The 144,179-nt window shown below is 38.2% G+C and overlaps 1 protein-coding gene, 2 long non-coding RNA genes and 2 other non-coding genes across 5 annotated transcripts; 1 reads left to right on the top strand and 4 right to left on the bottom strand.

Moving 5' to 3' along the window:
* Positions 1-15,032: 15,032 nt before the first annotated feature.
* LOC123650519 lies at positions 15,033-15,136 on the bottom strand. The gene has a single exon (XR_006739386.1). It is a non-coding gene; the product is annotated as a small nucleolar RNA U13 (small nucleolar RNA).
* A 6,284-nt stretch (positions 15,137-21,420) lies between these two features.
* On the top strand, positions 21,421-22,414 carry LOC123649839. The gene is made up of 3 exons (XR_006739157.1): positions 21,421-21,623; positions 22,100-22,190; positions 22,278-22,414. It is a non-coding gene; the product is annotated as an uncharacterized LOC123649839 (long non-coding RNA).
* Positions 22,415-42,081: 19,667 nt separating this feature from the next.
* Positions 42,082-42,221, bottom strand: LOC123650500. The gene has a single exon (XR_006739368.1). It is a non-coding gene; the product is annotated as a U8 small nucleolar RNA (small nucleolar RNA).
* Positions 42,222-49,302: 7,081 nt separating this feature from the next.
* Positions 49,303-122,447, bottom strand: LOC123650032. Its single transcript, XR_006739233.1, has 4 exons — positions 122,344-122,447; positions 78,312-78,441; positions 77,983-78,101; positions 49,303-49,384 (listed from the first exon to the last, which is right to left on the bottom strand). It is a non-coding gene; the product is annotated as an uncharacterized LOC123650032 (long non-coding RNA).
* Positions 122,448-136,931: 14,484 nt separating this feature from the next.
* On the bottom strand, positions 136,932-140,479 carry CH25H (cholesterol 25-hydroxylase). Its single transcript, XM_045568446.1, has one exon. The coding sequence runs from the start codon at positions 140,449-140,451 to the stop codon at positions 139,633-139,635; it is 819 nt and encodes a 272-aa protein (XP_045424402.1). The 5' UTR covers positions 140,452-140,479; the 3' UTR covers positions 136,932-139,632.
* Between the last annotated feature and the right edge of the window lie 3,700 nt (positions 140,480-144,179).

The raw sequence follows: 144,179 nt of genomic DNA, 5'->3' as shown, positions 1-144,179 counted from the left end.
TAAGTACTGCTGTGCACTTACCAAGTGGCAAGCCCACAGCAGGGCACTTAACATAGTGTTTTATTCCAGCGCAAACCTGTGAACTAAGTATTTTACAAATAATGAAGATGAGGCTCAGAGAAGTTCAATATTCCCTCCTCTTCCTTACCTCCACCCCGCAGTTACACAGCTCCTAAGGTAAAGCCAGAATTTGAACGCCAATGTTTTTTCTTCTTCCCCTTTACTTGGTATGTGAGTGCGCACGTTTGCACGTGTGTAATTTTTTTAAACAAACATCTTTATTGAGGTACAATTCACATCGTACAATTCACTCATTTAAAGTGTACAGTTCAACAGCCTTTAGTGTATTCAGAGGATTGCACAGCCATCACCACAATCTAAGTTTAGAACATTTTCATCATCTCCCCCACCAAACCCTTATCCATTACCAATGACTGCCCATTCCCCACCCTCAACCCCAGCCCACCACTAATCCGCTTTCTGTCTCTATATTCTAGACATTTCATATACATGGAATCATGGCCTTTTGTGGCTGGCTTTTTTGACTTAGCATAATGTTTTCAAGGTTTGTCTATATTGTAACATGTATCAGCACTTCATTCCTTTTTATGGGCAAATACTATTCCATTGTAGGAATATTCCACATTTTATTTATCAGTTGATAGACATTTGGGTTGTTTACACTTTTTGGCCATTGTGAATAATGCTTCTATGATCACTCACATACATGTACATTTTGTGTGAACATATGTTTTTATTTCTCTTGGGTATATACCTAGGTGTAGAATTACTGGATTTTATTGAAACTCTATGTTTCACATTTTGATGAGCTGTCAAACTTTTTTCAAAGTGGCTGCATCACTTTACATTTCCACCAGCATCAATGCAAGTTCCAACTTCTCTACATTCTTCCTAACACTTGTTACTGTCTGTCTTTTCCATTATAGCCATCCTAATGAATGTGAAGTGGTAGCTCATTGTGGCTTTGATTTGCAACTCCCTAATGACTATTCTTCCCTAATTCAACATCTTTTTATATTGGTCATTTTTACATCTTCTTTAAAGAAATGTCTATTCAAATCCTTTACTCTTTTTAAGTTGAGCTAATTGTCTTTTTATTATTGACTTTAAGAGTTTCTTATGTATTCTGCATATAAGTCTCTTATCGGTTATATGATTTGCAATATATTTCCTATTATGTGGATTATCTTTTCACTTTTGTAATGATATCATTTGCAACACAAAAGTTTTTAATTTTGATGTAATTCATGTCATCTTTTCTTTCTTTTGTCACTTTGTTTTTGGTATCATGTCTAAGAATCCATTGCTTAACTCAAAGCCACAAAGATTTACTCCTATGTTTCTTTTAAGAATTTTATAGTTATAGCTCTTGGGTTTAGGTCTATAATATATTTTAAGTTAATTTTTGTATATGGTGTGAGATAGGAGTTCGACTTCATTCATTTCCATGTGGATATACAGTTGTCCCAGAACCATTTATTAAAGAGACTATTCTTTCCCCATTGAATTGTCTTTGAACTCTTGTCAAAAGTCAATTGATGATAAATGTAAAAGTTTATGTATGGATTATTAATTTTACTCCATTGATCTACATGTCTATCCTTATACCAATACTACACTGTCTTGATTACTGTAGCTGTGTAATAAGTCTTGAAATTGGGAAGTGTGAGTCCTCCAACTTTGTTCTTTTTTTTTCAAGATTGTTTTGGCTACTTGGGGTCTTTTGCATATCTATATAAATTTTGTGAGCAGCTTTTCAATTTCTGCAAAAAAGCCATATATTTGCAAAGCACACTCTATTCTTTATCTCTATCTTCTTTCTTGATATTAGATTCAAAATATGTGTGTCACTGACAAACATATCCAGTTGGGCCTTGAACAACATGGGAGCTAGGGGCACCGACCCCCTGTGCAGTCGGAAATCCACCCACACATGTAACTTTTGACTCCTCAAAAACTTAACTACTAATAGCCTACTGTTGACCAGAAGCCTTGCTGATAACACAGTCAATTAACACATATTTTCTATGTTATATATGTTATATACTGTATTCTTACAATAAAGTAAGCTAGAGAAAAGAAAAGTTATTAAGAGATCATAAAGAAGAGAAAATATAGTTATTATTCATTAGGTGAAAATAAATCATCATAAAGCTTTTCATTCTCATCATCTTCATGTTGAATAGGCTGAGGAGGAGGAGAAAGAGGAGGGTCTTGCTGTCTCAGGGTGGCAGAGGTGGAATAAAACCTACTTATAAGTTGACCCATGCAGTTCAAACCGTGTTGTTCAAGGGTCAACTGTACATTATGCAAGATGCTGTGTTATCGAATAATACTTTCATATTCAATTTTCACCAAACTATCTTCAAATGAAAACCTCAATGTAGCAGCCAAAGACGGAAAAAACCCACAAAATATCTGTAATAATGAGTTTTCAAATCTATTGCATCTTAAATACTTACTAAGTGTTGTGCTTCAAAGGATTTCAGACTGTCCTGATGACTGATTACTATGCAGGAGTTAAGGTTACATATTTGGTACTATGGTTTGAATGTATGTGTCTCTCCAAAGTTAATATGTTGGAATTTAACCCCAAGGTGATGGCATTGAGAAGTAGGACCCTTGGGATGTGATAAGCCCATGAGGGCTCTGCCCTTATGCATGGGATTATTGCCATTATAAAAGGGCTTGAGAGAGAGTTAGTCCCTTTTGCCCTTCCACCCTTTATAGTGTCAGGACACAGCAAGAAGGTGCCATTCTAGAAGCAGAGAGTGAGCCCTCACCAGATACTGTATCTGCTGGCACCTTGATCTTGGACTTCTAAGCCTTCAGAACTGTGAGAAATATTTTTAAATTATCCAGTATAAGGTATAGGAGCAGGAGTGTATTAAGACACTTGGAGTCTAACACTTGAGATTAAAAAGTCAGTTGGTTTATTGTTAAAACTGTGATGATTTATCTCTAAATAATGGAGGAGAGGATTCCCGTCTGCTTTCCGTGAAGTTTTTCATAAATAATATATTATGGATAAGTATTCCTACCAATGAAAAATCAAATTGTATATCATTGACACTCTCTCTTGTCTTTTAAACTATATTTTTCAGCATTCTAAAGGTGTCCATAGTCCTGTGATTTTGAAGAATTGCATAATAGGAAAGTTGGGAAGAAGAAATGCATATTTTTTCTGGCAATGAAATGTCTTATTTACTATATTCATTTAAACAATGCTAATTGAAAACATACAACAAAGCAATCCCTGTGCTCATCCGTGGGAATGTAGTGGCAAGCAGAGAGGACAGGGATCCTGCTCCGTGGGCTGACAGTCCGGTAGAAGAGACTTCCCTATAAGGCTACCGATTTCGTACTGTGACCTGCAAGTTCCTGCCAAATCTTTCTGCATTCCATCTGCATCTGCCAGGACCACCAGGAAACTTGTTCAAGGAAGAAATTTCCCAATCTTCTGTCGCTTTTTCTTCTTTGGCTTAATAATCACCATCGAATCAAACTTTATTTATCTTTACCCCCCACTCCCCCAAATTTAGGGAAAATCAGCTTACAGACGAGTGAGTCATTAGTGCGTGTTTTTCTCTGCTGGAATTTTATGCTCAAATTCTCTTTGCAACCAGATTGAGAAAGACAAAGCAGTGTGTTGGGAATTAGAAAAGAAAATTGAATAAAGTGTCATTTTCAGTGGTAACCATGTCTTAAATGGTTCCTTCTAGCTCCTCACTCCTTACATATCATGACCAGGTTTAATATGGATTTTCAGCTCCAACACAATGATCTGCAATATTAGAACCTTCTAGTGAAGAGCAACACCTCGTGTTCATGCCTCCATAGAGAGGGGATGGAACAAAAGCAAAGGGATTCTTTATTGTGTTTCCACCAAAATACTCCTAAGTGCAGAAAGTACTGCATACTTCTCAAAATCTGATAGGTCAAACGCAGATCTTTATTTAAACGATGACATAAATCTTCCATTCAGTTTCACAATTCTGTTTCAAGTTTGTTTCATCATAAAAATAAATTTTTAGTTACTTAACTTCCTCATAGTAACTCCAAGCTTTAAGTAAAACCAATTATTCAGGAAAATACACCATATTATCTTATTGATTTATATAACTTCTAGTGGCTTTAATTTTGATTTCAGTTCTGTTAACAATGAGAACTACTGCAAAGACACTTCTATCCTACCCTCTCACCCCTCCCTGAATTCCCTTGTTCTGGTTTCCCTCCCCACATTGTCCTAATGCAACTCAAAGTACATTTGGGGAGAGTTTACCAATGCTAGGGAGTTGCCAGGTATTATTAATTGAGAGAAAGGGGAAAATCACTCCAGATATAAATTGTGCATGTGTGTGCTCTATCTTAATATGTGCACTGGATCAAATACCTGGGAGGAAAACATAGCTACACAGGGACGTGGAACTGAGTAAAATACTAAGTCAAGAGTTTCTTTATATTTGTGGGTTCTCATAAAGCAAAATAAGGAGAGTATTAGCTTATAACTAAAAGTGTTTCCCAAGCAACCAATTCAATGGCTTGCAATGTTAGATTATGAACATAGAAAGGAAGATCGGGTATGTTAGGTGTCTTATGAGCCATCCTAGTAAGTTAAAAGATAGACTTGCTTATTTGACCCTCTTCAGAGGTGAGAAAAGTTTTGGAGAAGGGGGTGGAAAGAGCAAGAATATGTGAAGCTAAATAATGTAATTAACTGGAAATATGTTTCAATACCTAAGTCCTTTCTTTGAGGATGTTCATGCAATTAATTCATTCAGTCCATCAGTCATTCAACAAATCTTAATTACTACCTACTCAGTGTGCAAGCCCCTTACCCATGAAAACAATGTCTAGTCATTTTTTGCATTGCCTGCACCCAGCATGAGTGTTTTGGTCTTCTGTTGCTATGCAACAAAATTTTCCCCAAACTTAACAGTTTAAAATAACAAATGTTTGTTATCTCACACAGTTTCTGTGGGTCAGGAATCTCGGAGCGGCTCAGCTGGATGGTTCTGGCTCAGGGTTTTCATGAGGTTGTAGTGAAGCTGTTGGAAAGGGCTGAGCCTCAAGTGAATGTGAGGGTGCACAAACCAGCTAAGTCACGTGGTGGTTGGCAGGCCTCAGTTCCTCTCTGACAGGTCAGGAACTTCAGATCCTTTTCACATGGGCCTCTCCATAGGCTTCCTGAATGTTTGCACAACATGGCAACTGGCTTTCCCCAGAGTGAGTGATCCAAGGGAGAGAGAAAAGGAGTGATAGGAAGCCCCCAAGACAAAATCCATAATCTTTTATAACCTTATGTTGGAAGCGACATCCCATCACTTTGCCATGTGCTGTTGGCCACAAAGACGACCTTAGTATAACGTGAGAGGAAATTCAAAAGGGTGTGAGTACCAGGAGGTAGCAATCATTAGAGGCCACCTTAGAACTTGCCTACCACTATGCACTTAGGCTATTGAAATACTCTATATGTTTGATGAACTTAATGGATGAAAGCTCTATGCTGTTTGCTATATAGAAGTACCACAGTGGTGCTTTCAACGATATTATTGGGTACTATAATATTGACTACAAGCCTGAAGTGTTCAAAATTAGTCAACACTGGGAAACAGTAGTTGGAGAAAATTCCCCAAGACATGGTACAGAACTCACAATATCATAAAGTTAACTACAATGAAAAGCAAAGTAGAATTTAGAAAGTTAGTCAACACAAAGTAAGCAAATTAAAATGGGCTGGTTTCTACAATCAGGATCAGAAGTGAAATAAAGCATTTAGGTATCTTAAGATTGTGTTTTTCTGACTGTTATGATACTTGTCTTTTGGGATACCATTTTGTTTTATAATTTTTCAATAATTCTAGAAGCCAAGAATAATTGCATATGCACAGTAACTCTTTAATTCATGTCATGTAGATTCCTACTTATTCTGAAGACAAAACATGATGAGGATGGGCAAGAGCTATTCATTAAGTTTTCTGAAACACTGAATTTTAACATAGGAAGCATATTATAATATAGCCTATAAGAGGAAAAAAACATAGAAATGTGAGCCTCATAACTTTCCATTTTCTTTTAGATCAGTGGAAACCCATAGAAAACTCTGAGGTTTCAAAACCAAGCAAATCTGGGTTTGACTCCTAGCTTCAACATTTACTAGCCAGGTGGCCTTGGCCAACACACCTTACACCTCTGAGTCTTAATTTTTTCACATATAAAATGTGCGTAGGGTTGTTGTGGAGATCAGATGATGTGAATCAAGCACCTAGTGTGATACCTACAGCAATAAAAAAACGGATTATAAATGGAGCACAAATATTATACACCCCTTCAGAGTCCTCCAACTCCACTCATCTTCCCAATGACTGCTCTCCCTGCCACTACTGGCCCCTAAACTCTGTTTAGCCCCCATTCATTGTTCTGCTGCCTGAGGCCACCTAGTAACATGCCCTGAGTGTGTTGGATCTTCTGCTTTGGCCGGCCACCTGCACATTTGAATTTTCTGGTTCTGATGACAATTTCCGAGTTTAAAAAGAGCACTACACAGCAAAGTCTGGGATGCAGCATCCCAAGAGGTCACTGAACAGATGGGATGACATAACCCAGAAGTGCAGGGGCATTATCTCTTTGTGGGAAAAACCATGACCATTGAGAAACAGCAGTTGGGAAGAATCTTGATAGATAAATACTCTCTCCTTCCTCTTTCCTTAAAGGCTAGTTTCCTCTTTCCATGCAAATGGAGAATACCCAAGGAGACATGCTGTTTGAGCAATTCTCTGTGTCTTTTCATGACTTGTCATGGAGCACTGGGCAGAATCACTTCAGATTACATCCTTCCATGTCAGGAATTCTCAGACATGGATTTTGGCAGAGTTCAGGTCTAGATAATATTGTCATCACTTCCCGTCTTGGTCTAAGGCTCTTCCGTGCAGATTTTGGGTAAGAAATTGCTGAGGTCTATGACACAAACTGATAAACTAATAGAAAATTCATGCCTTGAACATAAGTCAGCCTTCCTGGGAGCCTCTTTTGCAGAAGATTGGGCTCTTTGGAAAGTTGGAAATAGTAACACAAGAGAAGAAATCCCAGCTGTAGGATGAAGAATCATGCTAGAAAACTCAAGCACTCTCACCTTTTTTCCCTCCTTCTCATCTTCGACCCTGTTTATCACCCATGCTAATTAATCAGTGTAACATAGTTAATATTTTTTCTAACCACTTCCATGCTCTTTGTCGCATTATAATTTACATTCATCACTCTCTTGGACAAAATCCTCAGAACTGTTAGTCGGTCAGTGTCATTGAACTCATTCTGCAGATTGCTACTAGATCAGTCTAAAATATAAGGAAGATTGCTTTGCTCTTCTCCTCACAAATCCTCAGTACTCCTTCACTGCCTTTTAGAGAAAGCCTTTAAGTTAAATTCAACCTATGACCATCCCCTATTCCCTACTTAGATAGCTAGGTAGACAGATAGATAGAAAGAAAGAAAAATAGATCTTTTGCAAGAGGGAGAGAGATTTTCAGGACTTGGCTCATGCAGTTGCAGAGGCTAGCATGTCTGAAATATGCAGGGGAGACCACCAGTCTCAATCAAATCCATCTAATGGGAAAGAAAATTAAATTCTCCTAGAATGTAAAGTTAAAGGAAAAAATGATTTGAAAAAGTTAAAAGGAGAAAATGATAAATATCTGTCATTAAAATAACCTTAGAGTTGTGGTTAATACACTCAGAATTAAATGGATTTGTTTAATCCAATCAGCTAGTAAAACAATCTAAAAAGGGATTACAAAGTATCATCTAACCATGTCATGTGACAAACTGAAAGAAGATCAGAAAGACAGGAGGGCATACTTGAGTCCAGAATCCCATATAGTGAATATTAACTTGGAATCTCCCATTGTCTTCAAAATTACAGAAAAAGAATGGATGGGAGGACTTAGTGTTTCTGTCTGTGGATCAGGAAGTCTCATCTTGAAATTTTGTAGTCCCTGTCCTTTATCCCAAACTTTTGACTGATAAATAACTGTATTAAAGTTATTAACTATCAATCCAGAAACTGCCACCTTCTTGAGATGATAAATGCTACAGACAGAATTTTTTTGCACTCCCTCCCCCAGCTGTCAAATTCATATGTTGAAATCCAAACCTCTAGTGTGGTGGTATTAACAAGGAGGGCCTTTGGGAAGTGATTAGACCATGAGGGTGGAGCCCTCATAAGTGGGATTAGTGCCCTTATAGTAATAAAAGGGACCCCAGAGAGTTCTCCCTCCCACTTCTGCCATGTGAGGTTACAAGGAGAAGATAGCCGTCAATGAAAAAGGAAATGAGCCTTCACCAGACACTGAATCTGCTGGCCCCTTGATCTTGAACTTCCCAGTCTCTAGAATTGTAAGAAATAAAATGCATTGTTTGAAAACCACCCGGTTTATAGTGTTTTGTTATAGCACCCTGAAACAAACTACAATACCTTTAATTCTCCTTGAATGTAATGTCAGTTCATCCTATCAGGTAACATTATCTTAACAGAATGACTCTGGTTTTCTTAATGTAAATGGTTTTCCATCCCTGGAAAATTAATAATAAAATACTAATCAAACTTATAGATTTACCATTTGTATGCTATGTCTAAAAATAAGTTTTGTAATCAGTACGTAGTCTCCCAATATTTGAATTTAAAGTGTTTGCAGTGTTTAAGAGATTCTGACATATTAACCTTGTGACTCCTAATACATTATGTAATTAATTTTAGAGTTTTAGATTTAAGTTAAATATTATAAAATAATTTGCTGAAATATATATACTGTATTGGTATATTTAAGGTAATTTGAGATTAACATTATTTATAAGTTAATTTAATAGATATATGATTGTTTAAGTACTTGGAGAAAACTTGATAGGGCTGTAAATTCTGAAGTTAAATAACAAGAAAATTGAATGTAATAATTATAAATGCATTTAAAATATTTAAATAATTTAATTTACCAAGTTTATAGTTAATACATTTAAATTGAGGTGACAGAACATTAATCAAAGCCCCTCCCAAAAGTAACAGTTCTTATTTATATAACATTGACTCAATACATAAACTTACAAGATTGACAAAAGACATAAAGGCTCAAAAAAAACCTAGATTTCTAAATTTTTTACTTTAATAAACTGAATATTAATTTAAAACCCAAATAGCTTTAAATAGTTTATTTAAACTTGAAATCTTCTCCAGGAGACAAAAACCAGAGGTCAGAAACTAAATTTCCAATTTAAAAAATATAACAATTTCAAGTAAAAAATTATTACAATTAGAATTAATGTAACATCAAGCATGAATTAAATTTTCTCGATTTGGAGAAACAGCTGAAATGTAGGATTAGCCATAAAAAGACCCTCCATCTAAATGTATGCTGGCAAACTTTATACATTAAAGGATGAGCGTCCAGCCAGGGGAAAGTTTTTACTAACTAAAAAAAGATAAAATATCAGGCTGACCTCATCAACACTAAATGCCTAAAAATATTGAAAAGAAAAAAATAATGTCCTATACATTTTATTCCCCAGTAAGTCATCTTTCATTTATGAGGAAAACAATAGGTTAGTCTGAATGATTTTGCAAGGACACAAAATATATAACAACCCCAAATACATTTTAGGGAAAAAAATGATTCAAAGGTGGACTTTTAATGGCAAAAATATTAACCAAAGTAAAGGACTCATGAATAGGATTGAGAGCATGCAAATGAATTACAGGTCTTTATCTTCACTGTCATTTTAAAGCTGAAAATTCCAGACCTTGCTAGCAAGATTCTAGAATTTCGGGTCCAATATTTGGATATGTAGTGTCTCCTTCAGCTTTTTCTCTTCTGCTTTATTCTCAATACTGGGAAATGTGTTTTCTAGCACATTTTTCATTCCATTAATTGTTTGGAATCCCTTACCATTTTTTGAGTAAAAGTTATAATGGTCTCACTGGTAATTTTTGGTTTTTTAATTTTTTTGTGAGATAGCTTCTCACTCTGATGCCCAGGCTGTAGTACAGCAATGGCACAATCATGGCTCACTCTAACGTCCACTTCCTGGGTTCAAGCAATCCTCCTGCTTCAGCCTTCTACATAGTTAGGAGTAAAGGTGTCTGCCACCACGCCCTTGGTAATTTTTAAAAAATTTTTGTCAGGGTCTCACTATGTTGTCCATGCTGGTCTTGAACTCCTGGCCTCAAGCTATCCTCAACCTCCCAAAGTGCTGTGGTTATAGTCATGTGCCACAGCCACTACTGATTATATTCTATTAAATAACTGTACATCAACAATGTCTTAGCTCTTTATACCTTTAGCTATTCATCTGTGTGAATTACAAAGAAAGGTGCATGATAAACGTATTAATTGCCAAGAAATTCACAAGACTACTTTCTAAAATAAAATGTTCCCTTAAATGATTTGAGTCATTGATGATGCTATTTCTCTTTTTAACTGGGAAGAAACTAATAAATCATTCAGAGACAAATTTCCTCTTTACCAAGACTTTTTCCATATTCTATTCCTTAGAGGACCAAAGAATGTGTTAAGGAAGCTTAAATGATCAGTAAGATTTCTAAATATGCATGTAAAAAACATTAGATAACATGTTAAAATGTTAACTTTGATTTGTGTGTTCTGTATAATTTTAGCTTTTTATGCATTTTAAAACTATCTCTCATAAGCATGTTTCACTTTTATAATCTGAACAAATTAACATTTAAAAGAATTGATATGGGCCAGACGTGGTGGCTCACGCCTGTAATCCTAGCACTCTGGGAGGCCGAGGCGGGTGGAGGCTGGTGGATAGTTTAAGCTCAGGAGTTTGAGGCCAGCCTGAGCAAGAACGAGACCCCGTCTCTACTAAACATAGAAAGAAATTAGCTGGACAACTAAAAATATATATACAAAAAATTAGCTGGGCATAGTGGCGCATGCCTGTAGTCCCAGCTACTTGGGAGGCTGAGGCAGAAGGATTGCTTGAGCCCAGGAGTTTGAGGTTGCTGTGAGCAAGGCTGACACCATGGCACTCCAGCCCAGGAAACAGAGTGAGACTCTGTCTCAAAATAAATAAATAAATAAAATAAAATAAATTGATATGTGCAATATTCTGAATGCCATATAAGATAGTCATACTTCTATAAAAATATATGCCCAGCAGGAACTAACTAAAAGAGCTACCAATGGCCAAAGCTGGAGCAACAGTTTTATTTGAGCAATAGAAGAATGTTGTATTGGATTAGAATCCAAAGTAGAAAATAAATATCCCACAAATCCATACTGTTAATACTGATATAAACAGATAATTGAATGAATTAATAAATACGAGAAAAGAGACAAATTTCCTATGCAGAAAAAGTCCAAATAATTGATGCAATTACACCCTTCTCCTAAGTATGAGCTGTACCTGATGACTTCCATCCAAAGAGTTCCATATGGAGATGGTGGAGGAGAGTAACTGTACAGTGAAGGAGCTGGACAAACTATTGCATCCAGGTGATCAAGGTCAACCTTAAAGTCACTGTGCATGTTGATAGTACGTACCGTAGATATAATGTGATGAGAATGGCACTTCATCTATGCAATCTTCCTCTCCAAACCCATAAACCCAGTTTCATCATAAGAAAACATCAGACAAATCCCAATTGAGGAACATTCTACAAAATAGCGGACCAGTTTTCCTCAAAACTGTCAAGATCATCAAAAATAAGGAAAGTCTGGGAAACTGTCATAGCCAACAGCAGCCCTAGGAGACATGACAAATAAATGTCATGTGGTATCCTGGATGGGACTCTGAAACAGAATAAGGCAAGTGCTCCCTATTCCTGAGACCCTCTCTAAACCCTATTAATATTAAAACATTTAAATTTGCCTAATATCCTTAGATTAGATAAAACTAAGAAAGTCTGAACGAAGTGTGGACTTTAGTTAATAATAATATTTAAGTGTAACAGTTCATTAAGTGTAACAAATATACCTTACTAGTATAAGATGTTAACATTAATAATAGGGGAAACTGGGTACCAGGTGTATGGGAATTCTGTATTAACATCCCAATTTTTCTGTAAATCTAAAACTGTTCTAAAAAAACAAAGTCTATCAAAAGAAAAAGAGTTCCATTGCCCTTAAAACTTAAAACTTCAAAAAATGAAAACACTTTCATTAACAATTTTGATGGGCGCGGTGGCTCATGCCTGTAATCCTAGCACTCTGGGAGGCCAAGGTGGGCGGATTGTTTGAGCTCAGGAGTTCGAGACCAGCCTGAGCAAGAGCAAGACCTTGTCTCTACTAAAAATAAAAAGAAATTATATGGACAGCTAAAAATATATATAGAAAAAAATTAGCTGGGCATGGTCGTGCATGCCTGTACTCCCAGCTACTTGGGAGGCTAAGGCAAGAGGATTGCTTGAGCCCAGGAGTTTGAGGTTGCTGTGAGCTGGGTTGATGTCACGGCACTCTAGCCCGGGCACCAGAGTGAGACTCTGTCTCAAAAAAAAAACAAAAAAAACAACAACAATTCTGATGGGAGTCTAGGTCCAACTGCTTGAATAGAAGAAAACCGTATATGTTATGATTTGAAAGTCACTTCTACAGAGGCTGAGCCCCAAAACTATTATGCAGAAAGTCACTTTATGTCCTCAGTTCTTAAATGCTTTTCTGAAGTTGCAATTTAAATACCTCCTTGAGGATTTATGCCTTATGTGTTTGAGAGACATAGGGAAGAGGGATAACTAAACATAGTGAATGGTAGTATTTCTTCCTCTTGTTATGTGGTGGTACATTTTACCTGTAGAATACGATTTGGTTAAACTGCAGCTAGAACCTTGCTTTCCCTTTTATATTAAAAGGGTTTTGGAACTGTCATCTCAAGTTGATTTTTTTGCCTTCCTCCTCTTTGCTGTTTTGAATTTAAGTTATCCTGGGGTTTGCCTCATTTGTTGATGCTAGATGCTAGATATTGCTGTGAGCAGTATTCCTTGTGTCAAGAATTTGAGATTACTGTAACTGGGGAAAAAGTTTGTTTCTATTTTGAAAAATTTAAATATAATACAATACTATATATAATACAATACTATATACATTTTAAGACATATGCCCAGGAAAACAAAAAACACTATAAAAAACTTACACAGAAACTTCCATTCTAAGAATTTATCACTGTTCCCTTGAATAGAGTAGGAAGTTAAGATTTATAGCCTCAGGAAAATAAATATGATAATTTACAGTACAAAACTCTAAGAAATGGGAACTTAATAGAAATTTGTATGCTTAAGAGGAAAGGAAAAATATCACATGAGTTTCCTCTTATGGTGTCAGGAAATCACTTACTTGAAAAAAATACAGAAAGACTAAAACACAACCTTGGATCTACCTTTCCTGCAAAACAATAGAGGTGTAAACACACACACACACACACACATTGATTTGCTGCAGTTATTTTTTTTCTTCCTGGAATTTCCAAATCATCAAGAGCTCAAATTTGCTTTGCTTCTAATTCTTTTGGCTCTTAGTGTCTAAACAACCATCACCTTATCATTCTTTATCATGTTCCTTGACAATTAAAAGGTCTATTACATAACTCCATTAAGCTCTTAAGTCATCACTAACCACTAATAATTTTATAATTTCATGTTATCTTTCCAACTACTTTGTAAATTCTTTATTAAGAGGTTGGGTATTATCATGATTTTGGAGTCCCAGAGCTCAGTGACTTAAGAAGTTGTGCACATTATAAATCTTCAATCAATAAATATTGCTTGTTTGAGGTATTTTTAATGTACATGATCAATGGGTTCTTTTTAAGCTTTCTGTATTAACTCAGAGAAAATGCTCCCTATTCCTGACACCATCTCTAAATCCTATGAATACTTAAAAGTTCATCTCATGTCCATACTTCTGTATGAAGCCTTTTAAGGCCCTCAAAACTATATGACATTTTTAATCTATACAGTTCATTTGGAAATTTACCATGTACTTTTGAGGGATAAGGGTTATGCTTTAGTTTATGTAGTGCCTTGTAACTTACATGTTTACATTTGTATATTTTGTAACACTGTGGTGAGCAATTTTACAGCAAAGATCCCAGAAAGTCTTTATTCTAACATCAGAAGCCTGGCTTGGAATCATGGTTTATCCACTCACTGGTTATAGGACCCTGATGCCAGGCCTGGCAGGTGTTCCTGAAATGTCTTGTGGGGTAAAGGAATAAATAATTTAAACCCCCTGAGTCTCAGTTGCTTCACCTATTAAACAGGTATAATTGTATCTGACTTAGAGGAATATTGTGAAGGCTAAAAGACATAGTGCATTAAATATAATCATCTATAATGTAGAATGTTTATTTCAGGGCATATCACAGGCATTTTCCTGCCTTTTAGTTTCCTGTACATTGTTAGGAATATTCTATTTCTATTCTATTAAGAATAGAAAAAAATATCTGAAAATATCTAAACCACCAATAATAGAGGCTTTATTAAATAGTTTATTTGATGCCCATACATTGGAATAGTACTATTTAGTTATTTTAAAAGTCATGCCTACCCAGATATAAAACCATTCTCATATAGTCATCTAATCTTTGACAAAGCAGACAAAAACATACACTGGGAAAAAGAATCCTTATTCAGTAAACGGTGCTGAGAAAACTGGATAGCCACATGTGGAAGACTGAAACAGGGTCTGCACCTTTCACTTCTCACAAAAATCAACTCACAGTGGATAACAGACTTAAACCTAAGGCATGAAAGTATAAGAATTCTAGAAGAAAATGTTGGAAAAACTCTTATAGACATTGGCCTAGGGAAAGAATTTATGAAGAAGACCCCAAAGGCAATCACAACAACAACAAAAATAAATAAATGGGACCTGATCAAATTAAAAAGCTTCTGCACAGCCAAGGAAACTATCACAAGAGCAAACAGACAACTTACAGAATGGGAGAAAATTTTCCCATGCTACACATCTGGTGTGGTTTTGTTTTGTTGTTTGTTTGGTTGTTCGTCATGTCAGGCAAGGAATGTGCCCACATCATAACAAAGTTTGAGGGAGGTGCATCTCACACACAAACGTGAAAACCTAATCATCATAATTATGAACCACAAAAGAATCGAATGAAGAGACTCAACATTGCAAAATATCTATGAATTTAATGCAAGTCCAATCAAATTCCAAGCAAGTTTGTGTGTATGTAAATGTGTGTGAATGTGCATATGTAGAAATCAATAAGATGTCTCTATAATTTATGCCAGAAATGCAAAGATCTAAGGATAAATGAGACAATATTATGGAAGAAAAACAAACCTTAATGGCTTATACACTACTAGATATCAAGAATTGTTGTAAAGCAGTTAAGCAGTTTCAGTGTGGTGCTGGTGCAGGAATAGACAAAATAGACCAATGATACAATGGAGAGTCCAGAAATAGTCCCACATATCCACAGTCACTTGGTTGCTGCCGTCAGTGGGGAGAGGAAAAGGATGCTCTTAATAATGATGTTGGGTCAAGTGGATAGCCACATGGAAGAAAATCAATTTTCACCCCTAAGTTTTGTTTTCACTGTAAATAAAAATTAATTCCAGATATATAGATCATAGATTAAAATATGACAGATCAAAGAATAAAGTTTCTGTGTTAAAATTTAGAAGAATGTCTTTATGATCTTGAAACAATCTGGAAGCATTAACCATAAAGAAAAAAAGACACATTGGCATAGACTATAATTAAGAATGTCAGTTCATTAGATGTTATCCTCAAGGCAGTGATAAGATGAAGCCACAGAATGGGGGAAGATATTTGCAATACAGATATCTCCAGAAGTTTCATATCCAGAAAATATTTTTTTAAAAAACTCAGAGAAATGAACAGAAAAAAATAGATAACATAACAGAAAAAAAGTGGGCAAAAGACATGTAAAGACACTTTACAAAATGAGATGTTTAAATGACCGATCAACATAGGAAAAGGTGTTCAGCTATGTAAGTTCAAATGCCAATTGAAACCAATTTAAATATCATTTCACAATTACATGATGGCTAAAACAAAAAAGACAAGCAAGCCAAGTGTTGGTCATGTCGTGGATCAACCAAAACTCTCCTATACTCTTGGTGACAGTGTATGTTGCTATTATATAAATACTTTGGAATATCATTTGGCTCTATCTAGAAAAGCTGAACATGGGCATTCTCTACGACTTGACAATTTCATTTGTGAGTATATATCCAGAAGAAATGCATACATATAGTCACCATAAAACATATACAAAAATTTGCATGGCAGTATTATTCATATAGCCCCAAACCAAAACAAACCCAAATTTCCATACCAAGTCGAGTGAATACATAAATCATGGCATTTTCATATAACACTACATGTAACACAGATAATTTTCACAAATATAATAGTGAACACAAGAAGCCAGTATACACTGTATCATTCCTTTTGTATAAGGTTAAAAAACAAAAATAATCAATGTGTTATATGTCAGTATAGTGGTTATCCTCATAAAGGTAGTACCTGGTAAAGGACATAAAGGTACTGATAATGTTTTCTTTCTTGATTTGAGTGTTATTAATAGTTACATGGTATATTCACTTAAAATTTCATTAAGCTGAACACTTGAATGTGTGTTACAAGTTACTAAAATGTAAACTTTATGAAAAATTGCTAAAGAAACATGTTACCTGGTGGAAGGATGAGTTAGAACACGAAAAAAAAATTTTTTTTTTAAAGGGTGGGGTGTGGTGACTCATGCCTGTAATCAATCCTAGGACTATAGGAGGCTGAGGCGGGAGAATCACTTGAAGTCAGGAGTTTGAGGCCAGCCTGAGCAAGAGTGAGACTCCATCTCTACCAAAAATAGAAAAATTAGCCAGGTGTGGTGGCACACACCTGTAGTCCCAGCTACTTGGGAGGCTGAGGCAAGAGGATTGCTTGAGCCCAGGAGTTTGAGGTTGCTGTGAGCTAGGTTGAGGCCATGGCACTCTAGCCCAAGCAACAGAGGAGACTTTGTCTCAAAAAAAAAAAAAAGTTTAAGGTAAGTTTAGTTGCCAAAAACCATAATTTGACCTCTAGCTTCTATGTGTGTAGAAGGCTTGAACCCTAGCAGGACACAGGTTCCAAATATGTTTTCTTCTTCAAGTTTCTTGATCTTTGACTTGGTTCTTCCAGTAAGTTCTTGCCTTGGCCCCTCTTAGTAGTTGTCAGATTTTTGGGCTCCAGTCCTCAGCTTCCTGCCTGACTTCAGCTTGGCTCAGCCCCAGGGTGACTCCAGGTCCCCACCCCATGGACTGAACTTTTGTCTGAATTGACCCATGGCCTCATCTCCCCAGTTTTTGCCTCCACACCAGCAGTCTCTGATAAGCTCCCAACCTGGGCTCATGAAATCACTATTCAGCTTAACCCTGATAGGAAAAGTAAAAATATTAAAGAAGATTTATTTCATAGACAACAGTTTTTCCTCTCTGTTCTGGCTTTTATAAAGCTACCAGAAATAAAATGCATAGATTCTTCATCACAGAAAAAAGACAATGAGAGTCGTAAACTCAAATGCCCAAAGAGTCCAAGCAGATTAAAAAAAAGAAAGATTAAACTTTTATATAAAATTAATTTTCCTATTAAAAGAACATGATTTTTTCCATTTTTCTAAAATTTCGTGCCTTCTCAGTCTAAATTTGTATGATAAAGGAAAATATGTGTTAATATATGAAAAGCAACAGTGCAAATAAAATTATTAATGGCAATTCCTTTTAGGTTAGACATGGGCTGTAATAAGGTATAGAGTCTACGCTTTGTCTACTGCAGGTAGCTTCCATTCTATTACATGTGTATGATACTATGGAGAATTGCAGACCTAGTACAAGAAGAGATAGAATCTATATTTTTAGACAAAATCTCCTGGCTTGTAAAGTTTAATTAAAACAATTTAAAAGACTGTGAAAGCCAAATAAAATGTGTTTGGGGCTGGATTTGACTCACTGAACATTAGTTTCTAAGCTCTCTTAGGGCTAGCTGTATATTCAAGATCCCTTCATTAAAGAAAGTCCAGAGGAATATTCCTGATGAACTTGAGATCTCAGTGTTGCATTCAAGTCCTGGGCCAACCAAGGAGGAGTCAACATCAACCACTTCTTTTGTTTCTCAGATTCAGAAACAGAACCAAGTTTAAGCAGGTTCTGTCCATTCATTCATTCATTCATTCATTCGCATGATAAACATTTATCGGGCAGCTGCACTTCAGATGTACTTCAGTTTGATTCAATTCAAATTATTGCATTATTTTCAAATGGACAACCAAATGGAAGTAAATTCACAAACCAGGATAGATTTTGCTTGAAGGATAGGCCTAGACTTACAATTCAGAAACCATCACCCCTCTCTGGGAAAGTTTTTTGGCATCAGCTTTTATGGCAGCTTTTTAGGGGTTTGTTATGGAATCTAGAAGGAAATTAAAAGCCTCTGAATGCTGACCTTTCAAACCAAAGTCTTGTCATTGCTCAATTCAAGTTCAAGATAGAGAAACATAAGGAAAAAAAGCTCACTAGACACAAGCACTTAAATAAATGAATTCATGGAGAATGATGTTTGGAAGTGAAAGTATCAGTTAGGGCTAAAGTTCTAAGGGCTAAGCAGAGATTCAAGAGCGAAATTTTGTACATATCTAAGAGGTCTCACTATTTCACTTCCCAGTTTATTTTTGTTTTAAAGGGAAAATCAAAAAGAATAAAATGTCAGTCATCCCAACAATCTTTTCTTTTTTCTTTTTCTTTTTTTTCCCCCTTGCTTTTTTTCTCTAATAGGAGAAGAGTTGAGGTCATTACTTTTTTCTTTTGTTACTGTCTCTGGGGTCTAGTTTTTCCTTAAATATTCAGGCCAATTTTCAATAAATATTTTTCTTCTCACAATATTACTTGAAGAACCCACACATTAATCATTTTAAATGACAGCAATTACCCTTTTATGCAACATCAGTTCTCCAAGCTACTCTGGGGCTTCCCAGAGAAGATGTTGAAGATGCCAATTCAACACATATTGAGTACAGAGCCACTGTGAATCCTTTCCTGGAACCAAAGTGTGTCTTTCTGAACTCTGTTTACAAAATTCAATTTCTTCCCTCTTCAGTTCCAATGGAGCTTGTGGCAAAGAAAATTGAGCACATTCTTTAGCAATTCCAAGGTCAAGATCACAGGACAAAAGGGCATTATGGTTTGTTCCTTCTTATCAACATCTTGTGCAGATAAAAAAGGACTGCTGAATTTCCCTGTATTAAGGTAGTCAAACTCATGTTTGATTCAGGGGGGAAAAAAAAACTTGGACTGGATTTTGTTTTGTTTGCTTAGCCCTCATCCTAAATAGAAAGGAGTGGAAATGTTTGGCAGACTCTCCCTGTCTGCCAGTAACCTTCCCAGGCCCATATTCCTTTCTCCATACCAGTTTGTCCTGGCCCTACCTCTGCTGATTTATGAGCATAGATAGGATGGTGCCGTGGTGAGCATTGTATATGGCCCCCGTCTCCTAGATTTCTCAGCAATGAAATTCTCTAAAAGAAAACAGTCTCTAAAGGTTACCTATCATGATACAAAAGTCTTAGATTTGGGGTCAGAATTCTAGAGGGATAAATCAATCTCAATAGCTTCAGTTTCCTTATGTGTATAATGGGGATAAATATCCATACCACATGATTGCAATAAAAATTAAATTAATTGAGAATATGAAATATCCAGAATGATGTTTTATGGAAAGGAAGTTCTCTATAAGTGGTGGCTGAATTTGAATTTCTAAGAGAAATGGCATCTTAAAAATTGATGACAATGTAGTGTATTATTTGCAAAACTTTAAGAGAACAGGCAAACTGATTATTTATCAATATGTGTCTCTTTTCTTTTTCTGAAAAGGACAGGATACTCCAGAATGCTAGTGAACTAAGCACATATTATTTTGTCAAAATAGACATAGGCTCCAAGTTGTATTAGTTAAGAACACCATCACAAGAAAACTTAAACATATTTTTCCCAAATGAACACATAAAAGCTTTGAAATTCCAAATTCCACTATCCAGCAAATTAATAAAAAGGTCAAAACAGGACAATGTTTCTCATTTAAAATGCTGTTTTAAAGTTTTAAAGTTGGATTTTAAAGTTTTTAGAATCCAAATGTTTTAGAAATCTGAAAAATAGGTTAATTATATTTTAAATATTCACTTAGATCTATTTGACTCTCCTATGGTTAAACAGTTATAGGATCTGGCCAGGCTTTTTCCCAAAATTGAGGGCCATTGTCTGAGGAAGATCAAATCCACTCACTGTCTTAACAAACTGATAGTTCGTACTATTCACTGAGACTGTTCAGAGAAAACTGCACGTGTTTTTTTTTTTTAATTTTATTTATACCACATTTCATTTATCATGAGTCGATCAGCACTTTGGTTGATTCTATGTCTTTGCAATTGTGAATTGTGCTGTAATAAACTAATCATCAGGGAAATGCAAATTAAAACCAGAATGAGATATCACGTTAAAATGGCTTTTATTAAAAAGTCCAAAAACAATAGATGCTGGCTGGCATGGATGCAGAGAGAAAGGAACGCTTATACACTGTTGGTGGGACTGCAAATTAGTACAACCTCTATGGAAAACAGTATGGAGATTTCTCAAAGAACTAAAAGTAGACCTGCCATTCGATCCAGCAATCCCACTACTGGGTATTTACCCAAAGGAAAAGAAGTCATTTTATCAAAAACACACCTGTACTTGAATATCTATTGCAGCACAATTCACAATTCCAAAGATATGGAATCAACCCAAGTTCCCAATGACTCATGAGTGGATTAACAAAATGTGCTATATGTATACCATGGAGTACCACCCCGCCATAAAAAAGGATGAATTAATTTCTTTTGCGGTAATTTGGATGGACTGGAGACTGTGATCCTAAGTGAAGTGTCTCAGGAATGGCAAAACAAACACCACATGTACTTTCTAATAAATTGGAACTAACTGATGGGCACACATGTGCACAGAGAGAAATAAAAATCACAAGAAATCGAGAAAGGGAGGGGGAAAGAGAGAAAGTACAAAACCTACATATCAGGTACAATGAACACTACTCGGGTGATGGGCACACTTAAAGCCCTGACTTAGGCATTATAAAAGCTATCCATCTAGCAAAAACATTTGTACCCTTTTAATATTTGAAATTAAAAAAAAAGAAGTATTGATTTAGGTTACAAGTTGTATCCTCCTTTGAACATTCTTTGAGGGAAAAATTTACTGTTGATATTGATCACATTTCTCTGCACAGAGACTGGACTTTGAAACAAAGAGCCCAATCTCATTTGAATTACACATACATGAGGAAATCAGAATCAAAAAATTAAGTAACACACCCAGGGCATGGATGTAGCAAAAGACAGAGCTGGAATCTGATACCAGATCTACCTGATTCAAGTCTAGATTTTTTTCCACTGTGCACTGCAAATTATCCTTCCATCACTCACCCTGAAACAGAATTATTGACCAACAAGTGGGAAGCTGTCCAAGTTTTACTCGACTACTAAAGTGGAGAATATCAGTATCCCCCTCATTGCTTGAGGGAAGAAGGGTAAGATTCTACTGAACAACAGACTCCTGTAATCACGTCTTTATTGTGAGATCCCAGAGAGCTGACTGCTCAGAATAGACGTAATTCTCGCTGGAAGTCGTCTGTTGTGTGGGAACTGCTTCTGCAGACTTTGCACCTGGAAATGGGCTAACTTAAGACAAGTGCACAGACTAGCCAGGAAATATTAGAGAGGGAGGGTGGAGCTCAAATGGATGTGAAAGACTTGAGACTCAGGAAAAAGAGAAAGATCCAGAGAAAAGGGCGAAAAATAGATGATTGAGAAAGTGTTTTGTAAAATTGCTGTTTGACTGTTTCATATACACTGTTTTAGTCTGAGCTGCCCCAGAAGGAACTCTCTGAGAATTTGGGTGCAGGTGGTTTATTTGGGAGGTGATTTCAGAAAGAACAAGCAAGAAAAAGGGGAAAGTGAAAGAGGAAAAGGGGCAGAGCCAATACTGTTTGTGTTTATTCTTGAGGTACTGCTGCCAGAAAGCAATGTCGGCTCAGTCCTGCTGGGGACCCTCTGAGAAAGTGTCTGAAACATGCCTCAAGATTGTCCACTGGCGGGTAGGGAGCCTTCGCATTCATTCAGGGCCACCCCAACCCCCAACTCCACCGGTTGCCCCAGGGACATTGACTTCCCTGTACTTCCAGGTTGTGCCTGATTGCAGTGGGGCAAATTCCCAGAGGTGTGAACTTTCACCTTCTCTGAAAACATCTTCCTTCTCCTTTTCTCCAACATTCTCCATCTCCAGCCTCCAGGAAGGAAGAATAAAGAAAAAAAGTCTAATACCCTGACTTTTCACTGGTGACTTTATTTCCCAATTGGGATCTAATACTAGGTGGCCTTTTGAACTTTATAAGTGTACCTCTGAATGTTTGTTGGATGTACTTTTTGGTCAATCATTGCCTTTTTGGATAAAAAGGAAGTAGAACTTGATATGGTAACAGGCACTTCAAAGCATGTGGGTTCTGAATGTTCTTGGGGCTTCATCATCTCAGTAGTTATCTTACTCCAAATTCCTACTAACCAGTAGCCATCACTTTGTGGACAAGACTCACTCTCTCCTAAGATAAATATAAGATCAAGAGCCCTTTTACTATTAATGTTTGTTCCTGTCTCAGTGGGTCACCGGTGCACAGACTGTTTTGCTTCAGTTATTATGGCTGGGATTTGCATTTCCAAGACCTTCCTGGAAGTGCCCTGAAACCCAAACACAGCTGTTTTCTCTTTCAGTTTGAAATTCTGATGAAACCAGAGATGTCCCTGGCCCTACAGCTCCACGGAAAGAGACCTGAAGAGCATCCAAAGGGATGTGGAAGCAGCAGAGCTTAAAAAAGGCCCAGCATCCCTCCCTTGTTAGGCCTCAGTTTCCTCACTGCTTTCAAATGCTGATTCCAGAAAGGTGTGATCAGTGGAAACTGTCCCCCGACACTGATGTTTGCTGACTGGCAGAACCAAACTAGCTCAGCAATTCACAAGAGGATTCAGGCCTCTACAGATATTCTACCAAGTATGAGAGGTCTTTACCAGAGGAAGGATGGAGCTAAAAGACTTAAAGCTCAGGAAAAGGAAAAAGATCCAGAGAAAGGGAGAAAAAATAGTTGACTGACAAAGGGTTTTTTTTTTTAAATTGCTACTTCAGTATTTTATATTCACTGTTGTTGTCTGAGCCGCCTCAGAACTACTCCTTGGGACAAGAACCTGGGTGCAGGTGGTTGTACAGACCCACATACATCTGTATGGCTTTAAGTTGGCAACTAGTAAAAGCATCTAACTTTTCATCCATTCATTCTCAGCATCCTTTAATACCAGGCATTCAAAAAAAGTGAGAGGAGCATTGGGAAGATCAATTTATTTGGATTTGGAGGTAAAAGGATAAAATTGGCAAATGTGACTAATAATTGGGCTGGTCTCCTAGTATTTTACCACTGGCAAGGGAGGAGATTTCCAGAACTGGGTATTTTTCCCCCCATATTGATGTGGTTGCTGTAGATATGAAGTTCAAAATCTATGAAGTTCAATCTAATGAATAAAGCCTTAGCCGGGCTGAGCTCCCATTGTTTGGTGCTTGGCTTGTACTTTATCAGAATGGGTGTATTTGGGCCTCAAAGCATTCAATGAATAAACAAGATTTACACCCAGCACCCTCGGTCTCTGCCTAGCACTCAGTCCTTTTGCAGCACTTCTTCTAGCTCCTGGCTATCAGAGTCAGACTGGGGAGAGGGAATAACTAACTTTAAATATTTCCTTCCAAAATATAGGCAGAGGAATGTGAATCTGACCACTAGCCCCTTCATTTTATCCAAGGTGAAAAGATTTGACAATTCTAAAAGCAAAATTATTTCTCTGGCCATTTTGGGCTGAAAACTTGTAAAGTTTTACTATCCCATTGTACATTTTTAAATAATTTAAATAATAAAATCTTGACTATCAGAACTGAGAAGATTAGTATTTTTTGGTGAGTTGGATCTCAGGAGTAGAGTTGTGGCCATGATTTTCTTCACTTTATAGCACATTATCATTATCAACATTGGTTTACTTACAGACATTTTCCTCTTGTTTACATTAATTTATTCAAAAATGTATTTACTTATTTATAAATATCATGTTACCTTGTATGTACCTGTCTTAGTTGCTGTTTAGAGCTCCATAGTTTTCATCCCTCACATTTTATCTCTAGAATGCCCCAGAGAGGGACTTGCAAGTCACCTGCAACTCCAAGCCACCACAAACAATGCTGAGATGAATGTCATCGTATATGTCTTCTTTTGGACCTGTGTGCATATTTCTTTGAGACATAAACCCAGGAATTGAATGCTGAGTTATAGGAAACAAGTATACCTGATTTGATGGGGATGCCAGGTTGCTCCCTGGAATGGCCATCCCAGTTTCTGTTAACACCAACCGCATCAAAGCATTCCCATACCCACATCTTTGCCCACACGCAATTATCACCCAGCTTCCTAATTTTGCCAGTCTATCATAAGTGATAGTTTATTTTTTATTTGAATTTCTCTGATTATTAATGCATTTATTAATAGCTCTTCATATGTTTTTGCATTTCCTCTCTTGTACTTAGCTTGCTTATATCATTTGTCTAGTATTTTGCTATTGTTTTTAGTCCTAGTGACCAGCTGTGATGGCTAATTTCATGTCAACTTGGCTGGGTTATGGTGCCCAGTTGTTTGGTCAAACACTAGTCTAGATGTTGCAATGAAGGTATTTTGTAGATGTGACTAACATTTACAATCAGCTGACCTTACATAAAGGCAATTACCCTTGATAAGATACTCTTAATCCTCCAATCAGGATTTAAGAGCAGAAACTGAGTTTTCCTGGAGAATAAGCAATTCTGCCTCAAGACTGTGACATAGAAATCCTGCCTGAGTTTCCAGCCTGCCACCCGCGTAAGACAGTTTGCACTTGCCAGCTCCACAATCATGTGAACCAATTCTCTCTCTCTCTCTCTCTTCCCCCACATATGCATGTAACATATACAATCCATCCAGCCACCAATCCTAACAAGCACCTCATGTAAATGAGATCCCTTAAAACATGTTTGAATTTGAGAGTGCACCAATAATGGTATCTCCTCATGGGAAACTCAATACATAACTTGTAACTTGTAAACTCAGTAAAGGCAAATTTGTTCAATAAGACTGAAAGTGCCATCGTTTCAATATGAGGCTGTTTTAGCCTGTGATTAAACAGATCAAATTAGGCATTTTAAAATGACCTATTTAACCAACCTGTGTATTGCAGCAATTAAAGGCCCAGCTGTAGACTAAGATAGCTACTTAAACAGCTGCAATACCTCAATGATTATTTTCAGATTGGATTGCTTACATTTTAGTCTAGTCTATAAACATCTTTAAGGTCTCAATTTGTATTCAAGACAACATTCGTTTTATTTAATGTCATAACCCACAGAACATGTTGTAGGGATAGATTTAATTTAAGCCTAAAAGTCTTTAATGACCACATCAGGAATAACCATGCTGAGTGCAGAAATTGAACTTGTATTTTGAAGCAAAATTTCTGTGAGACTCATGAATTATATTAAAGTTGGAAATAAGTGCCAGTGTTTCTTAAAAGATCTAGTACATAAAAATCTGTTTCGAAGGTGCCCATGTTTTGTGTTAAACACCCCCTCTTCTGTCTTTGCAGCTGCTGCACAAGTATGTCTATCATGGAGAGACTCCCTTGGACCACTGCTCCCTCTGTCCTCTCTGTCCCCACCTGTCTTCCTCCCTTACTGTCCTCTCCACCAGCTTCTCATGGTCTTTCTCATCTTCAATATGTGGGGTGGGTCCTACTTAATAGCATTTTCAAATCAATTAAAATGAATGCTATTCATATTTCAAACAACACACATAGTTATGAACTCACTCTGAAAGACAATGTTCAGAAAATGGAAAGTTAGCTAAAATATGTTTTCATTAATACGCCATTCTTCTCTGTTAGGGTTAGAGCTAGAGCTAGAGCCGAAATGTAAGGTCTGTGAGGGCAAGAATTTATGCCTTATTACTTAATGAACATTTGAATTTTTCTCTGCCATTCAAATCCAACTTTATTATGGACTTTAGTGACTGTACAGCAAAGATCTTTCCACTGATCAACATTAACAAGTAGTTCTAGAGCATCTTGTGTGACAGACATTGCACAAGACATTTGTAATATTACAGCTATGATCCATTTATGAATTCAAAAACAATTCTAATGCAAGGTTGGGGGACTGGCACATATAGAAAGAAAGCAAAGCTTGCTGAGATATTGTGGTCGGTTTAAGTTGGGAAAATATTTTCAAATGCACCACAGAGGATATGAAGAGCCTTGAAGCGGCTGATGCAAATGTGGGCAGATCCATTAGAGACGGACATAATATGACTCTAAGCAGTAGGAGCACCAAGCTTGTGTGACAGTCAAGCTCATGAGTCGAGCTGACTGGGCCAGAGTATGCTCCGATATTTGATAAGACATTATTTCTGGGTGTGTCTATGTGGGTGTGTCTGAATGAGATTGACACTTGAATTGGCAGACTGAGTAAAGCTGCGTGCCTTCCCCAATCTGAGTGAGCATTATCCAATCGGTTGGGGCTTTGAAAAGAGCAGAAATGTGGAAGAAAAGAGAACTTGTGGTCTCTCTGCCTGACAGCTTGAGCTGGGACATCAGACTTTTCCTGCCCTCAGACTGTGACTTACACCATTGGCTCTCCTAGTTGTCAGGCTTTGCACTGGGACTGGAACTATGTCACCAGCTCTCCAGCTTGCTGACTGCAGAGCAGAGGACTTCACAGCCTCAGGATCACATGAGCCAACTCCTAATAATAAATATAAATATTAACAGAACCCATATAGGAGATACATACATACATATTCGGAGGCTGAAAGTTGCAGTGTAAAGAATCAGTAAATATATATAGAAAAACCAAGGAATCAGAAACCAAGGAGAGAAAAGCCCATTTTCCTGGGTGGCTCTTTCTGAAAGGATTCCCATGGCTAGCTCAACCTCACTCTTCCGGGGTTCACTCACCCTCCAATCTAGGTGATTCTCACTCTTCACTCCTCCAATTGATCTTTGTCCTGCCATAGTGCTTCTTTTGACGACAGAACTTACCACCACCTGCAATTATTATTTACATGTCTTTTACTCGGGGCCCCTCACCCACCTGGGGGCTCTGGGAGGGCAGTAATCTTGTGACTCTTGTTCATCACTATCACCCTCAGAGTGGTCCCCCACACGTCAGCATTGAATGATGGATTGGTCGGTTGAATGAATGAATAAAAAGCAGAAAGAACTGATTTGTTTCAAGGGAAAAGCAACAGATTGCAGTGAGCGAGTCAGGAAGATTTGTACTCACATTCGACTCCACCACTTACTAGCTATGTGTGGTCAAGTGACAACTTCTTGGAGCCTCCATCTTTTCATCTATAAACTGGGTAATGTTTCCTACCTTGGTTGTGAAGATAAAGAAGCTACTTTATGTGAAGTGATTAGCACAGTACTTGTATTAGTTACCTATTGATCTATAACAAATCACCCACTAAATATTGCACCTGAAAACAAGGAACATTTATTATCTCACTGGCCTGTGGGTCAGGAATCTTGGAGCTGCTAAGCTAGTCCTCTGGTTCTCTTGTGAGGCTGCAGTAATGGTTTTAGCCAAGGCTGCAGTCATCTCCAGGCAAAACTAAGGGAGGACCCGATTCTAAGGTTTACTCATCTGGCTGTCAGCAGATGCCAGAAGATCTGCTTCCGAGCTCACTGGCATGGGCTTCTCTGAGGCACTTGTCTTATAACATGGTGGCTGGCTTCCCCCAGAGTGAGCAGTCCAGGAGAGAACTGGACAGAAAGCTCAAGATAAGTCACAGTCTTTTGTAACCTAATTCCAAAAGTGACACCTCCTTGCATTGGCCATATTTTGTGTGTTAAAAGTGAGTTACTAGGTTACTCAAGAAGAGGAGATTACACAAGGGCATGAATACCAGAAGGCAGGGAGCAGGAAGCCTTTGTGGAGGCTGCCTATCACAGTGCCTGAGGATGGTACTAGCCACAGGGCTAGCATTCAATGTGGGTTTGCCACCTGCCAAGCAAATCACATGATACATGTTAATCTCACCCGGTCCTGTGAGGGAGGTAGAGTTATTTGCCTTATTTAGTGAATGAGGAAACTGAGGCAAAGACAGGTTTAGTAATGAAAAATTCTCATAGTTTGTGTGTAGCATCCTCAGGCTGCGAAATGTGATAATTCAACTCCAGATCCCATATTCATAACCTCAGTGCTAAATTTTCTCTTATGAAAGAAAGAGCTCAATACATAGTACCTATGGTCATTAAACACAAGGGCAATGGGTGTTACAAAGAATATCCAAACAGCAGAGTAGCGGGGAAAGAATCCAGGAGATGTGTAGCTCTACTAAGAAACTGAGAAAGGAGATAACATTTCACAGCCAGGAGAAAATACAGCAATTTACTGTGGGGTAAGTCCAGGAACCACCATTAAGTCCTGGAGACCAGGGCTATCAGGAAATCATATTAGCCTTGTTAAAGACAGCATCATAGCCTCAAGAGACACGACAGCATCCTAGGCACAGATACTTGGAAAAGAGTTTTAGAGATTTAAACATCTGCCAACCTATTGTGATTTTTTTCTAATTCAGGGAGGGTAGGGTGAGCTTTCAGGGTAAAATTTTAGCCTGAAACTCCCAGACTAATTAGTTGCTTTTGGCAAAAGCAAAAAAAAGAAGACCATTTACTGAAATGACATGCACACTTCCATCTGTTTCCTAGCATTTTAAAATATTGTTTCAGAAAGATCCATGAGTCAAGGGCTAAGATTGTATTACATCCCTGGAAAGGAAATAACAGCTGTGCACGTGACACCTGGCAAGTGGTCCCACCACCCAGGGCCTTGGGAACACTTGTTATCATTCTAGCAAAAATAGTCTATTAAGGAGTAAAACAGCAGCCTCTTCTTTCTAAACCAAACATGTGGTCATAACATTTGGTTAGAGGTCAGGAAACAGAAGATAAAGGTAATTTCATTTGGATTCATGCTCACTAGTTACATCCAAGAAGAGATTTTTAAAGAAAATCATAGCTGGTGGATATTTCCCCAAACGTCACAGCCATGTCGGACCCCAGATAAAGCATCTTCCTAGCTAGTCTCTGGCTACAGCAGAATTCCATATAATGCTGAACTTTAGGAAAGCTTACTCTGTTTCCATATACCTTGCAAAATGAAGCTGGTCACCCTTATAACCCACATTTCAAAGTGTCCATGTGTGGACTTCTATATACTCTCTTGATTTTTTTGTTAAAATGGCAATTTCTCATTTGTGCCTGCCCCAAATGGCTCCTTATTGGGTAGAAATTATGGCCTCTTTGTTGTTTCTCATTCTCCCCATAAATAGTAGTTTAAACATTTTACACCTACTTTCATATCGGTTATGCCCATAGACCTAGTCACCATATGGATTTCCCAAACTGGCAGGGCACACACTGAAAGTTCTAAGAAGCTGACATTTCAGTTGCTGTTATACCTGGTTTATGTAGATTGTTATTTATTTTTAAAAATAGCATGGGTTTCTTCTGGTTGTTTGGAGTAGAGGGAAGAACTAAGGAGGGCAGGGAATAACCCTGCTTGTCTTTAGCAGACAGGAGGCTCGTTTTGTGGTAAAGGTTTGAGGGATACCTGGAGAAACCAGAGAGTTCAAACAGAGGCCTCCTTAGAAGGTGGCTGTTCCTGAGACATGGGGAATAGACAAGGGCCAAGTACAAGAAGACCCCCTCCTGGAGGAGATGCAGCCCATGGGAAAGTCTACTGTGCACTCAACTGAGAAAAACCAAGAGGGAAAGAAACAATTTTGAAGAATGATAATGCACAAAACTATCTTATTTCACTTGGACTTCTGGCTTTGCTCCAGCTTAATGGTCAGTTGTAATACTAATTCTTTTAGCATAATGAAAAAGTTTTTGATAACATTAACAAAACAGAGACAGTGGGAATTGTGACCTATTGAAATAAAGTAGTAACCTCTTTCTCTCCCTTCTCCTTTCTCTGTTGTTTTCTTTCTTCCTCCCTTCCTACTCCTCCACCTCTTCCAATCTTCCTTCCTTTCCTTTTTACCTCTTTCTTCTTCCTCCTCTCTCTTCCTTCTCTGAAGGAAGTAAGGGACTGTTTAGTTGGCTCCCACAAGGCTTAACTCACAAATGCAGTGTCCTCTAGAAATTAAATCTCATTAGTAACCAATGAACATCTAGCACCCAATGCCTCTGAACAGATAACCGCAATATTTGGCAAAGTTTTCGTTTTCTAGTTCTGCTCATACCTCACTCTCCAACTCTAACCCCACATATACACAAACACAACCTTCAGGTGTAAACTTAAGCCAAGAAGAAATCTAAGACTTGCTGAATTTTGGAGTACAGCAGACTGTCAATGCTCTCACCATTGTTCCCCCCATTTCCTAGCATAATACCTAACATAGAGGAGGTATCCAGGGGAAACTTTCTTGAATAAATTATGACAAATTCATAAATATAGTCTAAATATAGAAAGCCTAAATGTAGACTTCCTACAGTGCCACATTTTCATAAAGAAGCTTCAGTGTTTCCTGAACAGTTTCACAACAAAAGTTAGTTGCTTTTATCAAGTTTTATACCACCCCTATGACTGTTTTTTTTTTTTTACAACAGATCACTTATCAGTTGACACGAGTTACACAGTGATAAGCAATAAATAAATAGCAAGGTCAGACACATTCTTTTTTTCCAGCAGATATTTATCATGTTAAACACTGTGCTGGGTGCCAGGGACAGAACTGTGAAAAAGATAGGATCAGTTTGTGTCCTCATAGAACTTACTTTCTATTGGGTACTTAAGCTGCCCAGACTGGGAAATGAGTCAGCCTCTCAGAGCTGGGTGATTCTTTCCAGCACATAATTCAAAACTTTAATTGCTATTTGTCATGGATAGTCACTGTCTCTCTCTGGAAACTGTAGAAGTTAAGGATTTGAATGCTAAAGTCATACCACATGTACATCTAAGCATTTAGCACATCCAGTGCATTTAGGAAGATGGTCTTCTCTTTCTCCTAGAATCAATGTCACTTCCTTATATCCGGTAAGCGCTGTTATATACATCTTAACTTTTTAGCCCATAAGTTAGAACTTGGAACGTACTCCATTTTTAAATTGGCTTCAAGTTGTCTTAATCCCAAGGTTCAGACAACTGACCTGTATTTAGTAGAGTGCATGATATGCGTTATTTTTTCCAGAAGCAACATATATTTGCATTGTTCATACCACACGCTTAAGGCCAGTTTGCTCTGTAAACAATTGCTGACATGTGAAAGGCAGCTCATGGGTGTGGTTCATGGCCTGGAACATGGTCAAGTATCTGCCCACACAAGGCTGGAAATGGCTCATGGTGGGTCTGAAACCACTGTGCAATCTGTCCCTGGGCCATCTCAGAACCAGACCTTGCCCACGTAACTGTCTGTGTGAGGAACACACAATGAGCCTTGGCTTCAGTTCTGACCAAAACAAGCAAACAAAAGTCATTACTGGCGGAATTGTTCATGGCATTATTGAACTAAAAGAGGGCATCCAAGATTAAAAGGATGGAAGCATTGAGACTGAAAAGAAAAAAAAAGTGGAGGAGGGGGAGCCTGCAGGTCAGTAATCCAACATCAGAGCAAGGAACCACTCCAGGAGAAGTCCGCCCACCAAAGGGGGGCAGGGTATGTCATTGTGGAGGCAGAGCTGCAAGAGCTCAGGAATGGGGCCCAGAACACCGAGAATTTTTCAAAATTCTTGTACCCTGACAGAAAATGGAAGATCATGGCTGTGTACAGAAAGAGTGGAAGCAGGCTAGAAAATAACTTAGATAATTTGTATTGATAAGGTGACTTGCTCTAGGAAAAATTCTGTTTTCAGTGTTCCATTCTCTTACTGAACCTCCAAGACAAGACCTCTCCTGTCTTTGCCCCTTCCTAAGGCACATTATTCCCATCATAATCACACAGAAAAGTCTCTTAATTAATTTTTGTACCTTTGCCTTGAGTTCTTGAATGTGATTAGAAATAGTGATGAAAGGACAGAATATGAATAATTGTAAACATTCATGGGATGGAGATGAATAGTGATCTCAGTCATCCGGATGCTTAAACAAATCTAGATTTTTGTTTCCCTGCCAAGAAAACATTCGAGATGATTTAGCATATTTTCCATTTTTCCCCCATGTGTAGAACATGTAAACATTTGCACATATCAACCAAATTCTTTTTGAAGAAATGGAAAAACCTACCCCCCAAAATCAAGATTCCCAAAATACTTAACCCCTAAATCTAATTTTAATTTCTAAGTTCCCAAAGAGAATTTTCTCCCAAATAAATTTGTTCAAATAAATATCTTTTGATGTTCCATCCATTTAAAGAAGCATGTGATGAAAAAGTTGCTTGATGTGCAAGTTTTAAAGAGACCAGACTTCTTAATTCTCTGACAAAAACACAAATAGGTAAGTAAATAAAAAAGGAAGATAAAGCTGCATTCGGTGAACCAGTGGCCCTCAGTCTTACACCTGAGCATTTCTGTTGATCTCAAAGCTTGACCTAATGTGTGCTATGGGGTGAACATTAGGAGACTTAAAACACTAACATCAATTAATGTTTCCTGCTCTTTCAGTAATGTTCCAAATGAATGTCTTATGTGCCTCTATTATAGCACACGTCCCATATCTTATAGCTATTTATATATGCATATGGCAGGAAGATATTCCAAAGTACTAATAAATGCGTTCCCATTCTCCCTGCCTCCTCTCCCTCAGAATCCTGAAGTTGTCACAGTCCTATCCTTGTTAAGCACATCATGTGTCACCCATTGCCTTAGGGTAAGGTCACAGGGCCAAACCACAGAAGCGCATCTCTGGGCTGTGAATTTAAACACTGAGGGAAAGGAGCAAAATTGAAAGATCTGAAGAATAGGGGAACTTTCCTCCTTTCCCTAACATCTCTTAGATCAAGCATGGGGAATAGGGAGAGGAGAGAGATTCCAAGAAATAGGGAGAGAATAAATGGAGAAGCCTGTAGTCAACATGAAGAGACGATCCACCTTCCTGCAACTAAATATCGCCAGTTGCTAACACCGGAAAACTTCATGGGAGTTGAGTTCAAAGCCATCAACTTTAGGATCTCCATTTGAGGACATTGCATGTGCAGAGGTGGGGGCTACATGGGTTTTCCTTCTCATTGCACTCCTCTGAGAAGCATCCTTGAGTAGTGGCCAGCACCTCACCTGTTGACCATCCTACAGAGTGCATGCCTATCTTTGTTCCAAAACTGCTTAGGAACAACCTCATGTGGACAGCTCTTTATTCAGTGGCCCAAGGCATTCATAAGCCATCCATCTCTTATCTTTTGGATACTTAGAGTGGAGCTGGTATTGTAGGAAGAAAATTATCTCACACCTAAACAATTTGGGAATAAATGGACGCTTGTGTTTCAAGTCACTTCTGGTATACTCTACTCTTTTGGTAATTTCTTCATTTTGTTTACATTTTCAAAGTTGTTCATTATAATTATTAACATTACCTTATCTTTTTAATTCTGCTGTATCTGTAGTTACATACTCTCTTTTTTTCATATTACTTATGTGTGGTTTCTCTTTTTTTGTGTGTGTGGCTAATCTTGTCAGAGTTTGGTCTATTTTATTAGTGTCTTAAAAAAACAATAATTTTTTGCTATTTTGTTCTTTTCTATTGTATCTTTATTTTCTATTTCATTGATTTCTACTGGTATTTTCATTTTATCTTTCCTTCTACTTTTGGTGGTTTATTTTGTCTTTTTTTTTTTCTTGTTTCTTAAGGGGAACACTTAGCTCATAATTTTAAATTCTTTATTTGGCTTTGTAATACAATTATTTACGTTCACATATTTGCCTCAAAGCATCATTTTTTCTACAGCCTACAAAATTTATTAGTCTTTTTAAATTAGTATATAGTACTAAGCCTTTTGAATTTTTTTTAGAATTTCTTTTATAGTCCAAGAATTACATAGAAATTTATTTTCTAAATAATATGTGAGGTTTCTATATTAACATATTTAAAATGTATTTGTAACTTATGCTGTGATAAAAAATTATGGTCTATAGGATATCTATTCTTTGAAATTTTTTGAGGCTTTGTTTATAGGTTAGTGCGTGATCAATTTTTAAATGTGTTCTATGTGTGCTTGAGAAAAATGTATTTTCTCTGTCAAATATAGAAATCTACATGTGCCTAGTAGGTCAAGGATGGTTTTTATATTACTTAGATCATCTATAGCTTTGCTGTTTGATGTTTCTAACTTATTAATAATTGAGAGTGATATGTTGAATCACCAATGATGGTGAGTTGATAATTTTATTCTTGCAACTTTATCCAGTTTGCTTTATATATTTCAAGAATATTTTATTAGATGCCTACAGGTTTAAGATTGCTGTATATTCTTAGTGATTTAAAACTTTCATTTTTATATAGTGATGGTCTTCAGCACTATTAATATTTTTATTCTAAAGTCTATTTTGTCTGACACAAATAGAGTTCTATCAGCTTTTTGGGGGCAGCTCCACCAGTTTAAGATCTCGTTGGTTCCCCTAATCCCCTGCCTTTGGAAAGAACTGTTTTGGAAATAATCACTCAACAAGTGCATGTACACACACACACACACACACAGTCACACACTCACATACTCATACACAGACAGACACATACCTCCCTAGTGAATTCACTGGACAAATGAAATTTAACTCTGGAAAATTATAAGAGTATTTGAGATGAACCACACCAGGCAGATTTATGTTGTTCCCTCCCTGTGCCTTCTTGTTCACATCATTCCCCTTCCCTGTCTAGAAATGAAATGCCCTTACTACCATTCTATGCTATTATCTAGTGCCGTTTAACTCTCACATGTGTATGTTCCAATTCTCCACCTAGACTTTTTAATAAGAATTTTAGATAACCAACTTCTATGTCTTGATATTCTCCATAAATCGTGGCATAATAACATGAACATACATTCCCTTCTCTGACCATGCTTCAGGCTGCCAGTACTGTCTTCAACCAGAAATTGCTCCAACTTCTGCTTCTTTGAATTGTGCTTTTTTTTTCAAAAGACTTTCTTCTCTCCATTCTATTGGTTTTGTGCCTAGAAATTCACTTTATTCCCAGCTATTTTTTATTATATTTATTTCATTTTTTAATTTTGAAGATAATATTTTTCTATTATAAAATTATATAAATGATAAGTAATATAAATAAAGATATTTTAAATCCAGAAAAAAAGATTAATATAACCAGCAGTCACACCTCTTGGAGACTACCATTACTACTATTTTGCTGTATCCCCCCAGTGATTGAAATATATAATTTTTTTCTACATTGTGCTTTATGACTTCCTTCTGAAGATTATAAGTATTTTCTCATGGCAATAACTACTTTTAGAGACATGTTTTTATGTTAGCATTTGCTTGTAATTCTTTTTCAGTCATAGGTTGTACTGGAAGTTATTTAGTCTATGCTCTATTCTTGGACATTTGAGTTGTTTCCAATTCATTGATATTATGAAAGAATGCTAATCAGAACATTCTTATAAATTCTTGCATCCTTCTCTGATTGGTTCCTTATGCCAAAGTCTCAGAAGCAGATTTTTCCCAAATTGTTTCTTGTTTCCATCTCACTGCAACGGTATGTTTTGGATCACTCCCTTTGACAAATGATCACCAACTTAGGCTTCTACAATACTGTATCCCAGCTGGAGCCCACGGCCCCCTCAGGCCTCTGCCTGGGCAGTCAGAAGAGATGCATAGCAGACGCTCCTTTAAATTTTATCCATGTATGAGTCTTTCTGTGGTCATAAATGTAGCCTATCCATTTATAACATCAAATTCATAGTGAGAAATAGTGAGAAAAGATCATCTATAACCTTCCCTGGTAAGATGGGAGCACTTCTCACTTTAGCTTCAGTCATCTTGTGCCTGGGTATAAAAACCATGGTGAAACATCATGACTTCACGATAATATGAAGCATTTGGAGCTCAATTTTTTTTTTTTTGTCTGGGTACAACTACTGGAATTTCCTAATGCCTCATCTATCCAGAGCTAAAATTTGGGCTGAGCCTCAGGGAAATTTTAAAAAAGACTAGATTCACCTTTTGATTCTTCCATTGTCCTGAGAGGCAGGCTTGAAGAGCTTGGACACAGGAAAGCACATTTCATAGTTTCCCATCTGGGGCCAGCTAGAGCCTATAAGCAATCTTCTGTGACTAACTAATCTCTGGGGCAGAGGTCTCTGACCATCCATTTCAGCTGCACTCCCACATGACACCCCTAAGTTTCTGTTGTCTATGTTAAGGCAAATCTGGGACATAAACACATGTTAAACTATAGAACAGTAGTAATGACAATAGTTTCCATTTGTCAAGTGCTTCCTTGTTCCAAAAGCTGCACTCTATACTTTATAGGCCATCTCCTTCAGTACTCTCATGAGGTGAATATTATTGTTTCCTCCATTTTACAAGCGAGAAAACTGAGGCCAAGTCAGGTGGGTAGTTTAATATAAGACTCCAACTCAGGAAAGATATTTAAGATGGGAGTAGAGATGTGGAAACTCTCAGCTCACAGCCCATATGGATACCATGGGCTTTCATTTTGCATGGGTACAGTGGTATAAGGCATGACATAGAAACTGAGAGGACTAAAGACAGAACTTTGAGTAACATCAATATTCCCATGGCAGGAGAAGAAAGATGAATCAACAAAACAATGGTCTGTTTAGAGGAGAAGCTGAAGATAATGACAGAGGACAAGTGATTTTAAATAAGGAAGAAGATGTCAACAAATATCACTGAGTGCCACAGTACTAATACAAGGCCTAGAGTATGTCTGTTATTCCAATGTCCATCAGTAGGAAAGTGAATAAATAAACTGTGTTGTATTCACACAATGGACTATTTATTACACAGCAGTAAAAATTAATAAAATCAATTCACATGCAACAGTATGCATGAATCTTGGCAATAGAATATTAACTGAAAAGAACAGTTTCTGGAAGAATTATATCTATAGCATAATGCTCTTTTTTTAAAAATGTTCAAAGCTAAAATAAAGGAGTGATGAACACAGCATTTAGTATAACAATTTACTTTGGTAAAGGGAGTTGGGGGATGAAATGGGAGTTTTGGCGTAGTTAGGTATAGGTAGTTTTTGAGGCTTTAGCTTTTATTTCGTGGGTGTATTTTAACAATATGTTATAAAAACTAATTAAAGGAAAATGGGCCTTTAATGATCAATAATGAGTGTGGTATGAACCAAGGATTATGACTGCTCCAATTCCGTGCATCCAAGGAAAAAGAAAGAAGGGAAGAAAAAGAGAGAGAAAGAAAGAGAAGGAGGAAAGAAAGGAAAAGTCCCTTGGGTTAAGCTGTCGGAAAGTTAGTTACTGGGGCCCTTCAGTAATAATTTTAGAGGATTCCAGAAGCAGAAGACAATTTGCAGTGTAGAAAGTGAAACCAAAGTCTGCTTTTTGAAAGCTCGATTGGGAAGTAAAAGGAGAAGGCGGATGTTGAAAGGAGAGCACAGAACAGCCTTGCGACGTCTGGGCCAGACTTCCCCGGCTCAGTTCCTGACTCTGCCATTAATAAGCTGCATGACTTTGGGAAGATTCCTTGACTTCTCTGTGGCTCAGATTTCTCAAACATAAAACTGGGAAAGGTGATGTTTAATAGGGTCATTCTGGGTATCAAATGACTTATAAAACACTTGGAATAATACCTGACACAAAACAAGCACCTTATATGTGTTCGCTAAATAAGCATAGCTATAGAAGATGCAGAGTAAAAAGAGGTTTTTAAATTTTAGAATGAAAAATATTGGATAAAAAGTTGACTATAGAAGAGAAATGAAGTAATTAATAGGGTAAAGTCTGAGAAGAGATAGGCAGAAATAGATTGTCCTGGACAGGGAGAAGACTGGAACTTGTCCTGAGAATACAGAAAAAAGGAGTTAATGATGAATGCAGGAGTAGAAAACTTTAATGGGGGAGTATAGGAGACAGGCGCTGAGATAGACAGTTTCTATCTCCATCAGTCTCTGATGGACTCTATGGTTGCTGTTATGCAAAAGACCAAGTGTGTAGAGAACTTGAAGGAAGAATTGAGCACCTGAAACATCCATCACGAAGAATGGTAAGGAATGGGAGAGCAAGTGTATTAGGAGCACACACTCATGCACTCACACACACAGAGGATCATGAAGTGGTGGTGAATATACAGCTCAAATTGGATACAAGCAATCATAATAATACCAATGTCCACAATCGTGGGTGTGTGTGTGTGTGTGTGTGTGTGTGTGTGTGTGTGTGTGTGTGTTTCAGTAAGCAGCTATAGAAGGAGAGAAAACAAACAGCTGGATGGCGACCAGGTTTGGTACTTGCAGGTTGGATGTTTAGGGAGGGAAAGGGAGCTGAAATGTTGGAGATTCCAACAGAAGAATGAAATGGCTAAAACAATGCAGCAAGCAGAAGGTTTGCACACCTAAAGCAGGAGACGGGTAGCATTTGGGGAGAAAAGGCAGCTGCAGAGGGACTAGAAATCTCAATTTGCTTAAAATGAGGTCTTATGAATAAGGCAGTTGAGGGAGAAGAGGATATCACCAGCGAGCAGCATCCTAGTTTCTGCCATAGCACATGTCGAGTTGGTGTAAAGAACAGACATGACCATAGGAACATAGAGCAGAATGGAAACAAAGGCCACCGCAGTAGTGAAAATCACAGAGTTTTGAAGTGAGGAAGCTGCTTCTGCAATTCCACTCCCATCTTATGTACAACAGGGGTCTCTACCCTGACTAACAGCAGGGTGCCAGCTACTTGCTGATAGCAGCTGTGGTGGCAGAATGGACTTGCCTCATTGAAACAGGGATTGTTTTTTCTATAACCAAACAAGGTTTTGCAATCCCAAGAAAGTGGAGTGGAAGCTTCAGACAGCTTGGGTGAGGACAGCTCGTGATGCAAGTCAAGGACGTCGGAGGAGCAGCTGGAGAACCGCAGAGGGCACAGCAGTGAGTCACGGCAGCTCTTCATCGCAGGCCACCAGGATGTCCCCACCCACCCTCAGCCTTGGTGGCAGAAGTCCTAAAAATGTCCAAGAAGAGAACTCTGTCCCAAAGCCAGCACCACTTATGGCAGACTGCATTCTTCCCCCCTAAGCGTTTCTGGAAATGTGGGAACAAACATTTTCTCTAGTTTCCGGAAGAACGTTCTGAGTCTAAACCGCTTTAGGTCTTGGGAGATGCTGATGTCAGAGACTTTTATTTCCTCCAGTCATTGGAACTCATTCAAATCAGTGCAAGCTTTTTGCTAAGCTTTTCCTTGAACGTAAGAGATCAAATCTCTTCAACATTCTTGTCTCCACTCAGCTATATTATGCAGCTTTCATGGACAGACGTTTTTGGTTCTGGTTTGTTAAAGTCAGTAATTATAATGGAACCCTGTTCTCTTAAAGGCACAGCCTGTTGCTACAGAGCACACAGATTGTGGACCCACTCAAGGAGACATAAGAGGAGAGAGAGGATGAAGAGGAAAGGCAATAGCTCTGTGCAATAGAAAAATATGGATCTCAAATTCAGATATGCCTCTGAATTTGAATCCTGGTAGTTTTATGATTTTAGGAAATTAACCTTTTTGAGCCTCAATTTCTTATCTGGAAAGGAAGACATTAATACACACTTTATAGAATCGATGGCAGGGTTAATCATGATAACATATAAATTGCTATGTCTGATAGAAGGAATAAATTCTGATGATCTATTGCACAAGCACCGTGACAGTGACACTTTAGTTAATAACAATGTATTGTGTGTTTCAAAATAGCTAAAAGAGGGGCTTTTAAATATTCTTCACTAGCCAGAAATGATAAGTATTTGAGATGATGGATATGCTAATTAGCCCAGTTTGATCATTCCACAATGTATATTTGTATCAAAACATTACATAGTATCTGATAAATATAAACAACTATTGTCACTTAAAATAAAATAGAATTTGAATTTAAAAATAATAGGTGATCAGGTAATGAGTCCACATGCTCCCCTCATATTACTTTTTTTGCTTATATAAGTGTCATGTCCTCGGGACTGTTGACTGTGTAGAATATAACATGTCACCTTATATTCTGCTATTAAATTCCTAAGACTATAAAAAACTTATAATTTTTCCCCTGTGCCTTGATTTTCATAATATTTCCAATGTTACTTATTTCCCCATTGACTTCTACCTTCTTATATGACTCTCCATCTCCTGTCTTTAGTTGGGAAGACAAGATTTTTGGGATACTCTCCTGTTGGACCTCCAACGAGAATCATGTCAGCCAAACTGCTGTATTGCACACTCGAGGGTTTTTGAATGATTCATTCTTTTGGAATTACCTTCACAAACATAACAAATGCGTGTTGATATAAGACCTGTTTCTTAAAATATGTGATCTTATTCCTCTAGAAATCTGAGCCTTATATATCCAAACGAATATATTTACTTATTTTGACTAATTATCCTTCAGATTTCCTCAATCACACATTAAAAACTTACTAAAACAGTAGTTTTCAAACTTTGCTGCACATTGGAATTACCTGGGAATCTTTAAGAAATACAGATTTCTCTTTGCCACTTTCAGACATTGTGAATTAATTGGTACAGGGTGTGACCTGCGAGTTAGGATTTTCCCAGATGACGAATGCACAGCAAAGTTTGTAAAAGCCATAGTGACACACTTCCCAGTTTCCTCTTTCTCTACCCTTCTCCACTTTCACCTCCTCTGCTACTCATCCTCGATCCCCTTTCACCTTCCATTTCTCTCTGCTTAATCCCCACTCTTTGTAGAAAACAGAGTATTCATCACGCACAAGATTATGGAATAGGCACCCACATCTTTCAGATTTGGTTATTGGCTGAGGGTGTGGTTACAGAATAAAGTGCTGAAATAAATTGGAAATGGGCTTTGGAGCCAGAAGGACCTGTTAATTTAAAAATGTGATATTTGTCTTCTTGTGCCTGAATTATTTCACTTAACATCATGTCCTCCAGGATCATCTGTGTTGCTGCAAATGACAGGATTCCATTCATTTTTGTGAATGAATATTTCATTGTGTATATGTACTACATTTTCTTTATCCATTCATTTGTTGATGAAAATGTAGGTTGCTTCCATATATTGGCTATTGTGAATAATGCTGCAATAAAATTAGGACTGTAGTTATTTCTTCAACGTACTGATTTCTTTTCTTTTGAATATACACGCTGCAGTGGGATCGCTGGATCATACAGTAGATCTATTTTTAATTTTTTTAAGGAATCTCCACACTCTTTTCCATAGTGGCTGTACCAATTTACATTCCCACCAACAGCAACAAAGTATTTTGGTTGCTTGGTCTGGTGTTGTTAGGAAAGGAAAAACTAGGAGAGCTTAAATTTTGGCATATAAGATGAGCCAATAAAGAGTTTGAGAATGTCATGTAATAGAGAAACCACCAGCAGGAAGCTACCATTGTGTTTCTAAGAGTCTACTTCTATTCAGCTGCCTAGATTTGGGGCTACATATCGGTGTTTGATATTTAGTTTTTTGGTTGAAGGATCTTCCATTCTCCAGTTCTGGGAAAACTTGGCTTTCTTGCAGAACAAAATATTTTCTTGGTACTAACTTCCTCTGTACTAAGAATTTTTTCTTTGTTTAATCAAGAATATGTGACCTTTCATCTTAATTATCAAGAATGGAACAAATGATTTTCCAACTAAATGCAAATCATTTAGGTTTCAAAGGAGGAACTTGGGCTATTTATAATAGCAGTTATACACATCCAGAGCCACCTTTTGTCATTCATACAAATCTGTAGGCTAATCTTTAACATTCCCTGTCTGGAAAGAAAAACACAGAGACAAATATCCCAACAACAATATCTATTTTTTTTTTATTACATAGAGACGTTAATCATGTATCATGCAAACTCCAGTTATCATATTCTAATCTATCCTTCAAAAAGAGAAACAAGTAATTATCCCACCTGATGATACTAATTAGTTGTTTGTTTTTTAAATTATTTCTATTTCAAAAGATGAAGGGGGTGTAAATGTTTTTGTTACATGGATACTGCTTCGGAAAAACAGTCCCCAAACCATGCTTTCTTGTAAACTCCACAACAATCCACACGGAAGAGGACTTCTGTGGCCTAAGGTGGGGTTTTCCACACACACCAAGCAGGGGACACTGGCTGGGTGTCTTCTAATTCAATTCCTACACTATCTACCTGGAGATAGTGTCAGATCCTACAGGGTGAGGGCTCAGTCCCCAAGACTGCCCCTGCCCCAGACACCAGTCACGGGTCCGAGCCTCTGGAGCTTCTGACTGATCAGCTTCAAGTTGGGGTTACCATGATCCCCTCCCTCTTTGGGTTTGGTTAATTTGCTGGAGTGGCTCACAGAACTCAGGGAAACACATTTACCGATTTATTATAAAGGATATTACAAAGGATAGAGATGAAGAGATGCAGAGAGTGAGGTATAGGGAAAGGGGATACTTAGGAAAAGGGATCCTGAGATACTTCACTTAGGATACGGTCTCCAGTTCCATCCAAGTTGCTGCAGAAGACATTATTTCATTTTTTTTATGGTTGAGTAGTACTCCATGATATTTATACACCACATTTTCTTTATCCACTCATGAACTGATGGGCACTTAGGTTGATTCCACATCCTTGCAATTGTGAATTGTGATGCAATAGACATTCAAGTGCAAGTGTTTTTTTCATAAAATGACTTCTTTTCCTTTGGGTAGATACCTAGTAGTGGGATTGCCAGATCAAATAGTAAGTCTACATTTATTTCTTTGAGGAATCTCCATATTATTTTCCATAGAGGTTGTACTAATTTGCAGTCCCACCAACAGTGTATAAGCATTCCTTTCTCTCTGCACCCACATCAGCATCTATTGTTTTTTGACTTTTTAACAGCCATTCTGACAGTGGTAAGATGGTATCTCAATGTGGTTTTAATTAGCACTTCCCTGATGATTAGTGCTATTGAGCATTTTTTCATGTTTATTGGTCAAATACACTCAACCAATGAGGTGACATATCCCTACAAGGAGAACTACAAATCACCAATGAAAGAAATCATAGATGACTCAAACAAATGGAAAAACGTCCCATGCCCATGGATTGGTAGAATCAACATCATTAAAATGTCCAAACTGCCCAAAGAGATTTACAGATTCAATGCAATCCTCATCAAAATACCAATGTCATATTTCACATATCTAGAAAAGATAATTCTATGTTTCAATTGGAACAAAAAAGGAGACCAAGTAGCCAAAGCAATTGTAAGCAAAATGAACAAATCTGGAGGCATCACATTATCTGACTTCAAATTATAGTACAAGGCTATAGTAACCCAAACAGGATGACACTGGTATAAAAATAGAAGCATAGACCAATAGAACACAATAGAAAACCCAGAAATAAAGCCATCTACCTCTAACCAACTGATCTTTGACAAGGCAGACAACAGTATACACTGGAGAAAGGAAACCCTATTCAATAAATGGTGCTGGGAAAACTGTATAACCATATACAGAAGAATGAAACAGGACCCCTATCTCTCACTACATATAAAAATTAGTTCAAGACAGATAAAAGACTTAAATGTTAGGCATGAAACCATGAAGGTTCTAGAAGAAAACATAGGAAAAACTCTCCTAGACATTGGCTTAGGCAAAAAATTTATGACTAAAACCCGAAAGGCAAATATAGCAATAACAAAAATTAATAAATGGGACTTGGTTAAATTAAAAAGCCTCTGCACATCAAAGAAAATAACCAACAGAGTTAATAGACAACCTACAGAATGAGAGAAAATATTCACAAACTGTACATCCGACAAAGGGCTCATATCCACAGTCTACAAAAAACTCAAACAAATCAGTAAGAACAAAACAAACAACCCTATTAAACAGTAGAAAAAAGACATGAAGAGAAAGTTTTTCACTAATTTGTTTTTTATAGTGATGCTTCTTATTTTCTTTTTTACATAAAACCTAGGGAAGGCAAATTTTGTGAATTATCCGAAGAGAAAGAACAGGTTGACAGAAAACTACTCTTCAGCTTAAGAATCTATTACACTCATCCTCTTGCAGAATTCAGACAATTCACCTCAGGCAGGCTTTTTGATCCTTCTAACAATAGTCATGCTTGGGAGACAGAATGTCAACCACAAATTTGGGGAATCCTAAGGGACACATAGCTTCCAGTCTACCTGTCTCTGAAAACTATTTAAAACTCAGGAGACTTCTAGGACTTCTGTATCTACAGAGCATTGGAGGGATTGCTTTTTTACTCATCCTGATGGCTTAGATATGAAGACAATATCTTCTTAGCTTTTTGCACTGGACTACCAGAATTCTAATGTAGCCATACAAGGGGCTGACAGCACCAGTGCATGTTAGCAGGGAACCCTGGGGGGCTGCGGAATGGGAATTTGTTATTACATCAATTGCAGCAGAGTAGGTTTCAAAATGAACTAGGCAGGTTGAATTTCTTCTGCCATATTTCATGTACCTTCAAACCCCATGTCACTGATTCCTATCTGCAAAGTAACCATCATTCAGAGGTGGCCCTCCCCACCTCAGCTCCTCTCTCACAGCCCTTTGTCACTCCAGCCGTCTCTAGCATTTCATCATCATCTTTTGTTTGAGGGACAAAATAATTTCCTACACACGTGCAACCTACCACAAGATGCTAGCCCATTCCTACAGCCAAAACTATTGGATGTTTCTACTCACGGCCTGCTTTTTTTTACTTGTTTTTTTCTTTCTCTCTTTCTTTCTTTCTTTCTTTCTTTCTTTCTTTCTTTCTTTCTTTCTTTCTTTCTTTCTTTCTTTCTTTCTTTCTTTCTTTCTTTCTTTCTTTTTTTTTTTTTTTGTGTGTGTGTGTCCACACGAAACATACTGGGCTATACTATACTTGAGAGAGTGTGCTATTCCTTTTTGGTCCTCCAAAATGAGCTGTTTACAACCAAATCTTTATCTCTGGGTTTGTTCTACCAAACCTCTCCCTCTGCCATGTCCTCCTTATCTGGGGTATTGGCTAAGGCATTTTCCCCAGTGCTCTGTGCTCACACTCATACCCCTGAACGCTGGCCCTACAGGTCCATGAAGAAGAAGAAACCCTCAGTTTGGGCTCCTCAGCAGTGAGGTCATGCTTCCCATCTGCACTATACGTGTCATCTGAGTTTCACCAGTGCCGTTCCTCCAGGAAAAGCAGGACACAGAGGAGCCAGTGCTTCTCCTTTGGACCTCTTGCTTATACCGTTATAGTGAGTGAATACAGACTTCATTGTCACTTAATTTGTCCCATTGTTCTAGCTGAGTACTTGACACTTGGAAGGTTGACAACATTCTGTAGGCCATCCTGGCCACATAGTCACTCACATCCAACAGTGTGGCCCTCACGATGAAGCACTCCTGGCTCAATTCTGAGTGGTGGAATGCTGTCGTCAAAGATGCAGCAAGGAAATGCACCTTCATTTGAATGTCACAGCCACGATTCCAAAAGATAACATGGCATCATGTGAAACCTCTCTAGACTTTGGTGAGTGTAAACGCAACTCCAATCCCAGCGTCTTAGTTTGTGTTAATCCAGCATCCTTCAGTGATATCTATAAACTTCTGACCTGACTTCCCCATGGTCCATTATCTACTGAGCTAACATGAGGCCTAGGCACTTTTGATCAGAACACAAAATTTATCTTCTTGCCACTTTGCACCAGAAACCCAATCTCATCAAACATATGACAATTTTTTGTTTTTGCTGGTATTTATGAGGTAATGGAGAGGGAGCTCTTTACTTCTCTGGGGACCCCCACTATGCATGGTGCTTGCTAAGGTATGCTTGCCAGCCCCCCAGTCCAGAGGTTTCTCTCCTGGGGAGCAGCCCTGGCTGCCCAATCTGCATTCTCCAGCTGCCCTGGGAATTCCACTAGATAACAATGACTAGACTGATGATACAATGCTTATTCTCAGTGACTTACATAGCAGAGTTTTGGTGGGGATATTGTTGAGGAGACACAATCTGGCAACACAAAATAATCCCAAGGAAACCCAATATTGTTTCTTATGTTTTTTAAATTTCACAAGGATGATTCTTGCTTTCTCCCCCATTCGGTTTCCCCTCACACCTCAGATTCTCCCATTTCTCTTTCTCCAAGCTCTTTGAAACGTTTCTCCCATATCCAAGTCACATGTTTTTCCCTACATTCTCCACGTTTCCCAGATCAGAGAGGAAGAAACGAAAAAGACAAAATTCTCATTAGTGGGCGAATTTGGGAAGGATGTGGAACAATCTTGAAACACTTATACATTAATAATTTTTATCCTCTTCCAACTATAAAAATGGTCAAATGCTGAGCAAATAAATTGACCAACTGGAAGAATAGTGTTGGTGTCAAGACAACAGTGTGGGTTTAAATCTCAGCTCCACAACTGTCTAGACATTTGATAATGGAAAATTTACTTACTGTCTCTCTAAGCTCCTGTCTTCTTCCATAAAATGAAATAATAACACCTGCCTTTTGGCCTACTTTATAGATAAGGTATGTAAAATATTTAATATTTGCACCTGGCACTCAGGGAGCACTCAACAGTTTGCAGCCATCATTGTCCCTGGAAAAAGTTAAATTTTTAGCTGGGATCCCTTATTTCTTGTTCCTTGTTCCCATCCTGACTTCATGAAAATGCTGTGTCTCCCCGCATGGTTCAAGTAATTCTGTCCTCCTATTCTGCTCCATTATATGGAATACAGGGAATCATGTGGCCTTTCCTCCACTCTTGAGTCCTTTTAAAGAAAAAGTCAGCAGTGGAGTGTAAGCAGACAGTAGAAGATGAAAGTTGCACTGATTTTGAAACCTTCCACCTGCAGGTGAAATGAGTTCTATTCAGTTCTTCTTTGAATGCTGTTTTGTTGAATCAAAGTAGAATACATTTATAACAGAGAGTAATTAAATAAAATGGGACCTGGCTTACTAATTTAATACAGAGGTTGAAGGCAATTTTGTTGCCATTGAATCCTAAGATAAATTGTTCTCTTGAGTGGGGTCTAATTGTTCCGTAGCCAGTTGCCATAATCTGAGGAAAATTCAAGCTAAAAACTACTTTTGCTATGCATTTTTCATGCATTCAGTCAGAACTTTCTTACTAGCGTGATTAAATCACTATCTCAATTCATTTCTCTAGCTTGCATGTGCTGACAAAATGGAAAAGAGAATTTCAAGGAAAGTAAAGATATTCTTTAGATAAATTAGGCCTTCCTGAATTTAACAACAATTACATTCCAAAGTTTCCATAAAACATGTCAATATAATTCTTCAAAAATATTATTACAGGAATGGCAATATTCTGACATAGTAAAATAACAGATAAGGCTAGCTTATGCTTGGTGATATATAAAATACTCTCCTTCATTATTTGGAATATTTTCCTCCCATATAACAACAATAACCTCTGATGCGAGTATAGAATTTATCAACTTTTATCTAAAAACTACCAGATTTTTAAAAAAATAACACAATGATAGAGTAAAATTAATGAGGGAAGAGGGTGCAGGTCGGGAAGGGAAGCCTAGCCAGAAGAATTCAGACAATAAAAGTTAAGATTGGAACATGGTAATAAAAGTACCATTCCTGAACAAAGCAAGATCCAAAATATCTAGACAGATTTTCTACTTAGGTCTAGACTAACAGATTAGGTCTGATGATATTCTCAATGTCATACACACATACACACACACACACAAGTATGCAGTGAAAATAGCCACACCTAAAGATGTTTTTTCTTCTCATCATATCATAGATTATAGTTAAATCAGCCTTAGTAATGTGCTGCTCAAATCCCCTTCAGGCATATTACTCCTTCTTAGTCTACCATATTAATTACTGTGATGAAATGAGTTAGTAGCCGAGATCATTAAAATATAAAAAGATAAGAGAGATACATGTCAGAAATTACACATGCCAACTTCCTTGGTAGCTGGCTTATGTAGATCAAGCCACCTTAGTATCAGGACCTGGAAGTACTCACCTGGCCTTTTGTTTCACAGACTTTTCCTTACATGGAACTTCTTTCTGTTCTCCAAAGAGATATATTTATTCTCTGAGCTTTCAGTCTGTTCCTTACCCCCAAATATCAGGAAGCTGGGTTCTGCTACCTTTTCCTGATGTAGTGTAATACACAGACAGAGGGGGCAACTGACTGTTATGTGATCAGGAAGCATCTGATTGAAGAGACTTGTTCTAAGGCAGCCTCCATCTCCCACACATTAATACCTCAAATGATGCCACTGGAATCTCTCCTTAGAGTTAATGTTCACCTATCTCTACCTGACCTCAGGGGGTCAACTGAAGAAACTGTCAACCCCAATAAATAACTGAGGCAAAAATCTCAATCCATGGAGGTTTAATAAGCCAAGATTTTTATGATGCACCCAGGAAAAACATGAACTACAGACAAGCTGTGGCTGTTTTCCTGAAGGGGAAGTTGAAACCTTTAGCATTTTAAAGGCATACAGAGAGAAGGATAAAGGTGGCGGAGTGGGGTCTGATGAGATAGTGGCTACATTCTTGTGATGTCCAAGAAATTATAACAGGGGGAATGGCTGCAAAGGGGTAAAAATGTTTTCTGTCTCTCTAAAACCTCCCCTACTATGTTCGGAAATTAAAACCTGAATTCCTGCCTCAGGCCAGTGGTCAGGAGGGCAGGGGAATGTCCTTTGTTCTTTGTACCACAGGAGAATTGTCTGGGGAAGGGAATTGCCTGGGGAAGGTCAAGAGATTGTCTTAGCTGAAGATGGGATGAATCAGAAGCATCAACTGTAGTTGAACAGCAATAGTCTGAAGCTGAAAATCTCCCTTTTAAAAGCTCTATATTTCTGCTCAGAAGCAGGACATTGGTACCTTAAGATGGGAGTGTGTCAACCTCTTCATTAGCTGCAAATTAATAAACTTCTCTTTCCTTTTCCTCAAACCACTTGTCCTCATTCTTCTGATGCAGCCTTGGGGGACAAGTGCTGAGCTTTCAGTAACAGAATCTACATTTTACAAAATAAGGGAATGAAAGAAGCATCAATTATGTAGATGGCCCCAGGTAGGTGGAAGAATGTCTAATTCTGTCCTGTCTCCAGTTCTGTTACCTGTAATATAAACATGTAATTCATTATTACTGTGGAATCAGATAGGCTTTAGTTTTAGTTCCTAGACATAAGTACAATTTGCATGTCCTTGCTTATGGGATGTTGACAAAAAATTTATTTAATGAATGATCTGTAAGGCCAATTCTTCACAGGTGCCTGAGGCTTTAATTTTCATTTGACAAAGTCTTACTTTATTTTTTTCACTCCATTGTAATGGGAAACTTGTAATAGATGAGATTATGAGTTGAGGATGTCAGAATGAAGGGAAAACTTCCCCTTAGCTCTTGGAAGGTTAACTGAAAAATCAACTTGTTAGGTTGGGAAAAGGAGGAAGGAAATCAGATGCTTTGTCTAGGGGTTTCCATTGAGAAATAGATGACATTAGGAGATGTTTTGTCTACTAGGAGGAACAATTTGACCAGACGTGGGGCTTCCAAGAAGGAATAGATGATGTGTCAAGGAATCCCCAAAGACCGAAAAGATGTTTGGTCTACGATAGGGAGTCTCCATGACTGACCAACCAGAAAGAAGTAGAGAATTCTCTACCTTTCTCCAAGAAAAATCATGAATATTCCATCCCCCACTTAACATAAAATTAGAGAATCAGCATAAAAGGGAAAATCTTGTTAAACTCAGGGTCTCTTCCACTTGTGGGGGTTGACCCCTTCCTTCTCTGTAATGTACTTTGCTTTAATAAACTTTGGCACTTTGCTTGTTTGCATCTGCTTGATCTGCTCATTTGCTCTATCGACTCAGTACCAATAACCATTCTTTAGTACTGGGAACAAAAAACCAGGGAACACTGGGACCTGACACCTGGTCCACACACCTGACAAACTTACAATAGAGGAGATTAATAAAAGGAAAGCGGCGCGGTGGCTCACGCCTGTAATCCTAGCACTCTGGGAGGCCGAGGCGGGTGGATCGCTCGAGGTCAGGAGTTCGAGACCAGCCTGAGCAAGACCCTGTCTCTACTAAAAATAGAAAGAAATTATCTGGCCAACTAAAAATATATATAGAAAAAATTAGCCGGGCATTAGGTGGCGCATGCCTGTAACCCCAGCTACTCGGGAAGCTGAAGCAGTAGGATCGCTTAAGCCCAGGGGTTTGAGGTTGCTGTGAGCTAAGCTGACGCCACAGCACTCACTCTAGCCCGGACAACAAAGTGAGACTCTGTCTCAAAAATAAATAAATAAATAAATAAATAAATAAAATAAAAGGAAAGCTATCAAATTTATTTTAACGTGTATACACAGAACTCCCAGAAAAAAAAGATTCAACTCCCTGATAGAGTTTGGAAACATATGACTTTATGGTAAAATGGGTTATGAGAGGGGGAAGACGGGAATTCTGTTCAGGGACAATGAAGGATTACTAAGGAGGATGAATGCATGAGGAATAAGGATTAACTGGTAAAGAGTTCCCTTTGGAATTTAAATGAGTCTGAGAGGACATTATCTTCTTAAAGAGTCTGTTCTGGTATGGTCATATTCCTGTTTTTTCAGGGAAAGGAAAAAAAGAATAATTGTTTTCTTAGGTGGGTCTGGATCTCAGTCAGATAAAGAAACGTCAACAATATTGGGAGAGCCCAAGGTGGTGGTGGAGGGAAAGGTCAGAGAGAATCTGAGGTTTCTTCAGTCAATTCAGTTTGTCAAAATTCCATATTTAGGGGTAAAATATTTCTAATTTCCTTCAAGGACAAGAACCATCTCTCAACATCTCCATATATGCAGGGCCTAGAAAGTTGTCTGGCACATAGGGGGTGCTCAGTAAAAGTGCAGTGAAATAAAAATAAATGAGACTATCTGATGAAAGAATGCTAAACATGGAAGGAGAAACATTCCAGAAAGTGGAGCTCAAGAATTCACTGTCTCTATATGTTTGCTAAAGCTGACCCTTTAGTTTCATCTCACTTGACAAACACCTCCACCCACTTTCTGCTAACATGTTTCCAAGAGCAAATTCCCCCACTTCCTGGGCACTACTCCTCCATTCTCTCTAATCTAGATGTCCCTAGTAATAGAGATGTCTCTCCAGAAACTTGTATCTGCAAATCTTTAAATTCTCAGAAGGTAAATTCTAGGTTTCCTAGGAGCAGGAAGATAATAGCTCAACCTACAGTATTTTATAAATGGAAAAGGGAAGTGTTAGATAGATAGTGAGGGATTCTGGGTCTCCTAGGGACAAAAGTGGGTGCTGTGGCCCCCATCTTGGTCCTGCCCCATCCTAATCTCCCGAGCAGCTCCTATACTTGGGGAAAAGGGAATACCCTATGAATCTGCCAATCATAACTTAGTGTGCCAGCTGTGAATGCAGAAATTAACAGAAATTTGAAAACAATATTACATTCCAGAAGCAATTTGTTTTAATTTTCTCTGCATTTGATTTCTATGAGAAGATATTAATTTTTTTCAATTTCTTTAAGGGTATGGAATTAATATTTTTCTACTTTAGAGTCAGGATTGTCTTTTTTCATGAATTTCTGTATTTCCTGGACATTTTCAAATTTATGCCATACAGGTATTCATAATAATCACTTATTTTACTGTCTGAGGCATCTGTAATGATGTTTAATTTTCTAATTTTTTATTTCTGATTTTGATCATCTGTGGCTTTTCATTTTTTCTTGAGGATTCTCAGTAGGAGTTTACCAACTTTACTCATTTTTGAAAGAAAATTTTTTGCTTTGTTAATCCTTTGCTAATGTATCTTTCTTTTCTATTTGATTTATCTTCCTTCTGTTGCTCAGGCTAGACTGCCATGGCATCAGCCTAGCTCACAACAACCTCAAACTCCTGGGCTCAAGTGATCCTCCTGCTTCAGCCTCCCGAGTAGCTGGGACTACAGGCACCCACCAGAATGCCTAGCTAATTTTTTCTATTTTTAGTAGAAACGGGGTCTCTCTTTTGCTCAGACTGGTCTTGAACTCCTGAGCTCAAGCAATCCTCCTGCCTCAGCCTCCCAGAGTGCTAGGATTATAGGTGTGAGCCACAACGCCCTGCCTAACACTAACTTTTTAAATGGATATTTATATCATTGAGTATTATGCTTTTTTTCTTTTTTTAATACCTATTCAAGGCTATAACATTGTCTCTAAGTTCTTCTTTAACTTGTCAACTGAAGAAACGATGAAGTTCATAAACTTGGAAAGGAGAGCTTTATTTCTCATAGAGTTGCAGCCTGCAGGGCAACCATTCTGGCAGGCTGGGAAGCATAGCCTACAGCAGAAGCTGAGAGCAGGTACTAGGAGTAGTAGGAGGAAGGGACAATGGTCACAGGAATTTATGCTGAGCAAGGTGGTCATATATGCATATTTAACAAACTATAGGAGGAGTTATGAATATTTATGAAAGGAGAAACATGTGCATCTGTAATTGAGCTTCATGGCTCCTCATAGGTTGCCATGTACAAAAAATGGCAGCCTTAGCATGATCCAAGGGGTTTTGGCTCTCTGACATCAAAACATGAAGCAGAAGACATGAAAACCCTCACTGCTTATCCTCCATAGACTGGTCAAAACCACTCCATGGTCAGTGGCCTCTACTCAGGAAGGAATGCTGGTCAGTTGTTTGCCAAAACCACAAAAAGGGAGGAGCAGCATTAGACAGTTGATTGAAATCAGCAGTGGAACAAGCCTTTGCAGAGGCTTGTTTAGCCCTTAGGGAAGAAAGACTAATGATTTTCAAGGCATGGGTATAATGAGGTGTGTCTGACCTCCCATCCCATCGTGGCCAGGAACTGAGTTTTAAGGTTTCTCTGGGGTTCCCTTGGCCAAGACGGGGTCTGTTTAGTGGTTGGGGACTTAGTATTTCATTTTTGTTTCTCAAACTGCATACCACAAGATTTTAATTTATCAGATTTCCATTGTCATTCAGTTAAAACATTTTATAATTTTTTTGTGGTTTCTTTTTAAATCCATTGGTAATTTAGAAGTGAAATGCCTGATTTTCAAACATATGGAGATTTACTAGTTATCATTTTATGATTGCTTTCTAATTTAATTCCTAGAGGTCAGAGAACATTTGCAAAATACTTGTAATTTGTAAAAACTTACTTTATGGCCTAGAATTTGGCTAATTTTTGTAACTCTTATCTGTGCTCTTAAAAATAGCATATATTTGGCAAAATATACCCTATTTGGCATATCTTTATTAACTTCATAGTCCATGCATATCCAAGCCAGGAAACTAAACTTAAATTTGATTGAAGATGGCAGAATGTCCTGGAGGTTCCAGCAGAAACAAATGCAAAACCACTCTGGAGGTATGCTCCCACAGGAGTTTCTCAGAAACTCTTTTTTTCTCAGAAAAAAATCAAAAATCCCTACAAAAGATGAGCTAACAGTTTTAAAAACATTTTAAAATTCTTTAGGAGAAAAAATGCACCACAGCACAATCAGCAAACATCAAATGGTGATTAGAGCCCCACAAATTTTAGATGATGGAAATTGTAAAAATTAAAATATAAAATAAGTATGTTTAAAATGATTAAAGAAAAAAATTTAAAAATTAAATCTCCAAGAAAAATACAGGCCATTTGGGAAAAAAATAGAACTTCTATAAATAACAATTAAAATTGAGAATTCAATGAATACTCTCAATAGTAAGTAGTAAATTCTCTGGGTCTTTATCTAAAAATGTCTAATTTGTCTTCACTTGTGTATAATTATTTGGCTGGTTTGGAATTCTAAGTTGAAAATGATTTTCACTCAGAACTTTGAAAATATTATTCCATTATTAGTCCAATGATTCAACACTGCTGAAGAAAGAACCAACACTTAAGTGCACATATAATAGTAACACTCATCGGGTGTCAGGCAGGTGGGAGGGGGGAGGAGGAGATGTATATATTCACACCTAATGGGTGTGGTGCACACTGTCTGGGGGATGGACATGCTTGAAGCTCTGACTCGGGTGGGACAAAGGCAATATATGTAACCTAAACATTTGTACCCCCGTAATATGCTGAAATAAGAAAAAAAATTTTTTTTAAAAAAAGAAAGAATTGGTTATCTGTAAGAAAAACCCTCCACAGAATCACTCAGCAAAGAGAATTAAAGCTTTGGAGATTATAAAAAATAATTTTAAAATGTAGAAGTTAAAGTAAAAAGGTTGAACATTTGTCTAATATGATTTCCAGAAAGGGAAAAAGAGAAAATAGGGAAGAGATATTATAATAGCCAAAGAGGTAAGGCTAAGAATTTTCTAGAATTACTGAAAGAAATAGATTCCTCAAATTAATGAAGTTTTGAGGATGATAACCATAAATAAATCCATGCCACAGTTGACCCTTGAACAATGCTGGGGTTATGGGTGCCAACCCCCATGCAGCTGAAAATCTGCATATAACTTTTGACTCCCCACGAACTTGACTGCTAATAGCCTACTGTTGACTGGAAGTCTTACTGATAACATAAACAGCCAATTAACACATTTCATATACTATATACACATCAAAGACTGTATTTTCACAATAAAGTAAGCCAGAGAAAAGAAAATGTCACTAAGAATATCGTAAGGAAGAGAAAATACATTTACTATTTGTAAAGTAGAAGTGGATCATCGTAAAGGTCTCCATCCTTGTCCTCTTCAGTCTTCATGTTGAGTAGGCTGAGAAGGAAGAGGAAGAGGAGGGGTTGGGTTTGCTATCTCAGGGGTGGCAGAAGTGGAAGAAAATTTGCACATAAGTGGACCTGCAAAGTTCAAACCTGAATTGTTCAAGGTTCAACTGTATTGAGGTGATATTGAAAAACAATAAAGACAGAGAAATTTTTAAATCAATCAGACACAAAAGAGAGTTTACCTACAAAGAAACAAACATTGGGGAACAGCACATTCTCAAAAGCAAGTAAAGAGGTAAGAAAATAGTAGATGAATATTTTCAGATTGCGGAGGGAAAGTAAATGTGATCCAACCAACAATCCAAACAGTGTTTATTCAAGAAAAATCACTGAATCGCAGTAAGGACAGAGAGCTTTGTGGAGCTTTAACTTGCCCTATTCCCATCATCTCCTCCCCATCTCCATGATACTCTTAAAATATCAATTACACAACCAAACTATTATAACAGAGTGAAAGAAAATTGTAGGCATTCCCAAACAAAGACTAAGGCAGTTTATCACTTACATACATGTGCCAAAAGAGCAAGGAATAAATATGTTTCAGGAAGAAAGGGATTTTTTTTAATTCAGGATATTATGGGGGTACAAACATTTTGGTTACATGAAATGCATTTGCCTCACTCAAGTCAGGGCCACAAACATGTCCCTCCCCCATACAGTGTGCCCCGCCTCCATTAGCTGTGGGTTTACCCACCCCACCTGCTCTACCTGCCACTGGTGGGACTGCAAATTAGTACAACCCCTGTCGAAAGTAATTTGGAGATACCTCAAAGAGCTAAAAACAGAAATACCATTTGATCCAGCAATCCCACTACTAGGCATCTATCCAAAGGAAAAAAAAGACATTCTATAAAAAAGACATCTGCAATAGAATGTTTATAGCAGTACAATTCACAATTGCAAAGATGTGGAAACAACCCAAATGCCCATCAATACATGAGTGGATTAATAAAATGTGGTATATGTATACCATGGAATACTATTCAACTACAAAAAACAATGGTGATCTAGCACCTCTTATATTATCCTGGATAGAGATTGAGCCCATCCTTTGAAGTCAGGTTTCACAAGGATGGAAAAACATGCACCACATGTACTCACCATCAAAGTGGTACTAACTGATCAACACTAAGGTGCTCAAGTGGTGGTGATACTCACTGGGTGCCGGTCAGGTAGGGGGTGTCGGGGGTGGGAAGGTTTTGATGTTGCGCTTTATATTATTTCATGTTTATGGCTAAATGTTTCAAAGTTAAAACTTGAGGATAGAGAAACCCTTATGCCACCAGATTGTAAGCTTTCATAGAATGATGTCTACAGCTTATTCAACTTTGTAGGCTCAACCTGGTATAATGCCTGCCATAACATCATGACCCAAAATTGTTTTTAGTTTTTGTTTGTTTTTATTGAATTGAAACTAATTTAGAGAGTAATATTGATGGCAAAATCATTGGATTTAAATTGCTGTAGTCCTTCAAGATTTCCTAGAAGCTTTTTATTTTATTACACACATGCATGCACACACTTGTTAATGTAGGATAGTTATTAAAGTATTCCATTTTATGACTTGGATTTGTTAAACTGGTATGGTGAATTGTTTATCAGATTAGGATACCCCACGCCTATTTCCTGCATTTCCACACCTAATTGCTTGGAACAATTAGCAGTCTAATTCCCTTTCTTTCCTGTAAGAAAGAAGCATAGTTTGTTTCTGTTGGTTCCTTTTCCTGCCATACAACCACTCCTAGTGTAGCTGGTCTTCATCCAGTCCTAGACAAAGTCTTTCCAGTCTTTAAACTTTCAAGATGTGAAACTTTGAAACTTTTAAGAAACAAAAATTTCTCAATGTAAATAAGTTAATATTATACATATGAGAGTTTCTCTAAAAATTCAAAAGAGCAATGAGGTCATGAGGCATGTGCCTTTGTTCTAAGAGAGAGTCTCTTTGCATGTATTGCGATTGTGGACTGTGAAAGAAATTCTTTTAGTGGCAATGCCAACATATGGAAATTCAAATTTCATTCCTTAATTTAAAATAATATATTTTAAGCAGAAAGCAAATCCAGGGTATTAAAGGGATGCAAACTTTAAGGAAATGCTTTTGTCTGTCAAAAAATGTTATTTTAATAGTATAGTATTTTTACATTCCCAAGAAGGATAACTTTTATGAAAACCCACAGGAAGTGGATTGTTTTTCCTCCAGTAATAAAAGTTCAAATGAGTTAATCTTTGCACGTGCCTTGTGCAGGTGACAGCCACTCCATAAACTTTCATTCTCAACCTTCAACTCTTCTTAAAATTGACTAAGGTAATAGCAAATAATTATTGGACACTTAAACAGTGACAGGTATCATCCTATGCTCTTTACATAAATTTTCTCATTTAATCCTCATAAGAACTCTGTGAATTAAGTACTGGCTTATCTCCATTTTAGACATTTGAAAGTTGAAGCATCTAGAGATTTATTGCCCATTGTCACACAGCCAGTAAGTGGTCGACCAAGAATTTGCACTCAAATCTATCAAGCTCCAGAATTTGTGCTTTTCTTTTTAAGTTCTATTTTATTTTTAATTGACAAATGATAATTACCTATATTTATGGGGTACAATGTGATGTTGCAATACATGTGGAATAATCAAATCAGACTAATTAGCATATCCATCACTTCAAATATTTGTCTTTTCTTTGTGGTGAGAGCATTTAAAACCCTCCCTTTTAGCTATTTAGAAATATATAATACATTATTATCAACTGTAGTCACCATGCTGTGCAATAGATTGCCAGAATTTACTCATTGTATCTAACCAAAATTTGGTACCTGTTGACAATGTCTCACCTTTCCTTGGATCTCTCCACCCCCGGTCTCTGGTAACCACTATTCTACTTTTTATATTCTACTTCTATGAGTTTAACTTTTTAAGATTCTACGTACAGGTAAGATCATATGGTATTTGTCTCTCTCTAGACCTGGTTTGTTTCACTTAACATAATGTCCTCTAGGTTCATCCATGTTGTCACAAATGACAGAATTTCTTAATTTTTTATGGCTGAATATTATTCCATTGTGTATATATATCAAAATTTTTTAAAAAAACATTCATCCATTAATGGACACTTAGGTTGCTTCTGTGTCTTGACTATTGTGAATAATGCTGCAATGAACATGGGAGTACAGACATCTCTGATTTTAATTACTTTGGGTATATACCCAGAGATGGGATTGCTGGATCATACAGTAAATCTATTGTTAGTTTTCCAAGATGGCTGTACTAATTTACAATACTACCAAGAGTGTACAAGGGTTTTCTTTACTCCACACCATTGCAAACTTGTTATCTTTTATCTTTTTGATAATAGTCAATCTAAGTGGTATGAGGTGATATCTCAATGTGGTTTTAATTTGCATTACTCTGATGATCAGAGTTATTGAGCATTTTTTCATATATTTCTTGACCATTTGTATGTCTTTATTTGAGAAATGGTCCTTTGCCCATTTTTTTATAGGGCTGTTTATTTTCTTGTATAGAGTTGCTTGAGTTCCTTGCATATGTTGGATATTAGTCCCTTATTCAATGTATGACTTGCAAATATTTTCTCCCAAACTGTAGATTGTCTCTTGACTCTATTGTTTCCTTTGCTGTACAAAAGCTTTTTAGTTTGATACAATCTCATTTGTATTTTTGCTTTTGTTGCCTGTGTTTTGGGGTTCACATCCAAGAAATCACTGCCATGGAGCAATGGAAAATCTCCATGGCATTGGTCCATAAATTTTTTCATTTAATCCTCATAAGAACTCCGTGAATTAAGTACTGACTTATTTCCATTTTAGACAGTTGAATGTTAAAGCATCTAGAGACTTATAGGTTGCCCATTATCACATAGCCAGTAAGTGGTTGACCAAGAATTTTTACTCAAATCCATCTAGCTCCAGAATTTATGTAAAAATTTATGGACCACTGCCATGGAGATTTTCCCCTATGTTTTTTTTCTAGTAGTTTTTCAGTTTCAGGTGTTACATTTAAGTCTTTAATCCATTTTGAGTTGATTATTTTATAAGGGATAAGATAAGGGTCCATTTTTATTCTTATTCATGTTACTATCCAGTTTTCCCAACACCATTCATTCAAGAGACTGTCCCCATTGTGTGTTCTTGTCAGCTTTGTTGAAAATCGATTGACCATAGATATATATCTTTATCTCTCAGCTCTCTATCCTATTCCATTGGTTGATGTGTCTGTTTTTATCCTGTTGTTTTGATTACTATAGCTTTGTATTATATTTTAAAATCCAGTAGTACAATGCCTACAGCTTTGTCCTTTTTAGTTGAGATTACTTTGGTTATTTGGGGTCTTTTGTGGTTCCATACAAATTTTAAGGTTGTTTTTTTCTATTTCTGTGAAGAATGACATTGGAATTTTGATTGAATTTCAGATTTCGTTGAATCTGAAGATTGACTTGGCTAGGACAGACATTTTTACAGTGTTAATTTTTCCAATGCATGACACAGGAGACCTTTTCATTTATTTGTGTCATTTTCAATTTCCTTCGTCAATGTTTGTGGTTTTCAGTATACACATCTTTCACTTGGTTAAATTTACTCCTATTTTTATTTTGATGCCATTGTAAATGTGATAATTTTCTTAACTTCTGTTTCAGGTAATTCATTATTAGTATATAGAAATGCTATTTTTGTAAGTCAGTTTTGTATCTTGTAAGTTTACTGAACTCGTTTATGAGTTCTAACACTTTTTTGGTGGAGTCCTCAGAAGTTTTATATATAATATCATGTTGTCAGCAAACAGAATGTGTGCTCTTTATGTATTATGCCTCTTATCCCCCAAGCTATCATTTTGGCTTAGACTAGCTAGGTAAGAGCTTCAGGGAAGAGGAAAAACATAATTTAGGTCTGCATACCAAGTCTGTGGTATACCAAAATATCAGTATAAACGTCAGGAAACTCAATCAGTAAAGCAAGTTGAAGACATTCACCTACCTGTAAGAAACTCAGTTTTCGGTTATACTATCAAACATAAAAGACACATTGCCTAAATTTCCAAATTGGAATGTAAAACTTTGGTCTGTGGATCTCCAGTTGATTCTGGCAAAATTCATACCAAAGAAAATAAAGCAGACTTAAAGACATAAGAATCTCATGTAACATACACTACAATCCTTAGAATATTGAAAGGTAGTAGTAAACTTAAGCACTCTTCAAATCCAACACATCTTTTCATTTAGATGTAGTGCTATAGGTGCAATTGCCTAGGGTGCAGCTGGGTAACAGAACAAATATAATTAGATGATATTTATTCAGAAAACATACAGTCATAACTAACCTAGATCAAAGCATGGTGTTTGGGGAGAGGCAGAATACAAAAATAAGTTAAATAGATCTGTGTGCTATACAAGAAATTTACAATGTTGAGTTTATAATAAAATGAGTTCATTGTTGGCAGCAATCCAGAGCTGTATGTTAGATTCACTGATATGTTGGTAATTATCACAAAAGTAGTACAAAGAGCAAAAGGTGTTCAAAGAAGAAGGAGAAATCACTTATGGTTCGGAAGATCATGGAAGAATAGAGCTAACACTTGAGCTGAGCATTGAGGGGCTGGATAATATTTGGAGAGGATTGAAAATCCAGGCTTTAAGGAATAATGCAGACAAAGATATCCTCATAACTAAATACCAAGCCTTAAATGAACCCTGATGTGCCCATACTTTTTTCATTAATTTATTTTACTAGCTTTTTACAAATCTAATTAATTGATCTCTACTGAATATGCCTAAATGTTCACAACATTTATTTATACACTCAATTCTTTCCCCTATGTGTCAGGAGCTGTGCTACACCCTAGACATAGGGAGAAGAAAGCCACCTCATGTCTTCAAGGGAGCTGGTTTGTTTAGCAGACAGATAAGTAAGCACACTGTTAACATATATAATGAGTGTGATGCGCACCGGCCAGGGGATGAACATGCTTGAAGCTCTGATTCGGGGCAGGGGGCAAGGGCAATATATGTAACTTAAACTTTTGTACCCCCATAATATGCTGAAATAAAAAATAATCACATACATATATATTAACATAATCACATAATTTGAAACGTTCTAGACTTGGGAATAAAAAGTCATGTCTAGTCTGTAAGGAAATAATTTTTAATGACCCTCCCCAAAGAATCTATTAATCTTAAAGTTAAAAAAAAATAGATCTAGAATATAAAACAATGGAGGTGAAGGGCAAAGGAAACCAAATATCCGGAGTTAGTGGAAAAGGAAAATTAGTCAGAAAAGACATTAAAAGAATTTGGGGAGATTTTTAGTTTGAGAAAAGGAACATTTAGAAATAGCCAAAAATTCCTGGGATTGAAACAAAGATGATAGCCAAAAAAAGAATTCATGTCATCCAAAGAGCCAAATCAAATAAAATAACTAGCAACACTACCTATTCCAGGAGTTGTTATGAGTGTGTCACCTTATAATGTGACTTAGGGGATGGGAGCTTAATACTATCTATGTGAATTCTATATGACTATGATCATACATTTGGATAATATGTTTCTCCCTCCTTCTAATGACAGAGCTGAGGTTCAATAATCTTAAAATTTTAAACTTTTAAAATCTTTAAAACTGTAGTATTTTTAAGTCATAGGAACTTCATCCAAGCATAATATTTTAATACTCCATATTAAAGCAAATGGTGACCAAATAAAATATATAACATTTATTCATGTTAGAGAAAAGGAAGTATCTAATGGTAAATAAACAAAATGCACATCAACATAACAAGGTTGGATACTGGCAGAAGACAATTTTTTGGCTGCCTATCTGACAATGACCCTGAATATTCATACTGTACAGGGCCCTGCCCTCTAGTCACAGTTGATTAAAAAACAGTGATGACACCTGACTCAAGACACGTCAAACAAGGTCCTTTCATCAAGAATTTAAAATTTGAATTCAGAGGCTCCAGGGAGTCAGCTCCTAGAACTTGAAATAAGAGGCCATGCTGAGCCAGGCAACCTGCTTCACGCCTGTAATCCTAGCACAGTGGGAGGCCAAAGTGGGAGGATCGCTTGAGCTCAGGAGTTGAGACCAGCCTGAGCAAGACCCGTCTCTACTAAAGATAGGAAAATTAGCCAGGCACAGTGGCACACACCTGTAGTCCCAGTTACTCCAGAGACTAAGGCAGGAACAGAGCCTGAGCCCAGGAGTTTGAGGCTGCGGTGAGCTATGATGATGGCACTGCACTCTAGCCAGGGCAACAGAGCAAGACTCCGTCTCAGAAAAAAGAAAAAAAGACAGACCATGCTGGGAACCCGGGGACCCTGAGCAAGTAGGGAGAAGCACGAAGAGCAGGCAGAAGCAGCGTCTGGTAGTGGGAGAGAAGTACAGACAGACATCAATACAAACCACTTGCAGACAGGAGTGGTATGCGAGAAGGTGGTGAAGAGAGAAAGTTTCTGATGGCTTTCCTTCTTTCTCATCCACTCCTTTATGCGGTTCAAATGTGTAATACTTCTTCCTTTGGATTCTATGAGATATTGCATTAAAATTACTCTTCACTTCTTAATTAAGCTAGCTTGAATAGATTATTATTTTTATTTTATTTTTTTTTGAGACAGAGTTTCACTCTGTTGCCCAGGCTAGAGTGCCGTGGCATCAGCCTAGCTCACAGCAACCTCAAACTCCTGGGCTCAAGCAATCCTTCTGCCTCAGCCTCCCCAGTAGCTGGGACTACAGGCATGTACCACCATGCCTGGCTAACTTTTTTATATATATTTTTAATTGTCCAGCTAATTTCTTTCTATTTTTTTAGTAGAGACAGGGTCTTGCTCTTGCTCAGGCTGGTCTCAACTCCTGAGCTCGAGCAATCCTCCCGCCTCGGCCTCCCAGAGTGCTAGGATTACAGGCGTGAGCCACTGTGACCAGCCTGGAATAGATTATTTTTAAATTAAGCTAGTGTGACTACAAAGAGGTGGCCCCTAAGAAATAGAATGTCTTATATCTCAAGGTTATAATATTCCAAAATATTTGCTCTTACGCATCCAGGCCATAGTGTTACATCTCTAACAGCATTAAGGATCTCATAGTTATTTACTACTCCTTTTAAAGAAGGTAGATAGAAGAACTTTTATAATTGTCAATTGATTTCAGGGCTTTTATATGTTAAAACATGCCGGGTGAGAGAAAACAAAGAGGAAATAAGTAGAAACATGGCCTTCTGTGGTGGGTTGAATAATGCCCCATCCCCACCCCCAAAGATGTCCACATCCTAACCCCAGACACTGTGATGTGAGTATGCTCTTCCCATGGCAAAAGAGACTTTGCAGATGTGATTAAGCTAAGGACCTAGAGATGGAAAGATTATCCTGGGTTATCCAGGCGGTCCCTATCTAATCACACTTCTTAAAAGTGAAGACTATGGAAGAAGAAAGTATCAGAGAAGTAAGATGAAAGGAGGAGAGATTCAAAGTGCAAAAGGGCCTCAACTCACAGTTGCTGGCTTTGAAGATGGAGGAAGGGAACCGTGAGCCAAGGAAGGCAGCTGGCCTCTCGAAGCTGGGAATGACCCTCGACTGGTAACCAGCAAGGAAAAAGGGACCTCGGTCCTAAAAACCACAAGGAACTAAATTATGACCACAACACAAATGAGCAAGAAAATTATTCTGGCTATAGAAGAGATAATTATATAGATCCAAGTCAGGGAGACAAGCTAAGAAACTTGCAATAATCCAGGTAAGAATTGACAGTAGAAACTGTAAATGTGTTTGAAATCACCCAGGCAGAAATGTAGACTGAGGAAGAACAAAGGGAATCCAGAGCAAAGCTTCAAGAAGATAAACCTCAGAAAGGGACAGTTCAGGGCAATACACCTTTTAAAAAGTTTTTTTTTAATTATGGAAAATTTCAAATATTTCCCAAAGTAAAGAGAATAATAAAATGAACCCTCATGTATCCATCACCAAGATTCAAAATTTACCAATTTTCTACCACTTGTATTTTATCTATTCCATGATCCAATTTCTATCTTATGAATCTCTAAAGATAAGAAATTTTTTGACATAATCAAAATACCATCATCACACCCTATAAAATTAATACTTTTAATACCCTGTACATGTTTAATTGACCCCAATTATCTCCAAAATACCTTTACAGTGGTTTGTTTGAAACATGATCTACACAAAATTCACATGTTGCCTTTCTTAGGTATGTCTTTTGCAAGTTTGTTTTCCTTTGTTTGAGGGGGGGGGATCTATAACAGGACTTTCTCCCCTTCTCCCCTATCCCACTATTTGTTGAAGAAGCCAGGTTATTTACCCTATAGAATTTCCCACACACTAGATTGGCTGATTGTAATTTCATGCTGGATATTTAAAATGTTTCTCTGTCCTCTGCATTTCCTACAAACTGGTTGTCAGAGCTAGAACCTTTATTGGATGAAGGTTTAATTATTTTGCAGGAATACTTTACAGGTAGGGCTCTGTGTCTTCCATTGCATCTTATGAAGAAGCTTATAATGTCTGTTCTTCCCAATTTCAATGTGTCGAGATTGATCACCTGAGATTGATCAGGTAAAGTCACTCTAATCTATCCATTATGATGTTCTGCGTCAACTTTTTACCAATGGTTTTAGCAACCACTGATGATAATTAGCCAACTCCATTATTTCGTTATAGGCTTCAAAATGGTAATTTATTGATTTTACCATTCTGCCTGTGTTTATTTGCCATGATGCTTCCATAAAGAATTGTTCAACGTTGACTATTTGAGGATCCTGAAACATAGTCCTCCTCCTAAGAAAGGCAGGATAAATGCTTATTTCCCTTTTTTCATCAATTTTTAGAATAAGCAGTTGGATCCTTGACCACTTGAAAAGTTGATCTTCTTTGAGTATAATTACAAACTCATAGTTTTTTTATAGTTGGCTTTATAATACATGTACTTTAATAAATTGGATTATCTTAGGCTGTTCTTAGAATATAAAATTCAGTAAATATTTCTTGGTCCCTACTATTGAGAGGGACCAGTTAGTGGTTTATACCAATATGAGTAAAACTTGGTATCAGATCTCAGATTGCAGATGTAGAGTTGGGAAAGCATGCTATTTCAGTAAGGTCCAAGGAGAAAACACATACACATACAAACTGAATAATTTAGGAGAGTTTAATAAAAGAATTATTTACTATGTTGTGAGCAGAGTTAAAGGAAACAAACAAGGGATGGTAAAATATGCCAGGGTTAGCAACAGAAAGGTGCCCTTTAGGACTGAAGGGACAAGAGGAGAGAGCTCAGAGAGTGGCTGTCACCTTTGGAGAGGGCCAGATAAAAGAGTTGTGGCCTTTGGTAGAAGGGGACAGCCAACTAGGGGCGGCTGGCAGAGAAGGAGGGAGGTCAGTGAACACTCTTTACTCTCTTTTCACTGTGATCCTTGCTGGTGCATCCTCTTAGTTGGACCCAACTGGAGTAAAAGCAAACTTGTTGAGATACAGAGTGTGCCTGAGAAGGGAGCAGAGGGAATCCGGAAGGGCAAACAGAAAATATCCAACAAAAAGGACATACAGTTCTATAAATTTCAATTCAGTGTGACAAACACAACCTGCAAGAAGGAATACACACAATACAGAGATACAATGCAGAATACCTAGAAGAAGTAAATAATTCTCTTTATCTTGTAAAAATAGTGCTTAAGTTGGACTTTGGATTTTCTTTCAGCTTTTCATTACAAAAATTCAGAAAAGTGAAAAATATCATAAGAATACAGCTTAATACATTTTCAAAAAGTGAAAACAGACCTATATAATGAGCACCCAGATCGAAAAACAAATGGTACCAGCCTCCCAGAATTCCCCATATTGCCTCCTCATAGCTCTTGTCCTCCTCAAGGGTAATCACCATCCTATCTTCTATAATAATACCACATGTTAATTTTGCATGTTTTTTGAACTTTATATGAACAAAATTATGTAGGATGTATTCCTTTGTGTCTAGCTTGTTTGGCTCAACATTTATTGTGAGAGTTCTCCATACTGTTTCACGTTCTTGTAGTCTGTTCTATTTCATTGTTACATATTAAGTAATCTCCTATACAATAATTTATCCATTCTATAGTGATGGACATTTGTGAGATTCCTAGTTTCTCTGTATTACAAATAGCACACCTATGAACATTTCGGTTTTTTGTTTGTTTGAGACAGGATCCTGCTCTGTTCCCCAGGTTAGAGAGCAGTGGCATCATCCTAGCTCACTGCAGCCTCAAACTCCTAGGTTCAAGCCATCCTCCTGCCTCAGCTTCCCAAGTAGCTGGGACTACAGGTGCACGCCACCATGCTCAGCTAATTATTTTTTATTTTTTATAGAGATGGGGTCTTGCTATTGCCCAGGCTGGTCTCAAACTCTTGGGCTCAAGTGATCCTCCCACCTTGGCCTCCCAAAGTGCTAGTATTACAGACATGAGCCACCGCGCCACTGTACCCAGGTGACATTTGGGTTTTGAACATGGGCTAAGAAGGGCCATTTGCCAAGCAGACACAGAGGTAGGACTTTCTTGTGAGGGACACACCATGAACAATGGGATGGAGGCATGAAATAGCACAGGGCTGCTGGGCACCTCTAGGAAGTTCGCATCTCTGGGGTGTGGCTTGTAAGGTGGGAGTGGCAGGCCTGGAGTCTGGTAAAGCAGGCAGGGTCTAGAGTCTGATGAGCTTCAACAAAGTATGGGGGATGGGCTCCAGTGAAGGGTGTAGACAGAGGACTGGCTGCACTGGATGAGGATTTTAGAAAAATTGCTGTGGGCAGTAGTATTCAGGATAGATTGACGTAGGAATTTGATGGAAAACAGGAGGGCTATTTACTGGGCTTCTTCCACTGTCCAACATGGACAATTAACTGTGCTGTGATGTTTAGATGCTGGGATGTTCTCAATCTTTAGAAATATTTTCCTTAGGAATGCTGTATTATTGTGTCCTCAGCCTTTGAAAAACTTTGGTTCTAGGTCAGTTTGCATTCTCTTGATCAGCAGAAGCCATTTCAGTTTTAGAGCACAGACTGGAATTTTCATTACAGCCTTTATTTATTTATAATGAAAATCTGGCTTCCCCTGTATGTATGCTAGATGGAGAATGTAATCAGGCCAGAGCTGGAGAGTCTTGTTCATCATAAAAAGCAGTCACTTCCCTTTTAAGAGGCAGCAGGATCCCAATGGTGGTAGCTAAAGTTGAGCAAAAAGGCTGTCACAAGGAGGAAGTGGTTCCCGTAACAATTTTGGGGGTGGTCAGCAGGGAGACAGTGTTGCTGTTGCCTCCACTTCACTTTTTTTCACTTTGTTGGAAAATAGCACTAATACAAGCATTCATTTATTGATACTAAAATATGAGGTTCATGCCTCATACCTGCATATGTTGTATTTCAAAGAAAGTATTAGTGAGATATAACTAGAGAACACAGAACATGACACTTGACTTTCATGAGTGAGAGAGAGAGAAAGGGAGAAAACCAGATGGGTGACCATACAGAGAACATCATTCCAAATAACAAAAACTTGGCCAGACAAGGTGGTTCATGCCTGTCATCTCAACACTTTGTAAGGCTGAGGCAGGAAAACCCCTTGAGCCCAGGAGTTTGAGGGTAGAGTGAGCTACAGTCATGCCATCACACTCCAGCCTGGGTGACAGAGTAAGGCCCTGTCTCCAAAAACAAAAACAAAAACAAAAACAAAGAAACCCAAATAACAAAAGTCCTACTTACAAAGACAAAACCACTTATGGCTATTAATATTTTGCAAGTCAACACTAAATCAGACTAGGATGACAACTAAATTTTTGGAAGATAGCAAGGGTGATGTGATCAATTTAAACAGAAAAGAGAACAAATATTTTTGGTGGCACAGACTGTACAGAATCGGTGCATGACTTTGGACTTCGTGGTTGCGGTGGGTATGAGTCTATCACAAGCTTGAAACTCTCAGCTGAGGCAGCCATTCAGAATCATAGACTGGAATCAAAGTTCTTGAGAAACCAAAATACTTAGTTTGTGGCCTGAGGTACCTGAAGCTGTAACAGTTTAGTAGGATCTGGGGCTCAGCAAGGAACCTGTGACCAAAGGTTGACAGCTCAGTACATTCAGAAGAATGATTAAGGCGACAAGTGGTTTTTGAGTTTGATTATTTATCTAGCTCTTAGCAAAGGAGTTGTAGAAGAAACTATATGTGTCCTAGCCCTCTCATATACATTTAGTTATCAAATATCAAACTGCATATAACTGGTTATAAATGTTCAGTAATAGGAGAGATCAATAAGGGTGAAATAGTCAGAGAAGCCTTTTGGAACTGATGGGAGGCTGGAATAACTGGTAGAATGTGGACGTGTGAGGAGGAGCAAACGGGCTATTCTGGGGCAGTGTGTGTATGTGTATGCAGGTATTTTGTTCTGGGAGTTTTAGAGGGGCAGTAATGGCACCAATGTGACTAGAAGAAATAAATAGTGCTCAGCCTCAGACAGAGAGGGAGGTTCAGATGATGAAGGCTCTGGAAAAGAAAGAGGAAGGGTGAGGTCTTAGAAGGACTGGGAGCAATGAGTTATTGTAATTTACTGGGTAGGAGCAAGGTATGGTGTCTTAAGTTTCCTATTGCTGCGTAACAAATTATCACAAACTTAGTGGCTTAAAAGCAACATAAATTTGTTATCTTATAGTTCTGGATGTTAGAAATCTGGATGTTAGAAATGAGTCTTACTGGGCTAAAATCAAGATGTTAGCGGGCCAGGCGTGGTGGCTCATGCCTATAATCCTAGCACTCCGGGAGGCTGGGGTGGGAGGATTGCTTGAGGTCAGGAGTTCAAGAGCAAGACTGGTCTCTAGAGCAACTAAAAATAGAAAAAAAAAAAAGTAGCCGGGCATGGTGGCGCATGCCTGTAGTTCCAGCTACTTGGGAGGCTGAGGCAGAAGGATCACTTGAGCCCAGGAGTTTGAGGTTGCTGTGAGCTAGGCTGACACCACAGCACTTTAAGCTAGGTTATAGAGCAAGACTCTGTCTCAAAAAAAAAAAAAGATATGAGCAAGACTGTATTCTTCCCGAACAGTCTAGGAAACAACCCGTTTCCCTACCTTTTCTATTGCTAGAGATTTCTTGGCTTTTTGCCCCTTCCTGCATCTTAAAAGCCAGTAATCACATTGCTCCAGCCACCGCTCCCAGCTTTCCTTCTCCTTCTCTGACTCCCCAGCTTCTCTCCTCCAACTTTTAAAGACCTTTGGGATTACACTGGGCCCACTTGGACAATGCAGGATATTCTGTCTACATTAAGACTGTTAATTTAATCACAATTGCAAAGTCTCTTTTGCAATGAAAGGTAACATATTCATTGGTTCTGGGGAGTAGGATGTGGACACTTTGGAGAGACCATTATTCTGCCTACCACATACAGTACAGTGACTTAATCCTAGCCCTGAATCAGTAAACAGGCATCAGCTTTTCAACCTTGTCACCAATGCAAAGATGCTGAGGAGGAATGTATCAGAGGTCTCATTCTTTATAATGACTGCCGTTGGTACATAATAATTCTGGAAGTCACCAGCATAGAAGAGAGTACTGTGTGCCTAGAATATACGCCCTTCTCCCCAGTCCTCACCACAGGCTATTCAGATCGGCTTACAACTCAGGGGTTCTGCAAGCACAGAATGATTCTGCAACTTCAAAAGAACAGGAACCCCAGCAAATGGAAAACTGCAGTGCCCTGAGACTTTAGGAAACGGTACAGACAGATCTAAAGTGAGTGACCACAGGAAGGAACTGGATCATGTTAGCAAATCCACTGAGTGCTTAATTTCACTTCTTGTTTTAACATTAGTTTGATTTCCTTGATCGGTTACAAATCTAAGTTGTTATTTTGGTTCTGCGAATGGAAGAAACGACCATGTGCCTATTCCACTACAGTGGGAAGTAATGATATTTCTAAACGATTTCGTAGTAATAACTGAGAGCTGACTCAATCATTCTTTTTTAACAAATACATAATGCAAGCTAACTTGGTGCCAGGCACTAAGGACAGAACAACGAGTAACATTCTGTCCATAATCTCATGGTCTAGAAATGCTCACAATAGTCATGTGAGATAGATGTACCTCTCACTTGCAGGTGAAAGAATAAAGTCTCAGAACAATGAAATAACTCATGCAAGGACATACAAGCTAAGAAATGACAGGGAAGGAATTCAAACACAGGTCCACCTGAGGCTAAGGCCCATCTTCTTCCCAACACACAACATGGCATTCTCCTGGCCTCAGACCACCCTTTTATTGAAAATACTTTATACTTTTACATTTTGGGTTCATATGCTATCAAATGATTATGTTGAATAAGACAAAGAATTCATGACCTTGCAAAAATTTACAATTCCTTTTTTTAATCAATCATATGTGACAGGGCCTTAGAATTCTAAAATCTACTGATGTCTATCAGCCGTGATTATTGTATGTTCAGCCCACCTTACACTGATGCACACAGTCAACAATTGGAGATTACTCAAAAGAATTTTCCAGTCAGCAAACGCTGCAGCTCCAAGGGCGCACATAAAGCCATGGCGTGAAGGAGCTCAGCGAAAGCTTCAGGAAGGAGGTCAAATTTAAACTGAGTCTAAAGGCTGGTTCCGATTTGGATAAATAGTTAGGGTAAGAGCCGCCCGATCAAATAAAGAGTAAAAGGCAAGAAAGATAAGAAGCCCATTGCCTTTTCAAAGCCAGTGAGACAATTAATTTGGAAGCAGAGAGTGACATGCAACTATGGAATGTATGAAAGTCTTCCCAATCCTTCCAGACAACTTATCCCTTCCTTCTCTATGTTCCCCTAATATTTCCACCATACAGTTATAATTGTATGATGACATAAATAGTCATCAGGACACAAATAATAGCAAAATATAGTAAAATCATTAGGAACTAATGAATTTTAAAATATATTTCCTTTTTCTTTTCTAATTTTCTTAATTTTTTGTAGAGATAGGGTCTTTCTATTGCCCAGGCTGCTCTTGAACTCTTGGCCTCAAGAGATCATCCTGCCTTGGCCTCCCAAAATGTTAGGATTACAGGCATGAGACACTGGCCCAAGCCTAAAATATGTTTCTACTGTGGCATTTAATGTTTTGCATCATATTAATAATTATTTGCTTGTGATATCTTGCTAACTATTTCCATGGAGTTCACAGTAGGAGAGAAAAAAATTATGGATTGATTGATTGATTGATTGATTGAATCAATGAATGAATGATTAGATGAATAAATACCTGCTCCATTAGCTGTGAACTCTAAGAATAAGGCTTGTGTCTTACCCATCTTTGTATCTCTGCATATAGGTTTTCAATAAATGTTTATAAAATGATTCATTCAATCATTCCTCAAGGATTCTTCTTCCTTTTTTTCTTACTTTCTTCCATCTTCCGCATTTTGAAGCCCTTTCTCATCACTAGCCAGACAAGTGTAACATACACCTGCAAAGTAGGCAACCCTCCCCTCTGCACCAGTCGTTCCCCATGCACAAGGGTACTATTCACAATGGTATGCTAGAGCCACTTCATGTGAGATCCTGAGAGCCAATTGTGAAATGTTCAGGAATTTTGCAAGCCAGTTGTTAAGCCTAACCATTATTAAAATGTAAATGATATAAACTTAAAATGAAATAAATTATATTTTCAAACTCATTAATTCCTAATCATTTTACTATATTTTACTAGTATCTGTGTCCTTGAGGTTATTTATGCCAATTTTAACTGTATAGTGGAAATATTATATTATTGTGAGCTACTGTGCATCTCTTCCCAATCCACATTCAGTGATGTCACATGGAGAGCTTGAAAGAGCACATGAAGTACTTAACAGTATGTAAATTGGCAAACACTATAAAATAGAGTGTGATTTATCATTTTGGTATCTAGACCAGGGGTCAGTTAACGTTTTCTGTAAAGAGCCATTAGTAAATATTCTAGACTTTAAAACCATTTTCCAATTCAACAACAAAGTTGCTCACATACTGATGAATGAGTGAGGTTCTAGCTTATGTCTTTGTTATCTTACTATCATCTTATTCATTGATGTATGTGAAAATATCAATAAACATTCATATTGGAACTACATTCCCTTGTCAGTTGTAACTAGAGGTTGACTAGGATACAAGAGTTCAGCAAAAATCAATAAAAGCATTCTGTGAGAGTCAATTGGTTATATGGAATTTACAAAAAAAATATTGCATATTTTATTATTATTTGTAAATTATGTGCTATACATCTTTTGTATTAGTAAAATTTATAATAAATGTATGTACTTATATATGTGGATGTACTTTTTCCCAGATTGCTGGTGGTTAAAGATTTACCAGCACATACTGGGACTATCACTCTACACAATAATTTCCAATTGCTTATATATATGTTTTAATTTATCTCAAGACTTTGAGTATCTTGAAAGTAGTGATCATACCTTATTTATTTCTTTGGTCTCAGACCCTTCTACAAGGTTTACCTTTATTAGCGCAATAAAGATGTGTTTTTGAAAGTAATTGTATTAATGATCATTAATAAAAGCAACTTATATATACTGAGCCTTTACTATGTGATAGAGAGAGTGCAAAGTACTTTACACGCTCATTTAATCCTCATAACAACCTATGAGGTGGGTGGTATTTTTTCCATTTTATAGTTGAGGAGGCTATGATTTGAGAACCTAAGTAGCTTGTTCAAAGCAACACACTTAATAATCAGTGAAACTAGGATTTGAAACCACACAGTCTTGCATCTCAGCCTGAGCCCTCAATGATGACTCTGGAGTTTCCACACCGCCTCCCATTTGTACTATTATTTGCTTAATATTTTTTCTTTAAATTGACTCACTTCCTTCATTTAAATATATTTAGCCTCATTTGTGAAATCACAGGTTGGATAATCTGCCCATGTTTTTCCAAGTATATATTAAAATATACACACAACTATAAGGTAAAAACATTTCACCTTTCATGACATACTTTCGGAAACAGTGGTCTTTTCCACCCTGCCCTGAAAAATGGCATCCGTGAAAACACCTATTAGAATGCTCTGTGCTATCCCCTGCGCCATCTGAGATGGCTCTTTCTCCGCTCCGTGGACTCTTGGTCTTCCAGGTAATGAGTTAGATGGCTAAGATTTCTCCTAAAGGCCAGTGGCCCTGGCTTGTCAGCAGGGAAGACAAATATTATTTGGGACATTCATTAGATTGGTATCTGGGTTTCAGAACAAGAAGGAGGTTGTTTAGCATGCTAGCCAAGCACTGTCTCAAGTCTAGGTTACCAAGGCTCTCGGGATTATGGTTTACACCCACGATTAGATAAAATTAAATGCCATTTTGTTTTTTCTTATTCTTGGTCCTTAGCTCGAATTCAATCTCTGTTACTTAAAGGATAGAATTTAGTTATATCTTAGTCTCCTGGTCAAATGTCACCTCATGGAAACCCAATCTCAAATGAATATCTAAAAGACAAGCTTTCTGAAACCAAACCCATGCCTAACACAGCACGCTGCGGAGAATTAAATTAAATTCTAAGGAAAATTAAAAATTGTTTATGAAATAGCTAAAGTCTTTAAACAAAAGTTCTGTCTAGGCAAGTTTTGTTACTATTTGCCCTGCCATAATTAATCCAGTCATCTGTTAAACTCCACTGTCCTGCGGACTCTCTCAGAGTGGGTTAAAAAACAAGACAGCATTCTGGAACAGCGTGGCCTTAAAGGGAAGAGGTGGTGTTTGATCACTCACCCTGTTCCCAGACCCTAAGAAGTCATTATTCCTGCCAGGAAAGACATTTCTAGTTTGTTTAAAGTATCGAAGATTAAAAGATTAGACAATAGCTTGGAACTTAAATGTGGTTTTGATGAAGAACACACCGTGGTTAAAGAAAAATCCTCACCAGATATAGATAGTAGAAAAAAGAAAATTACACTGACTGCTGTTCAGCTTCAACACTCAAATATGTCCTCGATTTAGTGTGTGTGACCAGTGTGATCAGCTCAGAGTCCCTGTCATCTCTGAGCAGGCTTCCCTGAGAAGACTTCAGTGATACTCCCAAAGAAACTCAGGCCAAATCCCCTGAGCTCCATCAGCCAGGGAATAAGACTCCAGTTTGGCAGCTACCATATTGTAGTGCTATTGTTTTCCCGTCTATTGCTCCCTCCGGGAACAGCTTGGCAGGAAGAATGATGTCCTATTTACCTTTATAATCCACTTCCTAAAACAGCATCTGGCACATAGTCAATGTCCCAATACTCCCTGAATGCATGAAAGTAAACTAGGGACCTTCTGAGAGGGCTGGGTGTCTTGTTACCAGTTTTGTGTCGTGTTATAATTTAAAAGTCTTATCCAATAATGCTATGAGAATGAGGAGGCAGAAATGATTAAAATCATTTGTCCAGTGAAAGAACTGAAACACAGAGAGGTTGGCTTTGACCAGTCACAAAGATGGTAGGTGGCAGATTTAAGAATAAACTTCCAAGCTTAATGCAAATTTGAGTCCCAATCATGACATAGACTTGGGAAATTTAGGAGGCCAAAGGGAGCATAATTTTGATAATCTATGGATCAAAGAAGTTGTGAATGTAAGAAGCTTGGCTTAAAAAGAATAATCAATAATTTTAGAGAAAATAATGATGAGTAGCTTTGTTTGTGTTGCCTAAGGTAGTCAGATGCCTGAAATTCCATAAGGACTAGGTTCCATTTGCTCTGCCTTAAGGCAAAATGATTATTTCATCCTATTAATAAGGATTGATTTATCTGATTACCACACTCGTTTGCTAACACTCATGTTAGCCATTGAATAGAGACCAGGAATACAGAGAAGAGGGCTAGGAAGGTATGGCTCTGTCTAGGATAATAATTCTCAATTATGGCTATGAATCATCTGAGGGACTTTTAATAATACAAATGCCTGGGCCACATGCCAGAGCATTTATAGCAGAGGCTTTGGGAGTTACACCTCAGGCATCTGTATTGAAAACAACTTCACTCGTGAGTTTTAGCATTCATTTACTGGGTCACAACCAACATTTTATAAAATACATGGAATGGGGAAAAAATGACAATATTCTACATAATAAAGGTAGGATATGTTTTGTAAAACTTTTATTTCAGTTGTGGTGTGTGTGTGTGTGCGCGCGCGCACGTGTATACAATGTAAAATATGCTTACTAGGTGTTGTGGTTCAAAATGGTCAATAAAAACTGATTTGGATGGATGAGACTCTGTGGTCATGAGTCATAGCAGGGAGAAGCAGCAGGGCAAACAGGTAGAAGGGGCAGTGTTCTCATTTTCCTCTCTGTTTCACTTAGGACCCGGTTTGTGGATCAGTCTTACTTCAGAAGATTAGAATCACAGAGCTGGAAGGAGCTTCCTTTTTAGTAAATTACCCTAATTTTGTGGGAGGACAAATTTCCCTAAGACAAAGGATCTGTCTTAAATTGGTGGTATAAGGAAAAATTTGTGATTCAATGGAAAACTATGCATTGTCTATAGCATGCTGTTCCAGGATATCTTCCAATAATTCTGTGGAAGCTATTTTACAACTCTTAAAATTATGAATAACTGATAGAAATAAATTCTTGTCTACAGAATTGCAAGCTCTGTCCTGTCCAGTAGAGATTGAATTGACTTCCGCCCCAACTTGGGAGAAGTTAGGGTTGGCTCCCCATGCACACTCATTTCAGCATTCCTTTAATAAAAATCTATGCTCTCATGACTTCTCCTTTGAACCATTTATAACATCTGTGTAATTCTAACTTTACAAGTTAAATAAAATATTTAACAAGAGCCATGATTTTATCCTTTTTTTTTTAAGTTAACTTTTAACAATGATAATTCTCTCTGTAGAACCACATGACAGGTCTTTTTACTTTGTGGCATTTTCTTTCTGTGGGCCAAGTTGCCACCACTTCCTGACCCCATACCACCCTACAATCTGCCATAGCCCAGCCACAAACAGGATCTGAACTCACCACAGATGTTGGGCCTGGACCTAACCCAAGAAAATCATGCCTATGGTTAAGTAATACCATGACATATCTATGGTTTCATGTGAAACAGAAGTGCTGATGAACTCTTGGAAATCAAATTAAACTCAACTTTCAGTATACTTTTCTAGTCATGTGCCTTACTCATTTCAACAAATATTTATGTAGGATTTCCTTTTCTGGCACCGTGATAGAATAGATACATTGAAAAACTTCCTACTGTAAAATACCTAGAAATGACAGAAAAAACAAACCAAGCATTTTTTTAAATACACAGCTAAGCTTAAGAAAAATAGGACAAATGGTGCTGGAACAACTGGACATCTATATGCAAAAAAAAAATGAATCTAGGCATAAACTTTATACTCTTCACAAAAATTAACTCAAAATGAATCATAGACCTAAATGTAAACTGCAAAGCAATAAACTCCTAGAAGATAACATAGGAGAAAATCTAGACAACCTGAGGTATGGTGATAACATTTTAAATATGACACCAAAGACAATCTATAAAAGACCTAACTGATAAGCTGGACTTTATTTTAAAAACTACTCTCAAAAGATACCATCAAGAGAATGAGAAAACAAGACACAGACTAGGAGAAAATATTTGCAAAATACATATCTAATAAAGAACTGTTGATCCAAAACATACAAAGAACTCTTAAAACTCAACAATAAGAAAATGAACGACCCAATTCAAAAATGAGAAAGATCTGAACAGACATCTTACCAAAGAAGACATACGGACGACAAATAAACATATGAAAAGATGATCAACATCCTATGTCCTTAGGGAAATGCAAATTAAAACAACACTGAGATACCATTGCATACCTATTAGAATGGCCAAAATCCAAAACACTGACAACACCAAACTCTAGCGAGGATATGGAGCAACAGGAACTCATTATTACTGATGAAAATGCAAAATGGTACAACTACATCAGAAAGAAGTTTGGCATTTTCTTATAAAACTAAACAAACTCATACCATATGACCCAGCAATCTTGTTCTTTACTATTTACCCAAATGAGTTGAAAATTTATGTTCATATAAAAACCTGGGCACAGATGTTTATAGCAGCTTCATTTATAATTGCCAAAACTTGAAAGCAACCAAGTTGTCCTTCAGTAGGGAAATAAATAGAAATACCATGTGGAATACAGACAATCAAATGTTACTTAGAACCACACAGAAATGAGCCAGCAAACCATGAAAAGACATGAAGGAAACCTAAACGCATATTACTAAGTAAAAAAGCCAATCTGAAAAGGCCAAATACTATATGATTCCAACCGTATGACATTCTGGAAAAGGCAAAACTATGGAGACAATAAAAAGACCAGTGATTACTAGGGAGAGCGATTACCACGGCAGAGTGACTACCAGCATAAGCAGAGCACCAAGGATTTTTAGGACAGTGAAACTATTGTATGATACTATAGTGGTGGATACATGTCATTATACATTTGCCCAAACCCACAGAATGTACAACACCAAGAGTGAGCTCTAATGTAAATGATGGACTTTTCGCAATAACAATGTGTCAATGTAAGTTATCAATTATAAAAAAGCATACCACTCTGTTGGGTATGGTATGTGGATAGTATGGAGGGTTGGGGACATGATAGCTTTCCAAATTTTCCACTCAATTTTGGTGTGAACCTAAAACTGCTCTAAAAATTAACATCTATTTTTCAAAAAAGAATAAAGAATAAAAGAAAATATGAAAATTAAATCGGTGCCAAATAATCTTCCCACAAAGAAAACACCAGCCCTAGACAATTTTCAAAGGCAAGTATTTCCAAATACCGGAATAATACAAAATATGTCATAGTATAGAAAATTAAGGAACACTTCACAGCTCATTTTATGAATGCAGCACAATCATGACACCATGCTTCAGAGAATACAAGTCATCTAACCCCACAGTCAGTCTGGACGCTATGGACCCAAACCATACCTTATGTTCCATGTTAACATGACTTGGTGCCATCCCTTTCTCTTCATTAGCATGTCTTTTTCTTCTAGGAGTAGCCTTTCCAGGTACATTGTTCTCTGATTCTTCTGTATAGAAATTTCCTGAAAGATTCAGCAACTCTTCATTGGTAAATATCAACGGACAGTTTACACCCTACAGTTGTTTGAATTCCTCCCAGTCTTTCCACCAGTCCTTTCCAGTTCAATCCTGAACTGTTATATCTTGATGCTTATGCAATCCTAATCAGCCCCCACCCCCGTTAGAAGAAACTTCTTAAATCAGGCTTCCAATTCAATAAATTCTGACGTTACCTCCTCACTTCACAGGCATTGCCAATACTTTGCAGAGCTGGTGTTCTCTTATTGCCGTAAGCATCTGTCTCATCAAATTGTCAGCTCTGTCTCACCAGCAGTTTGTGTTGCTAATGTTTGGGGGGCCATCCTTTGACATTTCAAAAAGAGCACATAAAAAAAGAAAATTACAGGTCAGTCCTACTTAAAAAGATACATGCAAAAATCCTAAACAAAATCTTATATAACTAAATATAGTAATATATAATGTATAACTTGCTATTATAATGCAATAACAGCTAATATGTGATGACCAAGTTCAGTTTACCCCAGGAATGCAGAGTTGTATTAATATTAAAGTATCTATTAGTGTAATTTACCACCTTATAAGTTAAAGGATAAAAATTATATGATCAACTTAATAATGCAGAAAACCTTTTGATAAAATATTGATATTCATTCATAATAAAAGCAAGTCTCAGACCAAATTTAAGCACAACGTAGACATTAAACAAATATTTATTTATGAGAATATTCAAACCAGCTTATATAACCTGTCCTAACCCTTGTGTATGACTAAATAGGCTTAAGTCATCACTTAGGATAGGTCAAGTAAACACACTCAATAGTAAAATGCTGAAAACTTTCCCATTTAGATCAGAACAAGACAAGGGCACTTCTATCATCTTTTCTTTTCTACATTGTATTAGAAGTCCTAGCCAATGCAGTAAGAAAATAGAAGGGTTAGAAGGAAAAAACAAAAATTTCTTTAATTAGATGATAAAGATTTTTGATTTTCCATAATCTTAGAAAACCAAAAGAATCTTTAAAAATTATTTGAATTCCTAAGAGTGTAGCTGATTAAAAAAGCAGAATAATAAATCATATGTGACACTCAAGATAACATGAATAAAGTGCACCGGCAGATAATTCTGCAAAGAGGGCCATAGCACCATGTGAAGCTCAAAACTGCAGGAAGTGTTATTTGCTGCCTGGGGAGTCCCTCATAGCTCAGGTATGACACGAGCTGTGGGAAGCCATTAGAATCTTTCTGTGTAAGCTCCCAAGATTTAATTCACCTTACCCTTGTGGTATTTCCTATTGCCCAAGAAATAAAATTCTCTCTGTGATTTGTTTTAAGTCCTTTTAGTCTTTAGCTGCTTCCTCAGGCTACAGGCTAAATTATTTTTATTGCTAAATGCTGGATACTTAAGATGCTTCTTGATTTATTTTTTTTTAATTTTTCATTAACAAACTTTTTCCAGTAACCCCAGAGTTGGTTAGAAAGAAAGGAAACAAAGATGGACAGAGCGCCTCCTTCATGTAAGGTGTTGTACTGTTCACTCTTACATTTGTGTCTCAGATACACAAAAGTCTGTAATGATAGCATTAATATTACTAAGAGCTAAAATTTATTGATCTCTTACTGATCTCTACATAGAATATCTCATTTGATTTTCACCCAAACCTTATAAAGTAGGTGTATTTGTCTCTTCATTTTACAGAGAGAAATACTAGGCTTAGAGAAGTTAAGAACACAACTGGGAAGCCATGCCATTAAGATTTGAGCTCTTGTTAATCCTTCCAACGGCCACACTTTAACCATGATGCAGCACTGCCTGCCTGTAAATTAGAGAGCGTTATCTCCATTTTAGAGACGAGGGTATAGGTGCAAAATGTGCTCAGATCACACATTAATAAACAGCAGCACCAGGATTTAAACCCAACTATGTCTAACTGCCAAATCTGAGTGCCCCACCTTGCAGCACACCTTGCTGATGCAAATAATTTTTCCATTCAGGTCTAAATGTGAAACTAACTTCAATATGTTGTACTACAGAGTCAGGGACCATAATGAGGCTAAATAGGAATGAATTGGGATGAGCCCATACTTGATTATGACTAGAAAAGCCTGTCTGGCCCAGACACTGTGAGATGGCCCAGTAGGTGAATCTTAGTTTTTCAGACAGGCTAGTCATGAGCATATGCCTTGTGTTCCAAGCTTGCCTTTGCTCACTTTCTTCTGGATTCTTCTTGCAAGAGAATGGAAGAAATTGCTGTTTTCCTTCCTGCATTGCTTCTTTGGGTTCCTCTTTCACTTGGGGTTTCTAATCTGTGACCTAACCAAGATTATGGGAGGACACAAGACAGGGTAGAAAGAACTCGAGTTTTTTATCAAATAGGCCAGGAGTTTGATACTCTCCATATGGTCTATTCTAGGGTCTCCTCACTTATTGGATGGTCCTAGCACCAGCAGGGTCAGCATCACCTGGGTACTAACTCATCAATACTAAGGGGCTTACATGGTGTAATATTCATGGGGTGCCAGTCATGCTTGTAGCCCTGGCTTGGGCAATCAAGGCAAATGCATTACATGTAACCAAAATGTTTGTATCCCCATAAAATCCTGAAATTAAAAAAAATACTCTACTGTGTGAAAGAAGCCAAACACACACACACACACACACACACACACACACACACACACACACACACACAAAGAAAGAAATGCCCAGACCTACCGAATCAAAACCTGCATTTTAACAAGATATCCAAGTGATTCGTATGAACACTGAAGTTTGAGAACCCTTGGTCTACAGCATGATAACTAACACTCCAAGTCCCAATTTCCTTGTCTGTAAAATGGGAATGATAAGCAGGGCATTTTAGAGGCTGATAATAAATGCAAAGAGCCTAGGACAGAACCTGACTCACAGTAGGTATTTAATAAAAAAAAGATTAATTACAATTTTATGGCTTTTATCCCAATTCCCTCTAGACACTAGTCCATTATTTGGAAACTTCATATGTTTTTCCTGCTCTACTGGATTTTTTCCACTAACATACAAACATGTTTGGGACAAGTTTTCCCCATTGGAAAAATAAATAAATAGAACCCCTCTCCTGATCCTACCTCATCTCCATCATAGCCACATTTCTTTCTCTCCTTCCCTCTACAGCAAAGCATCTCGAAAGAGTTATCTTGACACACCCTCCTTGCTCCTCTCTTTCCTCTCCTGATCCCAACACTGCATCAAAATAGCTTATCTCCAGGACATCAGTGACCACCATGTTGCTCAATCCAGAGGTCACCCCTGAGGCCTCATCTCACTTATCAAATGTATCAGAAGCACTTTCTGCCTGGAAAACCATCTTTGTTTTGATTCTAGGACACCACAGTCACCTGATTATCCTCTTGCATTCCTTGCTACTCCTTTTCTTCCTTTTGCTGCTACTATTTCTCTTTTATAATTGTGAATGTTGACATGCTGTAGGGCTCAGTATTGAGGCCAATTTTTTTCTCTGTCTATAATCACTCTCTGGTGACCTCATTCAATCTCAATGGCTTTAAGTATATCATCTACTGGGGGGGTGACTTCTACATCATATCTGTAGCCTGAACCCTTCCCCTAAATATTAAGCCCATGTATAGAATCACCTACTTGCCATCCCCAGAAATCTGCACAGCTCATTCCTTCACTTCCTTAACCACCTCACTCAAAAAGTCACTTTCTCAGGGAGACCTGCCCTGGGCAGCCTAAAATTCTACCTACCCCTCCTCTGCACAAAAATTTACATCTTCCTTTCCTGTTTTATTTTATTTTTTTTTTTAGCACTTACCACTGTCTAATATATTATATATTTTAACTTACATATGCCTTACTTATTATTTCTCCCTCCCCCCACAACTTGAACATAAGCTCCACTAGACAAGGATTTCTGTTTTCTTTATTCTCTACTGTATTGCCTGTGCCTAGAATAGTGCATGGCATATAGTTGTTGCTCCAGAGTCACTAAATGAATGCAGAACCCCATTCTATAGTTGACGGAATAGTTTCAGGATGGGTGTTCCCAAGGTCACAGAGCTAGTCAATTGCAAAGCTGTCTATCTGACACCAAATCTCTTACTCATACTCCATGTTACACACTGCCTCTATTTGAGTTTTTGCATGGTCACTTTCATTCTTCAGCTTTCACTTTTGCAAATGATATGTTTTGGGGGACTCGGTACCATCCCCTTGAGCAGGGCTCATTCTCTACCAAGACACGTTAACACACAATCAAATGATTAGGAAGTATCAGGATGACATCTTGTCCGAGACATCATGTTCCTAAGAGGTCTGTTTCAGAGAACTTGAATCAGAGCAAAAAGGGAAGTGAATAATGTTTCCCTTTCATTCCTTCCTGTCACCCCCTCTTTCCTCTGCCTCCACAAACAGTTCTAGGATATTCTTCACACCAAAAGCATAGGAAGTAGAGGGTTGTCACATTCTACGGCTCCTCTAAAAATAAGGTCTGGTTTAAAGCATCAGGATACACACTTGCTTCTTTCCTCTGAATAGAGACTTAGAAGTAAATGTCCTTGCCTTGTCCTGCCACTTCAGCTGAAGGAACAAGGCTCGTGGAAAGTGAGTATAACTCATGCTAAAGTATTCCTTCTAGCTCTGCCATTTTCCAGCAGTGCTGTCTGGATTTCTCTGAGTTTTGTTTTCCTCATGTCTAAAATGTGAATAATGGCACTACTGTGGAGAGTTGCTGCAAGTATTGAAGACAATGTACGCAAAGAGCTTAGAGCAAGGTTTACAAACTGTTATGAAAGTCAACTTTCTTCTGACTGCAATTAAGGATTTGTTGCTGCTTATTCACTCCAGCAGGAAAGCACATGGGTTGGTTCCCTTGGGGAAAAAGCAATGGCTGAGCTTTATGGAGTCCCGATGTGCGCCATGTTGTTGTGGGGGTTATCTCTAGTTCTTACATGATGCTGTAAGGTGCGTGGAATTAGCTCCACCTTAGAGTTGAGGAAACTCAAGTTCAAAGATGGCAAAGAACTGGCTCTGGGTCATTTAGTCACTAAGAGGCAGAATGAGGATTCAAACTCAAGCCTGACTCCAAAGAGTTCATTACTTGCACCAGAGCAGCATGCCCATCAGCCCACAGGCCCACAGAGTAAATCTCAAATTTCCTATCACGACAGTCAACCACCTTTCCAAGCTCACCTCCTGCCACATCCATCATATCCCCTTTGCTTCTGCCATAGTGGGTTCCTTATTTTTCCCCACATGTATTGAACTCAGTCGTACTTGTCCATATAGTTCAATAAACCTAAGTGCTATTCTCTGACCTGCAGAATCTTTCTCATATTCAAGCTTACTCTTGCATATGGGAGTATGATTAGGGACAGATTTTCTGGAAGACTATTAAGCGAAAGATATCAAAATTCCTGTGAATATCTAAATCTTCATTCCTTTGTTCTATTTTTAGGAATTTATCCTAAGGACAATTTCAGAGATGAGCACAAATATGTATAATGCTGTTTTGTTGCTAATTCTTTCAAGTTGTACATAATCTAAATGTCCAACCAAAAGGAATTTATTTTAAAAATGTATAAATTATGATACATACATATGATAGAAGATTACTCCTACTGTGTCCTTAATCATGATTTTCAAAATGTTTCGTGCCATGAAAATGTTCTCACAGTATAACAGGCAGAAAAATGTAGATTCAAAAAAGTATGTTTACCTTATAATTCCACTTTTGCTAAGAAAAAATATAAATACGCATGTATGTATGCATGTGTATGTTCATTAAAAAGACTAGAAATATAAAATATATGCCAAATATAAATATTGATTATCTTTTAGTGTAGAGATTGTACAATTATTGATTGTACAAATATTGATTATCTTTTAGTGTAGAGATTGTACATTATTTTAAATTTCTTCATTATATTTTTTATATCTTCAAAACATGTGATGAGCATGCATTCATCATACACAGAAAAAACTGTTAAAAGTTCCTGTTCACTTTCAAGCCAGCCCCAGCACAAAATCTTCTGAAGACTTCCTTAATTCTTCTAATCTAAATAAACCCCTCGTTTTGAACTCCGAGATTAGACTTGTTCCATTTTGTCTGGTTGTACAGTGAGTTACTTATATGTCTTACTTCACAGCTAGACTGCAAGGGTCTGAGCACAGGCTCCAGGTTTTCCTCACCGGAACAAGCTTTGCCCATTCCAGAGATGGCTTAATGGGATATTTACTGAACATCCCGACAAGGAGAGAGACTAAAGCATCTTTATGGATGTCACTTTATAACTGATTTGTTTATGCCTGAGACTCATTGGAACAGAAATAGAAATGAGCTTCTGCAAGAAAACATTTGGTATCTGATGCAGAATCGGAACATCTGGTTTCAGTTTTTAACTTCCTATACCCTTAATGTCCCCAGGGCACCCTGAGCACAAGTTCCCCACAATCATGCTGCCTTCACGCCACTTCCTCGGCATCAATTTCTCCAGGGGTCCCAGCCCTCGCCCTAAAACTTACAGACCCTCACCACGTATGATTTGAATGAGGATTTTTTGGACCTTAGACACATTTCAGGAGCATTTCTTGTCCTAGTTGTTTGAAGTTGTTTCATTAACAATGCTGTAATTTTCAAACTGCCTTGGAAAAGTAAGTTTTCAAAGTCACATTTCTGGCCATCCTTTTAAGTTGCTTACTTCATTTTAATGAATTCTTCCCTCTCACATGGGGTATCCTTTTCTGTTTTTCTGGATATATAGTCACCTATTTAATCCTGTCTAAACTCTGACTTCAAAGCCTCATGGATTTTTATGGCATGCTAATATGAACTTAATGATGAGTGTTCCTAGATACTCTTTGAATTTGATTCTTATATAATTCCTTATAAGGACCAAAAACACCAAAAGAGAAGAATTTATGAGAAGATATCCCAGGAGGAAAAGGATCAACAATCCTAATGCTCCTTGATTTTGCTTCCTCTGAGTTTCCATCTCAATCTCTGTTTTAATCCCACCAGCTTTTTCCTGTACCTCAGGTGATGTGGCGTAGCGGGTGGGTTTGGCATTATATCTGCACATAAATCCAGCCTCCCTCACTAGCTGTTGGGTTTTGGGAAAATTACATAACGGAATATCAGTGCTTTCATCTAAAGAATGGGAACAATGATACCTGCTGGGTAGTGAGATGATGAACATGAAAAGCCTAACACTGTTCTTCTCACTACGTCTGCCTATGCCAAACATTTATTCGGCTGAACAATTGATCAAAATTGGCTTCATGTTTTGATGATGACGCCACTGGAGATTTAGAAGGAAGTGTCCCTCCCCGCCCCCGACTCTGCAGCCCATAACCTTTTGTCCTTTTGACAATCTCTGAGCATCTTCCCTTTCCATTTACTCACAGGCTCTTCTTCTGAGAAGGAAAGTGAACAGCTATTTGTAGTATTCCAATTTAGATGTTATAAATACTTCATGACAGAACTTACTCACATATTCCACCAGTTTTCAGGAAGTTTGTGGGTGATTCTGTTTCCAATCCATCTATGAAAGTTTGTTGAGACAAGAGTCTCGTCAGTTACTGATTGCGCCATAGATCGGTATTGCCGGTGAAAGGGTGGCAGAACCATGCATATAGAGCAACAATTTTCAAACTTTGTTCGCTGTCACATTCCCATCACCTAGAAAATACTGGTGCATAGCCGGAATTTAATAATGAATCGATGAGTAAATGAATGAATGGACAAATGTATTTTTTGCCAATGTACCTCTGTGGGTAAAACAAAATGTGAGCAAGTACCCCTGTATATGTACTTTACATATTTAGTTATTATAGTTGTTTATTCTTTTATTAATACATTATGTATACTAGAAAACATACACCAAAACAGAAACTAAAAAGGATAAGATGAAAAAATAAGTAAGAGTAGAGGTTCTAATATTTTCTCCTCAAGTTCCAATAGTCCTTCAAGGGAAGCAGAGGCAGAGGAGAGAAATACTCAGTATCTGAGCCAGCAGTTACCCCAAACCATCATTCCACCTCTCATCATTCTATGCCCAGAAGCTTAAGCATCCACAGTCTACAGTCCTCTCACTCTCCTCTTCCCTGCCCCCAGTAAGAAACCAACAGGCCTTTGCAGAAGGTTAGGTCCTGTACTCCTAGTAGACACACAGTATTTCTGCTCTGGGAAATCAGCAGGAGGAAAATTATATACCTTCTCAAGAATACATATAGAATTCTATGCTATCTTTTGTTTCTTCCAAGGTCCTAGGAAATGGTCAAAAAGTATATTACACGCACATTATTTTCAGGTACTAAAAATGAAGGAAACACAATAGCCTCACACCCCTCAGCTCCTTCCCCTGCTAAAAGAGCAACTTCCAGGAAAGATGAACAGATGTCTTTCTCTCTGCTACCCATGGCCTGGGACAAGCCAATCTTCCACTAATTCTTCTTGAAAAATCTTCTAAATCAGGAGTTTCTTACCTTAGAAGTTTGAGATGATCACTGTAACAGGAAAGGGAGGGCAGCTCTTTAGGGGAAAAAAATCATTGCAAGAGAGAGATGAGGGCCAAAGAGGCCAAGAATCACATGGGGCTGGGTGTGGAGGAAGTTGGCATTGAGTTGAAATTGAGAAGCAAAGAGAGAAGCCTCATGATAGCAATGGGTTAAAACAAATCTCAAGAGCAAAAGGAATAAGAAACAAGAATTTTATAAAGGAATGGGAAGTGAGAACCTTGTGGTGGAATATAAATTGGATCCTCAGAGATGTTTTACAGGAGACTCTAATAAACATTGGAAATGCTTTGAATCACTTTCATATGGTTTTTCTTTGAGTGAGACTCCATGCTAGACTATGTGAAGCCCCAGCTTTTATTCACTTTATACAAGTAGTAGAGAGGCCTGGAGCTTTTGTTCAATCTTTTGAATAGCTTAATAACATAGTACATCTGAGACCAAGCCAAATATGATATCTCCTCACTTTGAACTGGACTAGTAGCTCAGTACAGCCACTTGTTCACTCATGCTGGCCAGAACGGTCAATATATTACTATATCTGTGAAAAATATTTATAAAATCAAATGTGTTGATTAATAAATTCTATTCGATGGCCAAAAGGAAATCCTTTAAATTCAGAGGTGTCCATGGTTAAGAAAAATACAAAAGAGTGGCCACTGATGATAGAAAACTTTAAAATGTTCCAAGCAGTCATTTAGACCCCATGGCACGATCAAGCAGATCAATTATTTAAGCAGCACAGAGTCTGGCTGCTGGGATTCTGTTTCTGTGCTTATTGTAAGAAGGATGGTTATCCCCGGGGGGCTTCTTAAGGGCCACATAGCGGAGGAGACACACAAAACTGGAAGGCCCCCAAAGCCACCAAAACATGTTGCACCCAGATAGGCACCTGTAGGCAAAGACCTGATATTAATTAGGCCTGTGTTTCCTACAGCACTAATTCTATAGGAAATAACATCTAACCTATTTCTAATTCGTTTCTTTATGTAAACATTTGCTTTATCAAGCGAATGTTTAATATTCCCACATAAGCAAGGAGGTATGTTCAAGTCCTGTGTGATTTATAAGAGCAACAGATAAATAGTGATAGATAGATAGATAGATTAAATAAATGATCCATATTAAAGTATTTTACCAGCAGTTAAAAAGAATAGGGTAGAAATACATACACTGACCTAGAAGATCTCCAGGTTATATTACTATGCGGGGGAGGGACAAAATTACAATAAAATATGCATAATATGATTCTATTTCTGTTTTTTAAATCCACAAAATAATACTCTATACTTCTATGTATACAGGAGATAGACAGGAGGTTGGATCTTATGAAATTGCTGATATTTGATCATTGTGACCTACAAAAGCAGCATTTTTATAGGAGCCAACCTAATCATTGTAAACGAAAAGATGTAGAAGGCTGTCTGTCAAACAATAACCATGGTTATCTCTGAAAAGCAGACTGGGACTAAGAGTCGGTACTCAAGGTGACATTCTGATTATCTGAACTGTGTGAATTTTTATTGTGTGCAATATATTTGCATTACTTACATAATTACTTCCATAAAGGTGAAATTAATATTTAATTATAAAGGAAGGAAAGAAGACAGTCAAAAAGGCAGGAAGAAAAACAGCATGTGTCCTGGAGGTCCAAAAAAATTGGGGAGCAATAGGGAGAAGAGAAAAGGAACGTTCTGAGGACAAACGGAAACACTGAGTAAGAAGGATGACTCGGGACAATTTTAAGGAAATATTGCTGTAATCGTGTATGCAGTTTTTGCTCTCCACTCCTGAACTTACTTCGGATATTTTCTTGCAAGATTAAAAAAGGATATAAACTACACTCAATTAATTGGAAAAGTAATAATAATAAAAAAAAAAAACAAAGACACAGAGGCATATGATCTCAGTAGGCAAGAAGGAGCCGGAGTTAGGAATGAGCAGCTGGGAGATCAGTGCTGGAGGGTGAGTTTCAAATAGGTTGTTATATGAGTCACATATAAAATGCTAATTGTCTCCCAGAGAGGATTAACTATGGTGGTAAGACAGAGAACAGAATCACCCACACATTTCATGTAAGTGATTTCAACATGTGGGGAAAAACTCTGTGAGGCAAGGCTGAAATTCCAAACTTCCTAGTGTCAGCAGTTGGCCACCAACTGGACCCCACAACCATTCTCTACCAAGTTGTGCACTACAGCCCACTGTAGTTGTATGCGTGTAATTGGACATGTAAACTGCTCAGTGGGTAAGGGATAATTTGATTCTACTTATGAGAACATAGCTCTTAAGTTTAGTGGCTTGTTTTGCAGTGAAAATAACTCTGAAGTCAATACTAGATACTGGGATTGGCACCTTACATGTATTATCTCATCTAATTCACCCCGTGGTCCTATAGGAAGATATTATTGTCCTTCCTAAAGAGGAAAATGAGAGATATCAAGTAGCCCATCCAAAGTCACACAGCAAATAAGCAGAGTGGTTGGTAATTGAATACAGATTTTTCTAAAAAGTAGGTTTTATTTCAGAAGGAAATCAAGTTCAAGATCACCGTTTTTCTCTGCAGCCCATGAACCATTGCAGTAAATTCTGACTATGTCGTGCCCAGGTCTCCACTCTGGCCCACTCCTTTATCTACTACTCTGTACCTGTGGTAGAGAATTTAGAGAGCCTTCCTATCCCTGCCCAGACAGGGAAATACTAATCCAAAGAATGTAATGAATACATGTGTTATAAATATGTGTGCATTTATCAATACAAATTATTCCATGTAATACTGTTACAAGTTTGTGAAAGAAAATAAAGGTAATTATGCACATACACAGGTGCAGCCACTCGAATATGTCTACCTTACCCATACTAACCTTTCAAACTCTAACTCTATAACACTGTGTGCTATCGTGAACTCTCGTTTAGGGATAGTACAAGCTCAGACCAATGATGCTGCTTTGCATACCTGTGCATTTCAGGAAATCCTGAAATAAAGGAAGTTGTAGGTTGATGATGCATTAATGTATCACTGTTCAATCTAATCCTATTGGGATATCAAATTGGGTTATCTGAATGACAGCTATCTGTAAAGCCAAAGGGAGAGAAAGAATGAGATAAATAATTCTTCCCAGGTAAGTCAGAGTTGGGCTTGCCTCTGGGACGCACTGATTTAATTTAGACATGAGGTTATATCAGAGAGGGCACGAGACTGAGAGTACCAACATTGGAGTTCTTTCCCAGCTTCTTCTCTATTTAGCCATGTGAATTAAACTCAGTCACTTTCATCTTTAAATCTCATTTCCTCAAATATAAAATGAGAAATCTGGGCTAGATCAAATGACTTAATTTCAATTTCATTTAAAAATAACTTTTTTATTGTGGTGAAAAGCACATAAGTTTACCATCTTGACAAATTTTTAAGCGTACAGCACAGTATTGTTAACTATATGCCCACTGTTGCACAACAGATTTCTAGAACTTTTTTCATTTAGTGTGACTGAAATTCTTTACCCATTGAACAGAAAACTTCCTATTCCACCTCCCCACATCCTCTGGCAACCACCATTCTACTTTCTGGTTCTATGAGTTTGATTACTTTAGATACCTCATATAAGTGGAATCATGCATTTGTCTTTTTGTCATTGGCTTATTGCATTTAGTGTAATGTCCTCAAGGTTAATTCATATTTAGGGTATGACAGCATTTCGTTTTTTAAAAAGGCTGAATAATATTCCATTGTGTATATGTACCACAATTCTTTATTCATTCATTTGTCCATGGATATTTAGATTGCTTTCACATCTTAGCTACTGTGAATAATGCTGCAATTAAAATGAGTGTGCAAGTATCTCTGTAGGGTCCTGTTTTTAATTCTTTTGGATATATACCCAAAACTGGGATTGCTGACTCATATGGTAGTTCTATTTTTAATTTTTTTGAGGAACTTCCATACTTCTATTTTCCATAGTGGCTGCACCATTTTACAATCCTACCAACAGTGCACAAGGGTTCTAATTCCTCCACATCCTCTCCAACATTTGTTACTTTTTGGTCTGGGGTATTATCCATCTTAATTGGTATGAAGAGGTATCTCATCATAGTTTTGATTTGCATCTCCTTGATAATTAGCAATATTGAGCACCTTAATATATGGTTATTGTAAATCTTCTTTGAAGAAATGTCTATTCAAATCCTTTACCCATTTTTTAATCAGATTTTTTTTATTGAGTTATAGGATAAAATACTTTTTAAACTTAAAAAAATGAAGGTAGATATGTTATCTTTTAGATTTTAAAAAGTAGCATCTATCTCTAGGGTGGTTTTGAGAGTGAAATTGGAGAATGGATGTAAATCACGTAGCCCAGCCCCTGGCACCTGGCAGGTATTCAAAAAATGTTATTCATTTTTTTTTCTTTTGCATCATGCAGCCAAATTGATTTTTTTCTTTTCTTTCTTTCACAAGCCTCAGGATAAACCTCCTCCCACCATTTTCATGAATATATTTATACTTCTTGTAAATGTGTCATTGTTAATAAGGTGGGTATTTTGAAACATTCAGATAGATGCTTATCTATTCACATAAAATTACCAGTTGAGTACAATGCTGTGTGATAGCTTCCAGCACTCAAACGAATACCAGACAAGGCTCAGGCACATCTGCTTTTCTCATCGTGTCACACATGATTGTGCGATAAAGTGAACTCCAGATATGTTAACCCATAACCACAGATTCTCAGTAGTGCTTATCACGTATTTCAGTTGCACACCTGACATTTATAATAAATGATGCAATCACATATGTGATGTTGTTGGTGATGCACCCAGTTGCATTACAAAGGTTTTCTATTACTTCTCTTCAAAGTACTGATATTTTATAAGATAGGTGCTATTTTTGTCACCATTTCACAAGTAAGAAAATTGAGGCACAAAGAGTTTAAATTATTCCCAAGCCGCTACACCTAATAAGTGGTGCAGTAAAGCCCTCACCATAATGTCTTCACCACCCTAGGGAAAAGACCAACATGTCACTGGGTACCCAAAGAGGGGCAGGGGTTACCCCAGAGGGGTAAATAACGAGATCATTTCATCTACTTTTCAGTTCATAAGAGGGAAAGAATAGGAAGAAAGGCTAATACAACAAGAACATATTACATGGCTGGATACTTTCCAGACAGCCCTCCTAAACTTAACCAAAAAGGTGAAAGACTTCTACAAGGGAAACTACAAGACATTGATGAAAGAAATTGAAGAAGATGCAATGGAAAGACATCCCATGCTCATGGATCAGAAGAATTAATATCATTAAAATGACCATATTGCCTGAAGTGATTTACAGATTCAATGCAATCTCTATAAAAACTCCAGCATCGTTTTCACAGAAATAGGAAAAAAACCAACCTGAAGTTCATACAGAACCCAAAAAGAGCCCAAATAGCCAAAGCAATCCTGGGCTAAAAGAATAAAGCTAGAAGTATCACCTGCCTTACTTCAAAATATATTACAAGATGATAGTCATCAAAACAACATGGCATTGATATAAAAACAGACACATAGATCAGTGAAAGAAAATAGAGTACCCAGAAATAACTTCATGTATTTACAGAAAATTGATTTTCAATAATGGCTTCAAGAATATGCATTGGGGAAAAGACACTCTCTTCAATAAATTGTACTGGGAAAATTGGATATCCATATGCAGAAGAGCAAAAATGGACCCCTACCTCTCACCAAATACAAAAATCAACTCAAGGTGAATTAAAGACTTAAATGTAAGACCTGAAACTATAAAACTACTAGAAGAAATCATAGAGGAAACATTTAAGAACATTGATCTAGGCAAAGAGTTTATTGCTAAGACCTCAAAAGCACAAGTAACAAAAATAAAAATAGATAAATGGGACTATATTAAACTAAAATTCCTGTGCACAGCAAAGGAAACAATCAACAGAGTGAAGAGACAATCTGTTGAAGGTGAGAAAATATTTGCAAACTATTCATCCAACAAGGGACTAACATCCAGAATATACAAGGAACTCAAAGAACTCCACAGTAAAACAAAACAATTCCATTAAAAATTGGGCAAAGGACATAAATAGACATTTCTCAAAAGAAAACATACAAATGGGCCAATAGATACATGAAAAAATGCTCAACATCACTAATCATCAGGGAAATCAAAATCAAAATCACAATAAGATATTATCTTACCCCAATTAGAATGGCTATTATTAAAAAGACAAAAAAATAACAGATGTTGGCAAAGACATGGAGAAAAAGGAACCCTTATACACTGTTGGTGGGAATGTAAATTAGTACAACCATTATGTAAAACAGTGTGGACGTTTCTCATAAAACTAAAAATAAAACTACTATATGACTCAGCAACTCCACTATTGAGTATTTATTCAAAAGAAAAAAAATCAATATATCAAAGGAATATCCGCACTTGTAATTTTATTGCAACACTATTCACAATAGCAAAGATATATAGTCAACCTAAGTGTCCATCAACGGACAAACAGATAAAGAAAATGTATATATACACAATGGAATACTATTGAGCCATAAAATAGAATGAAATTATGTCATTTGCAGCAACATGGATGGGACTGGAGGTCATTATGTTAAGTGAAAGAAGCCAGGCACAAAAAGACAAATATCGCATGTTCTCATTCATGTGTAGGAGCTAAAAATGTTAGTATCATGGAGGTAGAAAGGAGAATGATAGATACCAGAGGTTGGGAAGGGTGTATGGGTGAAGGGAAGGGAATAATTAAGAGGCTGGTTAATGGTTACACACATAGAGTTAGGTAGAAGGAATGAGTTCTAGTGTTCTATAGCAGAGTAGGGTGACTATAGTAAATGACAATGTGTTGTATACTTCAAAATAGCTCGAAGAGAGCATTTGAAATATTCCCAACACATAGAAATGATAAATACTTGAGGTGATAGACACCTCAGATACTCTGACTTGATCATTATGCAGTCTATGCATGTAACAAAATATCACATATATCCCATAAATATGTACACATATTTTGCATCAATAAAAATTTTTTAAAAGAAAATTGCATTCTTATTAATAAAAGTAATTGGTTCCATGTAAGATAATTGTCCTTTAATTTTTTTTTAATTTTTGCAAGTTATTCTGTAAAATAAATTCACAAATTTGAAACAATTCCTTTATTGTGCTTGGGATGCAATCATTAAAATTCCAACTATGACATTTATTAGTTTTGTGACTTTAGATAAATATCTGAACCTTCTAACCCACAATTTTTTCACTGTTTAAACAAGGATAATAAAAATATTTCCTGGCTTTCTCATGGAGTTCTTTGGAGGGTCAAAATAAAAATAAAATAATGTCTGTGAGAAAGAGTTTTAATGCATTAATGATACAAAGCCCACTTTGGTGTGGGCTTTCCAGCCCTACAGATTCCATTTAGTACAGACCAACCCTGAGCAAATTTCTTAATTTTTCTAAACTGCAGTTTCCTCAGCTGTAATAGGAGAACAACAAGAGTTTGTTGAAAGAATTAAATGAGGTAAGGTAAATACAGCATAATATATCTATCTTATAGTGCTCGAAGATTAGTGGCTGTCATTCACTTACTCATTTTTTTGGTATTTATTTATTGAGTACATATTATGGGACTAAAGAATTCATAATCCCTGATTTCAAGGAATTTGTTATAATAGAAGGAGACAGGCCATAAACAAAGAAACAAATAAATAAGATGTCAAGACCAATACACATAATGAAGACAATTAAAGAAGGAAAGAGAGTGGTAGGGAGAGATGGAGGTGCCAGTGTGTGTCAGGTAATCAGGGAAGGCCTCCCTGATAAGGTGCCATCTGAACAGAAACTTGAAGGGAGTAAGAGAAAGAGCAATGCACTATCTGGAGGACTATCTGGAGGAAGCAGTGCAAAGGGCCTGAGGCAGGAATGTGCTTGATGTTTTCCAACAATAGCAAAGAGGTCAGCACGACTGGAGGACAGTGTGCAAGTGGGGAGTTGTAGGAAATGGTGCAGAGAGAAGCTGGCAGGAGGGTTACATAGAGCCTTTTCTATTCTATGGAAGGGACTAGAATTTTACTAAGAATGAAATGAGAAGTTATTGAGAGATTTTCAGGTAAAACAGTGAGAAAGAAGGGGACAAGTGAGAAGGCAATTGTCCACAGGCATGCCACAATGGCAGCAGGGCAGAAGTGATCAGATCCTGGGTATATTTTTGAAAGAAGAGCTGATAGAATTTACTGATTGATTAAAGGTGGTAGAAATGAAAAAGAGTCAAAGATTTGTTTTTTAACTGAACAAGTGGGAAAACTGAGGTGTCATTTACTGAGATGGAATGACCACAGAAAGGAGTAGACTTGAGTGAAAATAAAGCAAACAAAGAAGAGTTCAATTTTGGCTATGTTAATATTATGCTGGAAGGTGCCTACTGGACATTACTGTGAAGATGTTAACTGGGTATCTGGATATACAAGTATAAGTCAGTGGAGAGGTCTAGGTTGGAGCTACAAATTTGGAAGTTATCCACCACAGGATTAGATGCATTTAATTAAAAGAGCTGTATTGATAGAGAAGTGAAGAGATCCAAGGACAGAGCTCCCAGGTCCTTCAAAGTTTAGAGTTTGAGAAAATGAGGAAATATTAAATAACAAAGGAGAATGAAAAGGAGCAACTAATGGGGTGGGGAAAGACCCATGGGAGAGTGGGTTGTGGAAGCCAACAGATGAATAGGTTTCCAAAAGAAGGTAATAACCTACTACTTCAGTGTGTAGGGTAGGGTGAGGCTGAGAACTGACCATCGAATGTGTCCATGTAGGGGTTATTAGTGACCTTGAGAATCACTGCTCTGGCAGAGAAGTGGGGAGGAAAGGCTTATTGAATAGGTTCAAGGTAGAAGAAAGGAGAATTAGAGACAGAGTTTAGACAATGCATTCCAGGGTTTTTCCTGCAAATAAGGGAGAGAATGGGGGAACTGAAAGGAAAGAGGGTTATCAACGAACCATCTTGTTTTTTAAAGATGGGGGCTATTAAGACACGTTTGGAAGTTGAATTGGATGATCCAGTAAGAGGAGGAAAAATGAGTGATACTGAAGAGAGAGAACACAATTACAAAAGTCATATCTTTGAGTGGCAGAGAGGGAATGAGACCCAGGAGACAAATGGAGCAACTGGCCTTAGATAGGGAAGTGACTTGTCATCCTTAGAAGGAGGGAAAGCAGAGTCTAGGCAGAGGGGAGAGATGTGGTGATGAGACTGCAGGAAAATTGTTCCTTTTCCTCAGTGAAATAAGAGAAAAGACCATCAGAGAAGGGTGAGAAGGGTAGAGGAGGTGCTGGAGACTGAGGAGAGAGGAGAGTCGTCTCAAACACTTGACAGATGATTGGACCAAAGGAAAGACAGACTGATGACTGGTCAGCACTAAACATCCTCTTGAGGTTAGCGGTAAGTAAAAAAGTTGGCCGGTGGTATGCCATTTAGTGACATGTTTAATGGGATTTTTTTCAAATTAATTAATAATTTTAAACTTATTTTTAAGACATTTCTCTCAAATAGTATCTAGTTCTATATTTGTTCCTGGATGTAGAAATTGATAATTCTCAAGAATGTCATTGTAATAAGTTGGAAGTTATGTCTTTATTTCATGGATCTTCAGCCAATTTGGGGACTTGGTGATGTAGACACAAAACACTATGTGCTCATTACTTTGTTTATTCATCTTCCATTCTGCCTTTTGCTTTCCTGCACTGAAAGTTTTTATCTTAGAACCCCGTCACCCCCAGACTCTCTGCGTCTCTGTCTCCGTCTCTATCTGTGGTAACTAGTATTATCTGATAAGCAGACTTCAAGATTGTTTCCACGTCCTGTGGAAGTAACCTGAACCTCTAAAGAGGCTGTAATTTTAATTGGTTGTCTTATTTAATAATATTATGCCCTGGCAATAACATTTAAATTTGTATCTCTGTTCCCTGAAAGAAATAAATACTTGGAGTTTCCTTTGGTAAGTCAGTCTCTTACTTGGAAATTCCCTTTTTCTCCCATACTGCTGGAAGTTGAAAAATAAAATAAAATCTAAGACTGTTGTACTTCTTCTTTAAACAAAAAGTTCAAAAGTGTAATCTTATTTAAATTAACAATGATCAACTCAATAATAAAGGAATATTTTGACTTATGTTAACAAAATTCTTTCCTTAAACAGATTGAGATTAAACAATGACAAAATCCAAAACATTTTATTGGCTAATTTTTATCAGAGACTAAGTTCCAAAAAATTAATCTAATAGATAGAAGGGCTCCATATATTTCTAACCTCAGGGTAAATCCTATCAATACTTAATTTAACCAATATATTTAATTAGGAGAGTAAACTTGAAAACACACTTATCACTCTAAGAAGAATTGGCAGAAAATGTTCTCTTTATCTTTACATATTTTAATATTTTATTCATTTTGTTTTATGAAAAATACTATCCTGGCTAAATTGCTTTGCTCTTTAATAGTTCCTATATTTTACTAGCTCCATCAGACATTTAAATTTTCTCATACTCTTGGGGAAATGGGCCTATTTATTGGGAAATAGGTTGATTTTATTTGGGAAGAAGAATAAAAGAGTATAAGAAGGCTGATTCGTAAGCCTGCAAAGCAATGAAATGAAACTGTAAAGCAATGAAACTGAAAATATAAAGCATGTGGTTTTCATTGTTTTCAAAAAAAATTTTTAAGAACCTCATGTTTTATAGCCTAGGGGAATCAACTAGACAGAAAATGATCTGGCTTTGGTTTCTCAACAAGTCTGACTTTTCTGATACTAGCATGAATAAGATCAATCACTTGCATATTTGGGAGTCATACTGCTGTAAGGAAAACAAATCATTAGGACTGTGAGCACCACTGGAATGAAAGAAGAACCTACTGATCAGTAAGAAACTTGATTATTATAAGAACATTTCAATCAGATTTAAACAAGTAGATTTCAGGGAAATGTAGAAGAGAATTTTGAGAAAATATGGTCCCACCTGAATGGGTCTGAATGTCATAACACAGTTATGGCCAATTTCCATATGTACATTAAAAAATTGAATGTTTTATGCAAACTGATATTTGTTGAAAAAAAGAAAGAGAGAGAGAGGAAGGAAGGACGGGAGAGAGGGAGGGAGAGAGGGGAAAAAGAAAAGAAAAGAAAGAAAGGCCAGCTAGAAATGAGATCAAATAAAGATGATTTGTCACTGTTCATCAAGTTATTTTTTAATTTTATAGTAAATCATACTCTTCTTATCAACATATATAGGTCAATCTATTTTTTGATGGCTGCTAAGTCCAGCATATGGAACCACCATGAGTTATTTAATCAAGCCTCTGTTGTTAGTTTTTCTATTTTTCTCTATTTTGTGCAATAAAATATTACGGTGTTGATTTGTTTTCTAATTGTCAATAAAGTTAATGATTTTTACCATGACAGTTATATGCATATTATTAACTAATTTTATTCCTTTATTAGGTTATTAGCTAATTGTTTTCTTTATTAACTTTTAGAAAAATATATGAGTGTCTGTGTTTCTTTATATGTAATAGATGTTAACCCTTTGTTATCTAAATTGTAAATTTCTTCTCAGCTAACATTTTTAATCCGTTTCATCAGTCATTACTTTTCTTTATGATTTATGGTATGCATGCCACACTTATAAAGGGTTTCTTCACTCCCAAGGATTTGTATGAAAATACTTCTCCGATATTTTATCATTTCATGTGGTTTTGCATTTTATATTGAGCTATTTTACCCACCTGGAATTTATTCATAGATAGCATGAGAATTTAATTTTTTTCTGAAATTGATTCACAAGTAATTTTATTTTTAGAAAAGTGCTTATGGTGTGGTGGTTGACACACGGGGTTTTTCAGTGATAATGATCTTTACTTAAGACCCAACTCTGCCTCTTTTGCACAGTGTGACCATTAGCAAGTTATTCTTTAACTCAGTTCTTTCATCTGTAAAATCTGAATATTAAACCACATATCAAAGAATTGTGAAGAATAAATAAGAACATGAAGAAAAGCATTTAGCATGTAACTGGGACATGAAAAGAACTTAATGAATATCAGTTATTCTCATTATTATTGTCTGATTTTGAAATAAGAGTCACCATAATTATTTTCTGTAACGTTAGAAACATCTTATTGTTTAATTCTTTTATTAATATGTTTGTTGGTTGGTTGTTGCTGAAATTAGCTAGCTGTTATGTTTGGCTTGGATTAGACTGAGAGCAAAACAATTTACCATCTGCTGGACACCTCTTTTAACTTTTCTAGCACATATCATAAAACCCATTGTGTAATGGCTCCAATTTGCTGCTAAGAAATGAATGCCAAAATTTCTGTTACTTGCTCCGTACTATATTCAGTGAGAGTCCAACTTCTACCTCATTTTCAGTTTAGTAGTGAACCTAAGGTTGAGAAGTGGCAGGAAGTAACAGTACCCTGTTTATTTTCTTAATTTTTATTGTACCTATTGCATTCTTCATGTGCTTATCTGTAAAAATTTTTGTCTCCTCCACTACATTAACTATAATCACCTTAAGTGCAAAGATTCCATCCCTTAGCACCGTGCCTGGCTTACACTAGATGCTCAATAAATATTTCATGAGTGATAAATGGAATGTCTATCGTCCACCTAATGTATTCCCTGAAATTATTTAAATTTTAAAACAATCTTGCAAGATAGACGTTATTGTTCCCATTTCACAGATGAAGAAATTGAGGTCAGAGTTAGTGAAGCTGCCCAAGAGGCTGAAAGTAAATTGGAGCCTTGGTAGCCTTGGTGCTGGTGGCTGAGGCAGGACTGGCTCTGGGTGGAGGATATACTAAGTGTGGGTCTCGGCTTGGCACTTTTCAGGGACTGTTTCCCATTTTCCTTCCTAGGAAGGCCAATCTTAGAGGTTTTCTTTATGTAAAGTGGAAGTGGGTCCTGTACCAAGTAAGATAATTAGCTTTATTCATGTCCCTAAGAAGCTAAAACAGATACTCATCATTCCCGTGTGCAAGTGATCAAGCCTTACCCTCCACAAATTCGGCCAGAATTCCAATCTGTCTAGTGGTCAACTCTCCAGTGACAAATAGGTTTTAATTTAGTTTCAGAAAAGAAAAAGGGACTAGATGTCTGAAAAAAAAAAACTGACAGTGCCTTCAAGATAAGTTATGTTTTCCTGTGTCTGCAAGCTTTCTGCTCACCCGGGCTCTCTGCTCTGCTCATTGGTACAAGGTGGTCTACAAAACAAGACTTGTCAGGAAACTGAAACTTGGAACCAAACAAGGGAGGCCAATTGCCAGAGTCATGCCTCAGCACTGCTCTGTCAGCAACACGACTTACATAATCGCCTGCTTATGAAACAGGGCACACACATTTAAATTGACAGCAACGTTAAGTTTGATGTCTTGTCATCTAGGAGAGAGTTCTTGATTGGAATTTCTTGTTGTGGTTCTATTGCTCACGTTATGGTTTTAGAGGTGGGAGGACAAGTCAGAACCAGCTCTGTTTGCAGTAATCCAAGCTGGGTGCTATTTCGAAGAGAAGGTGGCATGGACAGAGGGATGCGTCTCCAAAATTTGACTCATTTGAGAGAAAATGAAGAATTTGCAGCTGGATTAGAGGAAACAGAGAAGTTAGATTTCAAGAGCCTTATCGGGTTGAAGGAATCAAAGTTGAGATGAGTGGAAGGGAGGAAGCCACATCTTTAGAACTAACAGTAAGTATGAAGTACCAGATCCTCTGTGAAGGCTTCCCTAACTTCCCCCACCCCTCAACACTGGACCTGAAGAGCCACTGTGTGTGCTTAATAGCATCTTCTCTTACACCTATTATAGTCCTTATTGCACTACATCCTAATCATCAACTTACTGGTTTCTCTCCCCACAAGTGTGAAAAATTCATCAGGGCAGGATTCGGATCTCATTCACCATCATAACTCTCACACCAAGCTCAAAGCCTGATGCATATGAGAACCTCAGAAATACATGTTGAATAGATGAACAAGCAGTGCCCCAGGCTACATAAAGGGAAGTAAAAGAATGGGAAGAAAAACAGGAAGAGGAGGAGGAAGAGGAGAATGAGAATAGAAGAAAGAGGAGGAGGATGATGAGGAAGAGTTGGAGGGGCAAGAGGAAGCTGAGGAGAAGAGAAGAAAGGGAAGGAGGGGGAGGAGGAGGAGGAAGAAGAGGAAGAAAAGCTGCTTGGAAGAGGAGAAGCAAGTGTAAACTCTGCCTCATGGAATATCATGACAGACATGAGTCTCGTCTGGGTCCTAGTAAACAGAGCCTTGCAGTGGGAGCAGTGGCAGCTGTGTGGAATTCTGGTGTGGCCACAAGGGACATCTTAGCAGAACAAGTGCGAGCTACCTGATTGTATCTCATCTCACCACTCCTGCTGAGCTGAGGAGCAGATGACACTCTCAGAAGAGTTAGGTACAATGAAGGTTGAAGGGAGAAAACCAAAGGAGCTAAAGAGATTTAAAAAAAAAAAAAAGAGGACCAGTGTGGCACTAGGTTTGAATTCTAGCTCCCTCACTTTGGAAAATTATTGCATTTCCCATAGCCCCAATTTTCCTACCTATAAAGCAGCCACATTAACACCTTTGTCTTTGGGTTGTAACGAAGATTAAGTGAGATAATATATAATTAAAATAAAGCATCTAGCCCAGTAGTCTCCTGGGATGCAGCAGGCACTCAACAAATACTTGTTTCCTTTCTCCTTCCTGGTTGTACAGAGGGTTTATTTTCTTTATTTCTTCCTACACACATTTGGAGTTCAAGAAAACTGGGAAAGGAAATATCTGTCCTACAGATAGTAGGAGAGTTAGGAAGAACTATTGCTGGGATCTGTCCTCAGTGCTACCCTGTTTTAGACTTTTTTACCCCAATAATTTAAAAGCAGTTAGAGAGAACTCGAATACCAAAATGTGTAAGAAACAAAAAAGCCAAATTGAATGGGACTATGAATGATGGTAGCGTTAGGATGCAAAAAGGTCCGAGTCAGCTGGAGGAAAGGGGCAAATCTGAGAGGAGGTGATATGAAAGAGTAAGTAAGCCCCCACACCTGGTCCTAACAACTCAGGTGTGTAAAGATAAACATCATACTTAGATTGATTGAAATTGAAGATTATATTTTTGATATGGTTTGCACGAATTTGTATGTAGCATGAAACCTCCAGCCAAGCACAACAACATGAAATTGGGCCCTTAGCTTGAATTTAAGTTTATGGGAAAAGTGAAATGAAGTCTGTATATGCATGACTCACATAGATGAAGTGGTCTCTTTTATTTTCCGCAAATATCTTCAGGGTATTCTAATGCAATACAGTCATGGTGATTCAGAGAGCAAAACAACATGTCCTATCCTCATAAAGTCTTGTGTTTCCTGATAAATGCTTTCTTATAAGTGTGAGAGACACTCAGAATCTAGACTTGAAATCCTGGAAAAAAAATTTCTGAGAACTATCATAACAATTGTAACCAAAGATCACTGCTATTATAGAGCCAAAAAAACAATCCATGTAAGAAGAGATCCCTGCTATGAATATGAGTCTGGACAATTGCATGGGGTTGAGATTGGGAAGCAAGTACATTAACACAGTCAGAGATTCAAGTGAATCTCTCCCAACTCATGGCCCTCCCCCAGCCCATCCTTGAAATTAAGCACAATAGGTCCACAGTCTCCAGCTGGAAAGAAAGCCCCATGGGGCTGCTGCCACTCTGAAGAAAGGAATGATTTGCCGTTGCATTTGCAGAAGGAACCTGTAATGATTTCTGACTGGACCATAACCACAGCCGCAGAACAATCAGATACCAAAACTGGGGCTACCACCTTTCCATAGAAAGAAAAAAAATCTGTTCAATGCCTAGCATGCCATGACTTCCCTCCAAATAGATGTTCGGTCAGAACTGCAGCTGGGTCAAGGGCAGGAAAGTCTAAAAGAAGAAATAAATCAGAAGCAGATGTTGGAATATTATTTGCCGAGTGATGTTAATCATGCAAAAACAGTTCTATGGTCCAATAAGCTTGGGAAATGTTGCAAACTAAATCATCCCCTTGAAGATTCGCATTTCACAAAAACACATTAAGGGCTCTTCCCTCAATCACTGTGTTTGATCCACACTGGTCTTCTTTCAACCACACCAACATATCTTAGGATTTCTGAATGAGCAGTCCCTGTGTCTCAGATTCTCTTTCTTCCAATCACAACATGACTGCCTCCTTCTTATTACTAGAATCTCAGGTTCAATGGCACCTTTTCAGAGACACTTTCCTGAACATCACATTTAAACCAGCTATCTGCCCACTCTATCACATTTTAGTGATGTCTACTTTAATTTTCTGCATGTTAAGTATGCTCCACGTAAACATGAATTTTTTCTTCCTTGTTCACCATTGGATTCTCAGTGCAAGCAAGTGTCTGGCACAAATTTAGCACTCAGAAAGTGTTTGTGAGTAAGTTGTTGAATAAACATGTACTGTTTCATAAAATGTAGCTTATAAAATAATATCCAGTTTCAATCTTTTCTTGTACAGATGGAAAAATGTTTGCCCACAGAGGTAAACTGGCACGAGAAAAATCAAGATAGACCTAAATCTCAGAATGAGGAAGAAAGAATCAACATTAAGTTACCCCTCTGTGCTTTTCAGTGGTAGAGCTTCCATCATCACTTAATACTTAGAACTGTACAAGGAGGCATTATCATGTTTATTTCTTCAAATGAAGGGAAAAGGGCTCAAGATAATAACAAGCAGGACTAAAATTTGAACCCAGGTGCAAGGCAGTCCAAAGCCCATGACTATAATACTGCACCACACTGGCTTTTAGAGTGGAAGAATCTATCATAGCCTTAATCATCTGGACTAAAAAGTAGGAGCATGTTCTAACCAAGTGATATTCGAGTGCCTAGCTGCACACACAGAAGCCCAAGGTCAGAGCACGCCCAGGAGTCAGTGATGCCCTATGAGTACTGAAAGCTCTGAGTTAAAACATCTTAAATTCTGCCTTTCGAGAACAGTGCCGGTCCCAAACCTAGAGTCAGGATTAACCTGCAGATAGGAGTCAAATGCCTTTCATTTGAAGGGTTTCTAATGTGAGATCAAGAAATTAGGCAGTTCATTGCAAATATCTAGGCCAGGAGTTTGCTTGGAGCAGATTAGGAAGCTGAAAACCATCTGCAGATGTTCTGGTTTACTTATTTATGCAAATGACACACAAATGGTCAATTTATACATCATTCATTCAAGAAATACTCTAGTGCTTGCCACATCCCAGGCACCGTATCATATACTGGTAATACAGTGGTAACAGGACAGAGTCAATCCTTGCCCTATGCAATAAATATTTCATAAATGAATAAATATATGTAGTAAATAATGAATATATTTGAAGCTGTGCAGGGCTACTAAAGGCTACTAAATATGCTTCAAGGAGTGTGCACTTAGCTATGGGGAAAAAATCTGGGAAAAAGCGTTTGAGTACTTTACCATTACTCATATAAGTGTCAATTTACCTCTGGTAAATTTGGTTTTCAGTTCTGCTCCAAAGGAAGCTATTCTACTGTGTCTCCGTTTCATGAGGCAGGTCTAATCATGCATCAGCTACCACCTGCTGGCTCTCATCCCTGGTAAACTGATGCCTGAGAAACTTATTTGAATGACTTTCACTTAAAAGTCTTTTCCACTTTTAGGAAAAGATGTGGTGTGACCTCTGTGTCAGTCAGGTTCTCCAGACACACAGAACCCATAGATATGTGTGTATTTATAGAGAGGGATTTATTTTAAGGAAGTAGGCCGGGCGCAGTGGCTCACGCCTGTAATCCTAGCACTCTGGGAGGCCGAGGCGGGTGGATCGCTCGAGGTCAGGAGTTTGAGACCAGCCTGAGCGAGACCCCGTCTCTACTAAACACAGAAAGAAATTATCTGGACAACTAAAAATATATATAGAAAAAATTAGCCGGGCTTGGTGGCGCATGCCTGTAGTCCCAGCTGCCTGGGAGGCTGAGGCAGTAGGATCGTCTGAGCCCAGGAGTTTGAGGTTGCTGTGAGCTAGGCTGATGCCATGGCACTCACTCTAGCCCGGGCAACAGAATGAGACTCTGTTTCAAAAAAAAAAAAAAAACCCTTTGAAGATAAGATGACTTTTCTCTGGATTCCTGTAAGATTTTTCTCCTTGCTTTTGTATTTCTGTACTGTCATTGTGATGTCTAAATATAGATTTTAAAAAATTTATCTTGCTAGCATAGACAACCATCTATGAATGGTTGGGTGTCAATGGCTCTGGAAAATTCTCAGTCATAATCTCTTAAGTTTGTCTTTGCCTTAATTTTCTCTAATCAAACATGCATTAGTCCTTTTGAAAGTATTCGCCATATATTTTAACTCTTTGCTATATTTTCATGCTATATTCCAGGTAATTTCTTCTTCTCTGTCCTCTAATTTACTAATTCTCTATTCTGTTATGTCCAATCTGTGCCATAACCTAAGTTTTAATATTAGTTCTTTTATTTACCATATCTATAAGTTCTATTTTTTTTTCCAGATTTGCTCTGTGGTTTTTATTAACGGCCTGTTCCCTACAGATATTTTCCACCCCAATTAATTTTTTAAACCTAGTAAGCATAGTTATTTTTCAAGTTGTCTCTAAAATTCCAATGCCTGAAGTAAGACTCTTTTCCTGATGTTTGTTGCTTATTAGCCATGTAGCCTTGTTTCCTTGTATACCTGTTAAATTTACCTGCAGGCTACTCATTGCTTTTGAAAAACAATTATTTTTGAGGGTTCCCTGAGGCCTACCATTGAGTATTCCTCCTTCAGAGAGTCTTTACCACTGCTTCTGCCAGACATCTTGGGTGTTAGCAGCCGGTAACAACCTCAACTCAAATTCCTTGCTCAGTGTTTCCTGGCAGGTACATTCCTTGTGATATATGAACCCAAGATTCACATCCATATGAGAGCCAGTCTACAAATTCCCATGGATGACTTTCTTGTTCTTTGCCATCTTATTTTCTGCCTCTATCACAAGAGCCTTCTCTAAAGTCTCCTGGAATTGAGGAGGGAAAGGAAATTTTAGCTCTGACTCTCTTTTGTGCCAAGAGTCATGTCTTTTGTGGACCCCGTTTAATTCAGGGCCAGTTTCCTATAAGATTTGTGAGCTACAAACAACCCCAAAATTTAGGGGCTTAAAACAACACTTATTCTCATGCACATGGGTCTGCAGGTAATCTATAGATGGGCTAATTTAGAGTAAGAGTGGCTGGCAGCTCTGCTTCGGGCGATACTTTGACTAAGTTTAGCTTTAAGCTGTTGGTTTGATTCAGGTCTATTCCATGTGTGTTTATTCTGGGACACAGACAAAGCAACAGCAGTGACCCAGGGCATATTCTCAGTAGAATTGTTAGAGTACAAGAGAGCACACCTATTATACCTGTGAATCTATAGTACAGAGTGTGGGATATCCTATTCCTCTGTGAACTATCCTTTCACTATTTCATCCCCATCCACTGCCAACTTATTACTATATTCTGTGCCAAATAAACGTTTGTATAGCACCCAAATGCCAGACTGTTTAAACACATTGTCTCCTTAATGCTCAGACTCACCCTAGGAATTCAGTATTATTGATGTTCAGAGAAGTCAAGTAACTTGACTGAGGTCATACATCTTATACATGGCAAAGTCAGGATTTTGTTTGTTTCCAATATCTAGGTCTTCTTCATCATCCTCATAGTGATAGAATGCAGAGAATGGTTACTTAGGTGCCCACTGGGGTGGAGGGTAGTTCCTGGGAGTTGAGGGGTAGAGGCAGGGTACAGAGTGTGTACACCACAACTCACTCCTACATCACAATTTGTTCTCGGGACCACCTTGATGATTCTTATTCTTTGAAGCAAGTAATTAGTATATAAGGAAAAGAAGAACAGTGCCCATCATTTAACAATAAAAACAAGGATCAAAAGAATAAAGCAAATTGAAATTGTACGTGGGTTATGTATTTTCTTAAAGTTTTTATTTAAATTGAAGCAACTGCTGGAAAGGTCAGAGAGTTCTCATCTACTGCCATGATCGTCTCATTACAAAAACAATTTGCAGCTACTGAGAGAGGGAGAGAGAGATTTTTTTTTTTTAACCCCTTAGCAAGAGTTACACAAAAATCAAAAGGGGATGGAAATGACTGTTGGAAACCAAACAACAATGGTGGCCATATGGCATTTCTACCATGGTGTTTGTAGACAGAGGAGAGGAAGGGAGCAAAGAAGAGCAAAGAAAAGAGAATGATGTTAGAGGCCACAGTATAAGAGACACAATTATTAATAAGTGTCCCTAGAAGATTAAAATATGAAAAGTAAAACCAAAGTTGACATTTTTGAAGATTACACAATTCTAAGCTGAGTAGAAGTTCTGCCTAAAACAAAATGAATCAGGTAGATTGAAAATAAATATACGGACAAAGTAATACCAAGAAAATGTAAACAAAAAGAAAGTAGGAATCATTAGCTTAATATCAGACCTGGTGGAATTCAGGTCAAAAAATATTAAATGAGATACAAAAAGGATACTTCATAATGCTAAAAAGTATAATTCATTATTAACATATAATAATTGCAAATATCTATAGATAAAATAGTATTGCAAGAACACTCAAGAATACAGGAAATATGATGAGTAATAGGAATTTGATAGATATGAGAGACATTAATTCACCTCTTTCAGTCCATAAAAAAATAAGTGTATAAAAAGTAAGAGTACATAAGATCTAAACAACAACCAATACTGTTGATTTTATATATATATATATGTATCCTAAAATTAGAGAACATTATTTATTTTCAAGAGTTTTTAGAAGAGTTACAAAATTGACTATATATACATTAGGCCCAAATCCCCAAATTTCCAAAATATAAAACTAGTAAAAAATTAAATAAAATTAAGCCTCTATCTCAAAGTTTAGAAAATGATAATAAATCCAAGGAAAGCAGAGGAAATTAATAAAGATAAACTCATAAATCTATAAATTAGAAAACCAGAATAAAGAAGAAATAAGTACATAAGCTAATTATTTTAGAAAAATAGAAAAAATTATAATAATAAAATAAATAAGCCATCAACTAATCTAATCCACAAAATGTGAGTATGGGGGAAGGGAGTGTTTAATATGCACAATATGAAATAAGAAGAAAATAAACACAGAAATAATAAATTAAAACAATCAGAAGAGGCTACTTTGCTGAACTTCATGCAAATAAATGTGCAAATCTGGCCAAAATGAGTAGTTCTCTAGGAAAATATAAAATGGGTAATTTTCTAGACAAATTATCATTTAAGTATAATTTAAAATATAATTTAGGAAATTGATAGATATCTATAGAGCAAGTAGGAAAAGAGACATGCACTACCTTCTGTCTCTCAAAATACACCAGGGCCAGACATCTCATCAGGTAAAACAATCTTAAAGAGCAGAATATTCCAACATTTTTTAATTTATTCCAGAGCGCAAAGTGGGAAAACTTTCATATTCTTTTTCTGAAACCAATGTAACATCAGTACTGAAATTCTCTCTTTCTCTCTCTCTCCCCAACTGCCCATTTCTACATACATACATACCTACACACCCACCCACACACACACACACACACACACACACACACACAAGTACACCAAACTCACTAATGAATATTGCTAGAAAGTTCTAAATAAAATATTGGCAAATCAAATTCAGCAGCATATTGAAGGAATAATACATCATTCCAAGTGGTCTTTATTTCAGCAATGTGGAAATAGTTCACTATGATGAAATCTATTAATTTAATTTATTAGATAGTTTATTGTATTTCAGAATAGCTAGAAGTTTTCAAATGCTCCCAACATAAAGCAATGATGAATTTTTCAGGTGAATTTTGTCCCAGTTACCCTGATTTGATCATTGTATGTTGTGTGTTTGTTTCAAGATGTAACATGTAATCCATGAATATGTACAATTATTATGTATCAATAAAAAAAGAGATCACACTAATAAAGGGTTTTTAATAGATTATACTAATGGGTTATATCATCTCTTTAGACACTGAAAGGCATTTGACAAATTCAATAACCATTCTTTATTAAAAATAATAATAAAAAAGAGGGGAAAAGGGGGTCATTCCTCAATATGATTTTAAAAAATCTCAGCCCCTAAACTAACATTGTGCTTAATGCAAGGGAAACATTAGGGATATTCCTACTAAATTCAGGAACTGGAAACAAATGTCTTTCATCACCACTATTATTTATTATTTACTATTGTACAAGGAAGAAACTGCATTCATCTTTGATCTTTATAACCTCCCCTGGCATTTAATTATATATGACTTTTCCTCAGTAAAGGTGGAAATCTAGAAGCTGCCACTTTAAAACTTAAAGGTGAGATTTCTTTTTGATATATGTCCTAATATTAAGTAAGGGTTTCTCTGGCATAGCTGTTTTGCCTCCCAAACCCACTCATCTCAAACTCTGTTAAAGGTAACCTCAGATAAACATGGCAGACCACATAATGGCAGGACAGAACGCAGATAAGGGGCTGGAGTGCAGTATATGTGGGTTTGAATCACAGATCTGCCCCCTTATTAACCATGTGACTTTGAGTGAGCTGAGTAATATTCCCAAGCTTCAGTGTTCTACACTATAAAAACAAAGATGACATTAATAATAACTTCCCCATAAAGTAGTTGTCAGGATTAAATACTACAATGCACATAAAGTACTTGTCATCCTCCCTGGCGTGTAGTTAGGGCTCAATAAATATTAGCTATTTTTATTAGTTCCCCAAAAATATCACAAGCCTTAGGAGCCAGCCAGTACAACCCTTGACCTCCAGGTGGAAGCCAGCTGAAGTAATGTCTGGAAGAAGAAAAGTCACACAGTACTTTCAAAAAGTAATAAAAATTTTGCATTAGCCCGAAGAATGCTAAGTGTGATGGAATTACCCATTTGTGGTTTGTGCTTGGTTCATGGTAAATACATTCTAGGGTATGCACCGCACAGCAGTGATACAACCCAGAAAAGCAAATTAATAAAAGGGCATAGGAATTAAAACTTCATTGGGAACCAATGAAGAGCATTCAATCAAACGTTTTCAGCACCATTCAGAAACATCTTGGAGGCAAAAATTCTCTTATATTTCTAAGTATTCAGAACTATTTTCTGTACCTGTCTTTCCTTTAAAAATGGGGCTAAATTAAAATTAAATAAATTTTGCTTATTCTGCCAAATTTATTCTAATTTCTTCTATGTAAAGTGAGAGAAGTATAACTTTTCTTTATTGAGAAACACTAGGATGCAAAGAATCTCCCTCTCAAAGTATATATTAAAAATGAGGATGGTCTGTCTTTTGTTAACCTCCCCATGGTTTTGACTATTTCTTCCATTAACAGTTGGAATTTCCAAGAAAAATTCTCTGCCTTGAACAGTGTTCACCTCTGAGAAGCCATGCAAAATGAATGAATCACTACCACCACCGTGATACTCCCAGTTCATTTTTTCACATTCCTAAGAAGGACTGATCGATCCTTTGGGCTGAAGGATGTGCAGAAAGACTAGTCTGTGATCACAACCGCAGATCTACTCCAAGGTCAAACAGAATGTCCTTCCAGCAAACTTTAGGTCAAATGCTGCCAGTTTGAAGTGAGATATGGACGGGTCCTGGTTTGGGCTTCATTTATGTACTTGTCCCATTTGTCTCCCCATTGGGGAAGAACATGAAGAGACCATGAAGGGAAAGCTTTCAGCACTTCACCTGCAACATTTGTGTCAGATAGAGCACACACAGATCCCAAGATCAGCTGGGGAGAAGGTGGCACAGTGGCCTAGGAAACAAGGGAGTCATCCTGAACAGAGTCAGGAGAAGCAACCTCAGATCAGAGCACAGGAAAATTTGCTGTGGGCAGCTAGAATTGTGGTCCTGTGCAGGGCTGCGTATCTATTAGGTCATTAAATATAACATGAAATGTCCGATTTTGAATTAAAGGTGTAGGTTACTATATCATAAACAAGAAGCAGTACAATTAATGAAAGTATGGGCCTAAACTATTGACACAGGATTGCCATCTTAACGGTAGCTTGTTTATGTCAGCGGCGAAGAAGCCTAGAGAGCGATTTCATCACAAAAGGCGTTTTCCACAGCTTGTTGAGAATAGAGTATTTTTCCTTGCAAGAAGTGGTCCCAGGCCTGGAAGAAGTCATAGTCAGTGAGTGCAAGGTCTGGTGAATATGGCAGATGACAGAGAGCTTCCAAGAACAGCCTCTGTAGTTTGAGCAGTGTTGTTTTTTGTGATACATATGGTCTTGCAAGAGGATTGCCCATCTCTATTGACCAATCTTGGCTGCTTAATCACAAGCATCCTCATCATTTCATCCAATTGGTTGAAGTAGACATTGCTGTAATTGATTGATCAGGTTTCATGAAGCTGTAGTGGATAAAACCAGGTCTAGACCACCAAACAGACACCATTATCTTTTTGTGATGAATATTCAGTTTTGGACTGTGTTTCAGCACTTCATCTTTATCCTTCCATCTTTATCTGGGCTGAATGCTTGTGATTGTCAAGAAGACTCCATTTTCCTTCACATGTAACAATATGGTGTAGAAATGGTTCACCTTTATGTCATGACAGCAAAAAAAGGCAAACTTCAAGACAATTTCTCTTTTGATGTGCATCTAATTCATGTGGAACCCATCTACCCAGCTTCTTTACCTTCCCCAGTTGTTTCAAATGGTCCAATATTGCTGGAATAATAACATCAAACCTTGCTGTTAATTCACGCCTAGGTTGAGACGGATTCGCTTCCACTACAGCTTTCAGCTCATCATTATCCACCTTGGTCTCAGGTCGCCCACATGGCTCATTTTCCAAATTAAAATCACCAGAATGGAAATTTTCAAACCATTGACGTACTGTGTATTCATTAGCCACATCCTTCCCAAACACTCGGTTGATATTTTGAGGTCAAAATAACACAAATTTTTGACTTATCCATGGTTTCACAAAAAATTGCTCTAAAAAAAGTGAAAGATAATCACAAGCCAAAACATGTTTGCAAGACTGAGGATGTACCTTCACAATAAAAATAAAATAAGAAATGGCAAAGTGAAATGCCAGAATATCAACTGTCAAACTTAGTACTTAGGGAAATTGGGCCTGAATAACCTAGATTTCCCCAACTTGACTCTACTGAGGACATATATAAATTTAACAGTAGAGGGCGCTGTTGATGGAAGTGAGGAACGTTGCTCAGGTAACTTAGGTCTAAGTTGAATAGGAACAAATGCCCACCAAAGGACGCTGAAGGAGACACCCATGCAGAGAGAACAAATGAAAGGACAGGGCAAACAGAGGGAGATGGAGAGACCCAAATGCCAACATTGTCTCTTCCAGTCCCCTGACTATGCAGGATAAAATAGGAAGACATTGCAGAACAGTCCCAGATTGTGCTATTCAGTAGTCCTCTGGAACTATCTGCAATCCATTCTCACAAGATCGTCTCCATTCTTGGGAAAATGTTATAAAAGCATTTGTTACTGCTTTTCACAACAAATAGCAGATTTGAAGGCAGGTCAATCTTATCTGGCTTTACTATAACTCTGTCACAGGTTTTCCAGAAGTCTATTTTTCCTTAGCTTGGTTTGTAATACATGATACATTTTTTTAAGCAGCATTCTCCAAAAATTTCAATTCTTGTCATTATTTTAAGGACATTTTTTACAGAGAAAATTATGGTAAATGAGGGTTGCATCTGGAACATGTATGCAACCTGAACCAACTCCTACCTTCCCCTACTCACTGTAGAGTCTTTGGATCTTGAATCCTGCATGCTTGTTTCTAATGGCTACCGTGTACTGAACAGAGAGTAAGAGCCTTTGATCAGAAAAGAATCAAATGATTTGCTGCAAGATGAAGAACTTTAGGGACACTCCAAAAAGAGGCAAGTTACTCATGTCTTCAAGATGCTGTGCTGTAACCCCCATTGCCTATTCTGACCTCATCTCCTACCTCTCCCCATCTCCTGTAACCAAAATGAAAATCAGCTCTCAGACTCGTCCAAGACAGAGCAGCAAAATCTCTTCTATTTGCAACCTTTTCTGTGAGGATTCCATTCACCTCCATGTCTTACCTGAAACCTGGCTCTCCCGTCAGGATACTGTTTCCCCCACAGTCCTAAATGCCACCCTCTCCTACATCTTGTACACTGCATCTGAAGATGGATAAGTAGGTGCTTTTCTTGCTCTTTAATGCTACTTCGAACCATTTTCTTTTCTTCCTCCCTAAGATGACTGGCTTTGATTGTCTTGTCATCAGAGTATACCATTCTCCCTCCATCCTTGTTTCAGTCTTCTAAAGATCCCTGGGGCAGTCCTTCTCATTCCTTGGAGATTTTAGCTCCTGGCCTGTTATCATTTTCTCTAAAATTCTTGATGATTTTAACATTAACTAAAAAATGGTCTCTCCAATCTCCTGATCTTTGAACTTCATGACCTCCTCTCTTCCAATGACCATGTCCGCCATGAAATCAACCTCAGTAACTCACTTCCGTAATCATAACCTAGATGTTGTCATTACCAAAGCAGTTGCTTTCCCACCAGAATCTAATTTCACCCATTCCATTTTTTCAGCCACTCCACCACCTATCTTTGCACCTCATTCTCCCTAACACCCCAGGGCCGTCAATCCTCTGAACCCCACCAGGACCTATGACCCATAGATTCTTCCCACTTCTCAGTAGCCTCATTCTTTTGTATTCTCAATAGTTTCACCCTATTGTATTCTCAGTAGCCTCACCCTGTTCCTCCTTCCCAAGATTAAATGTCATGGTTGGTTAGTTAATATAATCGTTCCCTTGCATTCTCCCTCATTTTTATTACCCTCTATTGTTTGACATAGTTGCTTGGCAAAACCCCAAGCTTTGTCCAAGCCAACTCTCCACCTACTCCCACACAACTGCTTGAACTGGAGGAAAACATGCAATCATGCTGACTGTCCATGCTTTAAATGCATGACCACTAACTCCAGGTGGGACCTCAGTTGCTTGGCACTCACACTAGTTTTCTCCCAATTAGTTCATTTTCCCGCTCTTCTAGATGGTTATTTTATTCCTTCTCTTTCCTCAAACTTCCTGCCACTTTTCCCTCATCTTCTCCCTCAGTTAATGATTTTGATTTGTATGCCAGTGAGAAAATAGAAGCAATTATAAACTTCCACAAACTCCCACTACCACCTCTACCCACCTGTCTGCCTGTCTGCCCATATTGCTTCCTTCTCTCCATTACTGTGGAAAGAACTTCCCATGCTTCTAGCCGAGGCCAGCACCTCCGTAAGTACACTGGGTCCCACCCCTTCTCACCTCCTCAGGGATACAGCCCCAGCAACTCTCCACTTTCCTCCATCAACAATTCTCATAACCATACAATCTACTTCCCCTATCTTTTTTTTAATCTCTGCACTTTATTTTTCTCATTTTTCTCCTTTTTTTAATAGGAAAATTCTGTGAGAATTGTCTAAACTCAGTCTCCAATTTCTCTTCCAATTTCCCACTCCAATTAGACTTTCTCTCTGACCACTCAGCAAAAATGTCTCTTGCTGAGATCACCAACGTGTCCACATCATGAAATCTAGTGGTCAGTGCTCGGTTGTCTTTCTAACTTTGCTTTCGTAGTCTCTTCTCTCCACACAGCAGCCAGAGTAAGTATGTTAGAGTCAGAACGTGTTTTCCTCTGCACAAGCCTCTCACATGGCTTCTCATGGGAGGATGAACCCTAAAGTCTTCATAATAATCTACAAGGATCTGCATGATCTGGCCTCTCTGACCTCTTCTATACACTCTCAGCCCTCACTCCACTTTAGCCTTTCTGTTTCGCATAGCAGTGAGCATGCATCCACCTCAGAAGCTATTGCCCTTGGGATCTCTCTAATCAGGATTCCTCCAGTTAACTGCATGATCCTCTCACTTCTTTTAGGCTATCATCCAAATGTTACTTTCTTAGGGAAGCTTTCCCTGGCTGCCTTATATAAAACTGCATGACAACCCCCACCACTACCCTGGCCAACATGGCCTCTACTCCTTCCTTGCCTTACTACTCCTCTTAGCACTAGGTGGTCTCTAGCATATTGTGTAGTTTACATATTCATTTTGGTTATTGTCTGTCTTTCCCACTATGATGTAAGTTTCAAGAGGGCTAGAATGTCTGTTTATTCACAACTATATTCCATTGTTTAGAACAGTGTCTGGAACATGATAGGTGCTCATTTGATTTGGTAAATGAATTGATAAAATTAATGAAAATATACCCACCTATGTGCTAAGCATTGAGGGCTAGAGTGGAAGCAGAAGGCCACTGACACGTAATTCCTGCCTTTGAGGCATTAATAGTCTTGAAAAGGAGATGCTAAGTGAACACAAATCACCATAACACAAACCATCCATTATGTATTAAATGCCATGACAAGGGGCAGACTAGGGGCAATAGAAATTCCAAGGCAAGTTGAGAAGACTCAAAATGTGGAGAACAGCCACTTAGCTTCCAGGAAGGCAGGCTTAGATTTCATTAACCAGGGTTGGAATGACTGGAGAACACAATCTTCACACTGGAGTTCAAGTGACTACATTTATTTATTCTAAAATGTTGCTGGAGATTCAGTGATGGACATGTAACACATGGTCCTTCTCCTAAAATGAAGTTTACAGCCTAGTTATGGAGAAACTGGCTTCAAACTGGATTAGCGATGTCAATGTAAGTAAGCATCTAAATCAACTCCAAAGTGCCGAGCTTAAGGAACTATAAAGTCTGTAGTAGAATTCAATTAGATCTGCTAAGAAAGAGATTTAAGGGTTGAAATTTTATGCTAGATGAAGTAAATGAAGCTTTAATTTATGAACATAACTTTTAACCCAATGGCTCATAAGAGCTTTTGCATTCTATGGCTGCCTAAAAATTGATTTTGTCAAATTCTGTGAAAGAATTTGGATTAATTCTATGAAAGAAAGAAGGCTTAATTTTGGTAAAGGTGGGGTGGGAAACAAGAAAAGGAGAGGCCACAGTCCCAAAAAGGTACCTCTATTGAGTAACCCTTGGGTTGATGTAGGAGAAAGAGTACCAGTGCTAAGAAGCAAGATATCATCAAAGAGTGGTATTTATGATGGGGAGGGGGACCTGTTAATACAGACTAAGGTTATCAAGGCCAATCTTATGGAGGAGATTGAATTTTTGACAGGCAGCCTTGTAGAATGAGTTTAAATGGAGAAAAGGAAGGAATAATTTGCCAGAGGTAGACAGAGCAGAGGCATAGATGGTGCTCCAAGCTCTGAGGGAGAAGGTCAGCCTCACAGAACTGTAAGTTAAATAAAATCTTAAGCTACTTAGATGACTGAATGGAGCCGCTCTTGGCCAAGGAAACCCCAGAAATACACCAAAGCTGAGTTGCTGGCCAAGAGAAGGGAGGTCAGACATGCCTCTTCTTGCCCTACCTCCCTTCTCAGAGATATCCATTACAACTCATTAACAGGCCTAAGGCTATACAAGACAAAGCTTAAACCACACCTGCAAGACCATCAATTTAATTTATTCAACAGATCACTTGAGTTTCAGTAAATGTCTGCTGGTTTATCTCTGATTAATAGACATCCTTTTTATTTTTTAATTTCAGAATATTACAGGGGTACAAACACTTTGGTTACATATATTGCCTTTGCATCACACACCCGAGTCAGAGCTACAAGTGTGCCCATTCCCCAGACATTGCACACCGCACCCATTAGGCGTGAATTTACCCATCCCCTCCACTCCCCTCCCACCTGCCTGACATCCGATGAATGTTACTACTATATGTGCACATAAGTGTTGATCAATTAGTACCAATTTAGTGGTGAGTACACGTGGCACTTGTTTTTCCATTCTTGTGATACTTCCCTTAGAAGAATGCGCTCCAGCTCCATCCAGGATAATACAAGAGGTATTAATTCACTATTGCTTTTTGTGGCTGAGTAGTACTCCACGGTATACATATACCACATTTTATTAATTCATACATGTATTGATGGGCACTTGGGTTGTTTCCACATCTTTGCAATTGTGAATTGTGCTGCTATAAACACTCTAGTGCAGATGTGTTTACTACAAAATGTCTTTTTTTCCTTTGGGTAAATACCCAGTAGTGGGATTTCTGGATCAAATGGTAGTTCTATATTTAGTTCTTTGCAGTGTCTCCATATTGCTTTCCATAGAGGTTGTACTAATTTGCAGTACCACCAGCAGTGTATGACTGTTCCCACCTCTCCACATCTGCACCACCATTAGTTGTTTTGGGACTTTTTGATAAAAGCCATTCTCACTGGGGTTTTGATTTGCATTTCTCTGATGATTAGTGATGTTGAACATTTTTTCATATTCTTCTTGACCACTTCTATGTCTTCTTTTGAAAAATGTCTATTCATGTCCTTAGCCCACTTTTTAATGGTGTTAATTTTTTTATTGTTGTTGAGTTATTTGAGTTCCTTGTAAATTCTGGATACTAGTCCCCTGTCAAATGTATAGTTTGCAAATATTTTCTCCCATACTGTAGGTGGTCTGTTTACTCTGTTGATCATTTCCTTTGCTGTGCAGAAACTCTATGGTTCAATTAAGTCCCATATGTTTATTTTTGGTTTTGTTGCCTGTGCTTTTGAGGTCTTAGTCATGAATTCATTGCTTAGATCAATGTCCAGAAGAGTTTTCTTTAGGTTTTCTTATAGTATTTTTATATTAATAGTTCCAGGTCTTATCTTCAAGTCTTTAATCCATCTTGAGTTGATTTTTTATATGTGGTGAGAGGTAGGGGTCTGGTTTTATTCTTCTGCATATGGATATCGAGTTTTCCCAGCACCATTTATTGAAAAGGGTGTCTTTTCCCCTGTGTATGTTCTTGTCAACTTTGTCAAAGATAAGTTGGCTGTAAGTACGTGGCTTTATTTCTAGGTTCTCTATTCTGTTCCATTGATTGATGTGTCTATTGTTATAACAATACCATGTTGTTTTGGATACTATTGTGTATATAATTTGAAGTCAGTCAATGTGATGCCTCTGGCTTTGTTCTTTTTGCTCAGGATTGATTTGGCTATTCAGGCTCTTTTGGGGCTCCATATTAACTTTAGAATTATTTTTCAAGTTCTGTGAAAAACGATGTTGCTATTTTGATAGGAATTACATTGAACCTGTAAATTGCTTTAGGCAGTATGGTTATTTTAATGATATTAATTCTTCTGATTCAGGAACATGGGATGTTTTTCCATTTGTTTGTATCATCTATAATTTCTTTCATCAGTGTTTTGTTGTTGTTCTTTGTTGTTTTTCACTTTCTTGGTTAGACATATTCCTAGGTAACTATTTTTTTTGCAGTTATTATAAATGAGATTGCCCTCTTGATTCTTGGTTGGTTTGTTCTTGGTGTATAGAAATGCTACTGATTTCTTTACATTGATTTCATATTCTGAAACAGTATTGAATTCATTTATCTAATCTAAGAGTTTTTTGGTGGAGTCTTTAGGTTTTTCTAGATGATTGTTTAATTTCCATGTATTTGCATAGTTTCTGAAATTCCTCTTTGTGTTGAAAAACACATTATTCTAGCATTATTGCACTGTGGTCTGGGAAAATACCTGATATGATTTCAATTTCCTAAAATTTGTTAAGAGTTGTTGTTGTGGCCTAACATGTGGTCTACCTTGAAGAATGTTTCATAGGCCTGTGTAAAGAATGTATAATCTGCAGTTGTTGGGTAGAATATTCTGTAAATGTCTAGGTCCATGTGGTCTAAAGTCCAATTTTAGTCCAATGTTTCTTTGCTAATTTTCTATCTTGATGATCTGTCTAGTGCTGTTTTGAATCTGGGAGCTCTGATGTTGGGTATATATGCATATATACACATATGTATGTGTATGTGTGTGTGTATGTATGTGTATATATATATAATTGTTAAATCCTCTTGCTGAATTGATCCCTTTATCATTATATAATGACCTTCTTTGTCTTTTTTTTTTTTTTACTATTTTTTATTTAAAGAGTGTTTTATCTAACGTAAGTACAGCTAGCTACTCCCGCTCACTTTTGGTTTCCATGTGTGAAATATCTTTTTCTGCTCCTTTACTTTTAGTTTATGTGTGTCTTTACAGGTAAGCTGAGTTTCTTGTAAACAGTAGTTGTAACACCTTTTCGTGTCTATTCTGCCAATCTAAATCTTTTAAATGAAGCATTTAACCAATTTATGTTCAAGGTTAATATCAATGTGTGAGGCTTTATTCCTGCCATATTGTCAATCATTTTCTAGTTTTTTATAAATTCTTTGTTTATTTTTCTTCTTGTTTTTGTAGTTTGACAAAATTCTGTGATGTTGCCTTTTGATTTCTTTCTCTTCCTCCTTTGTGTGATTGTTTTATAAGACCTGCAAGTTATATTTTTGTGTGTGGTTGTGACAGTGAACATTGACCTTTTTTCCCATGTTTAAGGACCCTTTGAGCATTTCCTGTAGGGCTGATCTAGTGGTTATGAATTCCTTTAGTGTTTCCTTCTCTGGGAAAGACTTTATTTCTCCTTCATTTATGAAGCTTATTCTGGCAGGATATAAAATTCTTAACTGACAAGTTTTTTTTTTTTTTTCTTTCAACACTTTGAAAATGCCATTCTATTCTCTTCTGGTCTATAAGGTTTCTGATAAGAAATCTGCTGTTTAGTCTCATAGGGTTTTCTTTACAGGTTACTAGATGCTTTTCTCTTGCTAGTTTTAAAATTCTTTCTTTCTTTTTTGACTTTAAACATTCTGAATGTAATATCCCATGGTGAAGTCCTTTCTGCAATGTATTTGCCTCAGGATTGCTGGGCCTTCTGTATCTGGATGTCTAACTGTCTTGCTAGACTTGGGAAGTTTGCACTAATTATTTCCTTAAATCAGTTTTCTAACAATTTGGAGTTTGGAATACCAACAATTTGTAAGTTTGGTCATTTTATATAGTCCCAGATGTCTCAAGGCTTTGTTTATTCATTGTTTCCTTTAATTTTGCCTGATTGGATCATTTCAAAAGACCTGTCTTCCCAAGTTCTGATATTTGTTCTTCTGCTTGGTCTAGCCTGTTATTAAAGCTTTCAAGCGTATTTTGCTTTTCCTTTAATGGGTTTTGCAGTTCCATAATTTCTGTTTGGAATTTTTTGGCGGGGAATAGCTCTCTCCTTAGTAAATTTCTCATTGATATATCCTGATTTGATTTTCTGGTTTCTTTATATTGGGTTTCAGATTTCTTTTACATCTCACTGAGCTTCCTTAAAATCTGTAATTTGAATTCTTTGGCATTTCAAGGAGTGCTTTTTTTGATTGGGATCTGTTGCTGGACAATTGTTATGGTCCTTTGGTGGTGTCATATTTCCTTGTTTTTCATGTTTCCTGTGTGCTTCTGTTCATAACTGTGCATCTGGTGTAACAGTTACTTCTTCCAATTCTTTGAAATTGCTTTTGTGAGGAGAATTTTTCTTTTCGTGCCTCCTGTCACTTCTCTAGTGAATCCTAGCATTCTCTCCTAGATGATCTATTAGAAGTGTGGGTATCTATTTAATACTTACTATTCTGATTCCTCTTTATCAAGGAGGCATATACTATCTGTATCTAGTCAGTCATCTTGATCTTATCTCTGTTTAATTTTAATGGTAAAAGCATATGATGCAATTTTTTGATGAGGAAAATAATTGGTTTCCTAGTGACTCCTTAACATAAAAATTTTTTTAAGAGCTGTTCATCTATAGAGTATTCATTACAAGAATTGAAGAGAGGTGTCAATCAAGGCCAAATTTCATACAAATACCAAAAATTATTTAGAAGGAACTTGCTCTATGAATTTTCCCTGCCTTTTCCCTGTTCCCACAGAGCCATCAGCTTATTCTTTAGTTTCTTTTTATCGTATCAGACAGTTTCTATCCAGCTGCAGGATAACGGTCTAGTTGGCATTCTTCAAAGGGCAAGGTTCATTCAGTCCTCATCAGAACATCCACACACACATACACACTCCCATTGTGTGACAAAAGTACAGTTGCAGTCTGCTACAACCTGCATGCCAGTTTCACATGCAGCTATTTGTGAGAGTATTGAGGGATAATGGAGATGACAGACTTCAGCAATAATCTAGAAATATTTTGGCTATAAAAGACTGATTACTCAGTTCTTTGTTGAAACAAGAAGAGCAGAACTGATCCATTTCAAAGAACCTGATGGTACTAATTTACACCTCCTATATTTATGCCACTGTTTGTTCAGAACACTCTAGGAGGGAATCTCTCTTTCAAAACTACCTTCAGAGATTTTTGTGTCTGCTACATATTATTTTAACCACCTTCCAAAGTATTAAAAAACTTTCTAACATTGGAAGTTATTATAGAACCAAAAACATTTAAAATTATATTTCTTTGTTTTTAAAGAAAATACTTAATAATCTAAAGTCAAATCTGCTTTACCTACCTCTCAATGTTTCTTTGTGGAATAATTGATTAAAATAGCTCTTTGTAAACACTTATTGTATACAAATGTAAGTTGTTACTACCATTTAATGGGTCATGTCTTTACAGTCATAATATTTAACAACTAGGAAAATATCTTAATCACAAAGATATTTAATTTTTCATTCTGTCCTGCTGATATATTTGAATAGATTCTGCTATTAATATGGCTTTCTCTGTAAGAATATGATTACAGAGTTGTTCTGTCATTCTTTCCACATTATTTTGACTTCTCCTGAGTACAACTTGATACTTTTGGAGGCTTTTTCAAGCTTGGAATAGAAATGTGTCAAAAGTGCCAATCCAGGCTACAGCTGCAATTAGAGTCATCTTCCCAGACTCCACCGCTGCAATTCCTACCACAGAGTGTGAGCCCAAAGCCTACAAGGTGGAAAGCTACCACTCTGAGGTACCGTTAGGGGACTAAAGGTACTTCTAGGGCTACCCTCATGATTAGTGCTAGGTTCTTAATTTTCCTAGAATTCACAAAATCTAGAAGTACAGTTGTCACCTCAAGGAACGGCTACCTTTCATCTCCTACACCTTTCATCCAGTGCAGTCGGGGTTTCTCAAATTGTGGCTGGAGTTATAACCTATGAATCTATGTTTTTCTGCAGTTCCCCGGGTGAATCTTATGCATTCTAAAATTTAAGAACCAGGATTTGACAGAGTCTTGAAGACCAACTTCTAGGGTGCAATATGAACTAGATCTGATGATCTGTAAGGGTAAAGCTTCACAGAGCTGGAAGATTCATTAATGTTATGCATTTTATTCATCATCAGGACCAACTAGTGAGAGGGTCCTCCCTAGGCAGGCAATTATGAGGACATCAAGTCAACATCAGACCCGTATCATTCTCCTCAATATGCTATAATACTTTCCTTTGCTCCCTTGGTTCTAGATACTTTTGGTCACTCAGATGCAGATTTTTTTAAATATTCATTTATTCTACAAATATTAATTAGCACTTACCAGGAGCCAGGTCTTGTGCTTGTCATCAATAATATAGAAATGAATAAAAGAGTATGCTTCCCATAAACAGGTTTACAATCTAATCCTTTCCTCCTGTTCTCCCCTAGAAATCGCTGCAGAACAACCACCTCATTCCAGACTAAGAAATTCTTTAGTCCACTGATTTTTCACTGTGTTCCTTAGAGCCCTGAGTTACCTCAGAAGTTCCCCAGAGGATATGTGTGTGGCAGGTCAGGTAGGTTCCATACAACTGTCTCTCCTTCAGTCATGACAACTCCAGTTTTCTCTATTTTTTATGACATGTCCACATGTGATTTCAGTTAACACAAGGAAGAGTTTGTAAAATAGCCTAGAATAGACACATTTTCAAATATTTATTTACAACAAACAACAAACAGTTTCTAACTCTATATTCAACTCTCCCCTTCTTGTTTTCTCCTGATGCTTCTGATAAATCAGAGACAATGCCTCAGATTGGTGCTTATTTGCATAAACTCTTTCCCTACCAGCTAAACTTTAATAAAGGTGTTTTCCCTCAAGGAAGCTGGAAGCGACAGGAGTACTAACTTCCAGTGGGGTGATGCCCTGGCATCTCCCTTGGAAGAAGAAGTTTTTGGAACCATGACAAGCCACACAAGGAATATCTGAAGCCACAAACTTTAATTCACCCATTTCCTGAATTGTCTCTTTCATTCCAACCTGCTCCAATCTTGGTCTAGGCTGATCTCTTTGCTTAACTTCGCAGTGAGTTATAGATCAGTGCCAACTTCCAGTGAATTAAAAAACCTCTTCATTTTCTAAAATAATATTTGCCTTTCACATCAAGAGCCTAGCTTCAAGTTCATTCAATTGTTCACAAGAACCTAGATGTTGAAAAAAACCAAGAAGGGCCTCTTTATTTGTCATCAGTGAATCATGTAGAAATACATATGTTTCTATCAATATACACACTTAGACAAAAAAGACCTGTGCTTCCTGGGAGACCACATTTTAAGACAGAACTTGTAGAGGAGACCGCTTGTGAGTATAAGCACAGATTTCCCTGAGAGGATTGTTAGTTCTAAATCCCTGCAAATGAATATAGCATCATCATCCGGCTGAATGACATTCAATAGGCTGGCCTATTTGCACTTTAGCTACCTATAACTCTGTAGGTCAATAGGGGCCACATGTTTACATTGGAGTGTGAATATCTGATTGGTCTTGGAGTAGTTCTTGTTGAAGCAATTCTTAATAGACAGCAATTAGAGTTCTTCCTACTTACTGTTTATGTTGGCACTTGCTATCGAGATAAAGGGTTATAAAAAGGGCTATTTCTTGATAAGGCTGTTTGCAATCATAGATTTATTCTACTGGAATAGTCACTCAACTCGGATTAGTCTGAAATCACTATAATAATTTGGAGAGGTTTTAAATGATGTCCACATCATTGTAATAAATCTTTTGGTTTAAGACTAGAGAAAGCAAAGGATTTACATTTCCATGACCTCCAAATGGATACAGTGGTTGCTATGGACATATGTGGAGAGAAAGCGCAAATGGAGTTTAGCCTCTCATTTGTTTAGTGAATATGGACACTGTGTTTAACATCTCTAGCCTCAGATTCTAGATCCCTTTTTTGAAGGATGAAAAATTATCTAGCTATCCAACCTCACAAGGTTATAGTACATATATAAAAGTTCCTGACTGAAAAAGCATCCTATAAAATCCTTTATAAATGTAAGGGAAGTACAATATTTTTGTAACTATTACTGAGGGAGCTAAATGAAATTATTAACTGGGCCCAACCCATACCCTAGATCCTTCTCAGTTGCACTGAAAGTTAATGTTTCTACTGCCTGCGGCTTCCTTGAGTGCAAACACCTCTATTAAAGCCCAGCTGGTAAGAAAGGCCTCTAGGGACCATAGCATTTAGGAAGCCGACCTAGAGAAGAAGGAAGCATACTCAAATGAACACTATTCATGTCCTTTAACTTACCCCCAAATTTATATTTTCTCTTCTGTTTGGATAAAGGCATATTTCACAGCCAAAGGCACAGAGCAGTGCTAAGCTGTATTTTCTGGAAAATGAGACATGAAAGGGCTTATTTCTTGGAAGACTGCCTGTAAGACTTTTAGTGGTTTAAGTACTCACAAGTGCATGAAGGAAATCTCCCAAGATGAACTTAAAAACAGTACCTCACTTTTTGCCTATGGTTTGGCAGCACACTGCCAAATCCATCCAAGCAATTTCATTCACAGCAATTTTTTTGGAAGGTGGCAGACAGGTAGGGACATGTGGAAAGTAAATACTCAAAGTATAGTACAAAAGCAGGCTTATTTATCACCACTATGTTGAGAAAATCACGCCACATGGTGAGAGATGGTGTGATCAGATTCCTTCAGGTCATTTACCGAGAATTATAAAAGCATGGAAAGCACCTCCCAGAATGATTGAAAAGAGGAATGCTGGGTGAGGGTGTGGTTGTCAGCAAAATCTTCTTGCCTTTCAATAAAACAGATCAGCCTCTTCAGGGCCTCCTCACATAGGTCTGCCAAGTTGTACATCTCAAACATCTAGCGGGGGCCATTCACATTGATGCCTATGAAAATGACCCTCCCTGGACTTGTTCAATGTACAACCCGCATGGATATACATGGCAGGCCTGGGGAAGCCTATCGTTTGAGGGAAAGAAAAGAAGGGAGGTGGGTGGGAAAAACAGGCTTTACTTAAAGATTGAGTTTGTACCCTGGGTTTCCATACACACTCTGGGTGGTTATGGGTAAGTCATATAACCTCTTTGAACTTCTATTTCCTCTTCTGTAAAAGGGCAATTGTGAAAAAGATCTTAAAGACCGCCATGTTAAATGAGAGCTAAGTTAGATGATGTAGATAAAAGTGCCTAATACATGGAGGAGACTCATTAAACGATATTTATTAGTATTAATTCACAGGTTGCCAAGTAGATACTGGAGAAATCAGGCATCATTTATTCCTAAAGAGAATAATAATAATAATGCCTCAAATTTCAGTAGTGCTTTGTGTATTTCCATCAAAGTAATCTTTTTCTGGGTACTATTAGTAGATCCATTTTACAGATAAGGTAAGTCACTGCCCCATAGTTACAAAGTAAGTAAGTGAAAAAGTCAGAACTCAAATCCCTTTTTTGACTATGACCTATCTCTAAGTGATTCAGCAAGAAACAAAGGGGGCTTGGGGAGGTGTTTGAATAAAGCTCTATTGGCCAACTGGGGTTGGCTACGGGGTTTCCCTGGTAATGGATTTCATGGACTCACCAAAGTCTTCTTAAGATACACCTCTTCTTTCTCATCAGCCACTCAGCCACCTTGGGGCTGCTTTTGTCCAATACAGGAATACAAAAAGAGAGATCAGCTGTAAGGCCACCTACCAGGAGAGAGAAGAAGAAACATGTCAAATTTAAATGATGGCTCCAACCAAAGTTACTTCTATTTTGTCAGAAAATGTGTTTTGTGTTTTCATGTGATAATGGATATGCTTGATAAGCCATGATTTGAACCAGTTCAACAACTACTACAGCAAAGGCCTGAATGTTCAAGGGAGCCTGAAATTTGATCATATTCTTCATCCTGACTTTGCCCTAAGTTCAAATCTGCCCCACGTACCTAAAATAACACACTAGTTAAAATTGAGAACACTGGATCCTACTGCTTGGGGTTTTATTCTGCTGTATAAAACTTTGTGCAAGGTTCTTCACTATTTGTGCCTCATTTTTCTCTCCTCTCTAAAAATGAAATGGCAAGTACTGAATAAGCTTTTAACGATGAAGGAGTTTATGTATGTAAAGCAGGTAGACGAATGCATGTCACATAGTAGTTGTTTGATGAATCAGGAGTGCAAAATAATCCGAAGTTTTTATATACCTCATATAAAGATATGCCTCACAGAGTTAAAAATACATGGTGCTTTAAGCTGATAGAACTAAATGAAGAAATAGACATATCTACAATTATAATCAGAGATTTTAAAAACCCGCTTTCAATAATTGATAGAACAAGCAGAAGAAATAAGAAGAGAATACATATTCTTTGGAAGTATTGTTATGTGCTGAATGTTTGTGCCCTCCCCAAATTTATATACTGAAGCCCTACCCCCCAACATGATGGTATTTGGAGGGAGGTAATTAGGTTTAAATGAGGTCATGAGGTGGGGCTCTTGTGATGGCATTATTGTCCTTAAGAGAAAGAGAGACCATAGCTTGCCCTCTCAACATCAAATGAGAAGGGGGCTGTCTGCAAACTAGGAAGGGGGCCCTCACCAGGAACTGAATTGGCCAGCACCTTGATTTTGAACTTCACATCCTCCAGAACTATAAGAAATAAATGTCTGTAATGTCTGTTGTTTAAGCTAGCCAGTCTATGGTATTTTGTTATAGCAGCCCAAACGGACTAATATAAGTACACATGAAACATTTTCTAAGATATAGTATATTCTGGACCATAAAATAGCCATCATAAATTTAAAATGATGCACAATGTACAAAGTGGTTGCTGTCAGTGAAAATGGAGTGTAAGAAACCACAAAAATTATCCCTTCTTAAAGGCAATGGAAAAACTATCAGAATCAACTTATTTGGAACTCTGGAAACTAACCAAAAGCTTGTAACAACCAGGAGAATGCTTAATCAAGAAAAACTGGCTTACTCTCAGTAAGAACAAAGAGATTTATGTTATTCTAATTTACCCTGGCTTCATCTCCCACTTTCTGTCTCATAACAGATAACAGTCTGCATTTCCATTATAGGTACTGGTACAGGGAGGAGGAGAATTGACTTCATTCACAAAGAACTGTGATGATTTGTTATGACCAGTTTGATGTTCTCTGAAAGATAGGCCCAAAATATTTTCTTTTATCTAGCCTAACTTGGAACTCACCCAGTGTTACTGCTTTGGACAACAGATAGCAGTTGGGCAAGCAATTAACTAACCAAAAGCTTAGGAGGAAAGACTTGAGAGGAAAAGCTTAGGAGAAAAGGAAAGATGATTTAGGGAATAAGGTGTTTGAACAGTTCCAAAATATTCCTGGGAATCTAAAGGCCATGCATATGTCCAGAGTTGTTTCATGCTCAAAGAAGACCTGAAAAGGTCCTAGGTTTTCACCTCTAGCTGAACTTAGACCCTGTGCAAGCAAGAAGTAAAGGATAAGGCAGAGTTGCAAACTGCCAAGCTCAGTGTTGAAAGCGTTCCCAAACACACATACAGAGTCCACTGGCAAACAATGGGTAATGTTTTGATTCCAGGCATTTCAACATTTAGAAGAGTCACTAAACAAACAAACTCAACAACTAGAAAAAGCAGGAACAACAAAACTTGGGAACAAATGAGAATCTGATTTACAACATTACCACATAGTAATATTCAAAATGTCTGCTTTTCAACCAAAAATACAAGGCATGCAAGAAACAGAAAATATGGCCCACTAACAGGGAAAAGAAGCAATTAATGGAAACTTTCTCTGAGGGAGCACACTCATTGGACTTACTAGATAAAGACTTTAAATCAACTCTTTAAAATATGCTCAAAGAAGTAAAGAAAACTCTTGACAAAGAACTAAAGAAAACCATGAGAACACTGTCTCACCAAATAAATAATATTAATGAAGAGATATAAATTATAAAAAGAACCAAATAGAAATTCTGGAGTTAAAGTGTACAAAAACTGAAATAAAAAAAATCACTAGATGGGCTCAAGAGCAGATTTTAGGAGGAAGAAGAAATAATCAGCAAACTTGAAGCTAGGTTAGTTGCTATTATTCAGTCTGAAGAACAAAAAGAAAAAAGAATAAAGAAAAATGGACAGAGCCTAAATAACCTATGAACCACCATGCAGCATACTAACATCTGCATAAATGAGAATCCCAGAAGGAGAGGAGAGAAAGAAAGGAACAGAAATAATATCTGAAGAATTTCATCCCAAATTTGATGAAAAACATTAATCTATATACCTAAGAAACTCAACAAACTTCAGAGGGAATAAATTCAAAGATATTTACACCAAAACACATTATAAGCAAACTTTCAAAAGATAAACACAAAGAAAATATCTTGAAATCAGCAAGAGAGAAGGGGCTCATCACATACAAAGGATCCTCAATAAAATTCATAGCTAATTTTCATCAGAAGACATAAAGGACAAAAGGCAGTGGGATGACATATCTAAAGTGTTGAAAGAAAAAACAAAATACCTCTCAACCAAAATTATATCTCTGGAAAAAATATTCTTCAAGAATTAGGGAGGAATTAAGATTTTTCTCAGATAAGCAAAATCTGAAAGTTTGTCATTAGCAGACCTGCCCTACAAAAAAAAAAAAATGCTAAAAGGAGTTCTTCAGGCTGAAACAAAAGTATACTAGATAGTAATTCAAATCCACATAAAGAAACAAAGAACACGGGTAAAAGTAACTACACGGATAAATATAAATGTCACTATACTTGTATTTTCTCCCTTTTTATCTTATTTAAAAGAAAGCTACATAAAACAATAATTATAAATTTATGTTAATGGCACATAATGTGTAAAGATATAATTGGTGATAATTACAACACAAAAAAGGGACAAAGCCAGGGCAATTAGGCAAGAAATAAAGGCATCAAGATTAGAAAGGAAGAAGTAGAAATATCTCTATTCACAGATGATATAATCTTCTATATAGAAAACCCTCAAGAATCTACAAAACAACCATTAGAGGTAATAATCAAGTTCAGCAAAGACCAGTGAACATCAACAGATTACAGTTACAAAGTATCAAGACCATTCAGTGGGGAAAAATAGTCTTTTCTACAAATTGTCCTAGGACAAGATAGTCACAGGAAAAAAGATAAAGATGAACACCTACCTCACAGCGTACATAAAAATTAACTCAAAAATGAACCATAGACCCCAAAGTAAAAGCTAAAACTATAAAACTCTTAGAAGAAGAAAATATAAAGATAAATTGTAATGAACTTGGATTAGGTAATGACTTTTTAAATATGACACCAAGAAGCATAAGCAATAAAAAATCAATAATAAGACTTCATCAAAATTAAAAACTTTTGTGCCTCAAAGGACACTATCAGGAAAGTGAAGAGAACCTACAGAATGGAAGAAAATATCTGCCTATAATGTATCTAATATGAATCTAATATCAAAAATTATAAAGAACTCTTACAATTCAACAAAAAAATTTTAAAGGGCAAAGAACATGAATAGACATTTCTTCAAAAAAGATATACAAATGAGCAGTAAGCACTTAAATACTCAACACCATTAGTCATCAGAAAATGCAAATCAAAACCACAATGAGATACTAATTCACACCCACCAGGATAGCAATCATTTATTTAAAATGAAAATAACAAGTGTGGAGAGGATGTGGAGAAATTAGAACCCTTATGCATCTCTGGTGGGACTGTAAAATGGGGCATTCACTTTGGAAAAGAGTTTGACAGTTCCTCAAAAGTTAAACATACAGTTCCCAGATGGCCCAGCAATTACCTTCCTAGTTATACCTGAGGGAAATGAAAATATATGTTCTCACAAAAACTTGCACACAAATGTTTACAGTAACATTATTCATAATAGCCAAAAAGTGGAAACAATCCAAATGCGCATCAACTGATAAACGGATGGACAAAACATAGTATATCTATACAATGGGATATTATTTGGCAACGAAAAGGAATGGGTACGGACACATGCTACCACATGAATGAGTCCTCAGTCATTGTACTAACTGAAAGAAGCCAGACAAAAACAGCCAAATATTATGTGATTCCATTTCTATGAAATGGCAGAATAAACAAATCCATAGAAACAGAATGCAGATTAGTGTGTCCCAGGAGCCAGCAGGAGCAGTGGAATAACTGGTAATGAGTCTGGGTTTCCTTTGAGGTGATAAAAATCCTCTAGAATTTGATAGTGGTGATGGTTACACAACTTTATGAATATACTAAATTCTACTGAGTTGTACACTTTAAAAATAATTTAAATGGTGAATTTTATGTTATGTAAATTTTATCCCAATTTTTAAAAAAAAAACTTGCAAAGTACGTCCTTTGACCAAAATGAAATTAAATTAGAAACCAGTAACAGAGAGATATCTAGAAAATCCTCAAATGTTTATAGCCATTAACATTATTTTCATCACCATGATCATGATTATTTATTATTACATTGTAACTGCCCATTGAGATTTTGGCTGAATTGAAGCGCTGAGCATTAGGCCAGAGATGATGAAGACTAGTCCTTAGTGACCCGATATGCTGGGCTGTGCTCTGATGACATGGGCAGGGAGAAGCCCCTGACCAGAGCAGGCCACTAGGGAGGGTCAAACCAGAAAGAAGCGCTGACCCTGGACAACCAGACCACAGTTCCCAGCTGGCATTTCAGCTACCAGGACTCACTCTTGGGACCCACCTCTGCACTGCCTTTCCAATGCCCTCTTCATTGCCCTGCAGGAGGGCTCACCACCCCACCTCACCAGAATGATGCATGTCATACCTGTGCTGTGCACAGAATTCTTCTTGGCAAACTTCTTTCATTTTCTTCCTTTCATCAATGAACCCTAGCTGTGGTGGTTCCTCCCATCTAGTCTCAAAGCATCCCACTGAGCAACCCCAGGGGTGGGTAAATGGGAAAAGCTGCCTGTGGAAATGTCCCCTTGACATTTATGATAATGTAAATCCTGCTTGTAGGAACTTATCTTCTTTCTTCAGAAAGATGAACAAGTTCTTAAAGACAAAACTATCCCAAGCAACATTTGACTCATTTTCTATAGGAACAGGAGAAGGAGATGTGACACAGGAAAGATGACGTTTGATGGATGGCAGAGCACAGTGGTGATAAGTGCGGGTCTGGAACCAGTCCACCTGGTATGTGTCACAGCTCTGCCACTTACCAGCTGAAAGACGTGGGGAAGCTTCTGAACCTCTCTGTGCTGTGCCATTCACAGCCATTTTGCTGTGAGGAAGTAAAATGAGTTGTAAAATGAGTCAGAAGAGTCTGGTACATAGTAAGCATTTGATAAATGTCAGTCAAAGAACAAAGCAAAACAAAAACAAAGGAAAAACGACAGCAAAAGAGACATGGCTGGAAACCAATGCACAGATACAAGGAAAATGTCAAGAGTCACCAACTAGGAAATGAGCCCAGCAGAGGAAGCCGGGCTGTGTGTTGGGAAGCTGCTGGCATCAGCTGGGACCTCCAGCCCACAGAGCACCCAGTGTGCCCCTGAGGGACCCACTACCCACAAGAGGTCTGTTAGGAAATAAGGATATGCTCTCTACGGGAAGAACCCTAGGGATTCAGGTAAGGTTTGGGCTCTGCAAAGTCACTTTGATGAGACTTGAGATATCTTAGCAAACATTGAACTCTGCACTCAGGTTGCTGTAAAACAGCAGCACTTGCCCACCTTAGGGAATAGAAAGTCCAGATAGGGGTTATTGCTACTAAATAATGGCAGAGGACTCACTTTGTTCTTCACATTGGCCACTAACAATCACACTGGTCCCTTTGCCTACCCAGCCTGCAGGGCACCATAGCCTCTGGCCAGCACTTAGGATGTGGCTATTCATTGTCTGCTGCTAACAACCACCCACAACTTGCTAGGCCAGTCTGCCCCACAGGAGTTTCCTCCTTCAACCTAAAGGCAGAAGGATGCTGCAGAACCCTTGTGTTTTAACCAATGTTCTCCTTGAATACAAGAACCAGAAAGGCATTTAACCAGCCATGAAGGGGAATGTATTGCAAAGTCATGGAACGAAAGGCAGGAAGTCTAGCAGCCATAGGGCCTGGAACCTGGACCTGTGGAGCTTCCAGAAGCCAGGGAAGCCAGCTGCTCTCAGAACCCTCGTTTCCCCTACTCTCTTGCCAAGGATGTGTGTCTCTCATTTCTCCTGCCTGAAAATCTGCTCATCCTCCTTTTGTTCTAAAGATGAGCTTTCTTTTGCATCACCATGACACTAATTGTAGCCCCAAATGGTCACCTTGACTCCCTCAATTACACATCCTAAAATCCCAGGAAATAGTTGTATTATTCCTATGTGGATCAGATTTCCAACCATGGAACAGAAAGCTGTGGCCACCATAGAGTAATCCTATAGTACAACAATGTCTGCAGGGATCCAACCTGTGTTTTGTGTTGTGTGTGTGTGGCAGGGGTTGGGGAGGTTCTCAGGGAAAGGGGTCTGGATTTTGCAGGCTCCCAGACATGTCTTCTTTCTCCTGAGAGGCTGTCTCTGATAGGACAGGAGTAAGGATGGGCAAAGGACGGATCTTAGATTGTGTGTGGGGGGCGGGGAGAGAAAGAGAGACAGAGACAGTGATGTTATCATTAAGGCCTCTGCCATATTTTTTCATAGTAAATTGGCTTCAAAGCTAAAATTCAGTACATAAAATCCTAGGATAATTTATCATTATCACCACATCATCGAGTATAAAGACATACTATAAACTACACATATTTAAAGTGCACAATTAGATAAATTTTGACATTTATATACACCTATGAAAGCATCACCGTAATCGAGATAGTGAACACATCCATCATCCCTGAAAGTTTGCTTGTGCCACTTGGTAATCCATGTTTGTTGCCCTCCCCCCACAAACAACTACTGCCCTACTTGCTGTCACAATTCATTTGCATTTTCTGGAGTTCTATATAAATGGAAGCATACAGTATGTATTTTTTGTCTAGCTTCTTTTATGCAGCATAATTATTTTAAGATTAATCCTTGTTTCTGCATGTATTAATAGTTCATTCTTGCTAAGTTGAATTCCATTGTATGTGTGCTTTCTTAAACATTTTTTAAACAAGTTCAAAAGTGCATAGTGATCGAATAAAAGTTCACACCACTTGCCCACAAAGTTATGTGGCAGGATAGGAGGGCTGTCAGAAAGTATCTAGCCATTGTTAATATGCTAATAAAAAGAACATCACATGGCTGGATACTTTCTGGACAGCCATTGTAGATCTTAGCAAAATTTGAAATGAACACTTTGCTCAAGTTGCTACAAGTCAGCAGAACTGCTTGTGCTGTGTTTGTGCAAATGATTAGCAAAGAATATAAGTTGAAGCAATTTCTAAGTAGTGTCCCATAACTGCATTCTTAACACTCAGCAGGAGACAGTCCCCAATGGCTCTGAGGACCCAAGGGTGGGAGAGAATTAGAGAGGAACAGCAAAAGCATAGTTCTTTGAGTTCTGCTGTAGCTGTGTGACCTGGGCCAAATCACTTCCCATCTCTGAGCCTGTTTCCTTGTTTATAAAATGGGGGAACTGGACGGTGTTATCTCAGCCTCAGTATTGGTAGAGCCTTCTCCCTTGACAGTGGCAGCAGGGGCGCAATGCTGGGTCTGAGGCCCATGGGACCTACTGCCAAAATGGGCGACTCCTCCCTTTCTCCAGCTCACAGGGAACCCAAACTGTCTAGTAGTGGATGACATTCTTCCAGTTAGTGTCCAACCGCAAGAGCCTTTTTCTTTCAAGAAGAGCCGTTTTCTGCCAGTTTCTGTTTATCTAGCAGGCTGCTCTTGACTCGGTGCCGGTCCTTGGAGAGAAAGAAAAAAGAGCCCTCTGCTGGCGGGTGTCAGGCTGACGCTGCCTCTGCAGCCTGCGCTGCCCCGGGGGGGCAGCTTCCTGTAACTCTGGTTCCTCGGAGATGCCCCCATGTCCTCCCCTGCTACATTGGTAGAAATCCGGCCCCCACATTCCCCTGAGATTTGGCGGAGACGCAAGAACCAGGGCGTCGAAAGGAGAGGAATACCAGGAAGGAGGCTGGTGTGGAGCCAGAGAGACAGTGGCTGGCTGGAGCAAGCTTGAGCACTGTCACGGCCAAGCTGGAGGGAGCCATGAGCCCTGGCACCTGCTTCCCTTCACACATGCCTAGGCGCCACCTTGTCACACTCAGCATCCACCGCTCTATCTCCTTTGATCTTTACGGCAGCAGTAGGAAGTGGGCAAGGCTGGTTATCATACCAGCCTCCACCCAATTCACAGAGGGGGCAACTGATGTTCCCAGGGCTTCCATGATTTCCCCAAAAACAGATAATCAGGCAGCTCAACCCCAGGCTTTTCAGGCTCCAAGCCCTAGGGTCTACACTGCAGGGACATTTATTGAGCACTTTCCGAGTGTAAGGTCCTTCAAGGAATCAAAGATTGCTAAGACATGGCCTCTTCTTTCCTAGGCGGTTCTCTCCAGTAGGGACGGCAACTGCTTCAGTAGAAAGCAGGAAGTGAACTTACTGTAAAAGTCACCAATGAGGTACTGCAGGCAGCAGAAGAGGAGAGCCCGGAAAAATTCCAGCTGCAGAGAGCATGGAAAACTCTGCTTTTCCTTTGGTGTGTGCCATTTCAGCTGCAGAGAGGCCACACCGCCAAGCAAGCCCTCATGGACACTGCGGAAGAGAGGGAACCTAGGCTTCTCTTCTTGTTTTGCAAAGTGATCAGGAGGTATAGAAAAAGGAAATAAGCAAAAGTATTTAGAGGGGGGAAATGCCCCAGGGCTTTCATCTGAAGAACTTCTGTTCACACTAATTTGCTTTTTTTCTTGACTTTTAAAAATCATTGAATGCGTACCAGCTGAAAAGTAGGGGGGGAGGGGGGAGAGAGAGAGAAACTGACTGACTTTTTGGTTTGCTACTCATGAAAGGGTTAACTTTGATTATATCTGCAGTGGAAATAAGTTAATTGAATGTGAATGGAAGTTATTTTTTACTTTGCACTGTTCTCTAGTGTTTGAAATTTGTCCATGAGCATGTGTTACTTTTATAATAAGAAAGAGCTTTTATAATAGAAGAGAAATCCCTTCCTTCCTCTCCATCCCATCTACATTTGTTTGGGGACAGGCTCATTATCTCTCACCTGTAATCATAACACCTTTGTAACAACTTCTAACAAGAGTGACTATTTACAGAGTGTTTGCTAGATGTGAGGCAGCTTGCCAAGTTCTCTAAATGTGATCTTTCTTATTCCTTACCTCAATTCTAAGGGGAAGAACTACCACCCCTTTTATACAGATGAGGAAATTGAGCCTTAGAGAGATTAAGCAACTTGCTCAAGGTCACAAAGTTAATAAGTGATGGAGCCAGGGTTGGAATCCAAGCAGAACTTGCAATGGTCTAAATGGGATCACTGCCACTATTTTCTGCTGCCACTTAGACCAGATCTAATCATATCGCACCTTTGCTTAAAATCTGCAGAGCAGCCTCCCCACCCCTACCATTGCCCAAGTCCAGTTATCAACACGTCCATCCATCTAAATCAACAAACAATAGCAAACCCTAACATTTGCTTCAAAGAGATTTTACATGTGATCTCTCAAAAACTCTGGGACATAGGCAGGTAAGAAAACAGTTCTAAGTAATTTCAATGTCTTGTAAAGGGGTAAGACAGCAAATGTTTATTGCTGGGCCCCAAATCCAAGCCTTAACTGCCTTGTTGGACACATGCGTTGGAGTTCCTTCTTTGTTCTTCCAATGCACTGAACTTTTCACCATGTTTTAAGGTTCTTTCATCCATCTCTGATTCTGCAGCTACTATTTCTCCTGCCAGGCGTGCCCTTGACCCTGTCTGGTGAAGCCATACAAATCCTTCATGACTTAGCTCAAGTGTCCCATCTCTCTTTGGGCTTCCTTAACAACCTGTTAATAACCACCTTTACAGCACTGACTGAATTATATTGGAGGCATTTGCTTGCCTGACTTTCTTTCCCAGCAGACTGTACCCTCCTCCGGCACCGAGAGTATGAGCTGTGGCCATGGCCTGAGCAGGAAGTTGGGATAGACTAGCAATGGAGGATGGAGAAGAACAAGAAGCAATGGATGAAGAAAGACATGAGTGTGGTAAAGATGTGCTTCTAGTGCTTCCAGGATTTACGCAACACTGAACCAATATTTATCAAGAATTAGGCATAGTGCTAGTGGCAGAAATAAATGGTAAAGAGGACAAAAATATCTGTGTGTGTGAGAGAGGGTGTGTGTGTGTGTGTATTAATATATATATAGTGTGTGAATATTAGTGTCTATAGATATATAGCATGTTTTACATGTATACATATAGAATTTATGTACATATATAGTATATATAGTGTGCTTTGTACATATATAGTGTGCATATGTTATATGTACATAGTATATAAATACATGCATGTGTACATATAATAGTATATAGACATATAGTTTGTGTGTATAATGTGTGCATAGTGTATATATAGTGTATGTACATATATATCATGTACATGTGCACATATACATGGTGTGTGTACATATATATTTGTGCATACACTGTGTGTGCATAGTAGAATGCAATGCAGTAGGAAATTCACAGAGTACATTAGGAGATGGTAGGAAGGACATTTATTACACACAATATAGATACTTTTTAATAAAAAGAGAAGCTCTTTGAGGCTTACCTCCCTGTTGTGGCAAAAAAGGAGCCACTGAAGGGAGAAGAAACAGCTGGAGAATTAGGAAGGAAAGGAGTTTAGAGAAACCTCACTACAGCCAAGCGAGAACCACATTCTAAGATGAGGCTGCTTCCAAAAACCAAAAAAAAAAGAAAGAAAGAAAAAGAAAAACCCAAGGAGATGAAAAACTAAGGGGAAAAAAAGCTCACTGCATTTGATAATTAGGATGTTAGATAGTGGGGAACCCAGAGGAAAAGTTTCAGGAAGGAGTGGGAGTGGGATGATTCAGAGGTAAGGAAGTAGAATCAGACAAACACAGACTTCTGTCTCTTTCCAAAACTTTTGCCTTGAAAGGATAATGGGCAAAGCAGCTTATGACGGAATCGAGATCAAAAACTCGGCTTTATTTGGTTCCCTGTAAGAAAGCTCAAGCATGTTTGTGGACAAAAAGTTACAGCCCCGAACTGCAGTCCAGTACTCACATCAGGAAGCATCTGTCACAGCAAGCACGAGTGTGGCCAGGACCTCCAACCCATCTAGCACTTTGCATCCAGGAACTCAAAAATCCCTTACAACAGCTCTGTGAGGGAGGTTCTGTGATTATCCACTCTTTACAGATGAGGAAGCTGAAGCCTGGCTGCAGCAGTAGCGCTTTTAGCACAGGTGCAATGAGAGATGCAGAAAACGCAGTCCTTGGCCTGCCTCCTGCTTTCCCAGGTCCTGCTTAGACTGGCTTAGGTCTACCCTCCTTGCCTTTCTCCCCTGCCCAGGGAGAGGCTTTGAATCCAGGGGCATCCACACCAAGTAGCAGGCAAGGTAAACACTGTGCTTTAGGGGCAGTGGCTCTCAGCCCCTGAACAACAGAAAGAGGCTGTTGGTGTCGCAGGGTTTGCATCTCTCTGGCAGTTAAGCAGGTTATCAGAAACATTATCAGAAGAGAGGTAGAATGTATGCTACAAGACCTAAGTTTGAGACAACTGGCTCCAATTCTTAGTATTTTGTAATCTGTGTGGGTACCAATCCTCTTTCCATAACATAGGATGAGGATGATGATGATGATAACTATCCTGCATCCCTTAGGTTATTGTAAGCAGCAAGTGAAACAATGTGTGACAGTGCATGCAAATATGAACTATTTATTATTATTATTATTATTAACAGGCTCTCAAACTCTCTGCAAAGTTGCTCATCCTTTCCACTCCCCTAGTTCAACTCCCAAGCTATTAAAAACTTAAAAGACATCAATTTTGAGAAAGTATTTCTAAATCCTAATACTTTCCATGTATGCAATTTGCCCCAAATCTAAAATTCCTTTATATGGTGAGTCAACGTGACATGTTTTTTCAATTTTCTGAAGGTGAGCTGTGACAACCTGTCAATACCTAAGATCACAGTGCCTGCAGCTGCTCACAACTAAGAGTTGCACCACATAGTCCACACCTGCCAGTTTATCCTTCTTTCTGCAGGTGCTATGGGTATCACGATGCTAATACACTCTCTCCAATGTGGCATTGGCTGTCATCTCTCATTTCCCTTTTTCATGGCTTTCACTTTCACAAATCAATGTCATCTTTAAGTCCTGCTGTGGACAGAGAATGAGGTAACTTCAATCCAGAAACTGAGAGAACACACACATTAGAGGGAACTTGAGTAAAGTGGCCAGGCATTCCGGCTGCATTCTGCCAAACATCTGGAGGGCCTAAAGACACTTCTCAGGAGTCTCATTTGGCAGACTGTGGAGACCAGCTCTTTAGATGGATTTGTCACCTTTAAACAAGATAGTTTGGTTCATATGTAATGAGCCAAGGATTACCTGCAAAGCTGCCATTCTTTATGGTTTTCTGTCTAAATTATTTTGATGTTTAACTTTACATGATATAAACTACATTTCAAAAGCAAAATTAAAACAATGAGGCAGCAGCCAGATGGGGTGCATGATGAGTGACAGGTATGTGGTCAGTAATATGGACATTTACGGTCACAAACAGTCTGCAAGAACATCTGGGACACCCCCTCCTTTTATAGATGAGGAACCAAAAATTCAGGGCCAAATTTCACTTTTTTGTTGAGGAAGGGCTGTACATGTTGCATGTATATCTGTATTAAGAAAATGGAATATACAAAAATTCCAGATTGCAGAGGCAAGGTTTTGATGAACATTCGCAGTAGTTGAGCATAGTTTCATGAAAAGTGGGGCTTTACCAGTTTTGCAAAGCACGGCACTCCTCTAATTCTGTTCATTCCCCAACATCTGCCCCCAATAATCAAATGTTTGCCCTATGTTAATCTCTCCATAAAACTTTACAGAGTAATTCTATCATTTGGCTGTTATGCAGAAATCAACTGAAAAGCATTCAGAACAATAGTGTGTCTCCCTGTATGAAATCTCTAGACCAAAACAGACAAACAGACCCCTCCTGCTGCCTCTTTCTCTCCTACAACCCCTCCCGAAACACCCCCCCACCAGATTCCACTCTCCGTGGTGGGGCTGATGGATGCCACCCCAGCTCCCTCTGCCCTCTTTAGTATTTATCAGTCAAAATGCCAGTGAAACAGGAGCCAGTACTTATTTGGTTCATGTTCTTATTTTTTTCTTTCTTAAAGCACAAATAACATTTCTTTCAAAATAAATATACAGTTCTATGAAAAAATAGGGAAAAAAAGTGCTATAATCTTGGTCACTGTCCAGCAGGAACACGTTTCATTACTTTTAGAGTCAGAAGTCAAGATCTTCCATAAAAAATACGTTCTTTTAGCCAGATTCTAGGTCACTTTCAAACCTAAGAATTCATTATCCTACAAACAAATCCTTTTAGAGATGATTTAAATATGGTAGTGATGACAATGCCTCATTTAGAACCAGGAATCAAGGCTATTGAAGTGAACTAGAATTCAACACCAAAAATACGACTGTATTGATACACGACATTATATAAATTACTTGGTCAGACTGCAAAAATACATCAGATTTTATCTATAACAGTTTTCATCAGTTAATAAGTTAGTTGGTTTTAAAAAAAATAGCTCAGGTGTGTTTCTCCTGATTCAAGCATGAAAGGCGAAGAGGCACCCACCACAGCCGCATCAGGACGCGCGCGCGGGCGCGGGGCGCAGAGTTCCCAGGATTCTGTCCCAGTGCGTGAAGTAAGGGGCGAAGTTGCAGTTGAACTGCGTGTGGTGCAGGTCGTGGTGCGCCACTCCCCCGTACCACCCGAAAGGCACTAGGCGGTGCGTGGACCAAGGGAAGTCGTAGCCGGAGTGGTCCTCCACTGACAGCCAGATGTTGACCACGTGGAAGGTCAGGACGGTGAGCGGGTGGCACCCGAGCAGACTGACGTTCACCATGTCGAAGAAGCCCAGGGAAAACAGCTCCCAGACGCTCATGTACTGCGTGGCCAGCGCGAACGAGGACGGGTTCTGGTGGTGCACCTTGTGGAAGGTGCGGTACAGCCAGGGCACCCTGTGGTGCAGCAGGTGCCACACGAAGAACTCGGTGTCGAAGAGCAGCAGGCACAACACCACGTGGTGGCCCAGCTGGAGCAGCTCCGGAGCGTCGCGGGGCAGGTGGGCCGGGCTGCGGGCCCAGTGCAGCAGCGTCGCGGGGAACACGAACACCACGTGCTGGTAGAGCGTCCGTCCCAGGCAGGGCAGCAGCTGCCGCGCGGACGGCGAGAAGTCGGGGTGGATCTTGTAGCGCCGCAGCGCGGGCACCGAGGGGCCCAGGCCGTCCAGCACCACGAAGGGCAGGCAGAAGCCCACGTAGGCGGTGATCGAGAAGGTGGCCGGGAAGAAGGGCGACTGCAGGAGGGCCTCCCAGGTCCTCAGGCGGTCCCAGAGGGGCTGCAGGAATAGCTGCCCGGAGCTGCAGAGGATCTGGGGCTCGGAGCAGTTGCAGCAGTTCATGGCGAGGCTGTGCCAGACAGCTGCTGCGGCTCCCTTCTTTTCTTGGGACTTGCGGCCCCGCCCCGAGTGATGTCAGCCGCCTTTCTCCCCTTTTCCCAGCAGCGCGGGGCTTGAATAAAGAACCCGGCAGAGCTGCGCTGAGTTGCTGTAACTCTGCTCGTCTCCAGACGCATCTAACTGGCTTTTACATAGGCTTGCAGCCAGTGGCACTTAGTAACTTTGCATATACAAGCAGAATTATGTTCTGATTTTTCAACTGGCATACAGTTGACGCGCAATACAAAATACAGATCTACAGCGTGGAGTTATTGTATGAGTTTTGACAGCTCAATTCGCCCGTGTCACCAACCGCTCACAACCTAGAGAATGTTTCCTTTGCCACCAGAAAGTGCCCCTTTGCAATCAATGCAGAATTATTTGTATTTTTAAATGCATACGAATGACTGCATCGATGTGTTTTCATAAGGACAGAAGTATAACTGCATGATTTAAAAGCTTTTTAAAGCCACAACCTGGTAGCGGTGGAGCCAGCGGCGAGCGGCAAAGGATCCCTTCGCAGAGGGAACCGCAGGTCCTCTGCCGCCGCCGGCTGTGACCGTCAGCGCAAGAAATTAAACCCGGCGGGTGGCGGGACGGGACCTCCGCCAGCTCCAGCGTCTCCCGAGAGGAGCTTTGGTGCCGGCGGGAGGCTGGAGGGCGGCGCGTCCCGGGTTCCCAAGCCTGCGACCCGACCCGGGAGGCACAGCAGCCAAGAGAGGGCTCCGCGACCGCTGGGCTTCGCTGGGGGTAGGGGGAAGAATGCTGGATTTAACCCCCAGAGCCTGAGCCAATCTGGCTAAAAGGCCTTTGCATCTCAGTTTGTGGTGGAAGCAATTAGCTCAGTAAACTACCTGCTTTGTTCACCACGGGAATGATACCTGTGTCCCTAAAGCCTCCCGGGAGACTGTTGAAGGAGCAAGTGATGTCCCCCTACCCTTGCCGGCTTCCTGGCGCCAACTTGCCCCCAGCCCCTCCGTCCTCCTCCCCTCAAACCACTCCTGGCCCAAAGAGCTGGGCTGTGGGCCTGTCTCCATCCCCTGCATTCTTCTGTCGCCAGGGTCGGTACTAGGAAAGCTCTAGAGAGATCCTAGATGAGCATTAAAAAACTCGCGTTTGACCCCTGTGGCTGACACTCGACACGGCACAAGGAACCCCTAAAGAAGTTTTGGACAAAGCTTGGAAGCTAGGGACCACACCCAGTTCCAGCTTAGTCTCCTGTATCAATGCCTTTGGGGCCAACCTTCCACTCCTTGAAGTCTGCATTTTTTTAATCTCCCCCCACCAAAGGGAAATGATAATAGTAGTCATTTTATAAATCTGTTGAGGGTATTAAGTGGAAAAGCAATAGTACATGTAATGTGCACCTACTAGGTGTCAGGTATTAGCTAAATGTTTTACTTGAAGTGATTTCATCCAACGCTCAAAAGAGCTGGCTTCCTCACCCTGCCAAGAAGTAGGCATTACTATTATTGCTGTGGGTTTACAGCAGTAAAATCACAGTGCCTAGCACACAGGGAACACACCAAAGAACATAAATATTATCTTAAATTTGTGCACCACATGTTACCTGAAGAACAATTGAGAAATTTGAAGTTAAAATCAAATACGATTATGCTGCCAGGCAAGGTGGCTCATGTCTGTACCCTAGCACTTTGGGAGGCTGAGGCAGGAGGATCACTTGAGGCCAGGAGTTCGAGATCAGCCTGAATAAGAGGGAAACTCTGTCTCTACAAAAAATAGAAAAATTAGCCAGGCATAGTGGTGTGCACCTGTAGTCCCAGCTACTCAGGAGGCTGAGGCAGGAGGAATGCTTGAGCCCAGGAGTTTGAGGTTGCTGTGAGCTAGGCTGACGCCAGAGCACTCTAGCCCTGGCAACAGAGTGAGACCCTGTCTAAAAAAAAAAAGAGTATGAAAAGAGAAATAAAAGATATAAAGCCATATATTATGAGGAAAAAAATAAGTACTATAAAAATATAGAACACTATATGGGCCTAAGATATAGTAACATATAGATATGTATTTACATATGATATATATAATAGGCCAATTCATAATATAGGATATATAGACCTATATAATAGGCCAATTCAGAATCAGAATCTCCCAACTGGTGTGTGCCCCCAGTTGCCACTGAGGGAATACTGATATTCCTTAGATATCCATTCCCAGGAGCCTCTAGGCAATAGCCCCTGGCCCTACAGCAGCCTCTTTTTTTTAAACCCTAGTGTGCCATAAAAATATTATTATATCATTTGCATATTTGCTGTTGATGTGCAGAAATTTCAGAAGTAGCTTTGAGCTTCTTGACAGCCAATGCAAAAAGGAAAAGAAGATGGATTTTTCTAATGCTGCTCTGATGTCTAGATGGTAACAGAAAACAGGTACAATGCAGGCCTCTGGCCTCTCCATTGATGAGTTTCTTCCAGTTAGACAACCTGTCCTTTCTAGGTTCCTCCCCAATCTCCCTTCCTTCCCCAGTGCTATTTCCATTTCACTTTTAGGTCAACCCAGGAACTTTTGCTTTCTCATTCCTGGTAGACATGGTCCTGCCTTGATGCAGCATCTCAGAAAGAAGAGGAAGGATTTTTTGCCCTTTACTCTTTGGAATGCTCTAGAGGGACCAATAGAGCTCACTTTCTCAATATTACAAATGAATTCTGCTTATAAACATCATGTGAATATACCCTCAACAGAAATTAAGTCAACCTCAAATGTCCTTTCAGCACACACTGTCCTTTTCTTGTGGTCTCAGCTCTCATGCTTGGGTGCTTTGGATGCTCTTGCAGATTTTGCTTGAGTGAGTGGCATTGCCTCTTCATCTGGATTTAGTTTTTCGATTTGCTGTCAAGACTGTCTCCTTTGAGCCCCCAACCCCAACCAACCCATTCTTTTCCTGCTTTGGTGACTCTATCCTCTAACACTGTTAGAATAGTCTCCAAGTGCTGATTACATAAAGCCCCGTGAAGCTGGGGCTTCAGCCTTTTCTGTCCAGCTCTCCCCTGTTACCTTGAGACATGTTGAAGAATAGCAACTAGCTTCTCTCTTGTCCCGAACACAAGCAGCCGACATGGTCACAAACAGCCAACAAGAACAGAAGCTTGTGTCCAATATACATATGCAACTATCCAGGGAAATTCATCAATTAAAATCTTATCAGTCCTCCACTCTATGTTATGGAAAATGCTGAAAAAGTGGGCACTATTGTCAGATGACCAAAAGCAGCATCATTTAATGGATGAAAACAAAATAGAAACCTGTCTAGTACTGACTAAAGTGACATTTCTTGAATTAAGTAAGCTGGCATCTTTACACACTTTTTATCTGTGCAAAAATTTAATAGCTTGCTAGATAAATGCATAGTTCCTTTTAGAGCACAGGGTATATCTTCTAGGACTTTTTCCCACAGGGTCACCTATTATATCCTGTACATAATGAATGTTCAGAAGAGATTTGTGGACTCAATACTCATTTTAAAAGATATCAATTCTAAATTGAGGCTATAAAATAGAATCATTTTTTTCTGGAGAACAGGTTGATGTAGTTTGGATATACTTACCTACAGGAATGGTATTCCACAAAAGGAGGGGTTTCTGACAGATGGCATTAGAACTTTGGGCGCACTATTTCTTGTCTTTATCCAATTGATAAGGACTTCCTGGGAATCATTTTTATCAGCATGAACTCTCTGG

This window comes from Lemur catta, chromosome 14 (assembly GCF_020740605.2).
Source record: "Lemur catta isolate mLemCat1 chromosome 14, mLemCat1.pri, whole genome shotgun sequence".
NCBI lineage: Eukaryota > Metazoa > Chordata > Mammalia > Primates > Lemuridae > Lemur > Lemur catta.
Note: the sequence above shows the minus strand (reverse complement) of the source record. Positions and strands in the feature narration are given on the sequence as shown.

Coding starts and splice junctions, on each gene's coding strand:
- CH25H (XM_045568446.1), bottom strand. CDS start 140,451: ATGAACTGCTGCAACTGCTCCGAGCCCCAGATCCTCTGCAGCTCCGGG.